The 144,179-nt window shown below is 44.2% G+C and overlaps 1 protein-coding gene across 4 annotated transcripts; it reads left to right on the forward strand.

Moving 5' to 3' along the window:
• The first annotated feature begins 16,274 nt into the window (after nt 1-16,274).
• On the forward strand, nt 16,275-105,317 carry NCKAP5L (NCK associated protein 5 like). Of its 4 annotated transcripts, none has more exons than XM_075852220.1 (13): nt 16,275-16,430; nt 64,913-64,974; nt 67,017-67,118; nt 69,874-69,942; nt 71,505-71,543; nt 72,589-72,708; nt 74,866-74,961; nt 75,671-78,171; nt 86,931-87,096; nt 89,526-89,592; nt 90,935-91,237; nt 97,462-97,577; nt 104,135-105,317. In XM_075852220.1, exons 3-13 carry the CDS (start codon nt 67,020-67,022, stop codon nt 104,363-104,365), a joined length of 3,807 nt encoding a protein of 1,268 aa, XP_075708335.1. In that variant the 5' UTR covers nt 16,275-16,430; nt 64,913-64,974; nt 67,017-67,019; the 3' UTR covers nt 104,366-105,317. The 4 variants fall into 4 exon arrangements, with proteins under 4 accessions (XP_075708335.1, XP_075708334.1, XP_075708337.1 ...); XM_075852219.1 differs by lacking the exon at nt 16,275-16,430 and adding an exon at nt 57,153-57,354; XM_075852222.1 differs by lacking the exon at nt 16,275-16,430 and adding an exon at nt 57,153-57,354 and having other exon boundaries at nt 91,067-91,237.
• Nucleotides 105,318-144,179: the final 38,862 nt, after the last annotated feature.

The raw sequence follows: 144,179 nt of genomic DNA on the forward strand, positions 1-144,179 counted from the left end.
TTAGACTTGCCCCGGCCGTAGTCCTGGTGACGCATCTCTCTCTTCTGAACGTAGCCCCGCCTCCTGGGATGACGCTGTAGACCATGTGACCGCTGCAGCAGTCACATGGTATGAAACGTCATGACAGGAGGCCGGGCTGCGCTAAGAATAGAGGATCGCGTCACAAGGACTACGGCCGGGGCAAGTCTAAACTTTTTTATAAATTTAAAAAAGTGCCTTTTTTTTTTTTCTCATGTGTGATTTTTGCGGCAGAACCGCAGCATTTCCGCAACAGAGGAGCGGCGATTCCACAGAATAAATTGACATGCTGCGGCTTAAAAAGCCAAAAGCCGCACTGCAGGTCCATTATTTTTGCAGCGTGTGGATGAGATTTGTTCAAACCTCATCCACTCTGCTGCGACTGTAATACGCTGCGGATTTTCCACAATAAAATGTGTTGCATAAAATCCGCAGTGTTCATGCCTAGTGTGTTCCTACCCTAAGGCCGGATTTACACGAGCGTGTGCTTTTTGCGTGCGCAAAAACGTGGCATTTTGCGCATGCAAAAGGTCCATAACAGCTTCGTGTGTCAGCAGCGTATGATGCGTGGCTGCGTGATTTTCGCGCAGCCGCCATCATTATGACACTCTGTTTGTATGTTTGTAGCACGTGGTGCTTTTCTGTTTTCAGTCATAGTTTATACTGCTGCGGAAGTGCTGGGCGTGATTTTCACGCACCCATTGACTTCAATGGGTGCGTGATGCGCGAACAATGCACAAATATAGGACATGTCGTGAGTTTTACGCAGCGGACATACGGACACACGCTGCATGAAACTCACTGACAGTCTGCACGGCCCCGTAGAGTTAGATAGGTCCGTGCGAGGCGCGTGAAAATCACGCACGTTGCACGGATGTATTACACGTTCGTCTGAATAAGCCCTAACAATAAGGCCCAGTTCAGAGTTTTTGGGCCTTGATATTGACTCTGACACTGCGTCAGAATCAGCACCAAACAACTTCCAAAACCGCATCCCATTGATTTAATCTGAAATCAATGGGAGCCAGTCGCGGAAAAAAGAAAAAGCAGCACGTCCTTTCTTGCCGCGGTTCCGCCTCTGACCTCCCATCGAAATCAATGGGAGGCAGAAAATGCATTTTTCCCTACGTTTTTTGTCTGCTGTCCTCAATCGCCGCGGGCAAAAAACGCGGCAAGATAGTGTGGGTAGGTCAAAATCTGCCTCAAAATTCGGTGCGCGGTTCCAGGCGGTCGCGGGTGCGCATGCGCGGGAGTTTGCGGGTGCGCGCGATCGGTCGCACGGGCGGCAGTGTTTGACGGCCCCCATGACGACCCCCATGCTACCCAGGGCTGCCATCAGGGGGGGTATTATGGGTACTGATGTGAGAGACCCGGCGAAACCTAATTGAAAGGGGGGCCCGCAGCTCACGACATTCTTTTGGTGAAAAAAACGGGCCCCATTTCAGGGGCCTGTTTTTTTTCTACCAAAGGCAAGTCGCGGCAGTTGCCGGGCCCCCCTTTCAATTAGGTTTGGCCGGGCCTCTCACATCAGTACCCATAATACCCCCCCTGATGGCGGCCCTGGGTAGCATGATATACTGCTGGACGGAGTACCGTTAACAGGCGGTGCCACGGTAGGGGGGCCCAGAAAATTTAGCTGTAGGGGGCCCTGAAATTCCTGATGGCGACCCTGACTATGAGTATCAAGTAATGCCCTTCGGCCTGTGTAATGCTCCCACCGTCTTCCAGGAGTTTGTAAATTACATTTTCCGTGACCTCCTCTATGTTTGTGTAGTAGTCTACCTTGATGACATCTTGATTTTTTCTCCAGATCCTATGACGCACCAGAGACATGTCCGTCAAGTTCTGCTACAGTTAAGGGAAAATCGTCTGTACGCCAAGTTGGAGAAGTGCGTGTTTGACAAAGATACTCTACCCCTCCTGGGCTAGATCGTCTCGAATTGAGGTCTCGAGATGGATCCTGAGAAGGTAAAGTCTGTTCTGGAATGGCCACGTCCTCAAGGCTTGAGGGCCATACAGCGCTTTTTGGGATTTGCTAATTTTTACAGGCAGTTTACTCCAAACTTCTCCTTACTGACTTCTCCCATCTCTAACCTCACTAAGAAGGGTATGAACATCAAGGTGTGGACTCCCAAGACAGAGTCCGGATTCAATAGCCTGAAGAGTGCCTTCACGTCAGCCTCTATCCTCCATCATCCGGAGGTCTCTCTGCAGTTCTCGTTGGAGGTGGACGCATCCTCTGTCGGTGCTGGTGCACTCCTGTTCCAGAAAGGTCCCAAGGGCAAGTCAAGGGTATGTGGATATTTTTCTAAGCTCTTCTCTTCCGCAGAACGCAACTACTCAATTGGGGAACGGGAGTTACCGGCCATCAAATTGGCCCTGGAAGAGTGCAGACATCTACTAGAGGGCAGAGCTCATCCGATCCTAATTTTTACAGACCACAAGAATCTGACCTACCTCCAGATGGCCCAACGGCTGAACCCTCGTCAGGCCAGGTGGTCACTGTTCTTTACAAGGTTCCAGTTTTAGCTCCATTATCGCCTGGCGGACAAGAATGTGAGGGCCGATGCCTTGTCCAGGTCTTTCGAGACGGAAGACACCTTGGAGAGTCCACAGAATATTATTGATCCGTCTTGCATTATCTCTGTCAATCCCCTGCATGGGTATAGTTGCTCCCATGGGCTGAGTTCTCCTACAATAATCACACCAGCGAGTCTACAAAGAATACACCGTTCTTCATTGTTTACGGCCAGCATCCACAAATTCCTCTCCCAGTGTCCGATACTTCTGAGGTTCCAGCGACTGACTCCGCTTTTAGAGACTTCCTACTGATCTGGCAGCAGACTCAATCCTCCATCCTAATGGTAGTCACTCCCTCCTTGCCTGAGCGTTGTTGTTGTCTTCCCATGTTAGTTTAGCAAATGGTCCCTTAGTTGTATCCTGTTTCCAGTGTTCCCGTATCCTGCTTCCCGTATCCTGTAACTGTATTTGTTCCTGAGCTGAAGAGTCGTCTTTGTTCCATCGTCCACGTCCAATGTTATCTGCCATGATGTTTCATCTGCCACGTCCAGTGTCATCTGCCACGTCCAGTGTCATCTGCCAATCCAAGCATCACCTGTGCCACGAATCATCTGTGCCAAAGCATCTGCTACATCTCGTGTCAGTCTGGACTCTCATACAGGTAGTCTTGTACTAAGACTTTCCATTGACTGTAGTTTGGCTAGCTGCCACTCTTCTATGGTGGAGCTGTCTAGTGGGTCCACATACCCCAGAATTGTGACACCAGCCATCATCCCTGTATATATCCCTTATCATCCCTGTATATAACAATCATACTGCTGCAGATCATATAGTGACTACAGTTCTGATTAGAGGCAGAATAAACATTTACATTAAGTGACTCACCAGTGACGTCTTCTCAGATTCTAGTTTTTCTTTTTCTCGTTTCTTCTCCATCTGGTCCAGACCTCTATGATGTCTTCTCCCAACCACAGCCCATTTCTGCAGTTTTCCGCTCAGATGTCTTCAGCTTCTCACTTTTCAAACATTTAGATAGTGCCCCACATATAGCCCCCTTGTAGATAGTGCTCCACATATAGCCCCCTTGTAGATAATGCTCCACATATAGCCCCCACATATAGCTTCCCCTGTAGCTAGTGCTCCACATATAGCCCCACCCCTGTAGATAGTGCTCCACATATAGCCCCTCACACATTTAACAGAAAAAAACAACTTTACATACGAACCTAAGCCCGTTCCCGCGCTGTCCTCTTGCAATGCAGGCCTGCTCTCTTCTGAGCAGGTCTGCTGAGACTGAACGACACAAGAACGCGCCGCTTGCGTCGTTAAAAGGTGCTGAGTGGCAGGGCAAGTCATTCCTGATTGGCAGGGTACCTTGCCCTGTCATTCAATGACGCAAGCGGCACGATTACATCATCGCACTGCTTACGTCATTGTAAGGCACTGAATGTGCCCCGCCATTTAGCGCTTATGCATGTAATTGTATCTGCATCCTATAGACGCAAGTACAATTATAGCGCAGGAGTGGGTGGCGGCGGCTGGTTTCAGTGGCGCCGCTGCCCCCTCAGAGAGGTGCAGCACTGGATGGGGGTTATATACAGGGATGATGGTTGGTATATACAGGGATGATGGAGGTTATATACAGGGATGATGGTGGTTATATACAGAGATGATGGCTGGTATATACAGGGATAATGGCTAGTATATACAGAGTTGATGGCTAGTATATATAGGGATGATGGCTAGTATATACAGGGATGATGGCTAGTATATACAGGGATGATGGCTAGTATATATAGGGATGATGGCTAGTATATATAGGGATGATGGCTAGTATATACACTACCGTTCAAAAGTTTAGGGTCACTTTGAAATTTCCTTATTTTTGAAAGAAAAGCACAGTTTTTTTCAATGAAGATAACATTAAATTAATCAGAAATATACTCTATACATTGTTGATGTGCTAAATGACTATTCTAGCTGCAAACGTCTGTTTTTTAATGCAATATCTACATAGGTGTATAGAGGCCCATTTCCAGCAACCATCACTCCAGTGTTCTAATGGTACATTGTGTTTGCTAACTGTGTTAGAAGGCTAATGGATGATTAGAAAACACTTGAAAACCCTTGTGCAATTATGTTAGCACTGCTGTAAATAGTTTTGCTGTTTAGAGGAGCTATAAAACTGACCTGTTGAGAATCTGGAATATTACATTTGTGGGTTCGATTAAACTCTCAAAATGTCTAGAAAAAGAGAGCTTTCATGTGAAACTCGACAGTCTATTCTTGTTCTTAGAAATGAAGGCTATTCCATGCGAGAAATTGCCAAGAAACTGAAGATTTCCTACAACAGTGTGTTCTACTCCCTTCAGAGGACAGCACAAACAAGCTCTAACCAGAGTAGAAAGAGAAGTGGGAGGCCCCGCTGCACAACTGAGCAACAAGACAAGTACATTAGAGTCTCTAGTTTGAGAAATAGACTCTTCACAGTTCCTCAACTGGCAGCTTCATTAAATAGTACCCGCAAAACGCCAGTGTTAACGTCTACAGTGAAGAGGCGACTCCTGGATGCTGGTCTTCAGGGCAGAGTGGCAAAGAAAAAGCCATATCTGAGACTGGCTAATAAAAGGAAAATATTAATATGGGCAAAAGCACACAGACATTGGACAGAGGAAGATTGGAAAAAAGTGTTATGGACAGACGAGTTGAAGTTTGAGGTGTTTGGATCACACAGAAGAACATTTGTGAGACGCAGAACAACTGAAAAGATGCTGGAAGAGTGCCTGACACCATCTGTCAGGCATGGTGGAGGTAATGTGATGGTCTGGGGTTGCTTTGGTGCTGGTAAAGTGGTAGATTTGTACAAGGTAAAAGGGATTTTGAATAAGGAAGGCTATCACTCCATATTGCAACGCCATGCCATACCCTGTGGAAAGCGCTTGATTGGAGCCAATTTCATCCTACAACAGGACAATGACCCAAAGCACACCTCCAAATTTTGCAAGAACTTTTTAGGGAAGAAGCAGGCAGCTGGTATTCTATCTGTAATGGAGTGGCCAGCGCAGTCACCAGATCTCAACCCCATAGAGCTGTTGTGGGAGCAGCTTGACCGTATGGTACGCAAGAAGTGCCCATCAAGCCAATCCAACTTGTGGAAGGGCCTTCTGGAAGCATGGGGTGAAATTTCTCCCGATTACCTCAGCAAATTAACAGCTAGAATGCCAAAGGTCTGCAATGCTGTAATTGCTGCAAATGGAGCATTCTTTGATGAGAAAATTATTATTTCAAATAAAAATCATTATTTCTAACACTGTCAATGTCTTGACTATATTTTCTAGTCATTTTGCAACTCATTTGATAAATATAAGTGTGAGTTTTCATGGAAAACACAAAATTGTCTGTGTGACCCCAAACTTTTGAATTGAACGGTAGTGTATAGGGATGATGGGGTTTATACAAGGATGATGGGGGTTATATACATGAATGATGCCTGGTACAGCTATCATCACGCTATATAACCCCCATTATCCCCGTATATAACCCCCATCATCCCTGTATATAACCCTATCATCTTTGTATATACCAGCCACCATTCCTGTATATACCAGCCATCATCACTGTATATATCCCCATCATCCCTGTATAGAGGTATAGTCCAGCCATCATCCATATATTAACCCCACATCATCCCTGTATGTATCAGCCATTATCCCTGTATATAAACTCCAACTATATCAATTTATCCATCAGATAGGGTTGCTTGCTCACCCTCTCCTCACACGCAGGCTTCTTCTGCTCCTGACTAGCGTTGCGGCACGTCTGCTAAATTGAATAATGCTGTAGCGTGGCCGCGCCGGTCATGGTGGGAGTGGCTACCATCTCAGTGGACCCAGGGCCACCCCCCAAAGATAGCGCCATACATCCCATCTGTAGAAAGCGTGACACATCCCACCTGTAGATAGCACCACACAACCCACCGTGTAGATATCGCCACACACCCTGCCCTGGTGATAGCACCATTGGAGCTCCTTCTAGGAGCAGAATCCCCAGCCAGAGCGTTGCCGACGCTCTGACCAGAGATTTCTCTCCTCGAGGAGCCCCTGACGTCATTGTCTGAGGGGCTTCCAGATGCCGGAATCTCCGGCCAGAGTGTCAGCACCGCTCTGGCCGGGGATTCTGCTCCTGGAGAGAGCCCCTGACATTACTGTCCATATATGGACAGTGACGTAAAAGGCTTTCCCAAGACTCCATAGTTAAAAACACTGACATCATGGTCCATATATGGACAGTGACATCAAGGACTTTCCCGGGTTCATCACTTTAAGTAGCCCTGTGCCCGGGGAGTCCTCCTGTGACAGCCAGGGTCAGTTTTTAATGGCCATCACATGGATTGATCTCTGAAAAACAGCCATTAAAAACTGATCTATTGACTTTTATGGGAGACCGTTGGGCCGTGAAAACGGCCAAAAATAGAACATGTTCTATATTTTGACGGCCAGTATTCACGGGCTGTTAAAAGAATGGCTGTGTGAATACATGACCTGCCTAAGTAGAGTCATGTGTTAATGAACCTTCACTTATCCCTTCTTTCCCTCCACCCCCACCTTTGAGAAAAGACACGTGACACCGAGGTTGGATGTGAAATGGCCACAGCAGCCGTTTATTAATTTCACAGTTTATAAAATGCAATTTAAATCCGAAACATTCGGATAACTAATTAGGAATCCAACCGGAGAATTCCTCCTAATAATTCACATGACCCAACATGGGTCAGAATTATAAATAACAATTTAACGTTAACATTAATCCGAGCAGGGGAAGTCCTTGAAGCCATTTTAGATATTCCTTTTAAACACTCGAGTTAGCCATCTGCAACACCACCAAGACCTTACCTCCAGCCGTAAACCAGTTCGGAGGCACCGCTCACCTCTGCAGATGGCTCCAACCACCAGAAGACCACTTCAAAGGGATAACACCCGATGAAGTCTTCAACCATGTACCTTTTTTGGGGGACGCATACACCCGATGCGACCCCCCCCACCAATTTGTACTGACCGACCTCAAGGACTCCCCCCGCCAGCTGCTATGACACCTGGACCTGCTCCGAATGAAAATAAGAACAACATGTTAGATAAGCACACAGTAAAAAAAAACAATCATAGACAGACTCACATAAAGACCACCAGGGACAAACAAACAAAGGGCGGGGGGGTGGGAGCTTATGACAATTCCGTGTTACTCCTCCCGCTGCTTCCGGCTCACTGCCGAAAACAGCGGGAAGCCTGGTAACGTACCCTAGCTCCTCCCTGCTTCTCAACTACCTCCCCCTACCCCTCCTTCTAGTTAACCCTATCCCTACTATGTCCTGTCATGGAGGCTTCCCTCTGAAGCCCTGCAGGCTGCGTCCAGCCTCTTCTTGACCTGCCTAAGTAGAGTCATGTGTTAATGAACCTTCACTTATCCCTTCTTTCCCTCCACCCCCACCTTTGAGAAAAGACACGTGACACCGAGGTTGGATGTGAAATGGCCACAGCAGCCGTTTATTAATTTCACAGTTTATAAAATGCAATTTAAATCCGAAACATTCGGATAACTAATTAGGAATCCAACCGGAGAATTCCTCCTAATAATTCACATGACCCAACATGGGTCAGATTTATAAATAACAATTTAACGTTAACATTAATCCGAGCGGGGGAAGTCCTTGAAGCCATTTTAGATATTCCTTTTAAACACTCGAGTTAGCCATCTGCAACACCACCAAGACCTTACCTCCAGCCGTAAACCAGCTCGGAGGCACCGCTCACCTCTGCAGATGGCTCCAAACACCAGAAGACCACTTCAAAGGGATAACACCCGATGAAGTCTTCAACCATGTACCTTTTTTGGGGGACGCATACCCCCGATGCGAAACCCCCAACCAATTTGTACTGACCGACCTCAAGGACTCCGCCAGCCACAGCGAAACAGGCCTTGACCACCTTAAGCCTGTGAGTCTCGCCACACCACCACCGCCCTTTCAATTCCCTCTGCTATTGCCAGACTCCACAGATCAATCCCAACCTCGGTCAAATGAACCCCATCACTCCTCCAGTAGTTCCCCACTCCTGACTCCAAATCCCTGTGCCGCACACAAATGCCCCCATTTTTGACTACAAAACGGGACACAGCACGATTAACTTTTATACGAGCCTTATTGACTCTTTCCACTGACCTAGCCAGCCGCCAATGCTTCTTCGGAACAATGTCCGACCACACTATAACTAACCAGGGATAGGAAACCCACAAACACAACATATCGTGTTTGATATCCCGCACTAACTCACGAAAAGGGCGGACCCCCAAATCATTCCCACCCATGTGCAACACCAAGACTTCAGGCACCCTATCCAGCCGGGCGTATGTCTGGAATTCCACTAACACCCTGCTCCACGACATACCTCTAAATCCCAGCCAATGCAAAACCGCGTCATGACGCTGAATGCGCAACTGGCGACCGTCCGGGCGGACGTCCGCCCTCAAAGCCCCCCAATGAACGTAAGAGTGGCCCAACAACCACACAAGACACGGAGGCTAATCTGAAACGGAAAAGAAAGTTAGATACCAGCACACAAACGTTTATTTAAACGCTAACAACATGACTCATAACAAGTGGGGGCGCACGTAGGACCTAAATCTGTTGGACTCCCAACGACTGATGCGCCGCACCCCCTCATCATCCAACCCCCAGCGCCCCGCTTCTGTTGCTGCGCCAATCCTGAAGGAATGAGATGAATACGGACCCGCCGCGACACCGACCGCCGCCAAGCATTTTTTAAATACAGCTCCAAATTGAAATCTGGACAAAAATGACCCATCCTCGTGACATAGCAATGGCAACTCAGGAGACCCCCCCCCCCGTGGCTTAAAAACCCGCATGCAAGCGACCGGGCACATCGCCGACCCCGGGAGGGCGAACAAAACAATCAGCTTTCCTTTTCCCAATTGGTCAGTTTTTGATCGGCGCAACCATACCTCGAGCCGATCCGCATATAGGCTCACCTCTCCCAGTCTCAACCTCCCTACCCGCTTGGTACTAGGTGACACCAGCTCACCAATTCTAAATGCCCCAAAGAACGCTAAAGAAAATGCTAACCGAAACAACTCCACCTCGGACGAAGAACGACAGACCGATACTAATGATACGCCCAAAGAGCTAAGCAGAGAAAACGACACAGGCCTTCTACAATCCGCTTCGACCCTACCTCGGCGCAGGCCCTTTAAAGCCTGTCCCACTAAAAATTATTTTGATACATCCCGAAAGCCCCGTAACTTCAAACCAAAAGCCACCGCAGACATGAAACGATTTACCTTTGCCAACGAAAACCCCGCCTCCCAGGCGTCCCCCAACCAGTACAAAAGTGCCACCAACCTGTCTCTATCAGTGGTGACGTCACCCAACTTTCTTACCCACTCCTCCCACTGCCTCCAACAAGCAGAATAAGCACTCCACGTTGTGCGCGCCAAAGAACTTTCCACCAATCGTTCTACGGGACCGAGACGAGATCCCAGAGATGTTCCGGACAAGCCAAACCGAGACGGTCCGCTCCCGGTGCCAATTGCCGAAACCGGTCCCACTGTGAGCGAGAAAGAGCATCAGCGATACATTTCCGCACCCCCGGCACATGCACCGCCACCACCCACGCGTTCAACGACAAGCACACCAACACTAAATGGCGCAACAACTGAACCACCGGAGGAGAGGATGCAGTGATGTTATTAATGGCCAGTACCACCCCCATGTTGTCGCAGTAAAAACGAACCTTCTTATCCCTGAGCCTGTCCCCCAAAATGGTCGCCGCAACCACGATAGGGAACAGCTCGAGCAGGGCCAGATTCCGCGTGAGTCCACTGGACACCCAGCTAGCCGGCCATTGACCTGCGCACCACGGCCCCCCCCGTACACTCCAAAACCGCCCGCCCCAGCCGCATCAGTAAAAAAAATTAAATCACTCGTATCCTGCGCTGGAGCCATCCATAGCGAGCGACCGTTATACTGCCCCAAGAAGTCATCCCAGACCTGCAGATCAGCTCGATGCTCCTCCTTGAGCCGCACAAAATGATGTGGCGCACGCACCCCCGCTGTTGCAGCTGCCAAACGTCTACTAAACACCCTCCCCATTGGCATAATCCGGCAAGCGAAATTCAGCTTCCCCAGCAAAGACTGAAGCTCGCGCAGCGTAATTTTCTTTAACCTACAAGCCCGACGTACCTCCTGACTCAATGCCCCCAACTTATCCGCAGGAAGACGACACTCCATCGCCACCGAATCAATTTAAATTCCCAAAAAGCAAATCGTCGGTACCGGGCCTTCGGTCTTTTCTGGCGCCAAGGGGATCCCAAAATCCCTCGCAACCTTCTGCAGTGCATGAAGCAAGTTACCGCAAACCGGCGAACCCCCCGGGCCGACGCACAAGAAATCGTTCAAGTAATGTATCAAAGAGTCGACCCCCGCTACTTCCTTCGTAACCCACTCGACGAAGCTACTAAACGCCTCGAAGTATGCGCAAGAAAGGGAACACCCCATCGGAAGACACCTATCCACGTAAAAAGCCCCATTCCAAAAACAACCCAACAGCCGTTGGCTTTCTGGATGAACCGGCAACAACCTGAAAGCCGCCTCGATGTCGGTTTTTGCTAACAGCGCGCCGGGACCCGCAGCACGAACTAACCCCACCGCCTTATCGAATGAGGTATACACTACGGAGCACAACTCATGATCAATCCCGTCATTTACCGACGAACCTTTGGGAAACGATAAATGCTGAATCAAACGAAATTTTTGGGGCTCGCGCTTTGGCACAATACCCAATGGGGACACCACTAAACCTTTTACTGGCGGATCAACAAAAGGCCCCGCCATGAGACCCAACGAGACCTCTTTAAACAATTTTTTCGATACGATCTCAGCATGCAAGTAGGCCGACTTAAGATTCCTCCGCGTAACCGGGACCTCATAAGGAGGCGGAGGAGTAATAAAACCAACACAAAACCCTTCGAAAATTAACTTGGCCCTATCCGGATACTCATTTAGATAAAGGGCCATCCTTTCCACCCTCACCGGTGACAACCCCTTGACTAGCAGATGAGGGCTGGTTCCCTGACCTCTTCTTCCGCATACATTTCGCAGCCCCGTGGGATGCACCGTTACACTCTGAACACACGTGCTTGAACTTGCACGTGGCCCCGAACTTACACTGGCCATCGTTGAATTGCCAGCAGAATCCCAACTTTGCCCCGGCACCTTGCCCGGCCTGACTGGACTGGCCTCCCTGGCCGACGCTCCCGGGAAAGGACTGCCTAACCGGAGCCGTAACCCTTAACCAAAGAGCAATATCCTTCTGGTCCCACCGAATCGCCGGCCGAACCGCTTTTCGCTGACGGAATTGCTCGTCGTATCTTAGCCACGCCTGCCCCCCGTACGCCCTATGGGCCTCCCCAATGGCATCAAAATAGCAAAACAACGCCGAACAATTTTCCGGCGCCTTTTCCCCTATCACACTGGCTAATATGGCAAACGCCTGTTACCAATTGACGAACGTCTGCGGGATAAGCCTATACCGCCGACGTTCCTCCTCATCCTTCTTACTCTTGTCCCGCTTGCTCTTATCCAAATTGAATTTAGCAAGCAGCAGGAGAGAAAAAATCTCGACATATTCGTCCTTCCAGATCCGCTCACGCACCTCCTGCTTTAAATGCGCCCCCAACGGACCTTCGAAGCAAACATACACCTCCCCACGAGCGCGATCATCAATACGCACCCTATCGCCATCTTTTTGGGCCTCGGTCTGTACTGACACCGCGACCGCCTCCTTAGCCGCCATCCCGGGACGCGCCTGTACCGATCCAACTTCCCGGGGACCTTCCCAAACTACCGCCGGGGACACCTCCGTAACTACTGGAGCCGCTGCCCTATCTAGACGCCCGACCAGCTCCCGCAAGCAACCCACTAAATCTGCTAGACCCGCGCCGTCGCGCCCGACCGCGCCGCTACCGGCAGCCGATGCTACGCTTGCTGCCCCCCCACCGACACCCGACATAAAAATCGTTGGATATGGCAAAGACGGAGTTATGCACTCACCGGGCTGCACAGGCGCTGTGTTCCCGTCAGCCGGACCACCCTGACCTCGCCGATAAACGTCCAGTTCGCCTTCTTCCAGCTCCTCTCTCGCAGACGACTGGCCATCCCACCGACATCTCCTACACGGGGACGACGACGCGCTGACAGATGGGCCGGCAACCTGCCGCCCGACCGCTGGGACCCAGACTTCCGACCGGACCTGTTGCCTCGTTGTCGCTGCCGCCCTAGGCGTCCGTCTTGACGATCTCGATGAAGCCTGCCCCCTGGCCGGAACATCACCAGGCGGGGCGGCCGTAGATTGTCCTCCAACTCTTGCATCCGATGGGGGAGGGGTGACAGGGAGCCCGGCCTGCGTCTCCCTGTTTACCGCCGGACCTCGTCGCGGCTGGGGATTCCTGCCAGGACGCAGGGCCTGGGAAGAGGCGGCCCTCCCAGCTGCCTGGCCTGCAGCGCCCTTTGTAGGGCTCCCCCTGCGACGCCGTGTCCGCGGGACCACCTCAGGGCTGAGGCGTTCTGGAGGGCGGGACCGCCGGGAGCGACGGGGAGACCCGGCCTGAGCCACCGTCGCCCCTGGAGACGCTCTCTGCCTTCTCTGAGCAGGAGCGGGTGTTGCCGACTCCCCCCCCGCCGCCATACTACTGCTAGGGAGGGGGCCGGGGGAGGGGAGCCTGTCCCCTTGAGCAACAGACCTCGGGTGCCGGGCCTGACATGGCGATGCTTCGGCCCCCGAGATCCTGGTAAGTGCCGCCACGGTCTCCTCCAACCAGCCGGGACCGTGGTGAACAGCTGCAGCACGCAGCCGCTCGTGTATGTCGGCCTCCGACATGACAGGGCACAGAGGGGGACAACGGAGGGACCTTATGACAATTCCGTGTTACTCCTCCAGCTGCTTCCGGCTCACTGCCGAAAACAGCGGGAAGCCTGGTAACGTACCCTAGCTCCTCCCTGCTTCTCAACTACCTCCCCCTACCCCTCCTTCTAGTTAACCCTATCCCTACTATGTCCTCTCATGGAGGCTTCCCTCTGAAGCCCTGCAGGCTGCGTCCAGCCTCTTCTTCCATAGAACTCCATTGTTCTGAAAAAGGCCCATTAAAACAACGTCTGCCACATGGCCATTTTTCACTGTCGTGTGAATGTAGCCTTAGGGTATGTGCACACGGTAGCAGGCTTTTACGTCTGAAAAGACAGACTGTTTTCAGGATAAAACAGCTGCCTCGTTTCAGACGTAAATGCTCCTCCTCGCATTTTGCGAGGCTTCTCTGACAGCTGTAAATTTTGAGCTGTGCTTCATTGAGTTCAATGAAGAACGGCTCAAATTACGTCTGAAAGAAGTGCCCTGCACTTCTTTTGACGAGGCTGTATTTTTACGCGTCGTGGTTTGACAGCTGTCAAACGACGACGCATAAATGACAGGTTGTCTGCACAGTACGTCGGCAAACCCATTCAAATGAATGGGCAGATGTTTGCCGACGTATTGTAGACCTATTTTCAGACGTAAAACGAGGCATAATACGCCTCGTTTACGTCTGAAAATAGGACGTGTGAACCCAGCCTTAGGGTATGTGCACACGACCTCTTTTCAGACGTAATGGAGGCGTTTTATGCTTCGAATTACGCCTGAAAAGACGGCTCCAATACGTCGGCAAACATCTGCCCACTGCTTACGATATTCTGTGCAGACGAGCTGTAATTTTACGCATCGCTGTCAAAAGACGGCGCGTAAAATTACGGCCGCGTCAAAGAAGTGCAGGACACTTCTTGGGACGTAATTGGAGCCGTTTTTCATTGAAAAGCACGCGCATCGCACGGACGTATATCACACTCGTGTAAACGAGGCCTAAGGGTGAGTCCTCACGTAGCGGCTTTATCGCAGTTTTACTGGGATTTTTGCAAAAACAGCAACAAAATTGCAATGTAATTACTATGTAAGTTACCTAGCACGTCAGTTACCTAAGGCTTTGCAGCTGCTCAGGGATGTAACAAATAACCATAGCATAACGTGGCCTCAATTCAGCATGAGCAACTTTAAGGGTATGTGCACACACACTAATTACGTCCGGAATTGACGGACGTATTTCGGCCGCAAGTAGTGGACCGAACACAGTGCAGGGAGACGGGCTCCTAGCATCATACTTATGTACGATGCTAGGAGTCCCTGCCTCTCCGTGGAACTACTGTCCCGTACTGAAAACATGATTACAGTACGGGACAGTTGTCCTGCAGAGAGGCAGGGACTCCTAGCGTCGTACATAAGTATGACGCTAGGAGCCCGGCTCCCTGCACTGTGTTCGGTCCGGGACTTGCAGCCGAAATACGTCCGTCAATTACGGACGTAATTAGTGTGTGTGCACATACCCTAAGGCTGTGTTCACACGCAGTGACTAAAAACGTCTGAAAATACGGAGCTGTTTTTCGTGGCGCATTTTACGGACGTTATTGGAGCTGTTTTTCAATGGAGTTAATGAAAAAAGGCTCCAAAAACGTCCCAAGAGGTGACATGCACTTCTTTTTCACGGGTGTCTTTTTACGCGCCATATTTTGACAGCGACGCGTAAAATTAAGCCTCGTGGGAACAGAACACCGTAAATCCCATTGCAAGCAATGGGCAGATGTTTGTTGGCGCAATGGAGCAGTTTTTTCAGGCGTAATTCGAGGAGTAAAATGCCCGAATTACGTCTGAAAACACTGCGTGTGAACATACCCTAATGCGTGCACAAGCCCGTTAAAACACATAGTCCAACAGCATAAGGGTATGTTCACACACACTGTTTTCAGACGTAATTCGGGCGGTTTACGCCTCGAATTACGCCTTAAAAAACGGCTCCATTATGCCTACAAACATCTGCCCATTGCTTTCAATGGGAATTACGATGTTCTGTTCCCATGAGCCTTAGGGTATGTTCACACGACAACGCCAATTACGTCTGAAATTACGGAGCTGTTTTCAGGAGAAAGCTCCAGAATTTCAGACGTTTTTATAAGTGCACGCGTTTTTCGCGGCGTCTTTTACGGACGTAATTGGAGCTGGTTTTCATTGGAGTCAATGAAAAACAGCTCCAATTACATCCCAAGAAGTGTCCTGCACTTCTTTTGACGAGCCGTAATTTTACGCGCCGTCTTTTGACAGCGACGCGTAAAACGACAGCTCGTCTGCACAGAACATCGTAAGACCCTTTGCAAGCAATGGGCAGATGTATGCCGACGTATTCGAGCCGTCTTTTCAGGCTTAATTCGAGGCGTAAAACGCCTCCATTACGTCTGAAAAGAGGTCGTGTGCACATACCCTTTGATTTGTAGGGCAATGATGGGAATATGAATTCCCAGCTCTCCGCTGCTTGTGAAGGCAGTGATTCCGGTATGTATCAGGTAGAGGGCTGCTCAGCATGTTGCTCGCTGTTATATTATTTTCTCTGTGGTATATATGCCCCCTCCTCCCATTGTCACTCTATAGACTAGGACTGCACAGGGGACGTTACCTGTATAGGTGACCTAATACATGTGTATTCTGTAGGACCTGTCCCACTGCCAGAACTTTATTTATGTAGAGCCCCTCCCCCCCAGAACACTGCCCGGGCTCCACACCTCCAGGATGAGAAACATCTGGGGAGCGCTGGCCGGGGCCGCCTCTCATTGGCTGCACACAAGGGGCCGGGACAAGAGCTTTAAACCCATGACGTCACGGGCCGCGGCTGCTCCAAGCTGCGGGGACCTGGAGGGGATTCCAAACTGCAGCAGGACCGGGACGGCGGGGACTGCAGGTGATCGGACAGAGGTGAGAGATTGGCGGGGATGAAGTGATGCAGGGCGCGACCATATCGTGCTGGGAAAGCCATACAGCGGATTATTTCTAGGCGGGAGGGAGTTGAGTGCTGGGATTAGGGGGGCATAGACACAATGCCAGACACGGGCAGGGGATGAGGGGGGGAGTGGTTATGTGGGAGATGGACACTGTGTACAATAGAGCACGGCCTGCCCATTGTGTATGTACAGCTGTGGTGCCCCCTATATACAGGTAACAAGTCCGCAGAGCATCGTGCCTGTATAAAGATGTCTAGGCCATGTATATCACCTGGTCATATACCCAGCCTGTAATCCAATGTACAATCTAGAATCCAAGCAAATGCATAAACATGGCATCAGCCCTGGAATCTGCTAATCTTTGATCCTGCACCCAGTTACCAGCACAGCTGAGCTCAGGAATCTCTGGCCATCTGGTGTCCTCAGACCACATTAATAGCTGCAGATTCTCAATCCCATGACCTGAGATATGATGACAGATTGGAAATATTCACTAAAGATTTTAGAAAAATGAGCAAGGTTAGAGAGTGTGTGCACACATGTCTATCTATCTATCCATTCATTGGAGTTGTCACCATCTTCCTGGATTCGGAATGCCAAATCTTCCTAGCTATGCATCATTAAATCCGTCGTCATACTGCATAACCAGGCAGCAATGCCGTTCAGGGCTCTGGAAAACCTGGATGACAATCTTCATGACCACCAGGGGCCAAGGGGCTTGTTATCCAACTTCCCCATGCAATAACACGTCCATAACTTGGAAGCTTTTCCATTCAGGACTCTAGAAAAGCGGAATGTAGTAAATGTTATAGCAGTCAAATAGAACAGCTATGACCGAAACAAATGAATAGAATTATTAACCGCTTGGTGTAAAATGACCGTACAAGCAGGGCCGGTGACCTGTGCGAGGGTGGTTGCATTGTGCGTGTTATGTATCACTACTGAAGAGGGCGCCACTGGACCTAATAGCGGAGCTTGCACCCCTGATCCCATGCTTGGTCCTGAAAGCTTGATTGGGCATTGTTATTTGGTCACGGTTTGACTTTATTATTTGGAAGGTACTGCACTGGGCACCATCCATCCTAAGGCCGGCCCTGAGCACATAGACTTGTATGTACTGGTGACTGATTTTTTTTTGTAAACTCCCACTCTACCTGACGTCCGCCGTGACATGCTGTGCGGTACTGGTGATGGTGTGTCGCCCGGAGACTTGGGAAGTATTGTGCACATGTCCAATTCTAATTCATAGGACCTGTGCACAATACTCTACAGGTGACGCACATTAAAGGGTAACTAAACTTTCAGAAAACTTCTGACATGTCATAGTGACGTGAAGTTTTGATCGGTGGGGGTCTGAGCACTGAGACCCCCACCGATCGCTAAAACGAAGTGGCAGAAGCGCTCTGGTGAGCTCGTAGCCGCTTAGTTTCTGATCCGCTTTTCTCAGAAAGCTGAGTAGTTGGTCTATGGGCTCAAAGACTTTCTATTGAGCCCGTACTCCGTTACCTTGGCTTTCCGAGAAAAGCCGATCAGAAACTAAGCGCTCACCCGAGCGCTTCTGCCGCTTCGTTTAATCGATTGGTGCGGGTCTCCGTGCTCAGACACCCGCCGATCAAAACTTCACATGCCACTATGACATGTCAGAAGTTTTCTGGATGTTTAGTTACCCTTTAAAAAAATATACAGATATGGTATTTAGATTGTCAGCCCCACTAGGGACAGCGAATTAGGACAACTTCTGTACAGTGCTATGGATATGTTGGCGCTATATAATTAGAAATAGATAAGTAAAATAGGGGGAAAAAAATAGGCAATGGTGTGTCAATATTTCTGTATACTGTGAGTGGATATTTTCCTGATCCTTTAGTAGAAAAAAAAAAAAAAGGCCAGTGATGTTAAAATATGATAGAAGAATTCTTCATCTATTCTTGTCGTCTCTGATCTCCTCCACTGCCAGAGGTCAACCCTTTGAAATCCCAGCTCCTGTGACAGATGTAGGGAAGTTGCACAATAAATGGGTTTGGTTTCACAAGAATGAAAGTTACCCCAAAAGCAGATGTTGTCATTGTTAACAGTGCAGCATTGTTGGTTTTGAGATCTGCAGACTGTATGTGGGGAGAACAGCTGGGAGATAAAGTAAGGCTCCTTTACTGACAGACGATCCTAGAATGCCATTTGGGCACCATGAGTAGCTGAAGCAAATGGAAATTGTACATTCTCCGCATATTTTGTGAAATGGAACCGACCCGGGCAGAGTTATTGTCGGAATTTGCTCATTTCTAGCATTGTCGTTCTTTAATGAAAATCCTGGTAGCTGAGGGATCAATAACCACTGACTAATGTGTCCTATATACTTTGATGCCCTGTTTAGTTTGCAGAGCATTATATTGAAATGCATTGTAGTGAATTACTAGTAAATGTAAGGCCCAGGCTACATGGTGCAGCTTTGATTCACTTTTTATAGTAAAAGACTTAAAAATACTTGGCGTTCTCCTTCCTCAGTCCAGCCATGGAGAGCGGTAGTCCGCTGTCTCTATAACTTACCAGCCCCTTCAACTGAATGTGACACATTACAAGAGAGCGGAGATCTGATGATGTCATCCTCTACTATGGCCTATGTTTATTACCCAGAGCCCAAAGAGTAGGATCAAATAATTGTTCATTAGGTAATCGAAGGGGGTTGTCTAGGATTAGAAAAAAAGGGTCTGCTTTTTTTTACCTCTCCCAGAAACAGCGCAACCCCTGTACTTGGGTTGTGGCTGGTATTACAGCTCAGCACATACACTTTTTATCTATCCTTTAAGATAATTGTAGATGCTTATTGTAGAGTAAAGTTTGTGTCTAAATTTCCAATATATTTGCCCTTTCAATTTGGTCCCTGAGCGCAAAGTACAGAAAAAAAATAGCATAGTACCATGTTAGCCAGAAAAAGTTATACAATGTTTTAAATACTTTTGTGTCATGCTGACTCCAGATCCCTTAAGGGTATGTGCACACGACAACGCCAAATAAATCTGAAATTACGGAGCGGTTTTCAGGATAAAACGACTCCTGACTTCAGAAGTTTTTACAAGTGCACGCGTTTTTCGCGGCGTCTTTTACAGACTTAATTGGAGCTGGTTTTCATTGGAGTCAATGAAAAACGGCTCCAGTTGCGTCCCGAGAAGTGTCCTGCACTTCTTTGCCGCGGGCATAATTTTACGCGCCGTCTTTTGACAGCGACGCGTAAAATGATAGCTCGTCTGCACAGAACATCGTAAGACCCATTTCAAGCAATAGGCAGATGTTTGCCGACATATTGGAGCCGTCTTTTCAGGCGTAATTCGAGGCGTAAAACGCCTCCATTACGTCTGAAAAGAGGTCGTGTGCACATACACTAAATCCTAAATCAACACCCGTATAACCTCAGTTTTATTGCCCCAGCTTATTTTAATGATGTATCACTTCCTGTATAAATTGTCGGTGTAACATCTTAAAGAGACTGTCACCAGATTCTCAAATCCCTATCTCCTGTTGCATGTGATCGGCGCTGCAATGTAGATAACAGTAACGTGTTTTGTTTTTTTTTTAAACGTTCATTTTTGGCCAAGTTATGAGCTATTTTATATATATATGCAAATGAGTTTTGAAATGGGCAACTGGGCGTTTTTTTTCCGTTATGTCCAACTGGGCGTGTATTGTGTTTTTAACTGGACCTGTTTACGTGTATGACGCTGACCAATCAGTGACGAGTCAGCATCATACACTCATCTCCATTGATTTACACCGCAGCGATGTGCAGCCGCATACACAGAGATTAACGTTAATCAAGTGTCCTGATAATGAATACACATGACCTCCAGCCTGGACGTCATGTGTACTCAGAATCCTGACACTTCTGAATCTTTTCTTTGAGATTTCTAGCACGGGAAACGAAATCTCGTTTACCTCCGTAATCTCGCGAGATTTAGCTTCCCTTGCCAGAGTCTCACAGAAAAGATTCAGAAGTGTCAGGATTCTGAGTACACATGACGTCCAGGCTGGATGGTCATGTGTATTCATTATCAGGACACTTAATTAACGTTAATCTTTGTGTATGCGGCTGCACATTGGTCAGCGTCATAGACGTAAACACGCCCAGTTAAAAACACAATACACGCCCAGTTGGACATAACGAAAAAAAAATCGCCCAGTTGTCCATTTCAAACCTCATTTGCATATATATATAAAATAGCTCATAACTTGGCCAAAAATAAAAAACGTTACTGTTCTCTACATTGCAGCGCCGATCACATGCAATAGGAGATAGGGATTTGAGAATCTGGTGACAGAGCCTCTTTAAATGTTGTGCTCTTTTCTAAAGGTACTCTTAGGCCCCATGCACACGAACGTGCTTTTGCGGCCGCAATTCCCCCGAAATTCCATGGGAGAATTGCGGCCCCATTCATTCCTATGGGGCCATGCACACGACTGTGGTTTCCAGGCTCATAGCAAATAATGGCCGCGGCCATGTGCACGGCCCGCGATTTGTGGGCGGCTTGCGGGTGACACTCCGCCCCCGGCCGACACGAAAATCACGGCCGTGCAAATGGCTACGGTCGTGTGCATGAGGCCTTACACGGGCCAACGTGGCCCGTGTTAACGAGCGCCAGTCAACGAGACAGCTCGTTGATCGGCGCTCGTTTGCTTCTTTCACATGGAGCTAGTGTGGGGATGAGCGCTCCTTACTCCGATCGCTCGTTGTAAAAGGGCCTTTAGTCATTCACTTGTAAACTTGCCTGGTTGGAGGCGCCTCTGTGTTCTGAAATGTAACTTTTCTGGATAGCCAATAAGGGTATGTGCACACACACTAATTACGTCCGTAATTGACGGACGTATTTCGGCCGCAAGTCCCGGACCGAACACAGTGCAGGGAGCCGGGCTCCTAGCATCATACTTATGTACGATGCTAGGAGTCCCTGCCTTGCTGCAGGACAATTGTCCCGTAGTATAATCATGTTTACAGTACGGGACAGTTGTCCTGCAGCGAGGCAGGGACTTCTAGCATCGTACATAAGTATGATGCTAGGAGCCCGGCTCCCTGCACTGTGTTCGGTCCGGGACTTGCGGCCGAAATACGTCCGTCAATTACGGACGTAATTAGTGTGTGTGCACATACCCTAAAGGTATCATGCCTATAATACTTCTGTCTTTTTCATCTCTGAGTGCAGAACAGGGTAGAGAAATATGTCTATGTACCACATATAAACAAACATAGCAACCCCCTCATCGTGCAATACCAACTGCATTACCAAGTAGAGTACCCTCTCTAATAGAGTATAAGGAGAAGGGGACGTCCATCGCAGTCAGCCCTGTTTAGTATTGATCTTTACCATCTCCATTAGGTTACGTCTTTTTTTAAATATTTTTTATTGAATTTATGGAGGCACGTGCAGGTTTTTTTTTTTCTGCTTTTTTTTTTTTTTTTTTATATCCGATCTGCAAACTCTTCCCGCAAAATACTTGTGTATGTGTGTTCTCCTCATCCAGGCACTCCTAATCTTCTAATATAGCGTTCCAGCCTCATCATCGTTTCTGTAGGGCTGTGTTTTTATCTAGTTTCTAAGGACTTATGCACACATCACTGCCAAGTGTATGGTCCCCGTATGGTGGCACACTGTCTCTTTGGGTTCGTATTATGGCTCGTAGGAACTCTGCGTATTCCATGTCAGGCCTTTGTGAGAAAATTTCCCTAACTCGGCACGGTATGGAGTATATCACAATAATTTTTTCTGGTGAATTCTCACGACATCCGTGAGAAGAGAACCTCAGTGTGCCACTTTATAAAATCAGAGGCACAGGGAGGTATAACATGGGTCTATAGAAGTATATGGGTGCCGAATTAGGAATACTCACAGGTCCATGAGTGTCCTGGACAGAGAGGCAAGCCTGTAGATTGTTTTATCCTATATGTATCTTATCTTCATGCTGGCAGCATAATATATTATAGACCTTTATGTGTGTCAGTGAAAATAGTGTATTCTAGTTCTGATTGCCTTTTTCAGTGATTTCCAAGCGCAGGACTTGGTAGCATCACCTTAAAAGGGTTTTCCACAGGATAGGTCATCGGTATATAGGTCATCAGTATATGATCGGTGCAGGTCTGACACCCGGAACATGCACCAGATGTCATTGTACAGTATACAGTGCACGGAGCCAGAAACAGTTTGCTCCATAGGCTGCATAGCGGCCGTTCTGTAGCTCTGCTTCTATTCACTTGATTAGGAGCAGAGCTGCAGCTTGACCGCTATTCCGTTACCAGAGCCATCTGCTTTCTGCATGGACGTCCAGTGCCCAGTGTCAGCCGGAGCAGCTGATCGGTGCCAGGACCGGGTGTATCCGGTGGATAGTTCATCCGTTGTCTGGTAGTGGACGACCCCTTTAACCATAGTGTCAACAGCAATGGTCAGTACAGAGTATTTTCTTTTCTTTACTTCAATTACACAGTTGTCCTTTTGTTATAGTTTACCATAATTCACCTTTTTACCAGCATTTCACCTATTGAGCTTTACTTATCTCTCACTGGCCGCTGCTATAAAAAGTTCATTGCCGTTATCCCCTCTCCTAAACTCCTCCTCAGAGTGTAAATAATGGTCTGCAAACATTTTGCGCCTTTTATCGTAATAATCCGGTGTCCCTTTGTGCGCACACACCAAAAGAGGACATCAATGCACAAGCGTGGGATTTTGTGCGCTGGGGGAAGGCGAGGAGCTGTCAATCAAAAGTAAGGAGTCGGGGTAAACCCGGAAAGACTTGAGGAATGAAGATATGACTTTTTTTTTTAAACGAAGATTTGACTCTTTTCAAATGAAGATCTGACTCTTTTCTGCTCATTAGCATACGTGTGGGAACACTAAAAAACTGAATACTAAAGCTACAGAGCCAACTAAGAAGAGAATTATAGGTTATATAGAAATGATTTTTCACCCACTATCACCTGGTATTGCTGGTTTAATTGGTGAAATGCTGGTGACAGGTTCCCTTTAAACTCCAGGACAATTATTTCACCTGTGGGAAACAGTGGGAGAAAATGTAGACATTAAATCCGTTCTTAAATGAGCGTCCCATTTATTTCTGCAGTTATCATGACAAGAGCCATAATCCTTTCAAGGCCAATTTAGCTGTAATTCTTTTGTCAGGTGTTTTGGCAAACTTCTTCTTTTTTTTTTAAATTGACATGAGCATTAAGAATCCTATCTATTTGCACTGTTTCTTGGTATACACTAGTTAAAGTTCTTAAAATGACCCTCCAGTCCCAACAAGTAATTTGACTATACATTGGAAATGTATAGTCAACTTACCTGCTACCTCGCTCCTGAATGATCTGGCCTCCATTCCAGCGTTTCAGTCCCCTGTTTTTTCGCTTTCCAAGATGGCCCACGCAGTCTCAAACTTCGCTATAGAGAGCTTCTGTGGAGGTCTTAGACACACCCCCTCTCCCTCCACTGCTATCTGATGGACCATGCTGATGACATCATCCCATGTGTTGGAGCTGTGTGGTGCGTGTCCCAGACTTGCAAAGAAGCTCTCCATAGCAAAGTCTGAGACTGCGCTATTGATTCCGTCAAAAAAACGGAAACCTGCCGCATCGGTGACAAACGGAAACCATTAGCAATGTTTCTGTCACCATTGATATCGATGGTGATGCAAAGGGAAACTGTGGTTTCCGTTGACTTTCCATTGCGGGGTTCCATGACGGAAACCTCAGACGGAACCCCGCAACGGAAGGCGAACGCTGATGTGAACAGGCCTTAAGTAGTATTTCTACTCTTTACTAAAATATTTTCTAGTCACAAGTCAGTAGGTATTTGTGCCCATATATTCCTCTTGATATACAGATAATAGATGCAGCTTAGGACTTCTGGTAGAGATGGTTGGTAAAGTTACCAAGCATGGCTTTATTTAGTGATGTACATTTCATGAAACCAGTCCATAATCCAGCCACCCGGTAGGCCAAAACATAACGTCAACTCTTGACAAGCAAACCATTGTACTTTTATCTTCAATGGAGGTAAGAAAAGCATTAATATTTCATATTTCAAAGAATGAGGTCTAACATGTTTGAAGTAGGTGGTGCATCTCATACACTATGCAGAGGAGACAAATTATGTTTGTATTGAAATGTAAATAGTTTGATATATTGTTTGTGTTGTGCTATTAACTTTGGGAAGTTGTGCAATGATGATTAGTTTGTCCTCAGGCAGATATTCCTGAACTGTATAGAGCTACATTACCCAAATATTTTGGCAAATACCACCATTATAGATAATTTAATTACTATTTGTATTCTACTGGACCAAAAAAAAAAGAAAAACTATCAACCAGGGTTCCCCAGAACCTTGGGGTTGCTTAGAGCCTGCTCAAGGGTTTCCCAAAAAAACATCAGCAGCTATTACTTTTACTGTAGGGGTGGACTCCTTTCCTCCTGCTTAAAGATGCTTGGCGAAGCATTCAACAAATCTGGGCCAGAATATAGGGCTGAGATCCAAAAATATATCTGATGCACAAATAATATTAAATAGACAGCAAAAATAACAAATATAAATCTTTATTATCCCAATAGGGAAAACATTACCCACAAAATACAAACGTTTAAAACACAAAAAATTAAAAACACCCCGGATAGGAAATGTCCACCGTATCCCATACAAATAGCCATACAATGTTGCAATATTGAGAAATGTATATTCCTAGTAAAGTTCCACCTGAAGATCAGATATCTAGAATAATCAGCTAGGTAGGTATATATACTTCCATAACCCATATGTGGGAATGCAGGGTAAAATTCTATGTCTAAATAGGCTAATTATTTACCTGGGGTGGACATGATGAAAAAACACCTGATCCGAGGAACACCTCGATGCGCGTTTCGCTTCCTTCGTCTAGATATCTGATCTTCAGGTGGAACTTTACTAGGAATATACATTTCTCAATATTGCAACATTGTATGGCTATTTGTATGGGATACGGTGGACATTTCCTATCCGGGGTGTTTTTAATTTTTTGTGTTTTAAACGTTTGTATTTTGTGGGTAATGTTTTCCCTATTGGGATAATAAAGATTTATATTTGTTATTTTTGCTGTCTATTTGATATTATTTGTGCATCAGATATATTTTTGGATCTTTGATTACTGATAGTTATATCTGGTGGTATGATAGGTGCTCATAATACATTTTTGTTGTTCAGAATATAGGGCTGGGCAAGAATTATGGAATGTTGTATCTCCATATTCACAGTTTCTTTGAAGTATGAAAAAGAGTAGGGGTTCCCTGGGATTAAGAATAATGTTCCGGGGTTGCCCTATGGTAGCAAGGTTGGGAATCACAAGATTAGGAAAAACTCTAGACCCATGGTCCTTGCAATCGGTGCCAATGTTTTTGAATTTCTTTCTAAAATAACTTTTAGTCTTTGAATTCTCTAACTGGCTCTTGAAGTCTACAGAATTTTGTCTATCTCTGTGTAGATGTGTGATTTAATAGAGACCTGGCAGTTTGGTCCATTGCCTGGATTAGATCCTTGCATCCTAAATTGCAACCGTACTGCAGAGATTATATTGGGGGCATTTCACAGTTGAACTTTCCTACATAGCATATATATATATATATATATATATATATATATATATATATATATATATAGCACTGTAATTCCTCTCTATTCCCTATGCAGGCTTCGATATGCCTAGGAGTTGATTAAATGGCCAATGCCTTATCAAATACTGAACGCTATATCGCTGGCTATTCTCAGGATGTATGGGATTATCGTTGTATGTTGTCACTCCGGCACAGTGGTGTGAACCCTTTATAAAACTACTTTCACATAGATAAATGAGCTGCTTTTGAGTTTCCGTAGTAAACCAACAAATGGATTTAAAAAAAATAAAATAAACAATAGCAGAATAAACGTCTTCCTTGAAGGGTTTAAATGCAGCAGCGAGGTTTAGAAAAACAATGAAATAGTTTGACTGCATGCTATCATTTGATCTTCCTGCATGGACTTTGTATACTCTGTGGGGTATCTTTTGTGAATGGATATTCTTACAATGGGAAAGCTTTCAGACATATTCTTTAATGGTAAAGCAGATGTCTGCTTGATTATAGAGATTAGTCAAGGAAAATAGAAAAACAAACAATAGTGTTTCTAGTGAAAATATCACCCAGACAATCACTGTACTCACACACACATATATATATATATATATATATATATATATATATATATATATATATATATATATATATATATATATAATCTGCTGCAGAATCCGTATTCCTGTCCATAAAGAAAGCCAGTCCAATGCCACCACAGTCTCCGTAGACCAGTCTGGGCAATTGTTAGTGCTTATTCAGACTAACGTGGGGATACTCGGATGTGAAAAACGGCAGATTTCACATCTGTGTTCCCCCGTGCGGGTCTCGTTTTCACGGATCCCCATAGACTTGAGTCTATGGAGGGATCCGTGAAAACAGAAGAAAATGGAACATGTTCTATTTTTCAACAGACCCTTCACATGGTCCGTGTGAACGGCCACATTGAAATACATGCATCCATGTGACGGCTGTTTTAACGGCCGTCACACGGACGTATTCTACGTTCGTCTTAATAAGGCCTTACAGGGATCACAATATGGTGCATGAATGAATTTAGCTGAAGCAGATATTGTCACTTTACAGGGACAAGGACTGTGGACAATAGTAGGGATCGTAACTTCTCACAGGGTACTAAAAAGCACAGTCCACAGTAATCTCCAACGCTCAGTGAAGAGTCATGGTTGTTTTGGCATAGGGCGCTTAGTCAGTTCCAGGACTTTCATCTCTGCGGGGTTGCAGATTTTGATGGAATACGTATTTGTGCATGGAGTTAATTAGTTACCATAGTGATTAAACTTGAGAAAAAGCAGATTTATAGATGGAGAATTTAATGTTCGCCTTCACACATGGACAGTCTTGTTCTCTGTGAAGTATATTGCAAGGGTTTTCTGCAAATTCATATGTAGAATTTAATGGTTACATGGAAAGTCTGACAAGTTGAAAAAGAGAGGTTAACTACGGTGCAGTCCAGATCTATCGATCTATCATCTATCTAATCGTCTTTGCTAGTCCTGCATTATTGTGATAGGATTCATAAACAATATGTTGGTTGTACTAAGTTGTGAAGGAAGTGTATTGGTTACATCATCTTGACTTCCATAAATTTTCACACATCACTTCTAATTAAAGACCACGAGAATGTGCCCTACATTGCTCCTTTAACCACTTCCTATGGGAAGCTGATGTCACATCCTTTTCGTCTGCTTCCATCAATCTGTAGCATCATATGGGACATCAATGTATCATAAAACAACATTTTCCTTCTTATGAATGCAGTCTGTTTAGATGACCAGAGATGCACGTTTAAAGGGAGTCTGTCATCTCTTTTTTTTTTTTTTGGGCTATTGGGTAGGGGACTTAGAGTTATGTACAAACTACCCTTGTTGCCTTTTCATTTTCGAGAAAAAGTACTTTTTGTCGTAGGCAAACATGATCGCAAGTGCCCCAAAGGCGGTTCCAAGCCCAGCATGTGCTTCGGCTCTGGTACGTACACCTTGATTGGTGGATCCATCTTTCACCAACGTCACGGTGGGTTTTTTTTTCACAAAAATCTCGCCCGAGTGCTGTGCGTTCCCTGGCCGGCTTGCGACTTCCATTTGGTGATGTCATCTGCATATGACAAAGTACTTTTTCACTAAAATAAAAGGCAGTCAGCGGCAACAAAGGTATGTTTGTACATATGTCGAAGCCCCCTATCCAGCGCTGTTTTTGGTTTAGTAAAAGGAGCTGAGTGACTTCTTTTAAAGGTAAGAGTGAATTTATATTGTTAACCAGGTAAATTGCAAATACTTATTGGTCAATGGCCAGTCCATCATTGGAATTGATCTGCGTTAACATTTGACAATTTCCTTCCTAATTTGGTAACTCAAGGTTGGCTTCTTGGGTATTTATTTTTTTCACATTATTGAATGTCTTTTACTCATTAATATTTTGGGGATATTTTTGATACTGCATTATTCAATTATCATTCAATCATCTGATTTTTTCTTTTGTTTTTTCTTTTCAAGGCTAAAGCACAATGACGAAACCAAATATTCTTTTGTTTACTACAAAACTGGTAACCATATCAAAATGATCTGCAGTGTGGTTTCCATGTAGAACAAGTCACAATTCAGTGCTGGATTCTATGATGGATACCATTGGTGCCTGACAGACCTCATTGACTTATAATGGGTTCCATCGAGGTTCCGGCATTTTGATGTAAAGAATAGTGCTGCGATATTCTTCCCCACAAATCTTAGAGTTTGTGACGGAGGCTTTACAGCCTACATATATAATTAGATTTTATTCACACGATTTGCACTCGTGCAGGACCTATTTTCATGGATCCCTCATAGACTTGAGTCTATTAAGGGATCCGGGAAATCGGGCAAAAATATTCTAATTTTTCCCGGGCCGTTCACACAGTCCGTTCAAAGAATTGGCTATGTAAATAGCCCCATAGACTCGCATTGATTTTAATGCAGCCGTATGACGGCCAGTAACAAAAACATCTGTCACACGGCCTATTATCCCTGTCGATTGAATAGTAAATATTAGAAAAGTAAATAATGGAAGGTATTCGCAACTCTTTATACAGAATATTAAAAAAATCCTTTTTTTTTTTTTTCTGATCAACACCATCACTCTGCTCGTTTCCCCTTTAAAAAAAAAAACCGCTTTTTCACCCCACCCTCTTCATTTCTTGTAAAGGAGGTCAGTTTTCTTTTTTTGTTTTGAGGTGTCTGTGGCTAGGGGGAGTATAAAACGGGTTCACATCACCCATAGGGAGAGCAACAAGTCACCCTACCCAACCGTCACCATGGCAGCTGCATGGGCTAACTTTCCTAGATTCTACACATCAAGGTTTTAGTAGGCAACGTGTTTAAGGGTATGTCTCAATTTGCATAAATCGAAGTTGTACTTTCTTCTAGCTTATTCATTCATGCTACAGACAACTGCACGGCTAACTTGGTCTTGAAGGCATTCATGTGTAGAAGACTGGCAGGGGCACAAAGATGGAAAATGCTTTGGGGCATGTGAATGTATCCTAAAACAGGGCATGCTATCAGAAACTCTCAAGCATAGTCAGTCTGTGTCCAGTAGCCTTTATTTGCTGTAAGTTGGTATGTGGTTGAATCTATGATCATCAATGGAAGTTGACAGGTCTGCTAATGTGGTATTTGGCACTCTACAGTCCTTCCTGGCAGAGTAACATAGTGTTGGACTTTGTTCCAATTAGGACTACAGTGTGAAGCAACAGGGGCCTTGGTAGTGGTCTTCACTTCTATATCTGGGGGATGGACAGCGTTATAAAGATTTATAACATGTCAAACTTGGTGCAGTCCTGCCTCGTAGGCAAGTGACTGCATACACATTTCCGGTCAGATGGGACAATATATTGTTACGCGACAACCTGGTATATACATAGAATTTTATTCTATCCTTTTGCTTCTAATGTCCAAGATACAAATTACGGTGCAAGTTTTTTGACAACATTTAGTCATTGCCCATAGGCTAGAAGTCTGGAATTAGAAGTTGACTCACTGAGTGTCTTGCGTATGTTGGGTATAAAAGCATTCTGTGGTTTGAGCAGTAGCAGATATGCCAGACTTGTAAATTTCTGTTAAATCCCCCCCCCCCCCCCCCAAAAAAAAACAACAAGTTACCGGAACCATGAAAAGTAAATACCTCACAGGATATTGTCACCATGGTTTTTGTCTTTCAGAATCATAAGGCGCTGTAGTTTTCTGTATTTTAGCTTTGTGCACTACAGAGCGCGGCTGTAAGAGTAAAGAAATGTCCAAATGTAGAATGTAATTTGTATGGCGTTATTTTTTTCTACGCAGCGTGGGGAGTGTTTATAGGGAAAATAAGCCGAAGACTATGTTGAAGGGGTTGGTGCAGTCTTTGTGTGGTGAATGTGTTGATATGTGGTCCGTTTAGGAATGGTTGGAAAGTGCTTGTATTAAGAAAACCTGGGGGGGGGGGGGGGGTGAGCTCATATATATATAAAGGAGCCATGGGAACGGCAGATGTTAAAATGATGCAATTTATTCTTTTTTTTTTTGGGTTTTATTTTTGTTTTTAATCTTAACATGAACACGGATTAAAGGGGAAAGCCAGTACAAAATAATCTATCATAGATACGTGGGAGAAGATCACATTGAAGTTTCTTCTCAGACCACCACTGATTTCTCAACCAAAAAGGTGTCTGTATTTTGACGATTCCAAGGGCTTTGGGTACGTTTCTGAACCCTCTGACCATGTCGAATGATGATGCAGCTCTCAGACCCCGCCAATGTTACCTTCTGGCAAATCGCATTGACATGTCCACAAATAACTAGAAGCAGAATTCCTTTTTAAGGACAAAATTTGAAGGTTTCACAATAAACATTAAACTGGCTTCACGTTTTGCTTACTGATCTTCCAAAGTATCTGGTTACAGGAAGCAATTTGCCAGCAGACGTGATGAAATTGGGCAGATCTAGCTGTTTGGTGCCTGGGGAAAGAGGCCAGGTCATCTGGTTAATGTTCTCATACTGAATGGACATATTTATCTAGCGTGCTATGTGTAAGGCCAGATTTACCTGAAGTGCAAAATCTACTCCATGCTCCTGTACATGGGTAGTTCACACGGTGTATTTTGGTGCTGATTTTGATGCGAAAACAGTATCGCAATCGGCGCCAAAAAACACCCCAAATCATCCCCTTTGGGAGGCAGTTTTTTTTTTTTTTTTTTCCTGAGCAACTTTTGGACACTCACAGGAAAAAAATCAGCATGCGCTTTCTTTGAGCGGTTTCCACCTCTGACCTCCCATTGAAATCAATGAGAGGATGAAAAATGCAGTGCTGGTTTGGAGCGTTTTTTTTGCGACTGTTTTTGGTTGCAGTTTTTGCTTTTAAAATTCTGCAAAAATCGCTGGCAATTCATTATCTGCCACAAAATTCCTGAAGCGATTATGAGGCAGATATTTCCTGCCTGACCAAAAATGCTGTGTGAACTACCCCTTAGGCCCTGTTAACACGGCGGAATTTTTGCGGCGGATTCCGCAGCAAAATTCATTCTCCCATTCATTTCAATGGGAGTCGGACACTTCTTTTTCTCGCTAGCTGATTTATTTATTTTTTTCAGCTAGTGGGGAAAAATAATCTTCCTGCTCAATCTTAGGGCGCATTCTGCCTGAACCTCCCATTAAAGTCCATGAGAGGAGAAACCTTCCTACCGATGGCAGGAATAATGCCGCAGCGGATTTTGCAGCGGAACCGCCATGTGAGCATAGCCTTAGAGATTCTTCTACTAAAAAACTTTGCTCTCGTACTTCATATTTGTGGCTGCCATAATTGCTGGTTATGATGTCATGGGTAAATTAGATTCTGTTTGGTCTTTGGTACAAGTTCTAACATTTACATACTGTAAATGGTTGCGGTTCAAATTGACGTAAGGGAAACGAATAAAAAATTTATGTATCTATACTTAACTACTGAAATTGGATTTACGACTTATTCCTCGTGAGACATTTTAGTAAATTTGTCTCAGGTCAAGTGACTAAAATCCAATGTTGTTAATTAATGTTCTTCATAAATGACCCCCTTTGAGTTTCTGATCTATTGAGGAAAACGGCAGAGCACTGAGTACATTGAAAACTGTATGTAAATAAATGCATGTAAACAAATAGTGAATGAGCATAGTGACTAGACACAGTGAATGTAGATGTATCCTAGGAAACGATTAGCCGCTAATTGTGTGCATAGCCTCCTCTACGCTTTAAATGTACATTTTGTACCTTGATCTAATTACTTGTCTCATGGTAGTGTATTTGTAAGTGCAGTCAAACACCAATGTTACATTAACCCTTATACAACGCTGGACTGTAAATTCTAGTCAGCAAATGAAACATTCTTTGTTGTAGGCAATGGATAAAAATAAGCAGAGTAATATTTGTTAGGCTATGTTCACACCGTTTTTAACATGTTTTAATTTGTGTTTTAGCAGATAAACTTCTGTGTTTTTCAATGGGAGTTCATCAACTATAACAAAAAAATGCATTTTAAAAGTGCAACAAAAATGCCCTGTGAACCCAGCCTTAAAGGGGTTTTCCAATACTTTTTTTTTTTTTTTCACTGCAATGCTTCTCAATTTATCTACAGGGTGGGTGATATTAACTTCCTGTTTGTGGCACATTAGTATATGGGAGGGGGGAAACTTTTCAAGCTGGGTGTTGACCATGGCGGTCATTTTGAAGTCGGCCATTTTGTATCCAACTTTAGTTTTTTCAATGGGAAGAGGGTCATGTGACACATCAAACTTATTGAGAATTTCACAAGAAAAACAATGGTGTGCTTGGTTTTAACGTTACTTTATTCTTTCATGAGTTATTTACAAATTCCTGACCACTTATAAAATGTGTTCAAAGTGCTGACCATTGTGTTGGATTGTCAATGCAACCCTCTTCTCCCACTCTTCACACACTGATAGCAACACCGCAGAAGAAATGCTAGCACAGGCTTCCAGTATTCGTAGTTTCAGTTGCTGCACATCTCATATCTTCACAGCATAGACAATTGCCTTCAGATGACCCCAAAGATAAAAGTCTAAGGGGGTCAGATCGGGAGACCTAGTGGGCCATTCAACTGGCCCACGATGACCAATCCACTTTCCAGGAAACTGTTCTTCTAGGAATGCTCAGACCTAACACCCATAATGTGGTGGTGCACCATCTTGCTGGAAAAACTCAGGGAACGTGCCAGCTTCAGTGCATAAAGAGGGAAACACATCATCATGTAGCAATTTCAGATATCCCATGGCCTTGAGGTTTCGATTGATGAAGAATGGCCCCACTATCTTTATCAGAAACTTGTAAATAACTCTTGAAAGAATAAAGTAAGGTTAAAACCAAGCACACCATTGTTTTTCTTGTGAAATTCTCGATAAGTTTGATGTGTCACATGACCCTCTTCCCATTGAAAAAACTAAAGTTGGATACAAAATGGCCGACTTCAAAATGGCCGCCATGGTCAACACCCAGCTTGAAAAGTTTCCCCCCTCCCATATACTAATGTGCCACAAACAGGAAGTTAATATCACCAACCATTCCCATTTTATTTAGGTGTATCCATATAAATGGCCCACCCTGTATTATTGCCCCCTGAATAGTGTTATCTACATTTTTTTTATTTTACCATTATTCTCTTTTGTTTACCTCTGTGTGATCGTTATCTTGCTCTTCCAGTCATACAGTTCCCGGCATGCACCACTTGTGTCCCAGCATGAAATGTGCCAGCAGCAGGGATGCCTCACGCCTACTACACCCAGCTATAAACCTTTTCTAATCTCTGTTGCCGTTTTACTTCTTATTAGATCAGTGAGAGCGAACCATAAACGTGACACTTATCAGTGCTGTACCAAACACTCTCTTACATAATTGTAAAAAAAACACCTTAACTTTACCCCAGAGCCGGAGTCCCAGAGCAGAGCGCTAGTATAGGCTCTGCTCTGGGATTCTGTGGTGGAACCCCCTGACATCGCTGTCCATATATGGACATTGTTGTCAGAGGCTTCCCCAGAGCCGGAGTCCCGGGCAAAGCACTAGTATGGGCTCTGCTCCGGGACTCTGGGGAATCCCCTGACATCACTGTCCATATATGGAGTGTTTTCAGGGTCTATAAAACTGTAGATGGAGAATGTAATATGGCTATAGAAGTAATAACAAAATAATCTATGCTGCCTGGAAATAGTATTGTACATATTTCAAATTTTCTTAGGCTCTGTTGACTTCAGCGTGTGTCGGAGATTTCATCAGATCTTACGGACCTTGAGATGGAACCTGATGGACCCCCTTATAAGTGAGTGGGGCCCATCAGGTGCCGGTGGTATCCTTCATGCAACCGATTCGCCACTACATTGTGGTTTGCTTATAAACGGAGACCACCACGCATATGTGAACATATGTGTACTGATAAAAACTAGAAAATATACATGTGCAGCAATGACTAATATTTGCAGCAGTTTGAGTAGTCTTTGCGAATCTTCTATGCTCCGTTAGGACAGAACCCTTACATAGAAATTAGTCAACGTTAGATTCTGTTTACTCTAGACAGTAAGTAAGGTTAGAATGAACCGGAAACAAGAAGCCCTATAATTCTAGTAATGCAGAACACCTTAAAACAGAAGATCTTTACATAGCTCACATCCATTACGTACAGTATCAGAAAAACAAGGACGTTCATCAAACCAAAGCAGAATAAAAGTCGGCACAGACAGCGAAAAACTGTCTACTTGGCTCCTGCCATTAACTGGCTCATAAACATCAAAGACGCCTCATCCTTTGAAGTTACAATTCTCCATGAAATTGTGTGTTTTTCAGGCCTGTTGAAACTTTTTTGTTGTATTCATATGGTTGCATAGAAGTGCAGTGTTTGGGGTCACTGTTCATTTAAGCTGAGCTTTGCATTGTATTTTTATACATCAGAGCAAATTAGTGTTTGTTTGCTTAAAGACTGTGTGTTTTATGTCTTAGGCTGTATTAAGATCGCTGACATACAGCAGCTACAGAGACCTTTTATTTAACTTTTTTTTTTTTTTGCTTAAACTAGTTTTTATTGAAGTTTTAATCACATTGATTCAAGAAAAGTCAGAAATCTTAAAAAAAGAAAACCTCCATAGATGTATAAAGCCTTCTAATACACAGAAAAAAAAAACATATGACCTACTTCTGTAAGGCATAGTAACAATCTTGCATTGTTGAGGTGGGAAAAAGGATAAAGCAGCCCAAGTAAAGGAAGGCTGGAGAAAAGTATGGAAAGAGGAGGGGAAAGAAAGGGAGGAAAGGGGTATGTGATGTGGTCACAAGAGGTGAAGTTCGTATATTTAATTTTATTTAAGCGAGAAACAAAATTGTGGAGTACTTTATTTTTAGTCATTGTAATGGTGGCACACAGAGGGCATACAGGTTCGTAATACAGAACCCTAGGGACCCTATGTGCCGTTACACAAGAGTCCAAGTGCATGCACCCTTACTATGGGCACCGTCAATACTATATAGTATGCAGTCGTACCCGGTGATTATTCCAAACTATTCCACAAATGTCTTGACTATACAACTATCACAAAATGTAATCTGTTATGAATTAAAAATGGTTAAAAAAATAAAAAAAGTTTAGCCATCTAAAAAAATTGGTTTACACATCTTTTATTGGGGATGAGACGTGCATGCCTAATTTATAACCTACAGGAGGGAGATGCTCTAATCTGATGCAGTTAGCTAGGAGCAATATTTCTTAATTGTAGACATGAAATCAATGAAAGAACTAAAATTATCTATGATGCCAGGCTCGCTTTGTTCTGAAAGGAGCATTCGTCTCTGTTGTTGTTAATATTCATCTAAAAATACCCGGTGCAATGTGAGACTGTATAAACCATGGCAGTCAGTCTTTGATCTATTACATGGCTTGTCAATTCAAGCCTAAGGCAATGGATTACGAGCCCCGTGCCTGTTTTCTGTGGCATTCATAATGGAGGAAGAGTTTGATGGTGCTCCTGGCTCCCATTTCCTCAGTAGACTGCACCTCACTTCCTGTCCCTGTCTGATTACAGCCACTGATGGGGTGGCCTTTCCTGGCCCATTTCCTGTTTCTTTAAGAGGGGGCTGTTCACATCAGACATTCTTCTGTATGTTTATTGACTGGACAGGTTTTCTTCACACCTCTTCTGCAGGAGACAGACGTCTGCTTCTTATGTGGCATCTGTCAGAGTTTCAGGTGTATTATTAACCCTCTGACAATGGGGGATTCTTTGTGTCGTTAAAAATCAATGTGTTAGGAGTCTTGTGGCACGTGGGCCCAGAGGAAACGACGTATTCTTTTCATTGTTAGGAACTGTCATGTAGAAAATTCAGTGTTGGTGAGAGGGGTCATTTTGTTGCTTGCTTGCCTCATCCATGTTACTTTTAAAATGGCAAGCAGACTTCACATTTCAATAAAAAGATTACATCTATTTGTACATATGTGATTTGGAGTGAGCAGGCCACTCCTTCAGTTGGATGGCGCCCGGTGCGGGACTCTCTATTGCTGCCCAAAAATTAACCACAATTAGAGACATGCACATACTGGAACATATATTCTGTATATACATAAAGGCAGATATTTAGAGACACAGGCAAATATATATATATCCACCACGTTTGTACGTTATACGCATTAACTGATTTTGGTGCTGATGTGAACTACACTGAAGGAAACCATGGTGCAGACAGTGACCGGTTAATGCTCTGTGTTTTGATTTATTTAGCCAAATTGTATCCCACTGTATGGCATACAGTGGGATACGTCACCCGGGGAATGGCCAAGGGGAAACTCCTGAAGTCACTGTCCATGAATGGCAATGACGTCTGGAGCCTTCTACTAGCGCTCTACCCAGGGACTATGGCGCTGTTCCTGATGTCCATGTACGTAAAGTGACGTCAGAAGCTTTGCAAAGCCTGAGTACAAGGCCGGAGCGTCGGCAATGCTCTGGCCAGGTATTCCGGCCCGGGAGAATCCCCTGACATCACTTTACGTATATGGACAGTGATGTCAGGAGCTTTCCCAGGGACCATGTCCACGGGTAGAGCACTTGTGATGCTCTGCCTGGGGACTCCGGCATTGGGAAGCTCCTGACATCACTGTCCACATACTAATGTCAGGAGCGGTATACGTTTTTTGTGGAATCTCTCAGGATGAAATAGCCAGGTCTACTACGCTATGCTATCCTTCAAAAATAAGGTCTACCGACGTATACCAGCCCGAAGTAGGATAAAAGGACATAATGGATACCTATGAATTATCGTCTATTTTGTTTATAGTGTACGTTACGAGATTTCCTGACGTATTCGATAAACTTAGGGCAACAACATGATGTGAAGGGAGCCATCAGGGAGGAGGAAGCACTTCTGAGGATGTAAGGAGAACTAATGCTCCGTTCTTACGTTGCCATTAAAGTTCAATGTGTTATTCCACAGCAAAAATCTGAGGCTTTACTTTTTAGTTCAGATGCAGATGTGTAGCAGAACCGCACGAGAATAAGGCCCTGTTCACAAACAGTTTTTTGCCGCATTTTTTAGCAAAAACAGTCCGAAATCGCCTCCTGTTGATTTCAATGAGAGGCGAAGGGTGTTTTTTTTTTTTCCCGCAAGCGGAAAACAAATGCTCGTGGGAAAAAGGCAACATGCCCTTTCTTCGGGCATTTCCGTCTCTGACCTCCCATTGACATCAATGGGAGGCAGAGAAAGCCTGAAGGAATTTCGAGGCAGATTTTTCTGCCTGCAAAAAACTGTGTGAACAAGGCCTAAGTCCCATTGTCATTCAAAGTTTCTCATCCTCGGCTTTTCCATGCAAAATAATTAGCATGCTACTTATTGCTGTGGTGGATTTCTTTTCATGGTGCGTACAAAAATACACGTGGAAAATTTTTCATAGCATGTGAACTGGGTTGCGGAAACCTCGTATGCATGGGATGCAGAATCATCGGCATGTCATCGGAATTTGTATCAAATCCAACATGTGTGAACGGGGCCTTAGGGGAAGTTTAAAAAAAACTCTGTTAGGCCAAATGCACACGATACTTATTACATGCAAATATGTCGCGGGTATTTTCGTGAGGCAAATTCGCAGTGTAATACAGGACCAGCAAAGTAAATGAGATCAAGAAATCTCATCTACATGTCGCAGATTTTTTCTGCACAAAAATGTACCTGCGGTGCGTATTTGAAAATATGCTACATGTCAATTTATCTTGCGTTTCCGCTTGCCAATTGTTTCTGACTAGTTTAAAAAAAAATCTGCAGCATAAAATCTGCACCTATTTCCTCATCAAAATGTAAAAACCGCACCTAAAAACGTATAAAAAATGCACTATTAGGGCTTGTTTACACGAACGTGTATTACGTCCGTGCAACGCGTGTGATTTTCACGCGTGTTGTACGGACCTATGTTAGTCTATGGGGCAGTGCAGACAGTCCGTGAGTTTTGCGCAGCGTGAGTCCGCTGCGAAAAACTCACGACATGTCCTATATTTGTGCGTTGTTCGCGCATCACGCATCCATTGAAGTCAATGAGTGCGTGAAAACCATGCATGTCGCACGGAAGCAGTTCCATGGGACAAGCGTGATTCGGGCAACAGCACTGAAAAGGATGAATGAAAACAGAAAAGCACCACATGTCATAATGATGGCGGCTGCGCGAAAATCACGCAGCCACGCATCGTATGGTGATGACACACGGAGCTGTTAAGTGCCTTTTGCGCACGCAAAACGCACACGCTCGTGTAAACCCGGCCTTAGGTGCAGATTTTACCTGTGGAATTACCTACGGTTTTGATGCAGATTTTGTGTACCAAATTTCTCAGTGTGCGTGTAGCCTTACAGATTTTGCTAGGGATATACAGCAAATTAACCCTTTACATTGTCAAGTCTGAAATATGTTACAGTTCTACAACATAGTAGGCATGCAGCTGATTTAAAAATCAGCAGCACGTCCTAAATTCCATGCAGATTCTTTTTCTGTGCACGTGCTTGGGGTTTTGAAAACCCCATTCACGTGAGTTAGGGCGTATTCAGACTAACGTGTTAATCGTCCGTGTTTAAAAGTTTTTTTTAATGGCCGTCACACGGCTGCTTGTATTTCTATGGGGCTGTTCACACGGTCGTTGTTTTAACGGACCGTGTGAAGGGCCTGTACAAAAAATAGGACGTCCTATTGTCCATTGTCACGGATCCCTCAATAGGCGGAAGTCTATGATTGATCTGTGAAAACGGCTCCCGCACGGATGCAAATCGGCCGTCAAAAACAGCAGTTATTCACGGCTGATTTCACACACGTTCGTCTGAATATAGCCTTATATTGTAATTTGTAGTGAATTTTCAGTGCGCAATCCGCACCAAAAATAGGAGACAAGCGGCCTTATTCAGACGTCCATGTTCGGTTTGTGATATACGGACTGTGTATTGGCCATATTTCCCGGACCAACCACAGTTCAGGGAGCCATGTTTCTAGCATCAGTGTTATCTATAATCATAGGAGTCCCTCTCTTCCCGTGGGAATACTGTCCCCGGTCCCATACTGAAAGCATCATTACAGTATGGGGCAGTATTTAGGCGGAGAGGCGGGGACTCCTTGCAGCATTGATAACTATGATGCTAGGAGTCCGGCTCCCTGAATTGTGGTCGGCCTGGGAAATACGGCCGATACACGCTCCGTATATCACGGACCAAACATGGCCGTCTGAATAAGGCCTTAGTCTAGTTACACCGTTGTAGTTCCCCAAAACTCACTTTGTATATATAAAGAAGTGAGGGTATCAGCAAAATCTCTATTTTGACACTTAGTTTAGTTACACAGTGCGGTCAAATCCCATTTTTTTGCCACAATTTTTGCAAAATCTCGGCAAAAATTGCATTAAAAAAAAAAGATACAAAACATGAAAAAATAGTGCGGTTAGGCTATATTCTCACAGTGCGTGAGAATATAGCCTAACAGCACTATTTTTTCATGTTTTGTATCTTTTTTTTTTTTTAAATGCAATTTTTGTATTTCACATGGTGTATTTGTATTTCACATTGTGTATTTCACAAAAATCACATGGTTTTGCTGTGCGTTTTATATAATCGTGGCAAAACGACTCCATTCTTGCCGCGATTGCGAAAATCACGGCAGAAAAAAATAAAACATTTTAACATACTTTATATATTCTACATGTGGGGTCAGTAGGAAAGGGAAGCAGGATGGAGAGGGGGGGGGGGGGGACACTCACCAGCCTGCAGGTCCAGTCAGCTGTGTAGAGAAGGACGTGTCTGGTGGGTGGGATCTCTCCACACGGAGCTTCTGTTCTGCTTCTCATGCTGCATCTTCCTCTAATGTGAGTCCTCTCAGGGCCCCAGTGTTAGGTACTTCAGAGTAAAGAACGGGCCCTATTACATTGCAGGGTACGTTCCTTTCTCCAAGTGACTAACGCTGGGGACCTCATTCAAATGTGTAAAGTAGCTGAGAAGTGGGCTGGCCTCTTCTTTCGTCATTGTGGCCGAGCCCTTCACGGCAGCATTAGTAGTACTGCCCTGATGGCGGCCCTGCCGGCACATATAAACACACACACACACACACACACACACACACACGGATATATATATATATATATATATATATATATATATATATATATATATATATACACATACACATACACACACTACCGTTCGAAAGTTTGGGGTCACCCAGACAATTTTGTGTTTTCCATGAAAACTCACGCTTATATTTATCAAATCAGTTGCAAAATGACTAGAAAATATAGTCAATACATTGACAAGGTTAGAAATAATGATTTTTATTTGAAATAATAATTTTCTCCTTCAAACTTTGCTTTCGTCAAAGAATGCTCCATTTGCAGCAATTACAGCATTGCAGACCTTTGGCATTCTAGCTGTTAATTTGCTGAGGTAATCGGGAGAAATTTCACCCCATGCTTCCAGAAGGCCCTCCCACAAGTTGGATTGGCTTGATGGGCAATTCTTGCCTACCATACGGTCAAGCTGCTCCCACAACAGCTCTATGGGGTTGAGATCTGGTGACTGCGCTGGCCACTCCATTACAGATAGAATACCAGCTGCCTGCTTCTTCCCTAAATAGTTCTTGCATAATTTGGAGGTGTGCTTTGGGTCATTGTCCTGTTGTAGGATGAAATTGGCTCCAATCAAGCGCTGTCCACAGGGTATGGCATGGCTTTGCAAAATGGAGTGATAGCCTTCCTTATTCAAAATCCCTTTTACCTTGTACAAATCTCCCACTTTACCAGCACCAAAGCAACCCCAGACCATCACATTACCTCCACCATGCTTGACAGATGGTGTCAGGCACTCTTCCAGCATCTTTTCAGTTGTTCTGCGTCTCACAAATGTTCTTCTGTGTGATCCAAACACCTCAAACTTCGATTCGTCTGTCCAGAACACTTTTTTCCAATCTTCCTCTGTCCAATGTCTGTGTGCTTTTGCCCATATTAATCTTTTCCTTTTATTAGCCAGTCTCATATATGGCTTTTTCTTTGCCACTCTGCCCTGAAGGCCAGCATCCCAGAGTCGCCTCTTCACTGTAGACGTTGACACTGGCATTTTGCGGGTACTATTTAATGAAGATGCCAGTTGAGGACCTGTGAGGCGTCTATTTCTCAAACTAGAGACTCTAATGTACTTGTCTTGTTGCTCAGTTGTGCAGCGGGGCCTCCCACTTCTCTTTGTACTCTGGTTAGAGCCTGTTTGTGCTGTCCTCTGAAGGGAGTAGTACACACCGTTGTAGGAAATCTTCAGTTTCTTGGCAATTTCTCGCATGGAATAGCCTTAATTTCTAAGAACAAGAATAGACTGTCGAGTTTCACATGAAAGCTCTCTTTTTCTAGCCATTTTGAGATTTTAATCGAACCCACAAATGTAATGCTCCAGATTCTCAACTAGCTCAAAGGAAGGTCAGTTTTATATCTCCTCTAAACAGCAAAACTGTTTACAGCAGTGCTAACATAATTGCACAAGGGTTTTCAAGTGTTTTCTAATCATCCATAAGCCTTCTAACACAGTTCGCAAACACAATGTACCATTAGAACACTGGAGTGATGGTTGCTGGAAATGGATCTCTATACACCTATGTAGATATTACATTAAAAACCAGACCTTTGCAGCTAGAATAGTCATTTAGCACATTAAATGAATCAGAAATACACTCTAAACATTGTCAGGCATCATTTAGACGAGCGTAATATACGCGCTTGCTTTTCACGTGTGTCGTACGCACCTATATTACTCTATGGGGCAGTGCAGACAGTCCGTGAGTTTTGCGCAGCGTGAGTGCGCTGCGTAAAACTCACGACATGTTCTATATTTCCCCATTTTTCGCGCATCACGCACCCATTGAAGTCAATGGGTGTCCGTGAAAACCACACATGCCGCACGGAAGCAATTCCGTGCGAACTGCGTGGTTCGCGCAACAGCTGTCAAACTCTGAATGTAAACCGAAAAGCACCACGTGCTTTTCTGTTTACAAACATCCAAACGGAGTGTCAAAATGATGGCGGCTGCGAGAAAATCTTGCAGCCGCGCATCATACACTGATGACACACGCAGCTGTTAAGTGCCTTTTGCGCATTTTGTAAATCAGGCCTTAATGTTATTTTCATTGAAAAAAAACTGTGCTTTTCTTTCAAAAATAAGGAAATTTCTAAGTGACCCTAAACTTTTGAACGGTAGTGTGTATATGTGTGTGTGTATATATATATATATATATATATATACACACACAATTCGAAACCTACTGTATGTAGACACACAGGCACATATACACACATACTGGAACAATTGCGCATACAAACACTGAGACTTCTATACACGGACACATATACGCACATAGGCACTTACCATCTCTCCTTGCTGACAGGCTCACAGGTTTCTTGCAAGGGCGGGCTGTGAGTGGAGCTTCCTCCTTTTGGCTGGGTTCACACAACCTATTTTCAGACATAAACGAGGCGTATTATGCCTCGTTTTACGTCTGAAAATAGGGCTACAATACGTCGACAAACATCTGCCCATTCATTTGAATGGGTTTGCCGACGTACTGTGCAGACAAGCTGTCATTTACGTGTCGTCGTTTGACAGCTGTCAAACGACGACGCGTAAAAATACAGCCTCGTCAAAAGAAGTGCAGGACACTTCTTTCAGACGTAATTTGAGCCGTTCTTCATTGAACTCAATGAAGAGCAGCTCAAAATTTACAGCTGTCAGAGAAGCCTCGCAAAATGCGAGGAGGAGCATTTACGTCTGAAACGAGGCAGCTGTTTTCTCCTGAAAACGGTCTGTCATTTCAGACGTAAATGCCTGCTATCGTGTGCACATACCCTTTCTCTTGCTGCCTCTGCTCTTGTTTGTAACCAAGAGCAGAAGACAGAGCAGATGCAAAACCCAGTGGTGCCCCTTACATGCTGGGAGGGTGCAGTGCCCTGTTCACTCGGACAGGTCGCACACCCCTAAGGCCGGCCCTGAGAGTGAGACTTTGGATTTGCATCTTATACTACTAGAGTTTATCCACATGCTGCTGTGCAGCATTTTTGCCACCGTGGTAAATTACAGCAGCAGTCAGATGCTCAGGTCTGTTCAGGTGCCATGACTGAACCTGACAGACCTGAGGTTTTGTTCACATCTGCATTAGGAGCCTCCATTACAGATTCCATCCTTTTTACTGGACAAAGTAGCACAGTATGCGGCACTATTTTTTACGGAAAAATGACGGAAACCACGACCGAAACCTGACAGAACTCTTTAAAGTCAATGGGTACTGTTCGGTTTCCATCTGTTGGTTTCCATCATGCAACCGATCTAGCACTTCCGGTTTTCTCGTTGAATTGAGCGCAGCCTAATTCTGGGGGGGTCTGTCAGTCGCCGTTGGTATCAGTCTTATGATGGATTCAGCACTGTGCCGTGGCTTCTGTTCTAAACCAAGGCCGGGATTCCGATATTAAGATAGCCACTTTTTTGTAAAAGGGTTTTATGATATGCATGTAAAGGTACTAAAAATAAAGATCTTTATTTTTTAAGGTTCACCTCAAAGCCCCACACTGCAGCATAATGAAGAGATGGGGTGGACAAGAACTGAGATGTGAACAAAGGACAAATGCACAATGAAAAGTTTAATCCGTGCAGATTGTTTATTTACATGGCCTACGAGACTGATTTCTTAAAAAAGAAAAGGTCCTTCGCTGCTAAAAATAGCTGATGTTGGCAATGTTCTGGTCTCCTACCCCCTGTATATGCCTCACCCTGGCTGTGGGAAGTCCCTATTAATTGTAAATGCCTGAGTGAAGAGAACAATACAGTCAATGAAGACACGCAATGCAGCTCAGCTTTGCTGCTTCCCTGCAGTTCATTGCAGGTTTTGGTTCTGTATATTGCTAAATTACGCACGTGTACTTGGACGTGCATCTCCTCTCTCCATATATTTAATGGCAGAGATGTTTACAGTGGTTTTTTTTTATATTCGATTTATCAACACTGGAAATGAAAAATGACATTTAATGAATTATTAGATGCAAAAACTTATATAGAATAGATACAAAATTGGCAATATATTCTGTTACGCGTTACCCATAAGAATATAATCCTCTATTCTTGTATCTATTTCAGTGAAAACTGGCTGACCACTAAATAGAAAATCTTCCTAGGTATGCGGTGATGTGCCCTGCTCTCATTTCTCTGCATAACTAAAGGTGGTTTTACACGGGCAGATATCACCCGTGTTTAACCACCTCTTATGAGTGCCAATAGACAATACAGCTTGTCGATCAGTGATAGTTTGCTCCATTCACACGGAGCAATGATCGTTAATTGTGGGGACGAACAATCGTTACTACCATCATTCGTCACCATGTATTTGCACCGCACATCTCCCAGTTTACATATGGGGATGTGCCCGTACGAACGCTCATTCTCCTTATCATTGGCCCGTGTAAAAGGGTCTTAAGCAGATTTGACATTTTGTGGCCTGAGAAACCTGGGACATATCTTCTAAAAGAGTGGCAATGGCCACATCATACAGCTTTCTGAGAAATGGAAATCACTAAGGAACCTCTGTATAGGTTTTTTTAACAAATGGACAGAAGACACCGCGGAGTACCTGTACAGCGACGTATAGAGTGGCTTGGGGTGCCCCTAGGCAGCATGTCCTCCCCTAGATTCAGTACTCCTAGAAGAAAATACCTCTATAATACCACATATAATGTTGCATGCATGCAAATATTTTTTATTTTTTCTTCCTTACAGATTTTTACAGGAGAATGGGGCCATATATGGGAACCTCGGTCTTATATTTATTGTTGACTTATTAAATCTTTAGGAAAAATGCCTTTTTAGACTGCGGCTACATGCGTTAAGATTGCGGTTAAATGACGGTCACAATGCAACTTCCTCTGGGGGGGGGGGGGGGTAAAAAGCCTTCATCTAAATGTTTTTAGTCTCTTCCTTTTAATTGGGTAGAATTTTGATAACAAATAGGGTTTATGTGGTTTGTCTAAATTGTTGCAAAGATATTACAGAATTCTGAAGAATAATTTTTTGGGAGGCGATTTGTTAACTTCCTCCTAAATACTGCATGCGCTGCCAGTAGGAATAAGTGTCTAAATGTTTACATCGCTGCTTGTTACAAAGGTGCTTGCTCCACGGGGACAGCGATTTTAAACTTCATTTGTCCCGTGTGATTCGCCAAAAACATTGTAATCTGCATAATTGGCATTCTTGAATGATCAGAAAGTCGGCATATTTCTACCGCTAATTAATTTTACACAGGGATCTAGGTACATCTGATCTAGTACTTGTTCTTCCTGTAGTGTTTAGCTAATAATCGCTAAGTAATTACTTTATGTAAAACAACCCAGGCTTATGTGACGAAGATATCTGGAAAATGAAAGAACAATTATATGAATTTTTTTATATCGTTTTAGCTGTCATATGAAAACTTTAGAGATGGTTGAACCCGTGTAAAAGCAAAAAGAAATGAAGGCATTGCTAATACCAGCCACTCTGACGCTAGCTGACGTTTTTTCAGGGCGTACTAGACAATGAGAGAAGTGATCTTATTGGTTGTTATTGATGACATCTCCATTATTGTCTACACTGGATTTCATACTAGGCCCAATCTGTTTTTGGGGTTTAATTCTAGATTTTATTTGCCCCCACAATTGAATAGTGATATTGAGATGGGGTGTTAATATTCTGGTGTGGGCACACTTATAAGGATCTGGGCTATGTAAATCACTATACGGTCTAATGTCATGAACCAGCATGTCCACCTTTTGTCTTTCCAAAGTATCCACAAAGAAAGTTGCCAAATTATTTAAAGAGCATTTCCATCTAAACACAGATTCTCGAGTGCCGCGCAGTATAAGTTTATTGCAGTGCTTATCTGCATAGGAAATATCAACAGGCTGTACTTTCCTATATAGGGGAAACAAATGTATACCAGTCCAGCAGATGCTAAAAGGACACTCTCTTGCCTTCCGTCAGGCCCGTAGTGGTCTGTGGACACGTTTATCATATGTGCTGGGACCATATCCCAGTACATACACCAAATGTACACTGCAAATGCAGGTTGTGTAGACCTGTTCAGTGAGAAGGTATTAGGCTGGGTTCACACTGAGTTTTTTGACGCGGAAACCACGCCGCAAAACTCGTCGAGAACGGCCCGAAAATGCCTTCCATGGATTTCAATCGGAGGCCACTTTTTCACGCGAGCAGGAAAAACCGTCTCGTGGGAGAAAGAAGGGATATGCCCTATCTTCGGGCGTTTACGCCTCTGACCTTCCATTGACATCAATGGGAGGCAGAGAAAGTGTATTTCGCTGAGTTTTATGCCCACGGCGCTCAATGGCCACAGGCGAAAAACGCAGCGAAGATCGGCGTGCAGGGAGACTAAAATCTGCCTCAAACTTCCAAATGGAATTTTGAGGCAGAATTTCCGCCTGCAAAAACTCAGTGTGAACCCAGCCTTAGGGCTTATTTACACGAACGTGTAATACGTCCGTGCAACATGCGTGATTTTCACGCGCCTTGCACGGACCTACACTACCGTTCAAAAGTTTAGGGTTACTTAGAAATTTCCTTATTTTTGCAAGAAAAGCACAGTTTTTTTCAATGAAGATAACATTAAATTAATCAGAAATACACTCTATACATTGTTAATGTGCTAAATGACTATTCTAGCTGCAAACGTCTGGTTTTTAATGCAATATCTACATAGGTGTATAGAGGCCCATTTCCAGCAACCATCACTCCAGTGTTCTAATGGTACATTGTGTTTGCTAACTGTGTTAGAAGGCTAATGGATGATTAGAAAACACTTGAAAACCCTTGTGCAATTATGTTCGCACCGCTGTAAACAGTTTTGCTATTTAGAGGAGCTATAAAACTGACCTTCCTTTGAGCTAGTTGAGAATCTGGAGCATTACATTTGTGGGTTCGATTAAAATCTCAAAATGGCTAGAAAAAGAGAGCTTTCATGTGAAACTCGACAGTCTATTCTTGTTCTTAGAAATGAAGGCTATTCCATGCGAGAAATTGCCAAGAAACTGAAGATTTCCTACAATGGTGTGTACTACTCCCTTCAGAGGACAGCACAGACAGGCTCAAACCAGAGTACAAAGAGAAGTGGGAGGCCCCGCTGCACAACTGAGCAACAAGACAAGTACATTAGAGTCTCGAGTTTGAGAAATAGACGCCTCACAGGTCCTCAACTGGCAGCTTCATTAAATAGTACCCACAAAACGCCAGTGTCGACGTCTACAGTGAAGAGGCGACTCTGGGATGCTGGCCTTCAGGGCAGAGTGGCAAAGAAAAAGCCATATCTGAGACTGGCTAATAAAAGGAAAATATTAATATGGGCAAAAGCACACAGACATTGGACAGAGGAAGATTGGAAAAAAGTGTTATGGACAGACGAATCGAAATTTGAGGTGTTTGGATCACACAGAAGAACATTTGTGAGACTCAGAACAACTGAAAAGATGCTGGAAGAGTGCCTGACGCCATCTGTCAAGCATGGTGGAGGTAATGTGATGGTCTGGGGTTGCTTTGGTGCTGGTAAAGTGGGAGATTTGTACAAGGTAAAAGGGATTTTGAATAAGGAAGGCTATCACTCCATTTTGCAATGCCATGCTATACCCTGTGGACAGCGCTTGATTGGAGCCAATTTCATCCTACAACAGGACAATGACCCAAAGCACACCTCCAAATTATGCAAGAACTATTTAGGGAAGAAGCAGGCAGCTGGTATTCTATCTGTAATGGAGTGGCCCGCGCAGTCACCAGATCTCAACCCCATAGAGCTGTTGTGGGAGCAGCTTGACCGTATGGTACGCAAGAAGTGCCCATCAAGCCAATCCAACTTGTGGGAGGGCCTTCTGGGAGCATGGGGTGAAATTTCTCCCGATTACCTCAGCAAATTAACAGCTAGAATGCCAAAGGTCTGCAATGCTGTAATTGCTGCAAAGGGAGCATTCTTTGACGAAAGCAAAGTTTGAAGGAGAAAATTATTATTTCAAATAAAAATCATTATTTCTAACCTTGTCAATGTCTTGACTATATTTTCTAGTCATTTTTCAACTCATTTGATAAATATAAGTGTGCGTTTTCATGGAAAACACAAAATTGTCTGGGTGACCCCAAACTTTTGAACGGTAGTGTATGTTAGTCTATGGGGCCGTGCAGACAGTCCGTGATTTTTACGCAGCGAGAGTCCGCCGCGTGAAACGCACGACATGTCCTATATTCGTGCATTTTCCGCGCATCACGCACCCATTGAAGTCAATGGGTGCGTGAAAAATCACGCGCAGAACACGGAAGCACTTCCGTGTGTCGCACGAGATTCGCGCAACAGCAGTCAAAACTATGAATGAAAACAGAAAAGCACCACGTGCTTTTCTGTTTACAAACATACAGAGTGTCATAATGATGGCGGCTGTGCGAAAATCACGCAGCCACGCATCATATGGTGATGACACACAGAGCTGTTAAGTGCCTTTTGTGTGCGCAAAACGCAGCATTTTTTGCGTGTGCAAAACGCACACGCTCGTGTAAATCCAGCCTTACAATGTTTCAATGAAGGTTTGTAAAATAAAACCTCATGTTCATTCTGTAGTTACCACTCTTGCGCCATTGTAACACAAAGGATGTCTTCATGGAGCGGATGTAGGCAGACAATAGTAACCCTATTTTGCTTTTAACTTCCGTTCAAAGAAAAAAAATAAAAAGAACCACATACATGCATCCTGCACTTTACATTCTGGTTTCACTGCGCTATTGCCTAATGGTTTTGTGCTCATAATAACACGCTTCCTCTTTTTAATATAGATGTTTCCTTATGTGTCCGAAAATAACTGCGTTGTTTGAAGAAGTTAAATTGGTCTAATCTGGTCCCTTATTGAAATACAGTAGTTTGTTTTTTTTGTAACTGTTGTATGTGATATATATTTATAGGTATTCTGAGTTAGTAGTTTTATTCGATGCACCCAAATGCTTGAAGAGTTTTCCTGACATATGGAGCAGATCGTATAACAAAAGGACACTAGCTAGTTGCGGCCACAGAAGATGGCCAATGCTACTAAATCCCACATATGCTCAGTAGGGTTTGGGACGTGAGGACCGTTCAGGCCACTGAAGCAAAATAAACGTATTATCCTCAAGACATTTTACAACGATACCACTGTTGTGAAACGGCGCGTCACTCTGTTGAATGTGTTCATTGCAACGTTAGACCCATGAAAGGATGAACCTGGCCAGTAACAATATAAAGTAACTTGTTCTGAGATTTCACATTTGAGTAACGTTTGAACATTTCCCAAGCCATTATATAAATCTCCAGCAGCCAGAAGTGTAAGGCCTCATTCACACGGCAGGGTTTCCCGGCCGTGTGCCGGCCGTTCATAAATCGGCCGGCACCCGGCTGCATTAGGAATAATAGACACAGAAAAAGGCCATACTTGCAAATGGACACAGCCAGGTCAGAAATAATAGACCCCTAATGGGGCTATTTACACGACCGATTTTTTTTGACGGCCAAAAAATAGGACATGCTCTATCTTCGCCCGGGTACCCGGCCGCCCGGCTCCCATAGAAGTCTATGGGGCCGGGTAATACACGGCCATCACCGGGATGTGTCCCGAGTGATGGCCGGGTTTTCCGGAGCTTGCGCTCTATCTCCTCCTCCTCACAGCGCAGAGTGCATGTGAGGAGGAGGAGTTGATGCCATTCTGACGAATGGCATCGCTGTACACTGTGTGGCAGGGCCGGGGTGTACAGCAGGTGGAAGGGAGCGCTGCGCTGGCTCCCTTCCCCTGCTTGAAAAGCACCCTGGCACGGCGACACGTTTGATGGCGCCACTAGCAGCTGCAGCTGCTGCTGCTGCGGCTGCTACTACTGTAGCGACGCCACTATAGCAGAGCGGGCAGGTATGTCCCCGCTCTGTTATGTGCTAGCCGCACTTTAGCTCCTTGAAGGAGCGGAATCACCGTGTTTTTGGGGATTCCGCTCCTGGACAGCGCTTGATGTCTCTGTCCATATCTGGGCAGTGACATCAGGGGAAACTCCTGAAGCGGAATCCCCGAACACATGGGGATTCCCCTTCAGGAGTTGCCGCTGATGTCACTGTCCGGATCTGCCCGGCACGGATGCAAAACTTAATGCAAACCGGCCGAGCAAAATGGCCGATTTTACCGGCCGACACTCGGGCTCGGGAACGACCCGGTCGTGTGAATCCCGCCTAACACCTCATTCACACGACAGGGTCCGAGTATCGGCCGATAAAATCGGCCGTTTTGGGCCGTTTTTCCCGGCCGGTTTGCATCCGTTCCGATTCCGTTCCGTGTTGCCGTTTTTAACGGCCGATTTTGACCCGTTTTGCATCCGTTTTTTTCCCTGTCCGTTTTAAAATCAGATGAATTTCATTTACATTTGTTGCCACACACAGCCCTTTGTAGATAATGCCACCCAGCCCCCTGTAGGTAATGCTATCCAGCCCCTTGTAGGTAATGCCACCCAGCCCCCTGTTGGTAATGCCACCCAGCCCCCTGTTGGTAATGCCACCCAGCCCCCCTGTTGGTAATGCCACCCAGCCCCCCTGTTGGTAATGCCACCCAGCCCCCCTGTTGGTAATGCCACCCAGCCCCCCTGTTGGTAATGCCACCCAGCCCCCCTGTTGGTAATGCCACCCAGCCCCCCTGTTGGTGATGCCACCCTGCCCCTTGTTGGTGATGCCACCCTGCCCCTTGTCGGTGATGCCACCCTGCCCCTTGTAGGTGATGCCACCCTGCCCCTTGTAGGTGATGCCACCCTGCCCCTTGTAGGTGATGCCACCCTGCTCCCTGTTGGTGATGCCACCCAGCCCCCTGCTGGTGATGCCACCTAGCCCCCTGCTGGTGATGCCACCCAGCCCCCTGCAGGTGATGCCACCCAGCCCCCTGCAGGTTGCATCGGTCGTGTGAATAGCCCCATTAGGGGTCTACTGTTTCTAATGCAGCCGGGTGACGGACGATTTATGAACGGCCGTCACCCGGCCGGGAAACCCTGTCGTGTGAATAAGGGCTAAGGGTCAGTTCACACAGAGTTTTTTTTTACGCGGAAACCGTGTCAGAAAACGTGCCAAAAAACTTCAAAGTGCCTTCCATTGATTTCAATGGGATGCAGAGGTGTTTTTTTCCCTCGAGCGGGAAAAAGGGACATGCCCTATCTACAGGCGTTTACGTCTCTGACCTCCCATTGACATCAATGGGAGGCAGAGAAAGCGTATTTCGCTGTGTTTTTTGCCCGCGGTTCTCAATGGCCGCGGGCAAAGAACACTGCAAAAATTGACATGCAAGCAGAGCAAAATCTGCCTTAAAATTCCAAACGGAATTTTGAGGCAGATTTTCTGCCTGCAAAAACAACTCTGTGTGAACCCAGCCTTAGTTTTGTTTGTTTCAGTAAATTTAATGTTTATTTTTGTATAATTAAATTATCCAATTTTTCAATTTGCTTTCTGTATGAATTCCTCATGGTTTTCAAGATCTCGGTTTGTTATTCAGTTGGAACATGTGATGTGTATGTCTAGATGTATAATACATATATTGGTAATTAAACAAGCATCAGATAAGAATCGTTGGACGGTACCATGACTATCCGCATCCTGCTGTTATTTCTTGTAGTGTCTGGTTAGGTAATATTGACGCCAGTTTCCTTGTCAGCAGGCCATTTTTACCTGCATTGAGCATATGCTATTCTCCGCCCCCCCCCCCCCCCCCCATCAAGATACCTGCAAATATTTAAATAGGTCTGTCTGGTGGTCTGCTCTATATTTGTTGCGATCACACGTTTTGTCCATTGGAATTGTACTACAACTGCTGCTCAGTATCATTTAGGGCCCATACACACTGCAGAGCCCGGTACTCTCAGCTTGTATGGCAGTGCATAGAAACTGTACGGCTCTTTAGTTTGGACTTCGGAGTAGTATGGAATCCAATGCAGTATGCACGGTCACCACTCCGTTCACACTGCTCCTTACAGTGGTAGTTTTGCTGAATAGAACAGGGGGCCGATATCCCACTGTTCTATTAATTTTGGGGTTCCCGATCTAACATTTATCAACTATCCAGTGGCTTGGTGATAAATGTTTTTTGGCTGGAATACCCCTTTAAAGAGCTCCTCTCCAGAAGCCTGACCCATTCCTGATCGCTGACACAGACTAGTTTAAAAAACAAACTGGACGTGAGTAAGAAAAGTAAGTCACAAGCAGCATTCAATTGTATTGAATTGGTTATGTAGACCTCTCTTAAACTGACACCCGTGTCAATGTACGCATACCTCCCGGATTTAGAATCCCTATTTGTGGGACAATAGGGGTATGTATGTTCACACGCTGAGTCAAAAACGTCTGAAAATACGGAGCTGTTTTCAAGGGAAAACAGCTTCTGATTTTCAGATGGTTTTTGAAGCCACTCTCGATTTTCGCTGCCTTTTTACGTCCGTTTTTTGAGCGGTTTTCAATAGTCTATGAAAAACTGCTCCAAAAACGTCCCAAGAAGTGACCTGCACTTCTTCTTTTTCGTCGCCGTTTTTCCATTTGAAATCAAAGGGCAGATGTTTGGAGGCGTTCTGCTTCCGATTTTTCGGCCGTCCTTAGAGGTCGGATTCTCTGGACAATCCTTCAAAAATGGGGCATTCGATCATATTGGTAAAATGTGCATTGTGTATGATCACCATAGAGGTATGTTCACACGCTAAACAAAAAACGGCTGTAAAATACGGAGATGTTTTCAAGGGAAAACCGCCTCTGATTTTCAGCCGTTTTTTAAAATACAAACGTTTTTGGAGGCATTGTTTTTGGAGCTGTTTTTCTATTGCCCCAATGAAAAATGATTCAAGAAGTGACATGCATTTATTTTTACGGGGCGTTATTTTCCGCGCAATTTTTTTCAAACGGCCACGTAAAGAAACGCAGTTTTTCCCATTGAAATCAATGAACAGATGTTTGGAGGCGTTCAGCTTCTGTTTTTTTAGCCGTTTTTTGGGGCGTTTACGGCCCGAACAACGGCTGAAAATAAGCCATGTGAACATATCTTGAGGGTATGTTCATACGAAAAACGGCTATAAAATACAGAGCTGTTTTCAAGAGAAAACCGCCTCAGATTTTCAGACGTTATTTTAATGCGCGTTTTGGAAATGTTTTTCTATTGACCCAATGAAAAACTGCTACAAAAAACAACTCCAGTAGTGGCGTGCACTTTTTACGGGACTTTTTTTATGCGCCATTTTCTTTCAAGCGGCTGTTTAAAGAAACGCCCCGTCTGAACGAAACACTTTTTTTCCCATTGAAATCAATGGGCATATGTTTGAAGGCGTTTAGCTTCCGTTTTTTCACCCATTTTTACGGGTGCGTTTACTGCCCTGAAAAACGGCTGAAAATAAGCCGTGTGAACATACCCTTAGGCTGGGTTCACACACCCTATTTACGGACGTAATTCGGCCGTTTTAGCCCCGAATTACGTCCGAAAATACGGCTCTAAAGCCTAGGCACACATCTGCCCATTCATTTGAATGGGTTTTACAATGTACTGTGCCCGCGTCAAAGAAATGCATGTCACTTCTTGAGACGTAATTGGAGCCGTTTCCCTTTGACACCATGGAAAAACACCTCCAATTACGTCCGTAATGGACGCAGCGAAAAGCGCCTGCACTTGCCATTACGTCTGAAATTGCGGAGCAGTTTTCTCCTGAAAACAGCTCCGTAATTTCAGACATAACGGAGGCTGCTGTGTGAACATACCCTTAGACTGAATAGTAGTAGTAATGATCTAACATTGTGATACTTGAGAGTGCTTGTGGCGTAAAGTGCATTTGGATGGGATAAAAATTAATTATCCAGTTTTGGGTTTTTTTTTTAAACGTTTTTTTTATTTCTTTATTTCATTCTAAGACATTAGGTGTTCTTGCAAATATTTGTTCGCATCATGTGAGCAGAAATAATAGTGCCTGCGTGACCGTTCACGTGTGTTTGCCTAATATAAGCTCTAACTGTGAAGCACATGGATACGAAGCCAAGGTGCAATGGGATTGGTAGTCTCCAGATGTACAGCTGAGACCCCACATGTCTATATGTAATAATAAATCCTTTAGGCTCTGTTGGAGGTAAAGAAAGAGGAGGGGTATATTGCCTTACATAACCTAAGCACAGCTGCTGCCCAAGAGTACAGTCGCTCGTATGCGCCAGGCCGCAGGGCAAAATGTGTGAGGTGAATGCTCTGCCCTTCACTTAAAGTGTGAAGTGGACATTGTTTTGACCTCTGTGTTGGCAAAGGCTACGGAGTTGTGACAGTGAAAGGTAGGTTACCTTTGGAGAGTACAGAATTTTACTATGGTGCCATATACTGACGTCTTATTAAACATGACAGCTGCTTTCTACAGTTAACAGAAGCCTATTTAACCCAGTCATTTGAGAAAAGCTAATCTGTGTATAAAATGGTCATAATAATTTTTTGTTTAATTTCTGGCATGCTGTGATCTGTACACCAGAACAATAAGGGAGAAACTAGTTTATTGTGTTCAACAGCCGCAATGGGGGTGATGTCCCTAGGCTGAAATCGGAGTACCTGTCCAAGATCTTGTAGTGTATAATGAGAGAGGGAACATACACCTTTCTGTACTTCATTACACCGGGCGGCCTGGATTATATACTTGCTCTCGGCAACGAAAAGAAAATCGATCTGAAAATTGTTGCCCTTACTCCTAAACACGGCGACTAATTTACATAAACTCACTGAAAATGTGTTTTTATTGTTTGAAATCTCAGCTTTGATGATAAAATGATTTCTAAATAATTTTAGATAATTTTGGGGTTTCGTGAATTTTCTGAAATAAGGAAAGAAAATATTTAGGTTGTAGAGATGGCTTCATCGGTCTGGCAAAAAAAAACTAAATTGTCCCCAGGCTAGTTAATCACCTGGGTGAAGCTCCCATAATCATTGAATTTAAAGGGGCACTAAACTAAAGGCCTTGATAACAATATATAAATATATCTCGGTATAAACTATGTTAGAATTTGTGTCCTAGATTTAGCTGTAAAAAGAATAAACACAAACGCATAAAACTGATATGTTAACCTGGCCAAAGTCTGTATTATCTGCTTTTTCAGTATAGTTGAATACAGTCTATTTTTCCTGTTATCAGCTGGGGTGATCATAAAAGCCCTTTTACACGTGTCAGTGATTGGGCGAACGATCGTTTCTCATCATTGCCCTGTGTAAACAGGGCAGGGATCCGCTGACAAACGAGCAAACACTCGTTTCTCGGCTGATCAAATATTTTATGGCTGTGGAAAAATGGTAGATTGTCGACTGGACATCTTCCCGTGTAAACGGGTTGTGCTGCCGACAAGATGCAAATGTATGGGGACGAACTATCCATCGTGCACCCCTATACATTCCAATCATTACTGCGTTTAAATGGAGCAAATGAGCGCCGATCAACGCTCGTTTACTAGGAAGACATTTTGCCTTTGTAAAAGGGCCTTTAGGATCCTTTTAAATGTGAAGATAAATTTGTAAAAAAAAAAAAAAAAAAAGACAGCTGATCGACGATATAGCAAATTAACATTCCAAGGACGTGCGTGTGTGTGTGTGTGTGTGTGTATATGTATGTGTGTGTATATATATATATACACACACATACAATAATCCTGTGTTTTCGGATTCTCGATCACTTTTGAGATTGCTTGTATTTCCTCCTTTGAGCAGTCACCATGCCTTGGCCAACAATTCCGCACCTCCTGTCTCGTCTTGTACCGGCCAGCAGGTGCCTGTTTACACGAGGAGATCTAACACCATTAAATTATCACTTTTTAGCTCCTAAAAGAATCGAGCAACAGCAAACATTCAATTCCTCTCTGACCTTGCAATCGCTGGACATGACTGCAAATTTTTATTCAATCTTACGACATTCTCCACGATAATCGCCCCTGTAAAAGACTCCTAACTGTAGTGTTCTTTAATGGATTAGTGACCGGAAGTCCACAAAAATGTCTGCCCTATCATCACTACCTCATCTTTCATTTAGCCTGTCCTGCGAACCTCCTAAAACATTTACATGTGTATGTTTGAATTATATTCGCATCTTGTTTTACGTGTATACGTCGAATTAAAGATTTCTGCATTCAACGCTTGACTCATAAGAATGGTGAAATGGTTAATATTTGCCAGTAGATAGAATAATGGTACTAGGAGGTGTTTCATTGGGAGATCAGAAGTGATTCTATACAACCATCATCTTCGTGGGCATATAATAATGTAACAGATCGTATTAGAGATTTGAAGGATTATGTTGGAGATCCATGTTAAACGTCTGACCTTGACCAGAGAAACCGTAACTGATGTGGTCCAAGACACCCCCTCCTCTGTTGTTGTGTGACAGAAGGGAAAGCACTTGGTATTATGAGGGTAGGATAAGGATTCTCCCTCAGGGGGGAGTTCAGGCTGCAGTGTGTGTATGTGACGTGGGCTTCTCTTTACATCATAGAAGCGGAGGGGGGGGGGCAGGCGCTACAGGCCGAGATGAGCACACTCTGATACTGGCAGGGATTCAGCCTTGCCCCCCCCTCCCATCACCACATCCCTCAACCCCCTCCCTTCTTCCCTGCTGCGCCTGTGCTAGCTAACAATGCAGCACAATAACCAAGGCAGCCGGCTCTATAGGAGCTTCCATGAAGTGAGAGCAAAGAAGGCAACTGAGCTGGGGTGAGTTGGCATTGGCATTTAAACCCATTTCTTTCCCTACCTGCCTATATTTTTGGATTTAGATGACCTTCACATTTTCATCCCTGCATTATCCTCAGCAAAATAGACCCCCTCTGCTGGAAAGTCTACTTGTATACAATTTACAAATGGTGCCCTTGCCAACTTCTATGCATATTTCCTTGTATGTAGCCCTAAAGCCTGGCATTGTACTATGTCGCCAATGATTCTCTCTATTTTGTAATAAACTTTATGCAGGGTATTGTCGTGGCCTTGTTGATTTGCTATGAGATGTGAGTAGTCAGACGGTGAAGTATGTTGTATGTCAAAGGCTCAGCCTGGAGACCCTGTGGTGCGTGTAACATTACCGATAGACTGAGAATGGGGACTTGTTAGTGACAGGGAAAAGTCAGTCTGTGGTCTGAAAATATTACACGTCTGTTTTTAATGTTCGTCTCCATATGTTCTGTAGAAATGCCACGTTTTATGTTATTTATTCTTTTTCATGTAAGCGTTGCTACAATGTGTCAGCTGTAGTCATTCTCTTGTGGTTTGTAGCTGTGGGTAAAGTGGTGCAAAAGCCCCTCTTATGTCTTTGTAGGAGGCCAGAAATTGAATTTATTTAAATTTTAACTAAAAATGTCAGTACTTCTTTGAGGGCTCTTTCCAGATTTGCCACAATGCCCATGTGTTATGTGTAGTCTGTATTTAAATATGCCATATGATTTTGCCATTCATGAGGCATACGTCCTAAAGTTTACTTTAGCCACCCAGTTGGCTCAGCCCTTTGATTTTCGATATAGCCGTTAGGATAACCCCTCAAAATGTCTGCTCACAATGTCACTTTATATATTTGTCTCATTCCCTGATGTCACTAGTTTCTGTGTGAAGAATAATTTATTTTTTTTCTATTGGTTTTCTCTGCCTTTTTCACATTTTTTTTTCTCTTTTTGCCACCGCTGGAAAGCAAGCTGCCGTGCCGGTAAAATACATTGGATTTAATTGGTTTAATTCTTAAAATGTGCCTTATTGTATCTGCAGATTTGTTCACAGATCTGTCTAGTTTTGCCAGTTTCGGTCCTGCTACGTTGGAAGTGTAAAGTTAGGGTTACTAGTTATAGCTGCAGTGGTTTAAGGTCTGAGATGTCATGGATGATGGGCACATCTGTTGCAGTGCTTTGTAATTCTGTGGCCGTGATTTTAATGTTTACGTGCCTGAGCCATACAATGATTATGACTAAACTAGCAATACTGGGGTCACTCTAATTCAGTCGACTTTCAGCCATTAAATAGCTAGCGCCGGTCTCCTGCCTTGCAGCTCTATAGGGTCACATCCATAGAATACGTCTTTTCACATGAAACATAACTACTTTATTGGTCCTGTGCTTCTGCTAGGTGCAGGATAGTGTTCGGAATGGCTAACTTTGCAGCAGAGACTGTGTAATGTAATGGTTGCAAGTTATACAGAAGTCATTGAGCGTTACAGACGGCAAGTCTCATATTTTTAAAGACAGTTAAAGTGCAGATGGTTTTGTGTCTGTGTGACAGGTTGGAACTTGTGGTATGTGAGTGATGTTTTGCGATGTCTGAGAAGTTCAGTCGGTCCTCTGAGGACACTGCAGTAACCAAAGTCATCATTTTTCATAATACTCCCAATTTGCAATCCCCAAAATATGTATGCAAATGATAACCTATAAATGCAAATGATCTGCATACATTCTGGATGTATCTTGCTGTATGAAGACCTGCCGTTTATAGAACATTGCTTAAAGGTCAATGGTCATGCTTTTAAAAGGGGTTATTTAAGATTAGGAAAAAACGTCTTTTCCATGGACTGTCTGGTATGATCGCTTAGCCCCTTTTCATTGAGTGACACCGTTACTGGGGCCATTTTTTTTTTAATGCTAATTAACCCTTTTAAAATATCATTGGTTGGCCTCTATTTAGATATTAATCAACAACTTCCCTTCCCTCTGCTCCCCCACCCCTCCATTCTCATAGTTTTGGATTGTGTAGGACATTGAAAATAATTAAAAAAAACGACAAATAATTAGTTTCGCCACAGCTGTAAAATTTATACACGTTATTTATCCCGCACATGAATATTTTATTTTTTTTTAAATAGCTGTTTCTTTGTTCATTCACCTCCCAAAAACAGGAATAAAAAGTAATTACCCCCAAAATAATCTATTTAGATGGTGTGGGACATATAAAGGTTAGGCAACTTCTGGTTTAGTGTGGCATCAAACAAAAGAAAACATGCCATAGTCATATAATGAACAACTGGTGCCCACATTCCTGATATTGAATTAACCGGTATGAACATCTTAGGCTAAGGGACAAGCAAAATATGCTTCTTACTGTATTACTATCCTGTTTACTATAAAGAAATGTGGTGGTTCCCTCCAACGTTAGCCGTATTTAGGCCCCCGTTTTATAACTGAAGGTCAGGTATATCAAGTCTGTCCAGGTATATCAAGTCTGTCCAGGTATATCAAGTCTGTCCAGGTATATCAAGTCTGTCCGCAGAGCAATTCATGTACTTAACCTCTATTGCTGAACATATGCAGCATTTTCCATTTCCAATTTCTTATATGTTATTAGAGTAGTTGTATTATTCTATAGGATTGATAGGTTTGCCACAGTTGTGCTTATTGTATCTCCTTCTACAGACTGCTGCTGGTAAACTGCCGCGGCTCCTTTTAGATATATGTATGCATAGGTAGTATAGTGATTGTACGTGCGGCACACCATTATTTTGATACATCCTATTATAAAATGAGCATTATCCACCATAGTAAATAATTTGAAGAGTCATCGAGTGACAATGTCACTAAAGCAGCAACACAACAGCGTGCCCACTAAGAGTGCAGTGGATAGCAATTTTCTATAGAGGGCGCAGATTATGGTTTTTGTGGTAAGTGCTTTGCCAATCCCCATAATGACATCTCTCTAGGTAATGTAATTGTGTTGCTGTGCTATTGTCCTATCCATTGGCCCATATGGTCACTGCTCTGATTGGGCGGTGATGGTTTCCCTTGTTGCGTGCAGTTTTCAGGTCAGTTAGAAAGGCTCTCACATTCTTTTTAGGTTGTCCTCATGTCACCGGCACGCTGCATTACTCCAGCATACAGAGCAATAACTCCCTGGAGCTGGCCTCTGATGTGTATTCTTGCATGGTGGGGAGGAGTGGTACTGGATGTGCTGGGGGTGTCTGCAATGCAGTGCTCCGAGATATATCACTGGCATTCCGAACAGCACCAAACTGATGAAAGGCAGAGGCTGGCTACGTGATCCTGGTCCGCAAGTGACAGCACTGCTCTACTTTAACCTTCTAGCTGCAGGAAGAGTCATAGTTTCCCTTACCGGCTGATCGTTCTTTTATTCCAAACTTTCAAAAACTTTTTATTCATATAGTTTTTGCTTTATATAATATTTATTACCTATTCTACATAAATGTGTACAGCTTTGAATTTATATATTCTACATTGCCCTCTGTTTGTTGTCATCTACAAAAAAAGTTATAATGCAGAACTTACATGTTTTATAAGGGTCCCCTCCGGCTCCTCCATTTACTTGGGGCCTCGCCACCCATAACATTGTGATGCCTGGTCCTCACCATCAGTGGTCATTGTCCATGCCAAAATTCACCTTTCATCTGTTTACTGAATTCAGCATAACATTAAAATAAGCACAAAAGTCAATTATGTTACTAAACCAGAGATTGCTGCAGTTTATGATCACTTCTGTCAAATCTGCTTCCCTAGCTGCGCCTCACTAACAACTTGGGGGGCGCCTCTCCGTTTGAGAAGCACTGCTTCAGACTGACTCATTGTACATATGGCCTAAATTTGTATTTGGAGGAAGACCGCATTAAATTTTATATTAATATATATTAAAGGTTTTTTTGGGAGGCCAGTTAATCTAGGGGTCTAATAAAGAAGTTAGACAAGAACCTCTGTTTTTAGGCTATTTATTTTGGGGGTACACATTTGTTAAAAAATGTTTGCGTTTATGCGGTTAGGATATAGTCACACGCGGAAGATTAGTTACAAAACTTTCTGCAGCTTAAAATCCATACATCTGAATGGGATTGTTTCTACAGCATGTGCATGGATTTCATTTAGGCTCATGTCCACACCTGCGTTGTGCTGTTCCGTTCTGCTCCGTCAGAGTAGCAGAACAAGGAAATAACCGAACCAACGGTTCCGTTACACAACGGACACCGCCGGTTGCCGACGGAACCTATTGACTTTAATAGGTTCCATCGGCTTTCTGTTGGGGTGTCTTTGATTTTGCCAGACACAATAGCGCAGCATGCTGTGCTATTGTCTCCGGTAAACCCTGCCGGATCTGCGACGGAGGACCCTAACGGAGCCTCCGACGCAGATGTGAACAGAGCCTTAGATGAGTGGGAGAGTGGCAGAAATTTCTGCAAAAAATCTGCGTGTGAATATACATTTTAGCCTCTTCTCTTTGACCGACGAGAGAATGTTACAAATCCTAATACTGTATCGATGCGTAGATAATCTGTATACATTATTCAGCCATGACCTTAAAACCACGTGCCTAATGTTGTGTAGGTCCCTCTTGTAACGTCAAAACACCTCTGACCCATTGAGGCATGGACTCCTCAAACCTCTGAAGGTGTCCTGTGGTATCTAGCAGAAGACGTTAGCAGCAGGTCCTTAAAGTCCTGTAAGATACGAGGTGGGGCCTCCATGGATTGGAATTGTTGTTTTCCAGTACATCCCACAGATGCTCGATCGGATTGAGATCTAAGGAATTTGGAGGCCAAGTTAACACCATAAACGCTTTGTCATGTTCCTCAAACCAATCCTTAACAATGTTTGCAGTGTGGCAGGGTGCGTTATTCTGCTAATAGAGGCCCCTGTCATTGAGGAATACTGTTACCATGAAGTTGTGTACTTAGTTTGACATGTACCACCTACATAAACATTGTTACAAAGTAACATCCCCATCAATGCCAGGACCCAAAGTTTTCCAGCAGATCATTGCCCAGAGCATCACACTGACTCAGTCAGCCTGCCTTCTTCAAGATCATCATGGTGCCATCTCTTCTCCAGCTTGAGCGTTCAGCCATCCACATGATGTAACCGAACTCCCCACAAGACCTTCCATTTTGGGAAATGGTCTGACCTAGTTGTCTAGCCATCACAATTTGACCCTTTTAACCCCTTAGTGACCACCAATACGCCTTTTAACGTTCGTCACTAAGGGGCCTTAGGCTAGGCTGACGCCTTTTCACTTTCGCCTAGTCTAAGTCCTGCACGGGTCTCCCGTGCATGCTGGAGCCGGGGCTCTGCTGTCTGATGACAGCTGAGCTCCTGCTCCAATGCCCGCGATCGAAGTTTACTTAGATCGCGGCCGTTTATCCCGTTAAATGCCGCCGTCAATAGCGACCGCGGCATTTAACTTTGTTTACAGAGGGAGTGAGCTCCCTCTGTCACCCATCAGCGGCCCGCGAATGCAATCGCGGGTCTCCGATGGGTTGTCAATGCAGCCGGGGGCTTAATAAAAGCCCCCAGGTCTGCCCTGGACATATGCCTGTTAGGACGCGCCGGAGGCACGTCCTAACAGATTGCCTGTCAGATTTACACTGACAGGCAATAATGCTCTGGTATATGATGTATACCAGAGCATTATAGCAGCGATCTGAAGATCGCACAGTAAAGTCCCCTAGTGGGACTAATAAAAGAAGTAATCAATGTGAAATAAAGATTATTAATAAAAAGTACAGTAAAAAAATAAATCCATTTTTTTCCATAAAAAGTGGTTATATTTAGTAAAAGTGTAAAAAATAAATAAAAGTACACATATGTGGTATCGCCGCGACCGTAATGACTCCATTAATAAAGTTAATATGTAATTTAAACAGCAAGGTGAATACCGTAAAAAAAAAACCGCAAAAAACAATGGTGAAATTGTAATTTTTTTCCATTGCCCCCCAAAAAAGTCATAATAAAAATGAATACATAAGTCCCATGCACCCCAAAACAGTACCAATCAAAACTACGTCTCGTCCCGCAGAAAACCAGCACAAAAAATCACTACATTGATGGAAAAATAAAAAAGTTACGGCTCTTGGAAAGCAACGATGCAAAAACAAATAATTTTAGTTCAAAAGTGTTTTTATTGTGCAAAAGTCGTAAAACATAAAAAGACCCTACATATGTGGTATCGCCGTAATCGTACCGACCCATAGAATAAAGGTAACATGTTATTTACGCCGCACAGTGAACGGCGTCAATTTAAAAACGCATAGAACAATGGTGGAATTTCAGTTTTTTTTTATAATCCCCCCCCCCCAAAAATGTTAATAAAAGTTAATAAAAAAATTATATGTACCCTAAAATTATGCTATTAAAAAGTTTAACTAATCCCTCAAAAAAACAAGTCCTCATACAGCTATGTAGACAAAAAAATAAAAAAGTTATAGCTCTTTGAATGCGACTATAGAAAAACGAATAAAATAGCTTGGTCATTAGGGCCTAAAATGGGCTGGTCACTAAGGGGTTAAAGTTGCTCAGATTCTCACACTTGCCTATTTTCCTGCTTTCAACACATCAACTTCAAGAGTGGACTTTTCACTTGTTGACTAATATATCCCACCCCTTGATACACGCCATTGTGACCAGATAATCAATGTTTTTCGGAAAAGGGGAATGATCCTTGGCTGATCTTGGTGCCCTTCTCATGCCCTTAGCATGCTTCGATGTGTAGCACAAGTAAACTACCGCTGAATAAGACGTATACTCGAAATTGGTGAAATACACTATTACAAAGAGAGTGCATGCCCAGTGGGAATACTTGTGAGTTCCTTCTGAAAACCGGAAGAAGGCGGTGATCGTTGGTGAATATTTGTGGCCTCCATATTCCCTGAGGTGTGCAATGCATGCCGGGATATGTAGGTCACCATTGTATAGCAGAGTGCATGCATAGTGGTATGTGTATTGAATTTACTTGCTTACTCTTTGTGAGCCTTGGAACGGTGTCCTGTTTATCTATACAACGGACCCAAAATAGGAACAATTAGGAAGGTTCCAAAGAAAAGTCATGTATTGTGAATGTTTGGATACACATTTAATGAGGCAAGAGTCCCACAGGGCAGCAGTCTGTTTCACTACACTTGCTTATAGCTGGATTAAGTCCCTTCTCATGGCTTCTTTGCTTGCGCTAGTCTATAGCTGCAGTGTCCTTTCTAAGCACAAGGGTAATGTGAAGTAACTGGTATGGCTGCGCTGATCGGGTTCTTATACGTTATACGGAGTCAAGCACTTCATTACAGAATAGCCCAGAAGCCCGGAGCTGTAATTCTGTGCATTGTACCGTGCGGAGCGCTTAAAGAACACACATCATTAAAGAGGTCAGAAACAGATGTGATTAAGGTCTCTAGGGAATAATGGTCTAGGATCAGACCTCTGGCTCCTGCATTAATGGGATGATATCCAGTATGTGATCACACATGAAGAACAATTAATCTAATTGATGCTTACCCTGCGCTAATAAGTATGTATAATAGTCTTTGTTTTGTGTGCAGGTGCAGTGACATGCTGTGGATCCCGCACTCATCCAGTTTCCGGGTATGACCTCACATACGAGGTGAGGGCAACATCAAGTTTTACCTATGTATCCCCATATGTTTCTAGGATGAAAACACAGGGTGATCTATCTCCAAGGCGCCAGATAAAGCCACCCCATATGTATATTTTATAGAGGAGGCTGGGCATGGCCTAATCTTCATAATCCTCAGGCCAGATGGGGGAATGTCTAGTCACTAAAGTAAGAAGATAAATCCATTCGTGTCAGAACCATATTTTGCAGGCCTGTTGACTCATTGATTTATACAGGATAGAGAAAAATACCCTGCATGGTTATGTTCCATTTATGATCTGAAAGGGAGTAAATACAGACCGTCTTCTAAATGTAATCCTTTCTATACAGAATTAGTATTTTCCCTATATCTGGTACACACAGAGCTGTAACTAGATTCACATGTCTAAGCACTTGGAACAGTGAACAGATAATTCTTACAGGAATATCCGATGAGATCATACGATCAGATGAGATCAATTAGAAATCTATAACTCTAGTATGCTAGCGGCACGCAACTTATATTTTTTCCAGAAGGCTTGTGTGGAATTCAATGGAAGTTCTTAATTCTAAGGGTTCATATACATTATTTGTATCCGCATTATGCATTTTCAATTACGCCATAATATTATTCTTCTGCCATATTGTTTTTCTGGATTTGTAATAGTTATGAGCACTATTTGTCCACGCATTGGGAATGTAAGTATGAATGTGCATGATAAGGAGGTCTATGCGTTCCCTATTTAGGTCATGTAAATCAATACATTGAAGGGATTGTTTCATCAGAGACAACAACCCCTTTCAGTCTGAAGCTGGTGCAGCGATCTGCCGATCGCCATGGGTCCGAAGCTGCAGCAAGCAAGGCGTTTCAAGGGAAATGTATGACCTAGATGGCCTGAGTCCATCAGAAATAGTTAAAAAAAAAAAAATCTATTTAGTATTTTGAGAATGCTGAGTGACAACCAGTGTGACCACCATTATTATGCATTCAAGGCTTGTCCCCCAGAATGGTAAATCTGCCTCATGCAGCAATACAAGAAATTAGGATGTTTCATTGCGAAAATGGCAGATTTGCCCAAAGTGGTGTGCTTTACTAGGGTGTTACTCCACACCAGTGCAAACAGTGATAAGAATGCAATAGGGAGGAACATCTCAACTTTAGTAGTGTTGACTGCTCATACTTGGTGATGGAGCAACAACAATTTCATATTTTGTACAAGCTGCTGAGTAGCCACATGTCTACATAGCGTCTGAACTCCACAAGAAACAGCACACGGCAGGACGTGACATGCGTACACTTAATGTATACCTACTGTCCAGCCAAATATACAATAGGTGGCAGTGCCTTGCAGTGTGGGCACGATCAGGATAGTTACTGGAGGTGAAGACTATATAGAGAGAGTTCATCTCACTTCTATGTAGCTCTTCTAACAGTATATTAAATACAAGGGGTAGATAATAGGTTTAATGTCATACTACCCAAAGTACATATCTCTACGGTTGCTCCATTTACCACATTTACCATAGCAGGAAACAATTTGCAAAGGTGCTTGTTCACTTTTTTATATTTTTATCAGCTACAATGTTACCTTTATACAGCTACCATGATAAATTGTGACTTGGTAACAAATAATTGCTATCATTTGCATATGACTTTAAGGAAATTAATAAGTGACATTTCATCTTTACAGCCTCTTTTACGCTTTTCACCTTTTCCTTTACTTTGAGTATAATGATTTGTGTTCACAATGGGTGGTTATGTTTTAGCAATTATTTTCAGAAACTATGAGGGTAAAAGACTTCAATAGTAATTTCTATTGGCCATTAGCAAGAAGGAAACCGTGGCCATTAGCATGGAGGAAACAAGTAATACTGTTCCTCCAAAACATTTTTTTGTGTCCTAATGGATCTGTGACCCTTTCTTTCTATTCCCGACCATATTAAGTGTCATATTTTATGTTTCCTTTGTTTTAAACCTAGCATTAGGTATTCTTTTGCCTAAATGCCAAATTTCTATCACTGCTTAGCTTGGGTATATCCTCTGTTTTCAGAGAATGACGTCTGAAGTGGAAGAAGACATCCGGCTCCTTAGTGGAGGGGCGTCTGAACCACTGGTCATTCAGGAGCTTCTGGAACGACTGCGGGAACTTGAGGTGAGCGATATTCTGGGGAAAATGGTTGTCTACTTTCTGCTTAAGTCTGTATTGGTTCAGAGCGCACAAGATAGAAGGAGGTGCACGGATAGGGTCCCAACCCAACTGTATATGTAGAAATATCCGGCACACAAATGTGGTTCAATTTTTCGATTTTATTAAATTTGATGCCATGGGCAATGTGTGTGCAACGTTTCGGTTCAACAACCTTCATCAGGCACTGGATCCCACTTGGCGTATGATTCTTAGGTTATATTGCGCTGCAGTCAATATGGCGGCTTGCCGCTTCGTTTTGGCGCTCAAAGGCTGTGGAGGAAGGCAACACTGCCGTGCGATGGGTAACAGGGGGGCAAAGTATCAGGGAACTGCACGCAAAGCATTACTGTGAGATCTAGCAGGAGAGGAGTCGCGTGGTGCGCATTGCTTCCCATCCACAGACACTGCTCTGAAAACGGAATAGCAATGGTGAGTAAATTGGCCATAATGGCTATAAAAAAAAATTGTCAAAGAACATGAATGGTCTGCAAAGGTATCCTTTTTTTTTTTTTAGGGATTTTTGGTGGAATAACCCCTTTTAATATCTCAATCTACCTCTAGTTGTACTTAAAGCTCCATCTGGACCTGATATAAGAACTAAGGTTGGCTTTATCCATATTATTTTCACTATGGTCCAACCAAGATAAATAATCATTAAATTACATAATAATTTCCAAAATACAATTACCGGTACATCACTATGGCATCCACACTATGTTGTCCAGGATAGAAACGGTTGTTCCCATCTTGGCTAAAAAATATCCCTGAATGTAAAGGCCACCTTCCTAAAATTAGGGGGAATATCAGCGAATCTATTTAAAAAAAAGACTGGATGCTGGGGGTGTTCGACTGTAGCCCTTGCATAGTAGATTCTTGGAAGCTTCCACCGAAAATTGTAGCCTCGTCCAATCAGAATAAGCAGCTTTTGTTTGTATACATCTGCCAAGTGTAATGTTAAAGCCTCATGCCCACTTCAGTTTTTTTCATCAGGGTGCTATCCGTTGTTTTAGCTGATAGCACCCTGACACATTCATTTCAATGGGGCCATGCACACTTCTGTTATTTTCACGGGGCCGTTCCGTCAAAAATAGGACAGGTCCTACTCCTGCCCGTTTTTGACGGAACTGTATCGGACTTTTCATTGATTTGGTCCGTGAAACCATGGACTCCACACGGAAGCCATCCGTGTGTGGCCCGTGTTTCACGGAACAGTCATTAGCGGCCGTACAACGGCAGACTGAAGCGTGCATGCAGCCTAAGTTGTGAAAAAACCTACTAAAGAGAGCTTAAAGAGGATGCAGTAACTTCCACCGAGCACCCCCCCCCACCCCTTTGTTTCTTGATTAAGTACCAAAAGACTGCATGTACTGTCTACAAATTAATAAATCTCTTTCACTTATTGGCCAAGAGGGATTATCTGAATAGCCCTTGACACCTTTTCCCTTAAGCTGCCAATACAGGTAAAATTAAAGGGGTTTTCCCATCAGGGACATTTATGGCATATCCACGGGATATGTCAAATGTCAGATAGATGCGGGCCCTACCTCTGGGATCTGCAAATATCTCTAGAACGGGGCCCCCTCAACCCCATTCTATCTTTCTCTGTTCCTGCTGCCATTGGTCATTTCCGACCATGTAAGTAGAAAACAGCGTAGCTTGCTGAGATACGCTGTTACCCTAACTCACATAGAAGTGAATGTCGGTTACGGAAGCAGCGTAGCTCACGTACTACGCTGTTTTTGTAACTGGCGTTTACTTCTATGGGAGTTATGGAAACGGCGTAGCTCGGTGAGCTACGCTGTTTTTGGCTTACTTGGTCGGAAATAACAAGTCGCAGTAGCAACCGCGAACAGGGTTTAGGGGACCCAGTTCTAGAGATAGGTGCGGGTACGACCTCTGGGACCCGCACCTATCTGACGATTATGGCATATCCTGTGGATATGCCATAAATGTCCATGATGGGAAAACCCATTCAATATAAGCACATCTCTCAACTTTCCTCTAACAGAATTTTTTGGGGAAAATAACAATCAGGTAATGGGATTTCAATACGGACCCTCCTTTAGTTCTGTCAAGTGATAAGTCACTGTCAAGTAGTGTGTGGCAGCGGCTTGTCTCTATCTCCCAATAATTAATTGCCCCCTCCCAATATGCGTATCTAGGATCCTTCTGCCCTAGAAAGTGTGGAGAGATAGAGCGACAGAGCACTTATGTGACTCCTCTCCTCTGTCAATTGAGAGCTGACCCAGAAAATTCATAGAGCCTACCAGGGTTTTGTTTCTCCGCTTCAATATGACTTTGGGTACGTTCACACATAGCATAAACACTACACAATTTCCAACCCTTTTTTTCTGTGCAGAAATTCTGCAGCGTTTTTGCAAGAGAAATTCAGATGCTGCAGATTAAGAATCGGCACCGCAAATGAATTTCCACAATATTTTTTTTCTGCATATTTTTTCTGCACCGTGTGATTGAGATTTGTTCAAATCTCATCCACTTTTCTGCTACTGTCATACGCTGCGGAATGTCTGCACAGAAAATCTGGTCGGAAATTCCATAGTGTTTACACTATGTGTGAACATAACCTTAAACTGAGTACATTTCAGTCAGATTCGCAGAAACCTGCATTCATAAAATAAGCTCATTGAACAATTTATCGCTTAGTATAAATTCTTTTATACCTGACATGTAAAGTCTTTACTCTTATTATCTGTTGCAGACTGAAAACACTTCTCTTGTTCAAGCCAATGAAACCCAACGGGAAACTTATGAACGTTGCCTCGATGAGGTGAGTCTTGTGGATTCCAGAATATAGTATGGTCATTTTCTTATTACTGGTTCAACAGGCATACACGGCTTCATTTAATGAAATCTGTTATGTGGCAGCCATTCATGTGCTATGATCACATCTTGCACACCTGAACTAATGTTTGGTGGGAGCCCTGTCAGTTTACAAGATGCATCGTGTGTCCATCTATAATGTAAAGATGAGATGACGTATAAAAGTGTAGTCCAAGCCGGGAGTGCAGCCAGAGGACAAGCCTTACAATGCATTGATTATGAAATGTCAGGGGCTGCGTTTCGATGACATGGTTAGATACTCAGATAGCTGTATGCTACAAACAGCTGCGGGAATGCAAATATTTTACAGCCCACGGCTGGCTTTTATTATTGTGTCACCCGTATGGAATGTCAGAAATCTCGTCCAGCATTCAAATCCTGTAGATAAGAGTTAATATATATAACTGCGAGCACAGCTCTTAAATCCTTGGAACTGAGCTCGAAGTTGTTCCATGGCAGAATTTTAAAAGAACAGCTTAAACAAAATTTTCAATATAGGTTTTGACATTTGCCGTCTGTTTCTTTGGTTTAATAGGCATAAAGGTAAGCACTTTAGAATTTAGATTTTCGCAGTATTCGTATCAAACCTATTAAAAGGCTTTGGAGAGAAATAGTGTGTTTAGATCTATTTCTGGTTTATTATATGCAAAATGCCAAAGTTTTAAAAGAATCATTACAGTATTACTATGTTTCTTGATCCAAAGCATTGTATTACGATTGTAAACATTTGGACAATAAAAATGAACACCCCTTGTAACGATAAAAGCTACCTATACAGAAGAAATTGTATTGTAGATCTATTTTCATTGTATGCAGACTGTTTTTATAAAATGCACAAAAAGTAATTCAAGGAACTAAACCATTCAAAGCAAAAACTCGCTCAAAAGTGATCATTCTGTCCTAGGAAGACTTCAGGAAATGACATTGGTGGAATCTGAAGCTCCAAAATTATAGACGGCCCAATTGCTAGAATGAGGGACCCTGGTCCTCGTCCTTCCCAACTACATGACTGCGGCAAGGAGTTTGAATGGAGCGGCAGTCAAGCACGCTGCAACTCCATTCAAACTATGGGACTGATGGAAACAGCGGAGCGTTTATCGCTCTAACTAGTAAATAGGTGATAGGTATGTGTCTGGAATACCCCATTAACAAAATACCACTTGGCTTAATATGTTGGGCCGGAGTTTTCCAGTAATAGAAATCTTTGACCAATTCTATAGAGTACTCCAACCTTCTATTTTTCTGTAAATTAGTTGTAGTTTTAGCTCTCAGACTGCACTGATGTGATGTTCTGACATATAGCTATGACATTTTAATGTCAGAAGATCATTTTTGGCTAGAATACCCTTTTAAAGTGCCACTGTCAAGAGACCCTTTAAATGCAGGCTTCTCATTGGTTTTAGACCGCAGGACACAACCATGTAGATAGGTTACTCAAAACTATTTTATTTTGGGGACTTTTATGTTTGCAATTCTATTTTTTTATCTAAATAATGTTTGATATTATAGGTTGCAAACCATGTTGTTCAGGCACTCTTAAATCAAAAGGTAAGTAATTTATTTTTGCATATTTTATATATTTGGCTACAGTCTGTGGCCCTGTCTTGTGGAGAGGCCTATTTTGCACCCGTTTTTTGCCTCTCTATTGCATTCCACATTGTCAAGTTTTTTTTCTGTATTTTAGAATAGTCATGCCTAGGAATATAGGGCATGTCTGGTTCAAAGTTGAATTAATCTTTTCAATTTGTAATCTCTTTTCATTACAGGCTATGAAAACCTTTAGTGCCTTTTCATTAAAAAAATAATATATAGATTTTGGGATACTTTTCAGTTCTGTAATATACTTTAATTAAAAATGTTTCTCTTTCTCAGCCCTACAGCTTCTATGTATACTCTACAAAAAAAAATTAAAAAGCTGCAAAATGCCACTGTCAGCCAAATCCTTCAACTTAAATTTCTTCATTATTGGGTTTAGATGAAGTCAAAGGAACACAGGAGACGCTGAAAGCCAAGTTGTAAGACCAGATCACTGACGGATTAGGCTGACATCGGCATTCTGCAGCTACTATGTACAGAAGATACATAGAAGCTGCAGGGCTGAAACGGAGCAACATTTTTACTTAAAATATATAACAAAAGTGAATAGTATATTAAAATACATACATTTCATAAAGGTACCAAACGTTTCCATAGCCCTTAAAATTCCAATACCAATTCTTTGTAGTTATACACTAAAAATAATAATTATATATATATATATATATATATATATATATATATATATATATATATATATATATATATATAATGTGTATATAGACGTGTGTCATTCTGCCTAAAAGAATACCTACTTGTGGCTCTATTTGCTGTTGCACCCCAGTTGTCCATTGTATCTGCATCGTTTAGTTAAAACTTTTATTGGTCCCCTACATTTATAAAGCGCCATAATTTATATTGTCTTTGTTTGTTATTTTGAATCTTGCATAATACATTTTTCATACAGAGCCATTAGTTTCTACCCTCAGCTTCCTCTGTTACATGGTGTAATTTATTTTATTTTTTTTACAAAGTAAAATGTATTTTCTCTCTTCAGGATCTTCGGGAAGAATGTATTAAACTGAAAAAGAGGGTGTTTGACCTTGAGCGTCAGAACAGAGCGTTGAGTGACCTCTTTCACCAGAAGTTGCAGTGCTCCTCGGGATCATCCCCTGAGGTAAGAGCCGTTACCATGGAAAACAGGTTGCGTATGAGGCTCATGGTTCAGTAGTTTTCATGTCTAGTATTACGGCACCTTCTTTTATTTATCTTTCTTTTTTTGTTGTCCTCTAAAACATTGTCGTATGTGTCCTCAAAATGTGATTCTGTTAAATAACACACTTGAACAACAGCCGAGTTCAGAGGAATCACATGTCAGTTATAGCAATGAATAGAAAGATTTTGCCATAGATTTGCTGCGGATTTATCTGAATATACGCTAAGTCTTTAATTTATAATTTTCTCCTTTTTAGGATTCACTTCTTGCTTTGGCCAAATATAAATGCACCAAAAACGGTCCTGTGTAAACCCGGCTTTATTATGTTTGTACAAAGCAGCTATTATAATATTTAAAATGTAATTTTGATACAACCATGCCTGTTTCTCATTAGAAAACATTATGAACATGAATTGAATATGTTTGCAATACTAATATATAATTTTATTAGTTTCATTTGTTTGGTTTTCATTTAGGTTTTTTTCAAAGTCTATTAACAGCTCTGTAAAATGGCAAACAAAGGCAGGCCAGCGCAGTGGCTCAGTGGTTAGCACCGTTACCTTGCAGCGAAGGTTCTGAATTCAAAAGTCTGGGCACATCTGGCTCAGTTCACACTGCGTTTTTTTACGCTGATTTTGACTCTGAATTGGCAGCAAAAAACTTCCGAAACTGCCTCCAATTGATTTCAATGGGAAGCGGAGATGTTTTTTCTGCGTCGGTTTTTAGACACTCGCAGTAAAAAGAATGAAGTGCCATGCTCTTTCTTGCTGCGGTTCTACCTCTGACCTCCCAATGAAATCAATTGAGGCAGAGAAAGTGTGTTTTTTGTCCCGTGGCGCTCAACGGAAAACGCTGCAAAAATCGAATTTGCAAGTAGGTGAAGGAATTTTGAGGCAGATTTTTCTCCCTTCAAAAAACTGTGTAAACAGGGCCTAATTAGTTTGCATGTTTTCCCCTGTATTTTTGTGTGGGTTTCCTCCAGTCACTACAATTTTATTTTTATTTTTTCCCACTTTAGAAACATACAGATAAGGAATTAAGATTGTGAGCCCCGTTAGGGGATAGTGAATGATGAAAACTTCTGTACAGTGATGCAGAATGTGTTGGTGCTATATAAGCAACATAAAGAAAAAAAACTATATACTAGTAAAGGTACCAAAACGCAATCTCTTGAGGGAAAACAGAGGTTGTCTTCATCAATCCAACTGAGCCATTTCTGATTTCCCCACATATCGTTAGGATAAGGGCCGGTTTACATCATGGGATTGCTACGCAAGGAAGAGGGGAAACGTTCCTTAAAAAAATATTAGGGAATGTTTACCTCTCCCTTGAGCCACAATCTTCTTGTGATCTAAAAAAGAAATATGGGAGACTGGATCTCCCAAATATGATGTAAACCTTGCCCAAGTTGTCTAAATGTATTGTTCGACATTGACACTGCTGAAATCGGTCCGATTTGGCAACAGTCCTCTTTTAGCTATTTGTAGTGAAGCATGCCAACAGACACACATGGTCTAGCTTTCTTCTACACCTACATTAGATCATATAGCAAATGCATTCTTAAAGTATGTCCACTTTTGCTCCCAATATTTTTTACTGCTTCAATGCCTCTAAATTTTAAAAAAATAAGCAGCTTTGTAATTAGTCTTGAATTTCTATTGTTTCGTGTCTACATCTCCTATGCAGATCTATTAGTTCATTGTGACTACAAACAATTCCTGTGTATAGTATGATCCCGTAGTTGTGTGTTACTACCCATCTGACAGCAGCTTTTTTCTAACCAACAGCAGGATTAACACGTGATTGCAGGAACAGACTACAGCGTTTGTTTGTAGTGCGTAACCAATTGCTTAATTTTTGGTTTTAGATTATTATAGCACTAAAAGAAAATTAAGTGGACTTCTGTGTTGAGGAGCAGATTATTTTTCCACCCTTATCAGTGTATGTTTAATGGATTTTTGTGTTTAATATCTAGCAGCTGTACCATTTAGTTCTTAATATTGTAAAAAATATTACGGTTTTTTTTTCTTTTTTCTCATATATAATTTGTGATGATTTGTGTTTTCGTTGCCCTTAGTTAGATGGCTTTTCTAATTATGTGTTTGTTTTCTAATATAGTTGCACCCGTTGCAGGGTCTGTCTGACTCCCAGGGAGGTGACCTTGACAGGATATCGGTCCCCCATCCGTTAGGACAAAGTGGAATGCAGAGAGAGGTAAGTAAATAAACCTAGATGTACAGTTTTATAATATTCTCCACATTTTCTGAAAGGGTTGTGTGACCATAAGAAATTGTGCTGGTTTATACAGGTCAGGGAACATCAAGGTCTGTAAAAACTGTCCATAAACGTTAAATGCAATTTGGCCGAACACCCCAAGAAGGTTAGATTTTAAAATGCCTGATCCTTTGTTCCTCCAGGAGATAAACTGCTGCCAGAGGTATCTGGTAGTGATATAATTCCCTCTCCCCCTTGAAATAAAAAGATGATCTTTACATACATAAATCTAGTAAAGTGCTTTTATTGAGCAATACCACTGTTACTATAGTGTAAAATTAGACTTTTATTATAAAAGTAGTTACGCTTTCAATATCTCTCACCGAAAAAACGAAGTATTTCAAACAAATAAGCTTATACAACATATTCAGCTGTTTAAATTTTTGTAGGCTGACCAATTTGCAGATTTCTCAGGTCCCTGTAACACAAAATGTATTTGTACTGCTAAATCATCATATTCAGCCATGTCTTCTAATACAAATTCTATAAATAATATTTCCACTAACGCATATATTATACTTTAATGAGAGAGGCCAAGAGTTTTCCATTTGTGGGAATATTATGGGTTCTCATTGCACAGTATTATTTGATACTCTACAAAATGTCTTTCTGCAATTAAAAATAATTGGGTTTTTTTCTTCTCCCGTAGGAAAACCAACGTTCTGGTCGTGCCCAATCATCCTGTCGCTCTATAGATGCCATGTCCCCATTCCTCAGGAAAAAGGCTCAGATCCTAGAAGTTCTACGGAGGCTAGAAGCTACAGGATCTCAGAGTGGATCATCCTGCACTACACCTCCAATGTTTCTTGGGGGGATATCATCAGCTAGTGGGAATGGGTTGCGTGTAAGACCAGACCAAGGCTTGGACTATGTAAATGGTGAAGGCTTGACTCCTACAGAACATGGAGGAGATGAACCTTGGGCTTCCTGTCTGCTTCTAGCTCAGAATGGTTGGGAGGAGTTGCTTAAGTGGAAGCCCATACAACGGGAACCACCAGCAGGTAGCCCTGGAGAGGGAGGAGGGGAACACCTTGGTTTGGCATCAGGAGAAGATGCACAGCAATCATTGCGGCAAGCTGAGGGAAGCTCATCCTCTTCAGATGATGAAATTGGAGATCCACCTCCTCCTCCAAGTGAAGTTCGGCAACGATTGCCATTAACTGACTTATCAAAGGGTTTATCGCCATGTATGTGCTCCCGTGGAGCAGTAGAAAAAAGGGCCCCTGTTGAGGGCCACTCAGATGGGACTGGCTTTGCTAGGGGCCACACTGGGCATCTTCATTCATTAACGTGTTACAGCAGAAGCCTTCGTGATATGGTAGAAAGTCAGCATGTGCCAGTGACACCACCTACAGTTTCAGAGAGAGGGGACTCCTTGTCTTCTCCAGGAAAGCAGTTGGTTTCTGAGAAAATTTCTGATGGGCCTTCCTCTTCTTGTCCTCCTTCTCCAGAAGGCTCTGTTAGTTTGCCAAGGGATGTAACTGTTTTTTCCCACAAAAGTGTAGCGCAGGAGCAACAGGATGATTGTTCTCCGCCCTCGATGGTGGTTCCTAATCCTCCCTGTCCTGACCCACAAGATGTACTTATTCCTTCCTCTGAGGTCCGGACCCCTCATATTCCTTCTCCAGCTAAGTTTCTCAAGTTTTTGAAACTGCCAGGCTCAGGGGATAAATTACAGAATCCAAACTCTCTGAGGCTTAGCCCTCAACTTACTCAAACCTCCAAAATTCCTTGTAGGAGCAATAATTATGAAGCATTTCCCTCACCACGCCTCAATAGAAAAGTAACTGAAGAATTACCTGGTCCAGAAACTGATACTAATCCACCTTCTCCCTCTGAATTTATTAATCCTGACGTTAGTAGACAAGGACAAACAGAAAGGTCAAACAATTTAATAAATAGGCCTGGAATACAGTGCTACACCAAAAAGTCACATGATTATGAAAATGTTCCGGCTAAAAATTCTGTTCTTTCCCCTGCAAGACAAACTGAAAATATGGAACTGTCTCGGAAACTAGTTGGGGAAGTATGCTCCTCCAGTTGTTCCTCTGGACCTTGTGTTCACACCCAAGTACGTTCTTCTGATGACCATAATGGTCATATAAATACACCATTAAGAAAGCATGTAACTTCCAGAAAACCTTCTGAGTCTACTGGACCTCTCCCTTTTAAAGAGCGAATTGGAAAGCTAAGGGGCTTAGACAACCAACAGACAGAGCTTACTGTTGCAGGGACAGATGATAACAGGGTTATACTGGATGGCCCCGATCTTCGTCCACCTTTGAAAAGATCCTTAGGCGTAACCAGTTTAAGGAATCCTGAGCCTGGGTCTACTGAGAGTTACCCACCAAGGTACCATGGGCAAAAATCTGATTCTGCTCGGACTAGACAGACCGTTTCTAATTGCCCACCAGGATCACCTCATGGTCCACGTAATCCATCCCGTGCCCCACCTGTCCCAAGCAAGTCTCCACGTAGCCCTCATGGAAGCCCAACAAAGCTACCTGCGAAATCCCCAAGTAAGGCAACAGCTAAGCCTCTTATATCTCGACCCCTAAGTGAAGAGCTGAGACCAAGTCCCAGGCAACCCACGCTGCCAAATGATGAGAAACAGAGGATACAATCCATTGGGGCAGGAAAGAAAAGTAGCACCTGCCCAGAGTATTCATGTCCTCGTAGTCCAGGCCCACGGGGCACAGAAAATCTTCCTCTGAGTGCTCTGCACTCTGCCATTGAAGAAAAGGTGATGAAGGGAATTAAAGAAAACATGTTAAGGTTACAGGAACAGCACCGTGCACCTGCCCCTGATCCTAAACAACGTAATTCCAGTGGTATTGCAAGCTGGTTTGGCTTAAAGAAAAGCAAACTACCTGCTCTTAGTCGTAGGCCTGAGTCTACACGTGTCAAAGAGGAGAAGAGGGAGAGAGCTTCAAGTGGCTCTCCTCGGACTAGGGATACAAAAGGTGAGAGCCTGAATATTTCAATGTTGATGGAAAAAGCTGAGGATCTGCGAAAAGCTCTCCAAGAAGAGAGAGCATATATCAACGGTTTCTCTCTTGACAAGAATCGCACAGCTGTGTCTGTAGATCAGACACGGGAAGCTACAAGACCCTTGACTGCAGACAACTTTATGCAACAACTATTAAATCGGTGAGTGTGGGCTCTTCACAGTTGTTAACGTCAACCAAAAATGTAAAATGGCTCATGAAAATTATTCTAATCTACTTGGTGGTGTCCTTTTTTTTAAAAATAAATATATATAATTTTCACACTCCTACACGCATGCATAAACGCACACCATGTTCAGCCGTAACATTACAACCACCTCCCTATTGTCTATATTGTGTAGATTCCCCCCATGCTGCCAAAACCGTTCTGGCCTATCAAGGCAAGGGGTCCATAAGAGCTCTGAAGGGTCAGCATGCAGGTCCAAACACGGCAGATTGCCATGCACTTTGTGTTCTGGCTCCGCAATTTGGGCTGCAGTTAATGCTTCTGTGGGATCAGACCAGACTGCTAGCCTTTGCTTCTGATGCAAATCAATGAGCCTTGTACACCCGTAATCCTCTTCCAGCGATAACCTCTATCTAAAGGGGATTCTAAGAATGGCAGGTCAGATTCCTCGTTGTACGGATGCCAAAAGATCCATACATTGTACATGTTTCTCACAATGGACTGCTGTGAGAACCTCAGTTTATTGAAAAGAGTGTTCTTTTGGCCTACGTCGGGGTGGTGTGGAAGCATAAGGGTAACTTGGGAAACCATTTAAGAAATAAAACTGATGTAGTTGCGGATTTCTAGTCTTATTGGTATTATATGCATGCTGTAGATGCGCAGCACTGCATGTTATAGGAACCAAATCCATATTTGTTGAGCTATGACTTGTCAACACAGGATCCATTTTGACAATGTTTTCGGTGTTGAGTAGATTAAATTTTTTGATTAAGGGGGTTTTCCCATAATCAGCATTTAACACCTATCCACAGGATAGGTGATAAATGTCTGATCCGTGGAGGTTCGACCGCTGGGATCCCCACTGATCACGAGAACGGGCTTACCTTGTCATTCTTGGGAGCCCAATAGGAATGGAGCTGTAGTACGCATGCATGTCCACCGTTCCATTCAATTCAATGGGGCTGCCAAAAGGATGGTTGAGGAGGTGCACAGTAAGGTAAGCTCATTCTCGTGATTGGTGGGGATCCCAGCGGTCGCACCTCCACCGATCAGATATTTATCACCTATCCTGTGCAGCTTTTCCATCGCAACATCTGCTATTTGATTCGGGTTTTACTTCTCCCCATTGATTAAAAAAAACGCACCGCAGGTCAATTTATGATTTTGTTTTTCACGCAGTGTGTGGATGAGATTTGCTCAAATCTTATTAACTTTGCTGCAACTGTAACATGCTGCGTATTTTCCGCAATTGAATCGATTGCCGAAAATCCACAGTATTTACGCTATGTGATGTGTGAACTTAAGCTAACAAATCATAATTTTTTTATTTCCTGTGAAATGTTACATTTAATATTTATATAATTTTTTTCTATGCCTGCTAATGAAATTGATTAAAACATTACCTTTTTGGGAGAGACTTAAAGTACAAGTACACTTTTTGTTTACATGTCATATAGCTCCACTGTTCAAAGAGTACCACAGTTCCCTCATTCTAGTGGAGAACTGTCTTTTTTTGTGTTATTATAGTCTATCTCCACAATAAAGCAGAGCGGGCCAAAAGGAGCTAAACATATATTTATTTTTTTGTTAATTAAATTTTTTATTTTACGGTCTGTCCAACAAAAATGCTTATATTAAAGCCCTATAATACTGGCCGATTTTTGTCTGGTGCAGCAAGCGCCAATCAACGAGACATCGTTGGTCAGCGCTCGTTTGCTCCTGTCACAAGGAGCTATGGATGGGGACGAGCGGGCATTACTCTGATCACTCGTCCCCATACATTATTATCATGTCGGCAGCGCGTCCCCCCTGTCTTGATGGACATGTGTCTTTTTTCAACCGTACAAACTATGTAAGATGTGCTGCCGACAACAATAATATTTAACTTTTTTAAGACGATACGACCAGCAGATGATCGAGCGTGTATGTGTAAGGCTTAGTTCACATCTGCGCTAAGGCTCCGTTCCGACTGAGCTTTCCGTCGGAACGGAGCCCTAACAGACATAAAACAGAAACCGTAGGTTTCCGTTTCCATCACCATTGATTTCAATGGTGACGGCTCCGGTTCCATTGGTTTCCGTTTGTGTCAGTAGTGCAAGGGTTCTGTCGTTTTGGCGGAATCCATACCGTAGTCGACTACGCTATTGATTCCATCAAAACGACGGAACTCTTGCACAACTGGGACAAACGGAAACCATTGGCACCGCATCCGTCACCATTGAAATCAATGGTGATGGAAACTGAAACCTACGGTTTCTGTTTTATGTCTGTTAGGGCTCCGTTCCAACGGAAAGCTTCGTCTGAACGGAGCCCTAGCGCAGATGTGAACGAAGCCTTACTTAAACTCTGCTGTGTGCTATAAAAAAAACAACAAATAAAAAAACTAACCACTACCAATTTGTACACACAGCAGAGCTCTTAACCCCTTCGCGCTCAGCGACGTACTATTCCGTCGCTCTAACCAATACGTTCGCGCTCAGCGACGGAATAGTACGTCGCGGGAGTAACGGCCATTTCGGCCGTCCTCCAGACACATACAGGAGCTGTGACAGCTGCTGTCTCGTACAGCAGCTGCCGCAGCTCCTACAGCGGGGGCCGATCACTGTGTCCCCGCTGATTAACCCCTGAAAAGCCGTGTTCAATAGTGATCACGGCTTTTTAGGTGTTAAGCTACAATCGCCAGCCTGCTACGCGATAGCGGTTGGCGATGGTGACTATGGCAACCGGACACCAAACAATGGCGTCCAGCTCTGACATCGACGGAAGCTTAGTGGGTCCTGACGAAGTCAGGACCCACTATGCTTGCTGTCAGTGAGTAGCTGACAGCTCTAATACACTGCACTACGCATGTAGTGCAGTGTATTAGAATAGCAATCCGGGCCTCCTGCCCTCATGTCCCCTAGTGGGACAAAGTAATAAAGTTAAAAAAAAAGTTGAAAAAAGATGTGTGAAAATAAAAGTAAAAATCCCCCCTTTTTCCTTTATCAGTCCTTTATTATTAATAAAAATATATAAACAAACAAATATACTTTGAGGGGTCTAGTTTCTAAAATGTGGTGTTTGATAGGGGTTTTTAATATAGGTCCCTCAAAGCAACTTCAGAACTGAACTAGAACCTAAAAAAATAAATAAATTAGGCAATACTTTGCTTCTTACTTTATACTGATAATGAGCCGTGCCCACCCCGAGATGACCCCAGTTTTGACCGTTTGTATAAACGGAGACCCCTATTAGACCGTTTCAGTGCCCGGTTTTCCCAAGCATTCACCCCCGAGAAGTGTATTTCTATTGAGGAGTCCTTGGTAGATTTTAAAGGGAGGGTTCAATTCCACGAGTACCTGCCGGGTAAGAAGGCAAGGTATGGCGTGAAAATGTATAAGCTGTGCGAGAGTGCATCAGGGTATACCTACAAATTTAGGGTATATAAAGGGAAGGACACCAGTATTCAACCCCCGTAATGCCCCCCCCCCCACTTACTGGGAGTTAATGCAAAAATTGTGTGGGATTTGGTGCACCCACTGCTGGACCAGGGTTACCACCTCTACCTGGATAATTTTTATACCAGCGTCCCACTCTTCAACTGCCTCGCTTCCAGTCCTGTGGCATGCGGCACTGCTAGAATAAATCTGAGAGGCCTCCCTAAGACACTGCTTGGGCAAACACTCAAAAGGGGTGAGAGCAGGGCACATTCTAGCAGCAACATATTGTGTGTCAAGTACAAGACAAGAGAGATGTCACACCAGTACCCATGTACCTGTACGAGGTACCAGTACAGAGATCCCCAAACCAGACTGCATCCTGGACTACAATAGGTACATGGGAGGGGTGGACTTGTCAGATCAAGTCCTGAAGCCCTACAGCACCATGCGGTGTGGTATAAGAAGCTGGCCGTGCACATCATACAGATGGCATTGTACAATGTGTACGTGCTACGTCGATGTACAGGTCAGAGGGGAACTTTCCTGGAATTTCAAGAGGTGGTTATCAAGAACCTAATCTTTAGGGACCAGGAAGGGGGGGGGGCACCCAGTACTTCTGGAAGCGAGGCCACACGCATCGTACAAGGGCAAAACTTTCCAGGAGAAGTTCCCCAAACTGGCAAGAAGGGAAAAAGTCAAAAGGGGTGCAAAGTCTGCTATAAGAGGGGGATAAGGGAGGACACAATATATCAATCTAACGTGTGTCCCGAATAACCAGAGCTCTGTATGAGAGTGTTTTAAAATTTATCATACATCCCTTGGTTTATAATTTACCCCAATTTTACTTACCCTGATGTACTCCGCACAGCTTATCCCCCCTTATCTTTCCCTTCTGAGCCCTGCTGTGTGCCCAGGCAGCTGTTAACAGCCACATTGAGGGTATTGCCATACCCGGGAGAACCCACATTACAGTTTATGGGTTGTATGTCTACGGTCAAAATGCTCACTACACCTCAAACGGGGTCACTTCTTACGGGTTTGAACTGTACTGGTACCTCAGAGGCTTCTGATTACATGACTTCGCACCAGAAAATCCCCAGTAGGCCAAATGGTGGTCATTTCGTTCCGAGCCCTCCCATGGGTCCAAACGGCAGTTTATCACCACAAATGGGGTATTGCCGCACTCAGGACAAATTGGGCAACAAAATGTAGTATTTTATTTCTTGTGAAAATAAGAATTTTTTAGCTAAAACGACATATTATTGGAAAAAATATAATTTTTTTTTTAACTCCCAGCCCAATTCAAATAAGTTCTGTGAAGAAACTATGGTGTCTAAATGGTCACATTACCCATAAATGAATTCCTTGAGGGGTGTAGTTTCCAAAATGGGGTCACTTCTGGTGGGTTTCCATTGCTTTGATACCTCTGGGGCTTTGCAAATGCGACATGGCACCCGAAAACCAAACCAGCAAAATCTGCACTCCAAAGAACACACAGCGCTCCTTCACTTCTGAGGCCTCCCATGGGCCCAAACGGCAGTTTATCGCCACAAATGGGGTATTGCTGTACTAAGGAGAAATTGGGCAACAAAATGGGGTATTTTGTTCCCTGTGAAAATAAGAAATTGAGCGAACACAGTGTAGTAGGTTTACATACAGTAGTAATCACACACTAAAACACGTACATACACAGAAATAACTTGCCTGCTCCTGCCGCCGCCGCTCCCTCCGCTCCGTCTGCTCCCTCCGCTCCAAGTGCTTGCTTCAGAACACAAGTCCGGAAGCCGCGACCGGAAGTAGTAATCTTATTGTCCGGCCGCGGCTTCCAGTCCACAAGAAAATGTGACCTTCAATTTGGACTGTGTGGGAGCGGCGCATGCACCGTTCCCACACAGACGGCGTACAGCATAGTGGATGGAACGGGTCCCGTTCGCATTCACTATGGGGCTGTATGTGCCGTATTCCATGTCTGTATGTGTTGTTATTCGACACATACAGAGATGGAAAAAAAAATGGCAGCCCCCATAGACAAGAAAAAGTAAAAAAATCAAAAAAAAATAAAACACAAACACACAAATAAATATTTTTTTTTTTAATAAAACACTAAAAGCATATTGATATAAAAAATATTTTTTTCGCGACACCCGTCCTTTAAAAAAAAAAAAGGCTTTTGAAATATTCTTAAAAATAGGACAAATTGCGGTTTATGTTCTAAGCCTTGCAACGTCCAAGAAAAATAAAAGAATGTTCAAAAAACGATGCCAATCTAAAGTAGACCTATGGGAAATGTGAACTAGTCACTATTTTGGGTGGTATAACCATCTGCTTTACAAGCAGATGCATTTAAATTCTGAAAAATGCTATTTTTTCAAAATTTTCTCAATTTTGCAATTTTTCACCAATAAACACTGAATATATCGACCAAATTTTACCACGAACATGAAGCCCAATGTGTCACGAGAAAACAATCTCAGAATCGCTTGGATAGGTTTAAGCATTCCGACGTTATTACCACATAAAGGGAACTGTACACTGTCGTCACATTTATGGGTAAGCTATCGTTATCTGCTTTAAACACTGTTTTCATGCATTAGCACTTTACTTGAATCATCTCGTTCTCCTAGCTTATTACTTGACGTACTATATTTCTGTATGGTTCACTAACGTCCTAATATGGAAACCTATCCTATTTGAATTTATATATGACCATTATTCTGTGATGCAGATACCCATGACTCTATGCTATGAGTGTCAGTAATCGCTCCTATTTTTATACTAGGGTCTTGTCCTTCTATTCATTTTTTAAACCTTGTTTTGTCATATGTGTTAATAAAATTATATATTTTACATAATATTGGCCATAAGCTCTGCTTTCTTCTCTGTGGTTGTTCATAAAGGGAAATATGTCAGATTTGAAAAATGGGCTCTGAGCCTTAAAGGGAATGTGTTGCCAGCAAAACATGTTTGTTTTTTTTAAATGAAACATTTAGTGTGTAGGTGTTTAAACATTGTTCAAATTTTTTTTATTTTTTTCACGAGTCAGGAAATATTATAAATTAGATTCTAATTTATAATATTTCCCATTGCTGGTCACTAGATGGAGCTATTCCCAAAATTGCAGCATTGCATGTGGTAAAGCAACCACATTGCTTTTTGCTGCAAAATTGGGTAAAAAGCACTCGCTCTAGTGAGCTCTGAGAATCCCCCCCTCCTTTATCCTGGCTAGTGCCGGGATAAACGAGGGGATTGAACGGTCTAACCTCCTACACTGTGTGTCGCCATTTTTTGAGCTAACACACAGTGTAGTAGGTTTACATACAGTAGTAAACACACACAAACACGAACATACATAGAAATCTCTTACCTGCTCCTGCCGCCGCGGCTCCCTCCGGCCCATCCGCTCCGTCTGCTGCCGCTGGTCCAAGTGCACAAGTCCGGAAGCCGCGACCGGAAGTAGTAATCTTACTGTCCGGCCGCGACTTCCGGTCCACAGGAAAATGGTGCCGGACGTCGCGCATTTCAAATTGGACTGTGTGGGAGCGGCGCATGCGCAGTTCCCACACAGACGGCGTACACAGAAGTGGATGGGACGGGACCCGTTCGCAGTCCCTATGGGACTGTGGCTGCCGTATTCCATGTCTGTATGTGTCGTTAATCGACACATACAGAAATGGAAAAAAAAATGGCAGCCCCCATAGGGAAGAAAAAGTGTAAAAATAAGAAAAAGTAACACACAAACACACAAATTAATCCAAACGTTTTTAATAAAGCACTAACATCTTTAACATATTTAAAAAAAAATTGTGGTAACACTGTTCCTTTAAGGCCAAAACTTGGCTACGTCCTTAAGGGGTTAAAGAGGCTGTCTCACCACAATATAAGTGCCCTATCTTCTACATGATGTGATCGGCGCTGTAATGTAGATTACAGCAGTGTTTTTTATTTCGAAAAACAATCAATTTTGACGGAGTTATGACCTATTTTAGATTTATTCTAATGACTTTCTTAATAGACAACTGGGCATGTTTTTACTTTTGACCAAGTGGGCGTTGTGGAGAGAAGTGTATGACGCTGACCAATCAGTGACCAATCAGCGTCATACACTTCTCCCCATTCATTTACTCTGCACATCGTAATCCTGAGTTGTTCACTATGTGCAGTCACATACACACACATTAACGTTACTGAAGTGTCTTGACCGTAAATAGACATCACTTCCAGCCAGGACGGGATGTCTATTCACAATCCCGACACTTCGGTAACGTTTGTGTGTGAGTTACAGCACAGCAAGCGTAATCTCGCGAGATCTCACTGTAAATGACAGCACAGCGTGATCTCGATGTGCTGTGTGAGTAAGTCACACACAAACGTTACCAAAGTATCGGGATTGTGAATAGACATCCCGTCCTGGTTGGACGCGATGTCTATTTACTGTCAAGACACTTCAGTAACGTTAATGTGTGAGTATGTGACCGCTTATAGTGATCCTGTGTTGTTCACTATGTGCAGAGTAAATGAATGGAGAGAAGTGTATGACGCTGGTTGGTCAGCGTCATACACTTCTCTCCACAACACCCACTTGGTCAAAAGTAACAACACGGCCAGTTGTCTATTAAGAAAGTCATTAGCATAAAGCTAAAATAGGTAATAACTTGGGGAAAATCGTTTTTCTAAATAAAAACCACTGCTGTAATCTACATTACGGCTCCAATCACATTATGTACAAGATAGGCCACTTATAATCTGGTGACAGTCTCTTTTAAGAGAACAAAATGCGCCTCACATTTTAAAGAGAACCTTTCATCTTCACATACATGTGGAGCTTAGTGCACCATGTAATAGGCGCTGCTGCACAAACCTTGTCTTACTTTAAAGAAAAATTCTATCCTCCTCCGTTATTTAGATATCGGTGCTGTTGTGTTTTGCATCCGATATGTAAATAACACCCCGAACTGTCAATGGGGCATTTCCTTATTTCTAAATGGCATGGGGACGTGTTACTTATTGCTGTCCAATCGGCTCCAGACAGTGTGAGAGCTGCATGCTCTGTGTGATCTCTCTCGCAAGATCACACAGTCTTGTCTTTCTGCAGCGATCATGTACGGAGGAGGATAGAATTTATTTTTTTACGTGAGACAAGGTTTGTGCAGCAGTGCCTATTACATGGTGAACTCTGCTGCACATGTATGGGCAGATGAAAGGTTCTCTTTAAACACATCTTTTAAGGTGCATTCTTTTTAGTGTTCTCTCGATTGGCGTCTGTAGAGAGCAGAAATGAAAGGACCTTTAACAAGAAAATATTGTTCTCCTATTTAGGGTGGATGGAAAGGAGGTTCCTGCAGAAGGGCGGCTGGAAGGGAAGACTCCACTTCGAGACTTTCCCAGGTTGTCACCAGAGAACAAGGAAGCACGTCCATTTCGTTTACCAAGGAATGGGATGGTGGCACATGTCCAGCGGTGTGAGCAGAAGAGTGTAGATCAGGTAGAGGCAGAGGCGTAGCTATGTTCTCCAGCACCCGGGGCAAAGATTTAGTTTGGCGCCCCCCCCAACCTCTTTCCCGACATCTCCTTCCCCCTCGCCGTGTTTGTTTTCTCTACCAATCGACGTGTAATTTCTTTTTATGTAACGCGAGCATAAAATTATTTGTACATTTCACAAGCAATATGGTTCTATACACAAAACACCAGAACCAAGCTCGGTACATATATACAGCCCCAGAACAAATACAGCTCAATTTAGTGCAACCCCTGCCGTATAGGTTTGTACGGCGTAAAACTACAGCTCCCAGCATGGCCCGACCAATGGTAAGGATATGCTGGTAGATGCCGTTTCACAAAAATAAATCCTATCATGATCATACCACCCATCATCTCGCTGCAGATCATACAGTGACTACAGTGCTGATTAGAGGCAGAATAAACATTTACATTAGGTGACGTCTCAGATTCTAGTTATTTTTCTCCATCCGGTCCAGACCTCTATGATGACTTCTCCCGGTCACAGCCCATTTCTGCAGTTTGCCGCTCACATGTCTTCAGCTTCTCACTTTACCAACATTTCTGCACCTATAAATAAAGATAAAGTGATCATTATACCACACACTACGCCCCTAAATACAATAGCGCCAAACACTGCACCTCTAATTCTAATAGCACCATACACCGTGTCCCACACACACACTGTGCCCCCTGTAGATAGTGCCTGCCATAGAGCCCCCTGTAGATAGTGCCTGCCATAGAGCCCCCTGTAGATAGTGCCTGCCATAGAGCCCCTGTAGATAGTGCCCCCATATAGACCACCCCTGTATATAGTGTCCCACAAATAACTCCCCCTATAGTGCTCTACAGATGGCCCACCCCTGTATATAGCCCCCTGTAGATATAGCCCACCCCTGTATATAGAGCACTACAGATAGCCCACCCCTGTATATAGCCCCCTGTAGATATAGTCCACCCCTGTATATAGTGCTCCACATATAGTCCACCCCTGTATATAGTGTTTCACAGATAGCCCACCCCTGTATATAGCCCCCCCTTGTACATATAGTCCACCCCTGTATATAGTGCTCCACAGATAGCCCACCCCTGTATATACTATATACAAGAGTGGGCTATCTGTGGAGAACTATATACAGGGGTGGACTATATGTACAAGGGGGCTATATACAGGGGTGGGCTTTCTGTGGAGCACTATAGGGGGGAGCTATTTGTGGGATACTATATACAGGGGTGGTCTATATCTACAGGGGGACGATATACAGGGGTGGGCTATATCTACAGGGGGACCATATCTACATGGGGACCATATCTACAGGGCTGGGATATACTCAGGGGGGCTATATATACAGGGGTGGGCTATACACAGTGGGGCTATATCTACAGAGGGGGGCTATATCTTCAGGGGTGGGCTATATACAGGGGGCTATATACAGGGCGACTATATCTACAGGGGGGCTATATACTGGGGTGGGCTATCTATGGAGCACCATATACAGGAGTGGGCTATATCTACAGGGGGCTATATACTATATAGCCCACGCCTGTATATGGTGCTCTATAGACAGCCCACTCCAGTATATAGCCCCCTGTAGATATAGTCCCCCTGTATATAGCCCAGCCCTGTAGATATAGTCCCCCTGTAGATATAGTCCCCCTGTAGATATAGTCCCCCTGTAGATATAGTCCCCCTGTAGATATAGTCCCCCTGTAGATATAGTCCCCCTGTATATAGCCCAGCCTTGTAGATATAGTCCCCCTGTAGATAGACACCCCCTGTAGATATAGTCCCCCTGTAGATAGACACCCCCTGTAGATATAGTCCCCCTATATATAGCCCAGCCCTGTAGATATAGTCCCCCTGTAGATAGACGTCCCCCGTGTAGACAAAGTCCCCCCCGCAGATATAGCCACACACTTCTATTACAATTTAAAAAAATAAATAAAAAAATTTAAAACTCACCTTATTCCCGCTCCCACGCCGTCCGGCAGCCATGGAGACCTGCTCTCTTCTGCGCAGGTCTCCAGGGGGTTGAACACAGCGTCTATGAAAGGCGCTGATTGGCTGGGCAGGATGACTTTCCCTGCCAGTCAGTCAGCGCCTTTCATCGACGGAAGCGTCACTGGTACAAAAGGTACCAGTCGCTTCATTCGTGGAAAGGCGCTGAATGGCTGGGCACGGAACGTGCCCAGTCATTCATTGCTTCTAATTGTACCTGTGTTCTTGCGACACAGGTACAATTATAGTGCAGGAGGAGGGGGCGCTGGCGCCCCCCTCTGAACTGCGCCCGGGGCACATGCCCCGCTTGCCCCCCCTAGCTACGCCCCTGGGTAGAGGCCTGGAATTGAAGTTAAATTATGGCAGAGGATATAAAAACCTAAAACATGTTACTAGCTACTTTCTTTTCCCAATAGACCCGAGAGGTGGTTCTACCTCCAGATGAGCGGATTTCGGAAACTATTACTTCTCAGCACTTTGCAGGTATTTTCAAATGTTGTCTTATTCATTTTACATTTTAATGCTTATACGGTTTTTAAAGAGTCAATCCACAGATTACCTTATAATAACCTTTGCCATTACTGATTTGTCCAAATATTTCATTTATTTTTTAATAAGAGTGCAGTCACACGCGGAAGATTTTGTTGCAGAATGTTCTGCGACTAAAAATCAGTTCTATTCCTCTGAATGGGGATTGCAGATATCCCTGCAACTGCTCCAGAAACCACCCCATTCAGATGTATACAACTGATTTTCAGTCGTTGAAAATTTCTGCAACAAAATCTGCAGTGTGTGACTGCACCCTTAGGGGATGTTCACACGGAGTATTTTGGGGGAGGAATATCTGCCTCAAAATTCCGTTTGGAACTTTGAGGCAGATTTTCCTCTCCCTGCACGCCGATTTTCGTGGCGATTTTCGTGCCGTTTTTTGCCCGCGACCATTGAGCGCCGCGGGCATAAAACAGCGCGAAATACGCTTTCTCTGCCTCCCATTGAAGTCAATGGGAGGTCAGAGGCGGAAGCGCCTGAAGATAGGGCATGTCGCTTCTTTTTCCCGCGAGGCAGTTTTACTGCTCGCGGGAAAAAGACGCCGACGCCTCCCATTGAAATCAATGGGAGGCGTTCTCGGGCCGTTTTTGCCGAGTTTTGCGACGCGGTTTCCGCGTCAAAAAACTCTGTAAAATACTCCGTGTGAACATCCCCTAAAAGTAAAACTTTTCTTTTGATAAAAATAAAATTTTAAAAAATAAAGTATCAGAGCTAATAGCAGAATTAGAGCGAATTCATAAGCTGAGGAAGTGCTGCGGACTTTGTGTGAAATCCACAGCAATTTACAGTACAATTCATGTGGATGGGATTTTAAAAACTCCATTCACCTGTAGCGAAAATAGTCCACGCTGAATTGAGGGCATGCTGCAGATTTAGAACAAGTGTAAAAATCTGTTCGGACCCCATAGCATTTTGTTTACATCCTCAGCACTATGACCTGTCGTACATCCAACATGACTGGCAGCAAATCGCTGGCCGCAGTAGTGATCAACCGTTTAAATTGACCACTAATGTGGGCATCAATTAGCTGCTGTGGTCACGTGTCATGTACCACATTTCATATTGATAAGAATTCACACAACACGTTTGGAGCCTATTGGGGTATATTTTTAGAGGTTGTTGGAGGTCCTTCCATATGTCTTTTTGAAATTTCCTTTCTTCCATCCCCATTCATTTTACTTCATTACTTCCATTTCATATCATGTTTCTTTTCAAATCTGTTTGATCTCTCAACATTATTCTTGTTTAACTAATTTTCATTTCCCCCACTCCATAGCTTGTGATTCACTCACTCGGACTCTGGACAGTGGTATTGGGACATTTCCTCCTCCGGATTACTGTGGAGGGACTCCTAACAAAAATATCCCAAAGTTAAAAACTAGGCTAGACTCTCCTTCTGTACTTCCAGTGGGAAGGTTTTCTGCCTTCCCCAAGGTGCCCAGAAGAGCTAGAACCTTGGAAAGGGACATGCGAGGTGTGGAAGAGATGTTTCCAAGTGGACAACACCAGAGTGTCCCAGCATTCCATGCACTATTGGCAGAACCAGAACCGACCATGAGTCATAGGATGTATGGAGAAGGTTTGTGTTTTGAGTTTTCCAGACCTATGTGGTTTTCTGCTATTTAGTGGTGGGAGTAGCAGTGTCATTTTCTGTTGTCTTTAAGCAAATTAAAGTTGAATGTCATTGAGGATTACATCCTAGTTGACTTGTACTTGTATTTAGGTAAAATTTTGGGACGAAGCGATAAACTCCAGCCCTCACAATAATTAGGCCTTTGCTAGCTTAAAGATGACCTAGCCATTCTGAGTAAAACACAAAAAAGCACAGTAGATGAAATTATTAAAAATATTTCCTATACAGATCATTAGCAGAACGGTGTAATCCTGTGTATAATAGGACACAGGATTTACTTTCATTTCAGCAGAATGAAGTCCAAATCCTATGAGATTCTCTTTTCTGGGAGATACCAACTGTGAAGGGGCAGGAGCTGATTCTAAACAGCATCTGAATGGCAAAGTGGAGCCTTGTTCTCAGGGCCGGCCTTAGGTTGGATGGCGCCCTGTGCGGGACTCTCTAGTGCTGCCCTCCACAAGCCAAAAATTAACCACATAAATACACAGGAACATATACAGGCGCAGAAATACAGACCGGAATATATACAGACCCATATATACCCACACAGGCACATATATACATAGTACAGATAATGTAGTTGTTTATCCTGCAGTCCCATGTAACACCACAGACAAAACAGTGATAACTAGGAGTACAAATAATGCAGTAGATGTTCTCTGCAGTCCTATGTAACAAACAGATAACACACTCTAACTATACCCACACAGGCACACACAAACACACACAGAGGTGTGTGTGTGTGTGTGCACATTTATATATATATATATATATATATATATATATATATATATATATATAACCACACACACACACGCACAAGTCACATTATTATGACCACCATCTAATATTCAGAGTAACTGCCATGTGCATCACGGACATCATCTTGTCATGCTGGGAGTGACTCAATAAGGTGCTGGTAGGTTGTCTCCGATATCTGGAGCCATGCTGACTGCAGTGCATCCGACATTTGCTGGAGGGAGCGTGGGGGAGGATCCACAGAGCGAACAAGACGATCGAGGTGGTCCCACAGATGCTCAATTGTGTTCAAGTCTGGTGAATTAGGGTCCTTGGAAGTCTTGGTTTGTTCTCTTCCAACCAGTGTCGGACATTTTTAGCCGTGTGACATGTCGCATTGTCTTGCTGTAAGATTCCATCTGCCCCAGGGAAGACAAACAGCATGTATGGGTGGACGTGATCTGGAACGATGAATTCATACCCAAATCGGTTCAAAGTGCCTTGCACATTGAGTGGGCCCAGAGAATACCATGAAAAAATGACCCGGACCATAACTCTGCCACCACCAGCTTGTGTTCCTCCAGCAATGATTGCAGGGTGTTTGTTCTCTGTTTCTCCCGCCTTACAAGTCAACGTCCATCCGTTCAATGAAATAAAAAAATGACTCATCGGAGAAGGCAACCATTTGCCAATATTCGGTGCTCCAATTCCAGTACTGCCGTGCAAATTGAAGCCTTTATTTCTGATGCACCTTTGTTATCATAAGAGCAGTGACTATCTGTCTTCGGAGCCCCATATGCAGTAGGGTTCGCTGAACTGTTGCTTTAGACACGTGTCTGGTAGCCCCGTGGTTGCGCTTCAGTGAGCTACTCACTGTAGTGTGTCGTTCGGCCCTCGCGCACCTTCGTAGCAAACGTTCACCTCTCACATCAATGGCATGTGGTGCTCCGCAGTTTCCATGTCTGTTATTCCCATGGTGCCATTTGTCCACTCACGATACACTTTCACCACAGTAGCACACAAACTGCGCTGTTTGAGAAATCCTGCCACCCTTGGCCCAAAAGCCAATTAGCATCCCTTCTTGCAACTCTGATAAATAGCCCCTTTTACCCATGGCAACGAGTGATATGTGTTCAGACAGCCAAGCCAGTCCACGACACCGCACTTCCTTCATGGGCTACGCGCTGCCGACGTCGAAATTAGGAGGTGGTCATTTTAATGTGACTCGACTGTCTATGTATGTATGTATATATATATATATATATATATATATATATATATATTTATATATATATATATATATATATTACAAATGAAAATTATATAGTGAAACATATAAAGTTTTTTGTTTTTTGTTTTTCTTATTCTATTTTCTGTACATGAGTATGGGGGTGGTCATCTTGCCCGAGCTGCTGTTTAACAGCATTTACAAATATGCTTTATGTAAGAGAGTTCTAGGCAGTGGTAGGCGCAGACAACAAATTGCAAGAACAGTATATGCGCCCCTCCAATGACTCATAGCCTCTCTCACAATCCTACCATAATTTTGAGCTATAAAATTTGTTAGTCCCTCACATACAATCTAATGGACAGTAGGAAGCTGCTGCCTGCTTTTGAGGTTGCAGTGGGCCCCCTTAACTGCTGGGCTCCTTTGCAGCTGCACAGGTTGCATGTATGGTAGGGTCCACCACCGGTTCTAGGCATGCTCTGCAAACTGTACCCTGTACAGGGAGGGGGAAAAGGGGAGCGGTTATAATTACCTACTGTGGAACCTGTGTTATCGGCCTCAAGCTTTAATTTGAGTCTATCACTACATATACACTGAGCAGAAAGCCGTGACAGGGATTGATCTCTGCTGTTACTTCTAGCTAGAGCATTTATAACTAAATTGGAGATAAAAAAAACAAAAACATTTTCCTAATATATATTTGAGAGAGGTTTTATATTTTGGTCTACTGTTACTTGATGAGGTTTCTTAGGAAGTGATATGGCCTCTTTAACCAGTGGCGGATTAAGTAGACCATGGGCCCTGGGCTGTTACCCAAACTTGGGCCCCCCTGCCGCGCCGTAACTATTTTTAACACTACTTTTTTGGGCAAGCATTAACAGTGTTACGATTTCCCTTGTCACAGGGCTGTGTCCCTACATACTGACAGTATCGCACTGTGCTGGGACACATCCTCCTGACAAGGGGAATTGTCTATCAGTCCTGGACTGTAGAAAGACTTTTTGTGAAATACAAGGATTTTCTATAATAAACCTGTCAGGAGAGGTGACAGATTCTCTATAAATCTAGTGACTCACATGTGACGACGTCTCAGATTCTAGTAGTTTTTTTTTCCTCTTTTCTCCTCCATCCGGTCCAGCGCTCATGACAACTTCTCCCGGCCATGACTCATTTCTGCAGAATTTGCCACTCAGACGTCTCCTCACTTTTCCAACATTTCCACACCTATAAACGAAAATAAAGTTATCATGGTGCCACATACTGTACCCATAAATATAATAGCACCAAACACTGCGCGCCTGAATGTTATAATACCACACACTGTAAAACACCACATACACACAGCCCCCTGTACATAGTGCCACACACAGCACCTGTAGATATTACACACCCCCATAGATATCGCCATACACAGCCCCCTCTATATATCACACATCCCCCACCGTAGAGAGCGTTACACACAGCCCCCTATAGATGGTGCCATACAGCCCCCCCTGTAGAGAGCGCCACACAGCCCTCCCCCTCTTGTAAATAGCACCAAAAAGCCCCCCCTATAAAGAGCGCCACACACATACCACTGTGGATAGCACTACACAGCCCTCCCCCTTGTATATAGTGCCACACAGCGCTCCCCCTTGTATATAGTGCCACACAGCGCTCCCCCTTGTATATAGTGCCACACAGCGCTCCCCCTTGTATATAGTGCCACACAGCGCTCCCCCTTGTATATAGTGCCACACAGCGCTCCCCTTTGTATATAGTGCCACACAGCGCTCCCCTTTGTATATAGTGCCACACAGCGCTCCCCCTTGTATATAGTGCCACACAGCGCTCCCCCTTGTATATATTGCCTCACAGCGCTCCGTACACATTTAAAACTTTATAATATAAATATATATATATATATATATGTATCAGTGTGATTGATTTGATTTTATTAAAAAATATTTTTACTTTTTGAGATACAGCTGCTTTGTATCCTGTATCCAGGATCCACCTCAAATCTATCCCATCGAAGATTATAATTTAGCGCAGGGCCCGTTTCACTGATCCCGTCAGTCCTGCTGACCTGACGGATACAGGATACAAAGCAGCTGTATCTCAAAAAGTGAAAATATTTTTTAATTAAACGTAATTACAAAGTTGCACCAAACACACATTTTTATTAAAAAAATGAAAAATATAATAACTGCTGAGAGCTCTATGGGGTGGGGGGGGGGAGTTATACTGCAAGGGGGTCTAACCATCTGACTGCAGGCAGAGGGCTCTAGGAATAATCCCGCCTTCCACCATAGGGTCCTCAGTAGTTACTATACTGCAAGGGGGGGGGGGGGTTGAGCGTCTAACTGACTGAAGAGAGCTCTATGGGGGGAAACTATTATCCCCCCATAGAGCTAGCTGCGGTCAGTTAGATGGTTAGCCCTCCCCCCTTACTGCATAATCCCCCCTAGCGTCGGCCAGTGACTTTAACCAGTTCAGGACCGGACTATTTTGAGCCTTCAGGACCAGACACCGTATATACATTTTTAGCACACGTTAGTTAAATGGCTATAACTTTTTTATTTGTTGGGCTAACGACGTGAGTTTTGCGACGTTTTTTCCATAGACAATGCAGGTTTCTTTTTTTTATCGTTTTTATACACGCCTTTTTTGCTATTTTAGAATGTTTATTCATAAAGTTTGAAAGTAATAGTAAAAAAATAAGCTTTTTTTTACGTTTCAGCTATTTTTTTTTTGTAATAACATAGGTTTACCCTAAAATAGACCTTTTATTTGTGATCATCATTGTTTACCGTAAATTTTAATATATTACATGTCTATATTAGGGTAATTGGGTCAGCGCTAGCGTTACAACAATGATTGGCGGGGGGGAAAGTTTTTTTCTGGGGTGGGTATTTTATGTGTATTTATTATTTAATTTTTTTTTGCACTTTACTTTACTATTTTTTTATTACTATGGTCTGTCCCTCAAAGGTCAAAAAAGATATATATTTTTTTTCTTTCTTTTATACCATGTTTTTCCACAGGGGAAATCAGCCCTATCATAGTGACTATTGTCACCTACTGGGCTGTGCTGGGTCTAGTTAGACCCAGCAGCAGTCTGTCAGTAACGGCACCTGGCGATCATGTGACCAATCACATGATCAGCGGGAGGAATAGAGACAGCGCCGCTGCTTCTGTCTCTATTCCTATACACAGAGCGCATTGATCGCTGTATAAAAAGACATCGGAGAAGATAGAAGCAGCGAAAGCTGCTTCTATCTTCTCCTCAGGGTCCCCGGCAGTCACTGACAGCCGGAGACCCGACATTCAGCTGCCCGATCGCGCGGGCAGCAAGTTAAAACCCGAGCCGTAAAAAGTCTATGGCTCGGGTTTTAAGGACCCTGACCGGTGGCCGTAAAAATACAGCCAGCGGTCGGGAACCAGTTGGGCAGGAGGATAATCCGGCAGCCAGTACTAACCTCAGCGATGGTGACCGCCCGCCCGGCTCTTCTCTTCCAGCTTTGGAGTAACAGAACAGCCGTCCGTTGCTGTTCTGTTACTCAATGGCGGCGCCCGCACTGTCAGGGAGGCGTGTCCTAAGCACTAGCAGACGTGCTTAACCCCTTTTACCTACCCCGGCCAATTCCCTGCTCCTTCTCCCCATCTCCGTAGCGGCAGTTAGCAGCGCTAGCGCGCTGAATAGTTTTATAAGACTATGTGCGGTTCGGGCTGCCATGGGCCCCCTGGGAGCCTCGGGCCCCGGGCGGTGGCCCGAACCGCCCATATAATAATCCGCCACTGTCTTTAAGCACGTAAGACGCTAATGCTCGTTCTGAACAGCAGGCTGTTACTGCATCAGGAAAGCATTCACCTGCTGATCATGCAAGCACAGGAAGTGTGCCCATGCAATCAGAGGCGGGGCAAGAGCTGTAACGGACAAAATAAAATCCGCTGCAAAATTGTTTGTGTTTTTTTCTGAATTTTTGTGAAATAATAATGTATGCCAATTTAACGCTAATGTATATGTAACAAAAAATGGCGCATATATAAAGAACTCTATAAAGCCTCATAGAGCTACGTGAAACAAAGTGGTTACAACTGCTGGAATGCAAAGAGGAAAAATATAAATAATAGTTCTGGTCCTCAAGGCCAAAATTGGCCCATTAAGCAAATAGACTTAAAAGCAGTTAACAAAATTGTTGTTTAACCCCTTATCTTGCAGATTCCAATAGAGATCGTAGTCTGCCCCAGCAAGGAAAGAACTGGACCTTTCCCAATACAAAGGTCAGCGCTGGCTCTCCAGAGAACTTCAGGACTAGAGCACATGAGCTGGAAGAGGTAAGTGAATTCTAACAAATCTATTGTATTATCTAAATGAAGAAAAACAAGGATAACAAAGTTGTTTGCCACATGCATTACTGATGAGGCTAAGTTTTAGCTGGATTTTATTTCCGTGACTGGAATCAAACCCTCCTCCAATATGTTGCACTGATTTAAGGATGTCACAGCTTGAATGAACACTGAACATAGGAAAATCCCAGCCCTTCCTCTATTCATCTCCTCCATTCCGTTGATTTCATTTGTCTCATATTACAACCTAGGAATATATAAAAAAAATATGTCCCAGGCGCTGAATCTTCCTCCACCACCTCAGTGTTCTGTCTTGATGTAAGACAACCGTCTGGGGCAGGCGCCTCCCCCCTCTGCCCTGTCTGCAGTAGGACAAAAAGATTGAGTCCCATCCCCTTGGCTAGGCCCCGCCCATGAACCTTCCCTTAGCCAAAAATGGAACAGATCAGCAGGAAATTGTCCCCTGTGTTCTCTGCAGAATTTCTACAGGATTGTTTGCTTCCGGAACGTGTAGAAAATCCTGTAGACTGACAAACACTGGGGGCAAATACATTTCATTTTATCATTAATTTCTAGGTTTAGTGTTCCATTAATCTGCACCTGTCACCTGTGCGTAACGGAAGCGGTTTGTTAGCTGAAATCTTGAAAACTATGCTAACCCATTCATTAATGGTCTGTAATGGCAATGTTTGCTATGTTTATGATGGTACGGAGTTTAAAGGAACACTCTAGGCACAACTGATATACCGTGTTATACCTAGTGCAGGGTCTGAGGGGGCAGTGCACGACACAGGGATCTTTGAATTGGAAAGGAAAAACAGTGCATCGGTTTTCCCTAGTGTGTTCCTTGCTCAGGGTTAGAAAAAAGCTATGCTTCTTTCCCCCACAGACACTACGCCAAGTCTTTGTCTGGTATTTCAGCTCCGCTCCAGTGAATAGAGCTGAGCTGCAATACCAGACAAAACTCATGGATAAGAATGCCGCTGTTCGTGGAAAAAACAGCCTTTTTTTCTAATTCTGGACAACCTCTTTAATTGAACGAATAATCAGAGGCACAAAAGGTACTTTAGGGGCCATTTCTATGGGTGCCTTATTATGGCTCTGTACAACTTGGTACTTGTATGGAGCTTTAATAGGACCATGTGCATGAGATCGAAGGTATGAGATGCTGTGCAATTGTAGAGCGCTAAAGGGAAGAAATAATTTAAAATGCTACTACACAACACATGGAAATCATTATGTGCATTGTTTTTACAGCACGATATTACGCTCTGAATTTTCTATATCTGGGCACCACTTAGTGGCAGAAATTATATATTCACCCTGCACTCGAGTGACTTATCAGACGTTGCTTAAAGAGGCTCTGTCACCAGATTTTCAAACCCCTATCTGCTATTGCAGCTGATCGGCGCTGCAATGTAGATTACAGTAACGTTTTTCTTTTTCAAAAACGAGCATTTTTGGCCAAGTTATGAGAATTTTTATATTTATGCAAATGAGCCTTTCTTATGTCCAACTGGGCGTGTATTGTGTTCGTTACTTCTGGGGGGGGGTTAACTTGTTTTACTAGCTGGGCGTTGTGAATAGAAGTGTATGATGCTGACGAATCCGCATCATCCACTTCTCTTCGTTACCACCCAGCTTCTGGCAGTTCACAGACACACAGCGTGTCCTCGCTCATCCGACACGATGAATTTCTTGTGGGAGGAAGTGTGTGACGTCACAGCGTGATCTCGCGAGAACACGCTGTGTGTCTGTGCACTGCCAGAAGCTGGGTGGTAACGAAGAGAAGTGGATGATGCTGATTCGTCAGCATCATCCACTTCCATTCACAACGCCCAGCTAGTAAAACAAGTAAAAACGCCCAGATGTACATACACAATACACGCCCAGTTGCCAGTTGTACATAACTTTAAACACGCCCAGTTGTACATAAGAAAGGCTCATTTGCATAAATATAAAAATGCTCATAACTTGGCCAAAATTGCTCGTTTTTGAAAAAGAAAAATGTTACTGTTCTCTACATTGCAGCGCCAATCTGCTGCAATACGAGATAGGGGTTTGAAAATCTGGTGACAGAGCCTCTTTAACAAAACTTTATTTTGCCATTTCTATCACCATCTCGCATATTATCAAGGCTGGAGCTGCAATCTGCACCGCAAAGTGAGCAAGATTGTGTAAGAGCGTAGATACAGAGATAATCACATCTCCAGTTTACCTTGAGGAAATAAGGGAGTGAGCTGTCACCAGAGAGGAGAACCCAGTGCCTCTTGTCTGTTATGTTCAGGGAATACCCGCTTAATTAAAAAGTAATTAGTTCCTATTTTATCTCACTGTCTCAGGATCTTAGCCAGAATAAATGGGCTGTCTTAAAGGGGTTTTCCGAGTTAACACTTTTTATGTGTCAATGCTTTTAACCTCGGAATGTGATTACATTTGTAATGCACTTACTGTATCAAAATTGGCCCAGTTTCCCGATGCTGCCGTGGGGCACATGACTGGTGATGTCACTCTTTGCCCGCTCTGTTTACCAGCCGTATACCGATCACATGGTCAAACTGTTAAAAGTTTCTGCCTGGTAGACCGCAAGTCACTAGTGACGTGCCGTGTATGGGCTGTTCTGTTATACAGCCAGGAACGAGCATGCAAGGTCCCTGCTGTTCTCTCGCTTGTCCGCATGCACGATCCTGGCTGTATAACAGAACCGTGTGATAGATTGATGCGCGTCTGATAGATTGTTACTGAGGCCTCTATAGAGTTAACTTTAGGACCACTGAACTTAATTCAATCATGTTTGACGAAAATCTCATTCCAATGGTCCGGTTACTTGAGACACTGTCAGACCTATAATGGAGTTTGCAGCTGTTTTTTGGGCTTGTGGGGCAGAGGTCTGTGGCCAGAATGGTGCCTGAAGGATGGCCATAGGCATTAGATATTCAAAGTAGATCCCACTTTTAGCAACCAGATCTGACAAACTATCCAATATCTATGGCTCTACATAAACATTAGATTGTCAGTGGATCCCACCAACACTGGCTTGCTATAGCAACGTATATCTAATGTCTATTGTCCCCTAAAGACCTAGCAACTGAAAAATATTCTCTTAAAGGCACTGTACTCAGCGCCCACCCTGCACAATTGTGATCGTCAGATGCGTCTTAGACATTTTGATTTGAACAACACAAAACAATAGCCGGTTATCCTTCTCATTCCAGCATTATCACACAATGTTGCACTTTATGATCTTGGCAGACGTTGCCAGCTGTATCATTTTGTTTAGCTTTGGCTTGAGAAGGGAGATTTATCTACCTCCCACCATGCCTGAATAACAATTTATGACATACCCAAAAAAATCTTGGAATGTCCCAGTTCCTCTCAAATGGGCAGTAACACCTTAACGACATGGCCTATTTTGGCCTTTGGGAGGCAGTAATATTTTTATTTTTTCCATCACCACATTCCAAGAGCTATAGGTTTTTTTGGGGGGTTTTTTTTTCCCCTGTATACGTTGCCTAATTTTTTGCTAGAGAAGTTGTATTTTTTTAACGGTACCATTTTGGGGTACATAAAATTCATTTGATTTTTATTAAAAAATTTTAGGGGGCAGCAAAAAACAAAACAAACAGCAATTCTTCAATTAGTGTTTTTTGTTTTTACTCCATTTATCTTATGGGATAAATAACATTTTAACATGATTCTACTGGTCGTTACGTTTACGCTAACACCAGATAGGTATTTTGACTACTTTTGCACAATTTTTAAATGGACACTGGCTTTTCAAACAACTATGCTACTCTAATAGTATACCTGTTGTATATATCAACTTTAAATTTGAACAGTAAGTGAATTAGTGTTTTTATCCATTCAAATTCTGCACCTGAGAATTATCCGGTTTTTGCTACAACTACTTTCTTTTAGAGTAATACTGACAGGCAACCTATTGGGCCCGGCCTGCCATGACAACCCATCAGCACCCCTCGACCATGTTGGCACCAGTGGCGTGATAGAGGGAAATCATTCTATTTCGGTTGAACCCTTTTTAGATGATGTGCTCACTACACCGTGTTCCAAATTATTATGCACATTGGATTTAAGTGTCATAAACATTTAATTATTCGTTTTTCAATTAAACTCATGGATGGTATTGTCTCTTGGGGCTCTTTGGATCATTGTAATCAATCTCAGACACCTGTGATAATTAGTTTGCCAGGTGTGCCCAATCAAAGGAAAACTACTTAAGAAGGACGTTCCACATTATTAAGCAGGCCACAGGTTTCAAGCAATATGGGAAAGAAAAAGGATCTCTCTGCTGCCGAAAAGCGTGATATAGTGCAATACCTTGCACAAGGTATGAAAACATTGGATATTTTAAGAAAACGTAGGCGTGATCATCGTACTGAGAAGATTTGTGGCTGATTCGGAGCACCGACTGGTTAGTTCAGATAAAGGCATAATGAGGAAGGTTTCTGCCAGACAAATTAATAGGATTAGGAGAGCAGCTGCTAAAATGCCATTGCAAAGCAGCAAACAGGTATTTAAAGCCGCTGGTGCCTCTGGAGTCCCGCGAACCTCAAGGTGTAGGATCCTCCAGAGGTTTGCAAGTGTGCATAAAGCTTTTATTCGGCCACCTCTAAACAATGCTCACAAGCAGAAACTGTTGCAGTGGGCTCAGAAATACATGAAGACTAATTTTCAAACCGTGTTGTTTACTGATTAGTGCCGTTCAACCTGGATTATCCAGATGAATGGATTAGTGGATGGTTGGTGAATGGCCACCATGTCCCAACAAGGCTGCGACGTCAGCAAGGCGGTGGCGGAGTCATGTTTTGGGCTGGAATCATGGGGAGAGGGCTGGTAGGCCCCTTTAGGGTCCCTGACGGTGTGAAAATGACCTCTGCAAAGTACGTAGAGTTTGACTGACCACTTTCTTCCGTGGTACAAAAAGAACCGTGCCTTCCGTAGAAAAATTATCTTCATGCATGACAATGCACCATCTCATGCTGCAAAGAATACCTCTGTCATTGGCTGCTATGGGCATAAAAGGAGAGAAACTCATGGTGTGGCCCCCATGTTTCCCTGACCTCAACCCTATTGAGAACCTTTGGAGCATCCTCAAGCAAAATATCTGAGGGTGGGAGACAGTTCACATCAAAACAGAAGCTCTGGGAGGCTATTCTGACATCCTGCAAAGATATTCAAGCAGAAACTGTCCAAATACTCACAAATTCAATGGATGCAAGAATTGTGAAGGTGATATCAAAGAAGGGGCCCTAAGTTAACATGTAACTTGGCCTGCTAAGTTTTTTTTTGATTGAAAGAGCTTTTGATTTCTGTAAATATGACATCCTCATGCTGCAAATTCAACAAATTACCATTTTAGTTCTCTTTACAACCTTTAAAATGTTTTGATCTCTGTTGTGCATAATAATTGGAAACAGAGCATTTTGAGTTTTTTACTTCTAAAAAAAATAAATCTGTTATTAGATTTGTTCAATAAAATTTGCATTATACTCCAATGGTTGATGGCTTGAAGATTATACTGACTGTCATTTGCATCGACTATTTAGGAAAATCAGCGAAAAATAACATTTGCATAATAATTTGGAATGCGGTGTATTGACTGCAGCATCTAAGAGTTCTCTTATCCCAGCAGTTACAGCAGGATTTCAGTTGTAAAGCTGCACCTACTTGTGATCGTGCGGGCAGAGCTCCTGTGCCCATGCCATCACCATGATGTAAAAGTACAGTTGTTCGCGGAAAAAATTATCTCCTCACGATGCACTATTACAGTATGGCGTATAAGTTTGTTTATCTGACGGTTTTGTTGCCTGACTGTCCCCATAAATATGCATGCTCCTTTTGATTGAGTTTTTTGCAGTCTCCTGGTGGAAAAAAGATACAGGCATGTACAATCCAACATGCTCCAGCTGGCAGATATTAGGGGACAGTCAGGCTGAGAAAATGATCAGCGCTCCAAAAATAATTAAAGAAGCACTCCTGCAATTCCCTACCCGTTTGAAAATGGGATTAAATGCAATGTCGTGATGTGTTTTGGATTACTGTGTGCTTTATTTTACCGGTAGCGGCTTTATTCCTGGTCACGTGATCTCCATTGTGACTATCCACATACTACAGTGTCCGCTGTAGAGTACCGGAGGTCAGTAATCGAGGCTCAAAGACTTGCATTCAGACACTGACTTCCAGTACTTTCAGCAAACGCAGTAGGAATTGCAAAGTCAGAATGGAGTTCTTGTGACCCAATGGCAGCCAGGAATGAAGCACCCAGTACGCCAATACACATCACTTCATTGCATTTTAGTCACATTTTCAAACGGGGGGGAGATTTTATTCCTTGAATGAGTAAACCTAATGTGTATGGCCAGCATTAGGTGGAACTCCAAAGCTGAACGTGTATAGCTAGTGCTGGGGAGTTAAACTATGCAATTCATATGCTGATCTATGAAAATAAGAAATGATTGAAAATATATCTATTGCTGTTGCTCCAGTAATGTCTTTTAAATTAATTTCCACTTCTTGTTTTACAGCTTCCTTCCGAAGGGGACAGAGACTGTGATATGTCTGAATACGCACATTCCTCGCTTTGTTTTCCGGGCAGTGTGAGCAGTCGTACTCCTAGCACTTCTGAAGTTGGAGATGAGGGAACAAGTGAAGCCAAATCTCGAAATAATGAACAGGGTCAGACTGGGCTGGAGAACTCCGAATCCTTGAGTGATTCATTATATGACAGCCTTTCATCTTGTGGTAGCCAAGGCTGAACATTCCTACAACCCTTTATACGTCATGCGGCCTGACATCTTTACAAACGCTCAAAAAGTAGATGGACAGTGTCGGCTGCTATGTGGGTGCTATTCTATGTGGAGTCTTTGTCCTTTTCATGACCTTGTTGGTTGCTCCTCTAGAATGACCTTGTACTTCCCACATGAGCCTCAAAAATCCCAAGTATTAGAAATATCCTAGAGTCTTGCTGCCTCTGGCCTTACAGGTAAAGGTCATGAAATACCACGGAACTGTTGCCTCATTCTCTGCCTCATCCTCTCCCTGGTTGTGGAGGGTTCTGAACTTGCTCTTCCCTTGAGTTGCTACTCCTCTTTGTAGATTACCATTGTTCTTGTGTTCTTTTTTTTTTTTTATGTCTAGTATGGGCTTCCCCTTTACTATGCATCTATACCACCAGCGGATATGATGTCATTCAATGCAGGAAGGCTGGTGAAGGGGAATTCCCGGGTTATGAGAATACTTCACATCTGTGTCTCTCTGATCAATATCCCAGCAATGTGTTAATGCACTGATCCAGAAGCAGAATATTCTATCTTTAGCTTTTTATCAGGGAGTACGTTTGGAAAAAGTCCATGTATTTTAGCTGCATATCTGGTTTTTGTGATTATTAGGGAGTATTGACTAGTTTGACTTGATGTGACCTTTCCATCCGTGGCCCCTTGTGTTATTTTTTCCCCTTTTTGTTTATATTTGTGCCGTTTTATATAAATCTATATATTTTTATTTGTGTAAAATGTTTTGTTTTTAATTTTCAATTTTCCAATGCGTTGTTGTTTTTTGCGGTTTCTCTTAAGATGGTGCTAACAGGAAAATATCCTTTCGTCCGGTTTCTCCTCTTACGCTCATTTTTTTATTATTTGATACCAGTCTCTTATTTTGTTTTTTTTATTTATTAAGTTATTGTGACTTTTTTTTCTGCCTCCCTTTCTTTTTAAGCTAAAAATAAAAAAACGAAAATACAACTGTTATACAAAAATGTCTGACTTTCTTTAGTTTAAATATTTGCACATTTTTGCAAACCTATGCGTTTGTTTGTTTGTTTGTTTGTTTTCTAATCAAGCTGGAGTAAATCGATCATCTAGAACTTCGCTACTTTTATATGGGGTCATATCCTCCAAATAGCTGCAAATAAATAATTTAAGGCTATGTTCACACGGAGTTTTTTTGACGCGGAAACCGCGCCGCAAAACTCTTCAAAAACGGCCCTAAAATGCCTCCCATTGATTTCAATGGGAGGCGGGGGCGGTTTTCTCCCACGAGCGGTATAACCGCCTCGCAGGAGAAAGAAGGGACATGCCCTATCTTCGGGCATTTACGCCTCTGACCTCCCATTGACATCAATGGGAGGCAGAGAAAGCGTATTTCGCTGCGTTTTATGCCCGCGGCGCTCAATGGCCGCGGGCGAAAAACGCTGCGAAGATCGGCGTGCATGGAGAGGAAAATCTGCCTCAAACTTCCAAATGGAATTTTGAGGCAGAAATTACATCGCCACAAATGAGTGGTTCTTGAAGACCATTTCAGAGGGATACAAGAGATAGAGTTCTCTACATCCCCCCCCCCCCTGAAAGTTGGTGATCACATCTCTCCCCTCCAGCACTTTATAATTAGCCCTGATCAAGGGAATCCAGAAATTGCTGAGATGGAAGTAATATCTCCAGTGCTCGTGGAAGAAATAGTAATAGGGGAAGGCCACTACTCCTGCCTATTTCTTGAGAAAAACCAAGTGGAGTTTTCGGGATTATAATAAACCCGAAACCCTTGAATTGATTTGTGATATATCATTGGTTCAAGAGGGAGGCAATCAGACATCCATTCCACTTATAGGTCAGGACAATTTCATGGTAACCATCAACCTACAGGGCGCCTACAATCATATCCTGGTGTATCCAAAATTTTGCAAATACCTAAGATTTGCCATACTACAACATCACAGCATACTACATTTTCAGTGCAATGCTCTTCCATTTGGAATATCTTCTGCTCCCCGTAGATTCACAAAGATAATGGTGGAAATCGTAGTGATCCTCAGAAAACAAAGTATGCGCATAATACCTTACTTGGAGGATCCATTAGTACTTGCTCCTACGTCTCCTCTTCTGTTGATACACCTTCAACAAATTTCTCAGACACTTCAGGATTTAGGATGGCTCCTAAACCACTGAAAATTAGACTTAAATCCTTCCTGCTGGAAGATCTTCTTAGGAATTCTTCTGGACTTGCATCAACAGATGTCATTCCTTCCTTTAGACAAAAAGTCTATACTGATCACAAAAATATCTGCGTTTCAGAAGAAATTGCAGGTAAAAGACAGGCGATGTCCAGGCATCCAGGCAATTCCATAGGCACTGGCACACTCAAGTACTCTACAGGCATTAGTCATTTCAAGATGGGACAAATCCCCCTTATCTTTAGAAAAGAACATATATTTATCCAACAAACTGAAACATTCCCTAAATTAGTGGAAACTCCATGAAAACTTGAATCACAGAGTAGTTTGGCATCCCTTTCCTGTGACCGCCATCACCACATATGCCAGCAGGGGAGGCTTGGGAAAAGTTGTCTCCCAGGAGTCCTCTCAGGGAGTTTGGTCTCCACACCTAAGAAACCATTTATCCAACTTCCAGGAACTGAGAGCAGTCCTGGAAGTGTTTGAGAGTATCAGAACACCTCACAGAGAGGTCAAACATAAAAATGTATTCAGACAACATGACCAATGTAGCCTACTTGAATCATCGAGGAACAAAGAGAAAAAACCTCCAACTATTGTCAGTACGGATCTTTGGGCAAAACGTTATGTCAGATACAGCTCTGCCCTTCACCTAAAGGGGTCCCTAAACATACCAGCAGAGTTGAAAGGTTCTCAGTCCAGGAGAATGGTGTCTGAACAAGGAAACAGTTGTGGGGCAATCGAAAAGTGGACCTCTTTGCAAACCCAGGGAACTTCAAAACTCAACAATTGATTTTTCTCTAGATCCATAAGATGCTTGTCTGGGAGTAGATGCCTTACGGACCTTTTACACCGGCCAATAATCAACCGATGCAGCGAGCGCCAATCAACGAGACATTGTTGATCGGCGCTCGTTTGCTTCTATCACACGGAGCTATGAATAGGGACGAGCAGTCATTACTCTGATCGCTCATCCCCGTACATTATCATGTCGGCAGCGAGTCCCCCTGTTTACACAGGGAGATGTGCTCCCGACAATGATATTTTACTTTTTCTAAAATGATACGACCAGAAGATGATCGAGCGTTTACTAGTTCATCTGCTGATAACTGCCCTGTGTAAACAGGACAGCGATCGGCAACGAGCTTTCTATGAACACTCATCTGTCCGATAATCGCCCAGTGTAAAACCCCCTTTAGACCACAATTGGCATTTCTCCCTAGCTTATGCCTTTTCCACGTAGGTCGTCTTCCAAGCGTCCTACTGAAAATTCGCAAGGAGAGGCTCACAGTGATTCTTGTAGGTATGGAAGAAGTTCTTGTACTGTTGTGAAGATGATATCCCAGATAAGTCATCCAAATATAGCTAAGATCTTGGACTTTCTGAAGGCAGGTCTAGAAAAAGGGTTAAAACTTACAACACTCAAAGTTCAGAATTCTGCAATTCGTTCTTATTTTGATCAAGATCTAGCCAATCATCAATGGATCAAATTATATTTTTCAGGGGCTAATAGGTTATCCCTAAAGAGACAGGTTTGTCAACCCCCCTCCCCCTGGGATCTAAATATTGTCCTTAAAGTTATAATATCCACTCCCTTTGAACCCATATCAGAAATTGGAATTACGAGTCTCTCCTGGAAAGCAGCTTTCCTTGTCGCTATTGTGTCCGCTAAAAGGATAGGGGAAATTCAAGCACTCTCAATACGCCAGCCGTACTTTAAGATTCTGGATGATCGAATTATCCTGCACCCTAATTCCGCCTTTTATACCGAAGGTGGTTTCTGAGTTTGATATGTCACAAGACATCATCCTTCCATACTTTTACCAGTAGCCCAAGAACAGAGTGTCCATACAATGGATATTAGGAGAGCCATAATTGCCTACCTAGCCGCAACTAAGGACTGGAGCGTAGACCATAATTTATTCCTCTAGTTTTCTGGAGCAAACAAAGTGCGAAAAAAAGACCTTCAAAAAGACCCTTTCCAGTTGGATAAAGAAAGCCATCTGTGAAACCTACCTACGTCAACGTTTATCACCTCCAGATCAACTAAAAGCTCATTCGACTATAGCCATGTCCACATCTTGGGCTGAAAAATCCAACACCTCAATAGAACAAATTTGTAAAGCGGCTACATGGTCATACCTTTGTGATACATTATAGACTGGATTTATCTCACAGCAGTGATCTTTCCTTTGGTCGGAAAGTCCTGCAAACCATAGTTCCTCCCTAGTAATATTAATTTGGTACTCTCCTGTGTGCTGTCATGGAGCGTGTAATTGAGAAAATAGAATTGGTACTTACCAGTAATTCGACTTTTTGGGAACTCTTCATGACAACACTGTTCTTACCCTCCCAATGTGTATATTTGCCGTACGAATATGTTTATGATGTAATAGATATTTTGGATACTATCCCATTTAAGTTATTTGAAATATACTAAGGTGGGGAGGAGCTATTTAACTTTTTGTGGTGGCAAACATTGTAGCAGAAACAAGAAAAAAAAAGATCTGGAACCAGCGCTTTGTAATAAAAAAAAAAGTCTTCTAACTTGATTTCATTTCTTTAAAAAGTTCCAACTGCAAATGGTGATGGTTACAAAACAGCTTACGCATTTCAGACGTTTTCCACATCCTTACTCATGGCCTGTTGTGAGTGCTACACTATACACCATGCACTTATATCTGGTAAATGTCCTCAAAGGGATACTCCCACTTATCCTTCCTAACCAGTAGAAGACTAGAGTTAATGAGAGTCCAGGTGGGAGAGAATTCCTCCTATTTTGTTTAGACCCATGGAGAGCCCTAGGAAACACCCACTTGGCCCTGCTTGTGACTCATGTGAGAATGTGAAAATAGGTTTAAACCTAGGGGAGATCTTGTTTTAAGGTGATAAATGCAAAAAGCCGCTCTGTCCAACGAGGCATGCTTGTGATTCCCCCACATATAGAATTTGTTATTCTCTCTGTAGCATATACTATAACTGAATTTACAGATCGATTATGAGACTAAATAAAATGTCTAGCCGTATTGGAAACGTTAAGTATAGCCGGGTTCCTAATATATCCCAAGTGTTCCAATATCCTCTGCTTAAACTTTCTGGTCTTGCAACATGTTATATGTTCAATAATGTACACGACATCATCGCTATTACAATTAATATATTCTTTAATAGGAAAATTTGAATCTTGACTAGAGTTCCTAAAATTCTTGCAATGTCGAGCATTTGTTCAGACCTTACAAGGATTAGAACCACATTTATAGAACCCTTTGTGTCGCAGCCAGGTGGGCTTATTCATGGAAGAGACAAAAAGGGAAGGTGATCGCATGTTACCTAAAGACTGAGCCCTCCTCGAAACAATCCTGCATCCATCCTCCAATATCTCTATTAGACACCCGTCCTCTAAAAAAAAATTGGAATGTATTTCTGGATGATATATATTTTTTTTGTTTAACAGTTTCTTCATATACCGAAAAAAGGAAAAGTGTAAAAGGCGGTGATAGAAATGCAATCAAGGAATAGCATCAAATGTGTTACATGAACAATAACCCACAAGACAAAGTATGGGGTATCCAGTATCCCAATCCAATATACTTAATACACACCCAACATTTGAATAATAACAGCCTAGCAGGCACTAAGCAGCATAAAAGAAATGAACGTAGAGTTAGAAGAAATAGGTAGCACAACATGTAACATGGAGGACAGACAAACAAAACACCAGACCCAATAGGAAGGGAGGGGAGTGAAAAGGGACAAAATGAATCCCTTGAGTCAGAATGTAGCATGAAGGGGAGATGTCCGTAATCACAGTTGACATGTATCCGAGAACGCATCACGCACGCCCCAAATTATGGAAAAATAATCTAATTTGTCAACAATTACCGCAGTAAGATGTTCTAGACAGCTGATATCTTTAATTCTGAAATATAAATCGGCAAGGCTTGGGGGATTAGATTGTTTCCACACGGGCTATAAGGCATCTAGCAGCCGTCAGGATGTGTAGAATGAGTGCCAATGTGGGTTTCCCTAGGGGGGAAGGGAAGACATTCAATAGGTATGAAAGAGGATCAAGGGGTATGTCTAAGTGGAGGGTGTTGGATATTGGTTGTCTAACATCGTCCCAGTAGGGGTGTATTCTGGGGCAGGTCCAGAAAACATGGCATAGAGACCCACTTGCAATCTGGCATCTCCAGCGTGTAGGTGATATCGTTCGATACAAATGGTGAAGGAGTTCAGGAGTATGGTACCAGTGCATCATCACTTTATGTTGGTTCACCCTGTAAATAGTGCACACTGAGGTCTTGGCAGCCCTTCTCCAGATAGTCCTCCAGGTAGAGCTGAAATCGACCTCCCCAGATATCCCTCCCATCGCTGTATGTATGAGTGCTCAAGTGGTTGATCTGGTGTAGGGTTTAGCAATATGTGGTGGAAAGCAGAGCTAAGACCTTTTGTAGAGGTGCCCAGCCCACACAGTCTCTCAAACGAAGTAGGTACGGAGACTGGTTGACCCTGAAAGGGGGAGTTCGCGTAATGCATTATCAGTATGTAGTGAAATTTACTCCGTATGGGCAAGGAGAACTTGTCTTGAAGCCAATGAAAAGGGTGTATCTTTCTGTAGAGGTAGTCCACTATATCAGAAAAATTGAATAAGCCCTTGTCGAACCAGGGTCCAGAAAATGGAGCCATTTGGCCGTCAGGGAACCGTGGATGATACAGAAACTATGTTTTAGGGGAGAGTTCATGGAACTAAGCAGGAAACGTCTGGAGCAGGCCCTCCATATATCGTGGGTGTGGCACATGGGGCCTAATAGAAGCGGGCTGGGGGGTGTATGGGTTTTTCCATAGCAAGGAATTCGGAAGCGTCATGGCCAACCACAACTTTTCAATTTCCATCCATTTAGTATAGGCCAGGAGTGTGGACCAAGCTGGGATACGCCGTAGGTGAGCAGCCCAATAATAACATAGGATGTTCGGGACTGCAAGGCCTCCTGACTCCCTGTCGATTTCGCGATGCGATGCCTTTTCGTGCCCATGTGAAACGCAGTAAGGCTGCTTGCATCGCCTTCAGATCCCCCATGGGCACAGGAATAGGAAGCGTTTCAAACCGATATAGGAGCTTCGGTAAGATAGACATCTTGACCGCAGAAATATGGCCAAGGACAGACAGACAGGCAGTTTCAGCCATTTGTCTAATAAGGCATGTATATTCCTGTAAATTGGGGGGAAATGACAATCATAAAGTGAGTGATAGGTGGGCTTCAGCTGAATTCCTAGAGTCGGTCTGCCAACGGTAAGAAAAATTGGTCTTCAAGCTCAACAAAAAGTCAGGAGGGATGTGCAGCGGAAGAGCCTCAGTTTTACTAGTATTGACTTTCAAAAAGGAACTTCTGTTCCACTATTAGATTTGCATCTCGGGCCTCTGATGTCAGCATGAGACCGTATAGCAGCAGCTAAGGGTTCAATAGAAAGGACAAAGAGGAGTGGGGTCATTCCTGCCACCTGCCGTTTCTAATTCAAAAAGGGCGAGTAGAAGTATGTGGGAGTTTAATCGTAGCCGTCGGGGGGGAGTAAAGTTGAGTTATGGCAGAGCGAAAGGGAACAGAGGGACCGAAGGCCTTCAGGCAAGAAAATTGAAAGGCCACCCTAAGCGATGAAATGCCTTTTTGGCATCTAAGCCCAATAGTAAGGTGGGTTCTAAAGTTCTATTTGTGACTTCAATAAGGTCAATGGTCCTACGGGTATTGTCTCCAGCTTGACGAAATGGAACAAAGCCCACTTGATCTTTGTGGATAAGGGACGGTAGCCAAATGTTGAAGCATGCAGCCGGAAATTTGTTGAATAGTTTGAGATCGGCGTTCAGTAACGCAATGGGTCTATAATTTTGATAGTCTGTCTGCTCCCTTCCTGATTTAGGGATTAAAGTGATGTAGGAATGTAGCATGGTAGAGGGGATAATGTCTCTGGACATAAAATAATTAAAAAGAGGTAACAATTCAGGACTAAATATTTTGTAATAAAGATAAATTAGTCCATCGGGACCTGGAGATTTACCGCTGGGTAGGTCCTTAATAGCAGTGGCGATATCCTCAACGGTGATAGGCTCATTAAGGGAAGCGAGTTCCGCGGGTGAAAGAGAGGGGAAATTGCAAGACCCAAGAAAGAAATTCAAGCACTCCTCTCCCTTCTCTGCACTGTGGGTTTAAGAGTCTGAGAGGGAATATAGTTTGGTGTAGAAATCCTGAAAAATGCTAGCGATAGCATCTGGATCATATGTAATTTGGCCATCAGTTTCCTTAAGAGCACATGGCGCCGAATGTTCAGTCTGATCAAGCAATTGTTTAGCTAAGGGTATGGGGTTTGTTGCCTCTTTCATAATATTTCTGTCTAGTGTAGAGCAATACAGTGTCCTCTCATGACAACTTAGTGCGCCTCCCAAAGGGTGAATTCTGCAAAGACCGACACGGCGTTCAAATAAAAAAATTGTTGTGGATGAGAGTGGAGTTCCTCTCTCGGCTATGGGCTCTTGTTTCTGGATAATATTTTTAATCTTAGGGAATTGATTTCTGTACTTGATAGATCCTGTGATCTTTCACCGAATAGCAACAGTTTGCGTGTTTTAAGTTGTACCATTGAAATTTCCCTATCAAGGGTCCAATTTTTATACTGTACAGGGTTCTATACACGTGGTTCTAATTCTTGTAAGGTCTGAACATATGCTCGACCTTGCAAGAATTTTAGGAGCTCTAGTCAAGATGCAAATTTTCCTATTAAAGAATATATTGTAATAACGATGAGGTCGTGTACGTTATCGAATGTATAACATGTTGCCTGAAGTACGTAGGTTGCACAAGCAGAAAGTTTAAGCAGAGGATATTGGAACACTTGTGATATATTAGGGACACGGCTATACTTAGCATTTCCAATGCGGCTAGACATTTTATTTCGTCTCATAATCTATCTGTAAATTCAGTTATAGTATATGCTATAGAGAGAAGAAGAAATTCTATACGTGGGGGGAATCACAAGCATGCCTTGTTGGACAGAGAAGCTTTTTGGATTTATCACTTTAAAACAAGATCTCCCCTAGGTTTAAACCTCAAAAAGGAACTTCTGTTCCACTATTAGATTTGCATCTCCCCTCCTATCTTACCTTCTCTTTTCTTCTCCCCCCTCCTCTCCCTTTTTTCTTTGAACAACTTTTATAAATCACGTGGTAAAATAAATTTAAGATTTGGTGGCGTTATGTATTAACCTACAGTATATCCCAGATTACAGGATATGTAATGGGACATAACGCAACTTGTGCTGGGAATCGGTATGGTGGGTCAATGGGCACATATAACTTGGTTTTGCAGGCTCGACATCTCGTTCGATTGATATTATTTCTTCTGTTTCTATATGTAATCGTTCAGTATTTACTATTTTTGTATGTTAGAAATGCGGAAATGTATTGGCTAGTACCTTCTGTTTTCCAATCTAGCTCATATGTTAGACAATCAATAGGTCCCATTCCATTATTGATTTTATCTCAGTTTATAATAAATTTGCTTGTCACGCTGTGCATTTATATCCCCTAGAATGATAAATTTGTATTTATATGGATATGTGGGTTTATATTCCCTTTCAATTTATATGAATTTTTCCTGTCTTCCCTGCAAGCGAGGTGGTTGATAACAGAAGGGTATTTTCACATTCTCACATGATTCGTAAGCAGGGCCAAGGCAGTGTTTCCTAGGGCTTTCCATGGGTCTAAACAAATTAGGAGGATTTCTCTCCCACCTGGACTCTCATTAACTCCAGTCTTCTACTGTCTAGGGAGGATAAGTGGGAGCATTCCTTTGAGGACATTTACCGAATATAAGTGCATGGTGTATAGTGTAGCACTCACAATAGGCCATGAGTGAGGACGTGGAAAACGTCTGAAACGCGTAGGCCAACTGTTTTGTAACCATCCCCATTTGCAGTTGGAACTTTTTAAAGGAACGAAATAAAGTTGGAAGGCTTCTTTTTTTATTACAAAGCGTTGGTTCCAGATCTTTTTCTTCTTGCTTTAAGGGGGGATTCACACGAGCGTAATATGCGCGCGTGCAGTCCGCGTTTTTTCCGCACGCCACGCACAGCACTATAGAACTCAATGAGGCAGTTCAAACAGTGCGTGTTTTTTGCGCAGCGTTTGTTCGCTGCATACTATACGCGACAGGTTCAATAACTCAGCGTATTTCGCGCATCACGCACCCATTGAAGTCAATGGGTGCGTGAAAATCACGCATGTCATATGGTGGCAGCAGCTCCGAACGCGCGTTTTTCACGCAGTACACGTTGTCTCTATGCTAAGGAGTTTGAACTAACTAGTTGAAACCAGCAGAAAAGCAGGAAGTAGCTTAGACAGCAGGTTTTCAAAAAGAGGCCAAACCGTTTGCTCCAGCACCACAAGCACCTTGCAGGCATGCCTCGGCAGATGGATGTGGCGAAGCTCATCGCGTTATTTCAGGAGCGTCCGGAGGAGTGGAACACCCATGCGGAGTCCTACCATGACCGCACAGTGAAGGAGGCAGCATGGGAGCATATAGCAGAGGCGCTGTTCGAGCAGGAGTGGGCCGACAGCCGCACCCGTGACCGCCAACGCATTGGTGAGTGGATATCTGTGTGTCGACATTGATGTGTATAATGACATCCATATTGGCTATTGCGTCCCTTGTGAATCAATGCCTGTCATTGGCAACGTTTCCGTTCAGTGGCATCTTTATATAGTATCATCAAGTTAGGTTTGTTCTTGTGTAGACGTGTGGTACAGTAGTTTATATGCACTGTCTGTGTGCGCAGTAACATCTGGTGTGTTTGTTGAATGATGTGTTCTTTATTAATCATACAGTGGACGATGTAAAGAGACGGTGGCGCAGCTCAAGGGACCAGTTCCGTAGAGAATATGGATCCGGCGGCCGCAGCGGAGAAGGTGGCACCAGAAAACGCCGCTACATTTATTATGAGCAGCTGTTGTTCCTGCGGGAAATAATGGACATGCGACCGTAAGTACTCGTTGTTGGCCCTTTCTGCAAACGTCACCTATCAAAAATGTCAGATACGCCAAAGCAGCTTTGTGTTTGCACAGTAAATTGGGTTCCTCAACTGACGTGTCCCCTATATTCTAGAACTAGCGACACTCTGGATGCGTCTGAAGAGGAGGCACGGCCCGAGTGTAGCCAGGCGTCCGAATCCGCCGCTCCCCTGGTCACCCTAACCCTGGAGCCCACCAGAGAGGATCCTGGCCCAGTCGCCTAAGCGCCTGAAGCAGGGCAACCGGACCAAGTGGCACCTAGCCATGCAGCACCCCGCCGCAGACGCCCTGTCAACCCACCCGCAGGTGCACTTGTGGACGCCCGTGTTCTGGAGTACCTGCGCCGTGCTGCTGATGAGGACAATCACAACTTTTTTTGTCGCAGCATGGCACCTTTGTTGCGGCGGGTACCAGTGGATAGGCTGGTGCGGCTGCAATCAAATATGCTGTCGCTAATCGACAGTGCTACATCCCCGCTAAGTCCAGAGCGGTGCTTTACATCGATCGAGCACTGGCGTAGTGTCTTTATGCCCTCAGCGGGGGGCCATTTGCCAGGGCCCTCCCAACCTGCCCCTGTGTTATCGCAGATGGCGCAATACCCTCCTGCCCCAAGATACCTCTCCCCTGCCCCAATGCCTGGCCCTGTCCGTCACTTCCCTCCATACTCCCTACCTGCCCCAAGTTTACAGGCTCACATGCAGCCTCACGGCTACCAAACGCAGTATCACCCCCACTATGCTGTGCAGGAACATCCTCATCAGGGCCGGGGACAGCATAGTGTTGCGGAAATGTCTGCTTACAGCTCGCCGCCCCATGCCTACCCAGAATCTGTAGGGGCGAGTGTGTTCTAAGGCCACATGTTAAAAACCCATGACAGCCTAGGAATCCTTCCATGTTTCTTTAGGATATGCATCATGTTGGTGCCAATTTTTGTTGGGGTATGTTCTCCCGCGTGTGTATTTTTCTGTTATGGCGTGTATGTGCCACAAACATAAACGCAAAAGTTTTATATATTTCACTTCTGTGTGGACAATCCTTCTGTTACCTAGCTTAACATTTCTACAGCCTCTACCGCTATGAAGTGCCATTTTGTAAGAGGTTGGGACGGTATGACATTTCTCCAGCACATCGTTGAGGTCTTCGTTGGTCGGAAGGGGTTTGGAATACCAGGAACTGAGGTGTTATTAGTATAGTTATTGTTTGCCCATACCTACCTTTACTCACCCAGAAAGGGGCGCTGACATATAGGGCAGGAAATCCATTGTCTACACAAGAGGATGTTATGTCCATGAATTATTGGCTTCTAAAAAGGGTATTCCAAGCGCCTACCGAGCTTTAAGCTCGCAACCCACGTCAAGGGGCCTCAAGTTTTGCGAGTCCCTAACCCCCCCCAAAACAAAAAAGGACTAGAGGGATAAACAGACGTTCGAGAAAATAATACTAGCTTCACCACACCTCAAATGGCAACGTTCTGCCAGGTTACATCTCAAGGCTGGCTGTCAAAATACTCCGCAAATTGGTGGCGCACTCGCTGGCCACATGTCGGTGGCCGCCCAGGCCGAGCAGCCTGGCCGAGGCTGGTGGTGGGTGCAGATGTTACCATATATTCCCCATCATGAGCGGCATCATGGATGCGGGTAAAGTTGTGCAGCACAACACAGGCTTTGATCACACATGTCACATTTGACGGCGACATTTGCATTGCTGTCATCAGGACCCTCCACTTGCTGGTCATGATGCCAAAGGCGCATTCCACGACTTTCCGTGCTCTGCATAGGCGTTGATTGAAAATGCGCCTACGGTTATCCATGCCCCTCCGCGCATATGGATGCATGACTTGTCTGCTGAGGGCAAAACCTTCATCTGCAACCATAACATAAGGAACGGGTGGACCGCTGGTGCCAGGGAGGATGCTAGGCTCGGGTACATCAAGTTGGTTAGACATTAGACGCTGGCCCATTCTGGACGAGCGAAAAATGCGGGCATCCGCAGAGCTTCCATAGGACCCGATGTCCACGATGGTAAAGCACAAATTACAGTCCGACAAGGCCAGCAAGACTATGGAAAAAAACTGCTTGTAGTTGAAGTATCGAGACCCAGAGTGGGGCGGTTTCTGCACACGGATGTGCTTCCCATCGAGTGCACCAATACAGTGGGGAAATTGGGTGTCGGTTTCAAACTGCTGCGCTATTCGAAGCCAGTGTTGGGCCGTAGGCTGAGGGATCACGCTGCTCTTCAATCTCAGCCACAGGACCACACAGGTTGCTGGGACAATGCCGGAAATAGAGGACACTCCAAGAAGGAATTCAAAATGAAGGGAATGGTAGCTATTGCCGGTCGCCAAAAATCTACAGGAAATCATAAAAGCAAACCACAAAGCAAACATGTTAGGTAGGACATGAAGCACCTAAAAGAATGTGTAACCTGGATAACAAAACAGCACATACCGTAAGGTGACAAGGAGATGCTCCTCTGGGGAAATACAGCGTCGCATGTTGGTGTCCTGATTTATTATTCTATGCCGAACCAGCTCCAGCAGCATATCAAAGGCAGGCACAGACAGGCGGCAAAAGGCGCGAAATTTTTCAGGGTGACGACGGAGGTCAGCAAAGAGGGTATGAAAATGCCCTTTAGAGGTGCGTTGGGCCACTATTGGGTGAACCCACATCCTACATGATCTCCGCCGGTGTGGCCGTAGAATGCTACCGCGTTGGCCAAACCTCCGGGATAGCATCCATGCTAATAGGACACGGGCCAGAGAGCTAGGTGGCATCAATGCAGTGTGGCATACAAAGTAACCGCAAATACTGGTTGGAACACTGGGTTGCACCCAAAGCACACAAATGAATAAACACAGGTGCACACATCAAGCAGGGGTGTTGCATTCTTGGCCTTTTTTGAGGCTGGCGTCAACAGAACAGCTGCGTGCGGTTTTTACACGCGCAGGAAAAACGCATGTCTTACGCGCGTATTACACGCATACATGGTTAAAATACGCATTTCACACGCTGCTGACACGCGCGCAAAACGCTGTGTTGTTTGCGCGCGCAAAAACGCAACGTTCGTCTGTATCTGCCCTAACTAGGGTGTATGTAAGAACCTATTAATTGATCTTTCTCCTCTGTCTGTAGGCTTAATTTCTTAAAACCTGTAAGGGCTAAGCTGTTTTCATGAACATTTTGACTGGGTTCTCTCTGCAGCGTGGGTCTTGGTGACAATAGTTTCATATGCAGATTAGATCCTTGTTGTGGGAAAACCCTCTGCTTTGCCAGCTCCTGGCATGGGCTGATCTGAACAGCTGCTGTACAGTTTTCTGTAATAAAATCGGTGCTAAATTTTTCAGTATTTTATCCAAATGCTTATTAATCAGTTTGTTGCAGTTATGTGAAACTATTGTGTCGAATGGGCCGGAGAAAGGGACTGTGCAAGTGAACTGTGATCTGAAAATAAAATGAAATTGTGAACTGATTTGCAGTTAAATAACTATGTTTATTGATCTACAGTCGATACAGATTTGGATTTTGTCATATAATAAAGGATACAAGAAATGTACACTGCAGATAAAGGTCTACTTCTATACCAGTAGAGGATGTACTGACTCCATTAGGCTGCATTCACACGTTGCAAATGTGATCAGTATTTTTCATCAGTTTTTGTAAGTCATAACTAAGACAGGTTCCTATACATAGGAAAAAGAACGAATTCAATTTGCAATGTGTGCATGAGGCCCTACGCTCCCTCACTTCGCTCCCACCACGAATTTCTGTGTCTGTGTGTGTGTTTTATCATATTTTAAGTCCTATTAAAGTTATTGTGCACCTTGGAACACTTTTTTACAGTTTACATATAGAATTAATCTACATGAAAAGTGGAGTAACGTTGCATTACTTATTCTGTATGGATCTCTACAACTGATTGCTGCCCGAACTCCTTTCTGGCTCAATGTCTGTCAAATTCTATTCAAAGGTGGACACACCCTTTTTAAAGGGATTCTATGGTATGAACAATACTGAACACTAAATGTTAAAATCTTTGCCATTTAGGCCCCATGCACATACCGTAATTTTCATCCGTAATTACAGAATCCATAATTACGGATGAAATTGTGGACCCATTCATTTGAATTGGCCACCAAACACCTTTACGTATAATTCCGGATGTGTGTCCGGGCCGTAGAAAATATCCACAAAATATAGAACATGTCCTATTCTTGTCCGCAATGGGCACTTCTGCAATTGTAGACTGCTACGTATGTGCATCCATATCTGCAGACAGTAAAAATCCTTACGGTCGTGTGCATAAGGCCTTAGGCTAGATTCACATATTGCATATTTTTAAGCCACAGATTTGGCCACTGCGAATCTGCTGTAAAATCTGCATGTTAGGGTATGTGCACACACACTAATTACGTCCGTAATTGACGGACGTATTTCGGTCGCAAGTCCCGGACCGAACACAGTGCAGGGAGCCGGGCTCCTAGCATCATACTTATGTACGATGCTAGGAGTCCCTGCCTCGCTGCAAGACAACTGTCTCGTACTGAAAACATGATTACAGTATGAGACAGTTGTCTTGCAGCGAGGCAGGGACTCCTAGCATCGTACATAAGTATAATGCTAGGAGCCCGGCTCCCTGCACTGTGTTCGGTCCGGGACTTGCGGCCGAAATACGTCCGTCAATTACGGACGTAATTAGTGTGTGTGCACATACCCTTAAACAATACATTTTTCTGCAGCAAAATGTGTGGTGTAAAGATAAACCACGTGTAAATCCAAGATAGGATATGCTATTACTTTCTGATCGGTAGGGGTCTACTCCCACCAATGATGAGAATAAAGGGGTCGGAGTACTGGTGTAGAGTTGTCACTTTACAGTTTTTCCCTGCACAGTGGTGCTCCTTGACAGTGGCTGTGCGGGGAACTGCAGCATAGTCCCATTCACTAAAGCCGTGCTGCCGCTCCTTCATTCTTCGCATCAGTAGTGATCCTATTAGTCCCACCGATCAGAAAGTGATAGATGTGCCATCACTTTGAGAGATGGGAAAACCCCTTTAAAATCCCCTTTGATTAAACACTTTTTCTTAACTTAATTTTTTTTTAATCACTTTATGAATAGACATGGATGATTCTACATGAATGAAATTTATTATACATTTCTCAAAAGTTTTGGATTTGAGTGATTCCGAAACTCTCGGGCGGTGGCCTGGTGGGCTTCCCAATAATGCCTTACAGGCAGACGTCCCTCTAACACAGCCAATCGTGACGTGTAGAGGTAGCCACTATAAACAGCCCAACTAGAAAATGCTGCTTCTTTGTGGTGATAAAAATAGGAGAGAGAGGACATCAGACAGAGAGTAAGAGAAAGTAAAACAGAATACAGATAGTGAATTAGTGTCAGTGAGTGTGTTTCATAGTGGGAAGAGAATAGATAATAATAATTTGATAGAGAGATAGGAGTTAGTCAGAGGCATAACTAGAAAAGACTGGGCTCCATAGCAAATTTTTGACTGCCCCCCCCTCCCACCCCTGAGTGCCATACACAGCCCCCCATTGTAGATTGTGCCATACAGCCCCGCTGTAGACCGTGTCAGCCCCCCTTGTAGACAGTGCCAAAAAGCCCCCCTGTAGATAGTCACACCCCTGCTTGCATATAGTGCTATACAGTCCCCCTTGTAGATAGTGCAGGCCACCTCCCCCTTGTAGATAGCGCCATACAGCCCCCCCTGTAAATACCTCCCTGCTCTGCCATAGTGTTCAATAGTATCTGCGTCCTAAGGACACAGATACTATTGAATGTGGCGTCGCTACTGCTGTAGCACCCCGGCAGAAGTCATCCCTGTCTAAGTGTCATACTGTCAAAGTGTCCTGGCAGTTATACATGGCAGTTAGACAGGGTCAGTGACAGGTAAGCTGCATTACCAAACCAGACAAACTAGCCCACGCTCTCAATATTAGATTTGTAACTATCTGTAAACAAACATGTTTGCCACCGCTCTCATCATTATAGCTGCACTTGGTTTTCAACCCTATCGCCCATTTAAGACTTGCCCAAAAACAGTCTACATCAGTCCCTCTCTCCTTGCCTCGCCCATGTACAGCTCCCATTCACTATTCACTTTCCTCAGTCAACTTAACCCATCTCATCCCACTGCCCAACATAAAAAACACTCTCATAAATAACAGAACCATCTGCTGTCTCTCGCCATTCTCCTGCTATTAGCTGCAGGGGACGTCTCTCCCAACCCTGGGCCTCCCTTTTCTTCTGCCAAGCTCAACCACTTACCTGCCACACATAGAAACCCTGCAAATCTTCTTGCCATTCCTTGTATGTCTTCTCCTGTCTCTTTTAACTGTGCTCTCTGGAACTCTCGGTCCGTGTGCAACAAACTCACCTTTATTCATGACTTATTCCTTTCTAACTCTCTCAACCTTCTGGCTCTTACAGAAACATGGCTACACCTGTCTGACACTGCTTCCCCTGCTGCTCTATCTTATGGTGGTCTCCAGTTCTCTCATGCCCCCAGACCTGAGAACAGGCAGGGTGGAGGAGTAGGTATACTTCTTTCCCCACACTGCACTTTCCAGGTCATTCCCCCGGTCCCCTCACTCACATTTCCCTCTTTTGAAGTCCACACCCTCAGACTCTTTCACCCTTTTCCCCTCCGAGTGGCAGTTGTCTACCGCCCACCGGGCTCATCCCGCCAATTCCTGGATCATTTTGCTGCCTGGCTTCCACAGTTTCTATCCTCTGAAACACCCACTCTCATCATGGGTGACTTCAACATCCCCATTGATAACCCAATCTCCTCATCTGCCTCCCAGTTTCTATCTTTAACCTCGTCCCTCGGTCTGTCACAACTTACTAACTCTCCTACACATGAAGACGGGCATTCACTTGACCTGGTCTTCTTCCGGCTCTGCTCAGTTTCTGACTTTATTAACTCTCCTCTCCCGCTTTCTGACCACAATCTTCTCTGCTTTACTATCAAATATTCTCTGCCTCCTCAGGTCATCCCTACGTATCAGACATACAGAAATCTACATGCCATTAACACTGTGAAACTCATAGACAGTCTACAGTCCTCATTGTCCCCTATCTCTTCCCTCTCCTGTCCCAATCTGGCTGCCAAACTTTATAATAACACTCTCAAAAATGCATTGGATGAAGCAGCCCCCACTACACTCCGAACCACCCGACAAAGACGACGACAACCCTGGCACACGCCTCAATCCCGCTTTCTTCAGCGGTGCTTGAGATGTGCCGAACGACTGTGGAGAAAATCGCACATGTCAGCAGATTTCCTCCATTACAAATTTATGCTCAAAACTTACAACTCTGCCCTTCACCGCGCCAAACAAGTCTACTTCACTTCTCTCATCTCCACACTATCTAATAATCCAAAACGCCTCTTTGATACTTTTCACTCCCTCCTTAGTCCTAAAGTGCAGACGCCAATCACAGATCTCAGTGCTGAAGACCTGGCCAATTATTTTAAAGTTAAAATTGACAACATCCGGCATGATATTAACTCCCAGTCCCCTAGTAACATCGATCCCCTTCCCCCCCGCACTCCCTCTTCTTCACTCTCAGCATTTGACCCAATAACTGAAGAAGAAGTCTCGAGGCTCCTCTCTTCTTCTCGTCCTACTACCTGCCCTAGTGATCCTGTCCCCTCACACCTCCTCCAGTCCCTCTCCCCAGCTGTCACTAGTCACCTGACTAAAATATTTAACCTCTCTCTTTCCTCTGGTATCTTTCCCTCCGCTTTTAAACATGCCATTATAAACCCATTATTGAAAAAACCAACACTTGACCCATCCAGCGCTGCCAACTACCGACCAGTCTCTAATCTGCCCTTCATCTCCAAACTCCTGGAACGCTTGGTCTACTCTCGCCTTATCCACTATCTCTCTGCTAACTCCATTCTTGACCCCTTACAATCTGGTTTCCGCACTCTACACTCCACAGAAACTGCCCTTACTAAAGTCTCAAATGATCTCTTGGCGGCTAAATCGGACGGTAAATCCTCTCTCCTGATTCTTTTGGATCTCTCTGCAGCCTTTGACACTGTAGACCACAAACTCCTACTTAACATGCTCCACTCTATTGGCCTCAAGGACGCGGCTCTCTCTTGGTTTTCCTCCTATCTCTCTGACCGCTCATTCAGTGTGTCATTTGCTGGTTCCACTTCTTCTCCTCTTCCCCTTGATATCGGGGTTCCTCAGGGATCAGTCCTAGGTCCACTCCTCTTTTCTCTCTACACAGCTCCTATTGGACAAACCATCAGCAGATTTGGCTTCCAGTACCATCTCTACGCTGATGACACCCAATTATATACCTCTTCCCGTGACATCACCCCTGCTCTAATACAGAACACCAGTGATTGTCTGTCCGCTGTCTCTAACATCATGTCCTCTCTCTATCTGAAACTGAATCTTTCTAAAACTGAGCTCCTTGTGTTCCCACCATCTACTAACCTCCCTAAACCTGATGTCTCCATCTCTGTGTGTGGCACTATCATCACTCCTAAGCAGCACGCCCGCTGTCTCGGGGTTATTTTTGACTCAGATCTTTCCTTTACTCCTCACATACAATCACTTTCACGCTCCTGTCATTTTCACCTCAAAAACATCTCCAGAATCCGCTCTTTTCTTACGGAGGAAACCGCCAAAACTCTCATTGTTGCTCTGATTCACTCTCGTCTTGACTACTGTAACTCATTACTAGTCGGTCTTCCCCTCACTAAACTCTCCCCTCTCCAATCTATCCTCAATGCAGCAGCCAGGCTCATCTTTATGACCAACCGCTACACCAACGCCTCTAATCTGTGCCAGTCACTGCACTGGTTGCCCATCCCCTTCCGAATAAAATTCAAACTTATTACTCTCACCCACAAAGCTCTCCACAGTGCTGCACCTCCTTACATCTCCTCCCTCATCTCTGTCTACCACCCTACTCGGGCTCTACGTTCTGCCAACGACCTTAGATTAAAATCCTCCATAATCCGAACCTCCCACTACCGTCTCCAGGATCTCTCTCGTGCTGCACCCGTCCTCTGGAATGTGCTACCCCAGACAATCAGATTAATTCCCAATATCCACAGTTTTAAACGTGCCCTGAAAACACATCTATTTAGACAGGCCTATAACATTCCCTAATCTGACTCCTTTCCATGGCCCTCCATTTAGATTAGTCATCAGAATAAGATTCCCTCACACTCCTTCTCTTCGTGTCCGTCATACACGGATACTGGCTGGTGACCGGCTCATGCAGCTTTATGTTACTACCGCATGTGTATAAAAATGGCCGGACCATTGTACAGAACAAACACTATTACACTTTGTGTCTCCCTTATGTCCTCATAGATTGTAAGCTCTTGCGAGCAGGGTCCTCACTCCCCAGGTTTGAATTGTAAATGAACTTTGTCACTATGTAATGTCTGATATTGTTTGTTTCATGTTCCCTCTAAATTGTAAAGTGCTGCGTAATATGTTGGCGCTATATAAATAAAGATTATTATTATTATTATTATTATTAGCACCCATAGCGGCTGTTAGCGGCGCCACCCGGCATGGGGGCTCATGCCGCGGGCCCCGTAACAGCCGTATGGCTGCTTCAGCGGTAGTAACGCCACTGGTGTTAGTTATACAAAAACAAGCAATCATTGCTGTGAGTGCTGCTGCAGCTATACAATTTGTTTCTTACAATAATTTGCGAATTACCAATCTTCATCACGTCATTCCCGAATCTTCTTAAATAATATTAATCCTTGTGCTGATAGCGTGCCGCTGTCTTCTGAAACAGAAGTCACAATTTTTTTTGCATATATCTAAAAGTGCCTCCAAAAATGTACGTATTGTTCTACGTCAAGCATTTATACAACGCCGTTATACTTCAGTCTATGTCCAAGTGACCATTTAAAAACAAAAAATTTAAATCCTGGTGCAGATAGCCCACTTGATAAAGACATCATGGACGTGACATAATGTCACTCATCGATTTGCATATGTCTAATTGCTTATAAAAGTGGCACCAAAAATTGGCATAGTATTCTGCACCAAGCAGTTTTACTGTGCCGTTATACATCAGTCTGTGTCCAAGTGACTATTACTTTGCAAATAAATAGAGTAAAAATCGACGATCAGGCACAGTGTCACTGGCACATGTAGTCGTGTAAGTGGTGGATAATATATATATATATATATATATATATATATAAAATTTGTTTTTTTAATTTAAAATAACACCAAACCTGTTGGTATTCCCCAAAAATTGAAAATTTTATGACGGCTTGTTAACTTACCGATACCACCAAAAAGGGATAATGTTTGGATGCTATTTAAGAAGCGATTGCTTCTTCCGACACCACCGTGTGTGTATAATCACCAGCAGGCATCTTTCCCCAAAAAAGGGTAATTTTTTCATTTTTTTTATTTTATTTGAAAAAGCTTTAAAAGATCCGACAGTGCTGTATGTTTTTAAACAGGCTGTTTGTTACCACCAGTTAACCTCTGTTTACCCATAGCCATATATGTTGCTGTCAATTTGACAGTACTAAAGCTGTCTTGGCGTTAAAGAGCTTGAAAATGGGTTGGAGACCGTCCTAGTACACCTTTAGTGTCATACACGACATTTCAGAGCAATCAGGACACTCAATTTGTGACAAATTTATTTGAACCGAATCAAATCTGACATCCCATTTAAATGAGGCCTAACACTTTAGTCTTCTGGATTTATTATGGCTTCGCTAATCATATACGGACAATTGAGAATCATTGGCCTCACATTTACTAATCCAGATTCAGACAGTTTTTGGAGTAAATTGCGCCAAAAGGCTGAATGTCCACATTGCTTATAACGTGCGGATTTGCCGTGCGGATTTTCATGCGGCAAATCTGCAGCGTAATACAGTACCAGCAAAGTAAATGAGATTTCAAGAAATCTCATCTACACGGTGCACGTTTTTTCTGTGCGTAAATTGACCTGCGGTGCATTAAAATCCACAGCATGTCAATTTATCTTGCGTTTCCGCTTGCGAGTTGTATTTGACTAGTTCAAAAGAAAAACGCACCAAAATACGCAGCATAAAACCGCACCTATTTCTGTATCAAAATATAAATACTGCACCTAAAAACGCATCAAAAACCACACCTGCGGTTTTAGCTGCGGAATTACGTGCGTACACCTGCATTTTTTGTACGGATTTTCGGCATCAAATTACGCAACGTGTGCATGTAGCCAAAAAGTAACACATTTGCTACTTTTTTGTCACTTGTGTAATTTGAAAAAATGGGGTTGGTCCCCCCAGAAGACCACTCAGGGATGTGGTGCATGATGGAACAGAGTCTGTGGGATGTGCTATATTACACGTGGGGTACTTGCATTGTATGGTTACGCTGTGAAAAAGTTTACAATGTATAAGGGAAAAATAATCCACAACGCAAGAACGAAGTTGCAAAATCTATTTTTCTATAGACATACATTGTAGTTTTCAGCAGCAAATATGCCACGTGTGAGTGCACCCTATTAGGACTAACACAAGGGTGCAGAAAGACTAATATTGGGGTGAGTGATATCTATAGCATGATAAAACTGGCATCAGTGCCCTATGATGGGACTGATTGCACATTAGCTGTATGACAAACCTGACAATAGGTGGGAGGATCAGCTGTGAGACCCCAGCAGAAAATGTATCCGATCCCTGGCTGTCACTGTTGCAGCTGAGATGTTCGCATAGAATCGCTGCGGCAAAAACAAAGACATGGGGGGGGAAAAAAAGGCCAATACTTAACTTCACCGTCGCCGCGTTGCCATAGTCTCCGTGCAGCCCGGCCTCTTGTGGTGACGCTGCAGCCCTTGTCCCTGCTACAGTCTGTAATTGGTTTCAACAGTCACATGGGATAAAACATCCCAGGAAGCCATGCTGCACAGAGAACAGTCGGAAAAACAAGGAGCTGTCGCTATGACAATGCCAGGGTGTGTGAGTATAGAACTTTTTTTTTTAAATTAAATTTAAAAACATTTTAATTTTCCTTTCAGATTTGCGATTTTAGTGGCGGAATCGCAACATTTGCTATTTGTTGCTGCTTTTACCTCCCATTTTCTCTCTGGAGTTTTTCCGCAGAGTGGGGATGAGATTTGCTCAGATCTCATCCACTTTTCTGCTACCGTAATACGCTGCGGATTTTCCACAATGAAAACCGTTTGCTGGAAATCCTTGTTCCCACAGTGCAGATGTGCTGCACATTTTTCATGCATTTTTTTTTAAATTCCAAAACCAGAATTTGATTCAGAAGAGCAGACCTATGAGGCTGGGATCCCACGGGTCGGATAGGCTACATAAAAATACCAGGGGTAAGTATAAGCTTTTTTATGAATTTTCTTAATTTTGATTTTTTTTTCTCATTTGCGTTTTTTGCGGTGGAATTCCAGCGTTACCGAAGCAAAAGTCCCAACACTTGGCTATTTGTTGCAGGTTTCCATACCTGTTGAATTCAATATCTGCAACAGAAGAGCAACGAATACGCAGCATAAATTGACATGCTGCAAATGTAAAATCCGCACTGCAGGTCAATTGATGAATGGCTTCGCTGCAGATTTTTTTTGTAGTGTGCATTTTATTGCAGGGCCCGTTGCTTTCTCCATAGTAACTAATTCTGAGGCCCTTCTACACAAGCTGACGCTACTAGCGTCACAATGTTATATGCAAAGACGCATACAAGGTTCTGCCGCTGGCATCATGGCGTTCCATACGCCGCCGCACACAACATCATAATAATGGCTTGCGTCCGTTTTGTGAAGCAGGTCCCCAGCGTCCGGATCATCAGGTGCCCGAGGAGAAGAGGTGCCAAGCCGGAAGTGGAGGCAAGAGGACCCTGTAACGGGGTCTGGTTCGCGGTGAAAATTAATTTAGGGGTCTAGGGTCTGAATTTTAGGGGTCAGGTTGGAGTCTGAATTAACTAAGGGGTTTGGTCGAGAGACTGTATTTATTTGGGGATCTCATTACGGTTTGGTTTGCTTAGGGTGTAAATTAATTTAGGAGACTGAATTATTTTATGAATCTGATTTGGAGTCTGAATTAATGTAGGGGGTCTGGTCGGCGGCTGAATTAATTTGGGGGTCTGCTTGGGGGGGTGTATTAATTTATGAGTCTAGTTGAGAGGCTAAATTAATTTAAGGATCTTGTCAAGGGTCTGAATTTTGTGAATAAATTTCCAATTGACACAGCAACAGACATGATATGTTGTTAGGGTACACGTACTCACATGGGATGGTCTCCGCCAAAAAATGTCTAAAGTAGTAATTGAGAAAACAGCCCATCATCATCGTACAAAAAATAGCAGCAATGTTTCGGCCCATTACAGTGGTTGGGTCTTTTTCAAGCTCAATAGCTGTGTGTCTGGGGTCTACGCAGGCAGGGCCGGCCTTAGGTTGGATGGTGCCCTGTGCGGGATTCTCTATTGCTACCCCCCACAAAACAAAAAAATTACACATAATACACACATAATGGGTCTTATACAAATACATATAGGTAAATATATGGACATACAGGCCCAAATATACCCACACAGGCACATATATACACAGAACAGATAGTTACCTGCAGTCCTATTTAACACCACAGATAACAGTGATAGCTCTGAGTACAGATAATGTAGTAGATGTTACCTGCAGTCCTATGTAACACCACAGATAACACAGGGATAACTGAGTACAGATAATGTAGTATATGCACACACAAAAATATATACACATACAGATACATATCTAGGCACTTAGACCCACAAATACACACACACCTGCAGTCCTATGTAACACCACAGATAAAACACAGTGATAACTCTCTGATTACAGATAATGTATTAGTGTTACCTGCAGTCCTACATAACACCACAGATAACACACCCCGGCACATGCAATATTGTTGGAATGCACATCCGCCATACATACACGGATAGTGTTAAGAGGTTAAAGGGATTGTCCGGGTTTAAACTTTTTATGTGGCAGCAGGAGAGGAGGGCTTCAAATAAAAAGCAGCCCATACTTACCAGGGCCGGCGTCCGCACCCGGCGAACCCAGACGAGTTCCGGGCCCACTACCCTTGGGGGGCACACTCGGCCACCGGGTGCTGATGCTGCCGTTGTCACGACTTCACCGTCCATATATGGACAGTGATGTCAGGAGCTGAGCAGGAGAACCGGGACAGAGTGCTAGTAGTGCTCTGCCCGGGACTATGGCTTTGGGGCTGCCTCGGAAAACACTCCATATATGGACAGTGACGTGAGGGGCTGCTCCTGAAGCAGAATACCCACCCGGAGTGTCGGCAATGCTCTGGCTGGGGATTCCACTCCTAGAGGGAACCCCAAAGGCGCAACCTACAGGGAGGATGGCAGTGTGGAACTACCAGGGAGGGGGGCTGTGTGGAACTACAAGGGAGGGGGGCTGTGTGACACTACCAGGGAGGAGGGGGCTGTGTGACACTACCAGGGAGGAGGGTGTTGTGTGGCACTACTTTGAGGGGGCGCTGTGTGGCACTAGAAGGAAGGGGGGCTGTGTGGCACTACCTGGGAGGTGGGAGCTGTGTGGCACTACCTTGGAGGGGGCGCTGTGTGGCACTAACTTGTAGGGGGGCGCTGTGTGGCACTACCTGGGAGAGGGGGCTGTGTGGCACTACCTGGGAGAGGGGGCTGTGTGGCACTACCTGGGAGGGGGGCTGTGTGGCACTATCTACGGAGGGTGCTAAACTTATGGGGGTACAAACTGGGGGCCTAACTTCTATATGGGGGCATAAACAGGGCCTAACGTCTATATGGGGGCACAAAGTGACATTTTCTGCCATTTTACTGCCGCCGTGAGTTCCCCCACAAAGGGGTCTACTAAGTCTTGTGTTGCCCAAAGGCCCACATAAACCTGGAGCCGGCCCTGATACTTACTGCTCTCCTCCCATACGTTCCTGCGCTGGGGGCTTCTGTCATCTCTGTTCTGTGTGTACATAGAGTGACTGCAGCGGTGAAATCACGTCAACAGTACATCACCGCCGCAGCCTATTACTGGTCTCAGCTGAAAGCCGCTGAGGCTATTAATAGGCTGCAGCGATGGTGTACGGTCAACATGATGTAACTGCTATATACAAACAGAGAACAGAGCTGACGGGAGCCCCCAACGCAGGAACGTCTGGGAGGAGAGAGGTAAGTAGAAGGTTTTTTTTTTTTATTTTAACTCCTGCTGCTTCAACAAAATGTTTTATTTGTATTCCGGACAACCACTTTAAAGGCTATGCCCACCTTTGAAATAGTTTTTTGTTTGTTTTTTTAAATAATCAGTGTGTTTTGTGTAACTTTCTAAATAAATACTTTTTATTAAAAACTATTTTTACTTTTTGAGATACAGCTGCTTTGTATTCTGTATACAGAGCAGCCGTATCTAGCGCTGAGACCTAAATCCGTCAGGCCAGTGGGACTGACTGGTTCAGTGTCAGCAGGTCCTGTGTCTCTGACACGCAGGATCCACCTGTTATCGTTCACATTTAAGTTATGAACCGTCTACACACAGGACCCGCTGACACTGAACCCGTCAGTCCCACTGACCTAATGGACTCCGGTCTCCGCGCTAGATATGGCTGCTCTTTATACAGAATACAAAACAGCTGTATCTCAAAAAGTAAAAATAGTTTAATAAGGCTCCATTCACATGTGCGTCAGGGCTCCGTTCAGGCAATCCATCTAAGCTTTCCGTCAAAACGGAACCCTGACTGAATCAATATTGTAGTCGACCGCTTTTGATTCCGTCAAAACGACGGAACCCTTGCACAACGGAGACAAACGCAAACCATTTGCACCGTATCCGTCACTATTGAAATTAATGGTGATGCAAATGGAAACCTATGGTTTCCGTTTGATTCAGTCAGGGATCCGTTATGACGGAAAGCTCAGATGGAATGTCAGAGTAGAGCCCTGACGCAGATGTGAACGAAGCCTTAAATGTAATTACAAAGTTGCACCAAACACACAGATTTTTATAGAAAAAAAAAAGGTGTACATAGCTTTTCACGGAATCTGAGCAGAGTTTAAAAGGGCAACAAATGGTAAATGTGCACTATGAAGGCACTGTAAAGAAGGACACTAAAGGGGCAATAACTGGCAAATGGGCACCAAGGTGGCACTGAATACTCTGTCCATTTGCCATTATTGCCCTTTTTAGACCCCCATCAGTTCTTGCAGACACTGAAGCGCCTAGGGAGAGTGTCAGGGACTGCAAGGGGTTAAGAAAGGATGGAACGGTTTAAAATAATGCCCAGGACCTGGATTGGTGAACAAGGGGTGAGAGGGGCGTGGTTAAGAAGATATAAGGCAGGGGGTTGGGGCAGAAAGCCCTCTTACCTTCAAGCTGCAGTGGAAGAAACACCTTTGCTGCTGCTGTGAAGATTCGGAGCGTGATCCTTCAGGACGATGGCGGAAGATCTGTTGCGGAAGGTGGCACAGCGGGTAGCGTTGGAGGGGCCTGCCTGGCTGGAATCCCTGCTGGCGGAGGGAGAGAATCGAGGATCAGAGCGTGGCATGGAACAGCCGGGAGCGGCTACCCGAGGTAGGCCGCAGCGCGTGATACGCCCCCCGGTTCGTTTGAGCCCTAGCCCCGTTGCTGTGCGGGGTGCAGTGACTGCTGTACCGTCGTGCGGTGGTCCCAGCATGTCCCCTAGGTCTATGTCGACTGGCGCCTCGTCGGTCAACATAGTGCCGCCCTCCCCCCCCCCGTCCACTCGTCGCGCGGGCGTCCCTCCCCATGGCGGTAAGAGGGCTGCTGTTAAACCAGCACAGGCACGGTACAACCAGCATCGAGCTGCTGGTGCGGGCACGGAGGCAGCGGCCGATTTATGGGACAGTGGGGTGAGTATGGCGGGCCCAGGTGACTGGTCCGACATGGTTGCTTACCATGCGGCATGTTCACGGGAGCTGGGACTTGCTTCCGGTTCCTGTGAGCAGCCGGGGTCGGCGCCATCTTTCCCCGTTCTGTTCTCTGTGCAGCTGGAAATGGCTGTGGGGAGAACAGAGGCGGGACTTCCTGGCCGGCGCAGGTCGTCCAGGAAACAAGATGGCGGCGGGTTCGGGGAAGCGAGCGGTGAGTACTCAGCCCAGCCCTGGGGCGGGGGCTTCTGCTGTGCCTGCTGCTTCTCCACCCCGGTCTACCCCGGCCCCCTGTCAGCAGGGGTCAAGGCCGGGGGGGGGAGTGTGCTAGGGAGGATAGGGTCGAGGGAGTGGCGGGCCCGGTTTGCCCTTCTCCTGCCTTGTCTCATTTTTCTCCTGCAGGCCCAGTGAGGGAGCGTTCCAGGCGAGGGAGGAAACGCCGGGCTGGAAGACATCGCCGTCACGGCCGTCACAGACGTCGCAGATCAGGTGGCGCAAAGAGGCATGGTCGGCGGTCTTCCTCGTCTTCCAGCGATGGATTCTCCTCCTCATCAGCGACAACGACATCTGCCTCATCAGGATCGTGGAGGAAGTCTTCGCGGAGATCGTCACGGCCGCAGAGACACAGTCGACGCCGGGAGGTGCGGCGCTTGTCGGGGGATCGTGAGCAGCTGTCCCAGGTTGTCCCTCCCGCCGGGCCGGTGGAGGAGGTTCAGGCCGTGGTTCCAGTGCCGCGGCAAGTGGCTGAAGGACCCTCTGGAGTCGGTGGGACCTCTGGGAGCGGTGAGTCGGCCTGCGGTGACGCATGGCTTAATAAATCTAATACATCGGGTGCGGATTTGATTTCTGTTTTAAAAGCCGTGGTGGCTGGGTTAAATGTGAATGAGGGAACGTCGGTTCCCTCGGTGCCACCAGAGGGGGCTAAGCTCCCGTCTGAGAGAGAAAATGCTTTAGCTAGTTTGACGTTTCGAGATTCATTGTTTTGTGGGGTCGCACCTCTCGGGACTCATTTGTCAGCTGAGATCAAGGACAAGATTTGGAGGAATGAATTTGTGGATATTTGGTCCTTGGTCTCGGTGGAGCAGGTGACTGTCGATAAGGAGCGGGTTTTTGGGAGAGGTGCAGATAGGAAAGCAAAAGTCGCTAAAACGTTTGGCAACTGGGTACAGTGTTATGCTACACTGGCTCATGTTATTTGCCAGCGCTATCCCGGGAAAGGGGCCGAGTTGTTTGTTTATTTTGACACAATTTTCAGCGCCCACAGGCTGCACGGTGGTGCGGCCTGGTGGCGTTATGATGAAGAATTTTGGCGTCGTTTGGCTTTGTCGCCCGATATTAGTTGGGCGACGAAGGCAACGGACGTGTGGTTGCAGCTCATCTTGGCGCAAGGGAGCAGGCAACAACGACCCTTTCCCAGTGCGGCCGCAGCGCCAGGCCCCGCCCCTGGAGCTGCGGCCGCACGGGGGCCTGTTGGCTCTACAACGAGGGCCACTGTCTGTTCTTTGCCACGTGCAAATTCCGACATGAATGCTCAATCTGTGGGGGCGCTCATTCGGCGCTCCGGTGTTTCCGGAGAGGTAAGCAGCCGGGCAAGGCACCTCCTTCCGGCGCAGCGGAGAACGCCGGTGAACGTGCTCGAGATGGTCCCATGGTTAGAGCGGTACCACAGGAGGCGGGAAGCAGAGGTGCTCACTAGCGGGTTTTCGTTTGGTTTTGAGATTCCTTTTGAATATTCTGCGACATTGTCATTGGCTGACAATTTGAAGTCGATCAATGAGAATGTGGGCATTGCGCGTCTAAAATTGGTGAAGGAAGTGGAATTGGGGAGAATGGCAGGTCCATTCAGCGAGCCGCCGTATACGAATCTGCGAGTTTCCCCCCTTGGCTTAGTTCCGAAGAAGGAGCGGGGGAAGTTTAGGCTGATTCATCACCTTTCCTTTCCTCGCGGCGGTTCTGTTAACGATGGGATTTCCAGGGCGGATACGGCGGTTTCGTATACGTCTTTCGATGTTGCAATGAGGCTGGTACAGGTGGCAGGACAGGGCGCGTTGTTAGCTAAGTCTGATATTGAAGCGGCCTTTCGATTGCTGCCGGTTCATCCGGAGTGTTTTCACCTGCTGGGTTGTTGTTTAGATAATGCTCTTTATGTTGATATGTGCCTTCCCATGGGTTGTTCAATATCGTGCAGTTACTTTGAAATGTTTGCGTCATTTCTAGAATGGGTAGTTCGTTTGGAGTCTGGTTGTGATTCGGTCATTCATTATCTGGATGATTTTCTTCTTGTAGGCCCTGGGGGCTCTGGGTTGTGCAGCACGTTGCTGCGGGTGTTTCGACAGGTGATGTCGCGTTTTGGGGTACCTATTTCTGAAGACCAGACGGAAGGCCCGGTAACTGTGTTGTCATTTTTGGGTATCGAAATAGATACCGAGCAGATGATTTTTCGCTTGCCTGATGATAAATTGGCAAGGCTGGTGTCGCAAGTTGACCAGGTCATGGGGTCTAAAAAAAGTGACGTTGAAACAGTTATAGTCGTTGTTGGGACTGCTGGTGTTTGCTTGTCGGATAATTCCAATGGGTTGTGTTTTTTCTCGGCGTTTGTCTTTAGCCACTAGGGTATATTGAAACCGAATCATTTCATCCGGGTAACTTCATGGATGAAGAAGGATTTGTTTGTCTGGCATTCATTTTTGAGTACGTTTAATGGGAGGTCGGTGTGTCAGGACGCGGAGTTGTCCAATACAGACTTGGAATTGTTTACGGATGCAGCTGGAAGCTCGAAGTTGGTGTAGGTCCCCTTGGCCTTTGCATTGGGGGGAGTTAGGATTGTTACGTAATCTGACGTTATTAGAATTGTTTCCTATTATAGTTGCAGTAGAGTTGTGGGGTAGCGTGATGGTGAATAAGCGGATTGTATTTTGGACAGACAACATGGCGGTTGTGCATGCGGTGAATGGGTTGTCGTCTAGTTCATTGCCGGTATTAGCTTTATTACGACGGTTGGTTTTGAAATGTTTAAGGTTGAATGTGTGGTTTCGTGCAAAACATGTTCCGGGAGTCCGTAATGTGATGGCTGATGCTTTGTCTCGTTCACAGATGTCCTGGTTTCGGGAATTGCACCCGGCAGCTTTGGCAGAAGGGGAGTCCCCCCCCCCCTTCACTTATGGGCCCTGGTCGAGGACAACTTATGAGACTGTTGAGGGGTTCGGTGGTACCGGCGACTTGGAAGAGTCATTGCAGAGCGTGGGATCGGTGGTTGGAGATTGCGGGGGATAACTTCCCGTCACAGGATGGGTGTCACCTTGATGTCACGTTGGCAAGTTTGGTACAATTACGTCAGGAAGGGGGCAGTGCGGCCACTGCAAGCAAGTTTTTAGCAGGTGTGGCCTTTATGTTAAAATTGTGGGGATGCAGAGATGTTACAAAAGAATTTGTTGTTAGGCAGTCTTTGAAAGGGTGGAGAAAAGAGGCGTGTTCCAGGGACACGAGGCGTCCAGTATCCTTTTCGCTCCTGGGTCGGCTTCTAGCCGTTTTATGTTTTGTGTGCCGGGATGAATATGAGGTGTCTTTGTTTGGCGCGGCGTTTTCTTTGGCTTTCTTTGCCGCATTACGGGTCAGTGAGCTGGTTCCGCCCAGCGTGGGCGCAAGCGGTGGGCTTCTCGGATCTGATGTAGTGGCGTTGGGAGATTCTCTCCGGGTCTGCGTTCGGAGGTCTAAGACAGACACGGCAGGGAGGGGAGCTTGGTTGTTGATTGGGGGGCAGGATTGCCCGGTGAAATGGGTTCAGGAATTCGTGTTAGTCCGAGTGCCTGGGGCTCAATTCTTGATACATCAGGATGGATCAGCAATGTCGCGTTTTCAATTTGAGGCGGTTTTTAAGGCCGGGTTGAAATACCTGGGTTTGCCACCGGGCGAGTTTGGTACACATTCATTTAGGATTGGGGCGGCAACTGAGGCGGATGCCTTGGGCTTGGATTCAGCGGCTATCATGCGTCTGGGTAGATGGCGTTCTAATAGCTATAAGTCGTATGTGCGACCTGATCTGGTTTTAAAGTGGGATTAAGCTTGGAGGTTCCCTGGTTAGTTCTCCCACCCACCCAACCCCCCCCTTTTTCCTTCCTCGTTTCTTGGGTATCGTGTTATGCTAATCCTGCATGTATCTTCATTTGACCGGAATATAGCTTGATTTTTCCTTTGTTAGGGTCTCGGCGCCCCCAGGTGTGGATCTTGGGACATTCTTATGTGCATTGGGCAGCGGTTCGAGCAGGACGGAGGCCGTTGGGTCCGAATTTGGGCCTCTCACAGGCCGACGTCCATTGGAGAGGTGTCCGGGGACTACGGTGGGTGCAGTTACTGCCAGAGGTAGTGGCAGTTACGAGGCACACATACGGACCTGTTGTCCTGATCATCCATGCTGGGGGGAATGATATCGGCCGAGTTAAAATGGCCGAGTTATTATCGTTTATACGGACTTATTTGGTGCGCTTTCAGGACCTGTTCGCCCGTTGTGTTGTGGTTTGGTCCGAGATAGTGGCGCGCACGGTGTGGCGAGGAGCAAGGAACATGGCAGCATTGGAGAGAGTGTGCAGGCTGATTAATGTGCGGGTGTCGCGGTTCATTCGCTCTATAGGGGGAATTGGGTTGCGGCACCAATCTCTGGAGGGGGATAATGCGGATTTGCTGGCGCCGGATGGAGTGCATCTAAATGATATCGGGCTTGATATCTTTTTATTGGACCTGTTGGATGGTGCTGAGAGAGGCCTGGCTTTGCTTGGTGGGGGTGGTCGGGGGACTGAGTAGGTTTCTCAGTTCCCCTTCTTGGCGGAAAGTACGGCAGAAGAAGACAAAATTTGCACCCTACATGCCTGATGGAGACAGGGAGCATCGGCATTTCAGGAGAAGGAGAGAGAAAAAGAAATATATATATGTCTTCATGCCGATGGTTGTAAATAATAATAAAGCTGTGGCCACTTCCACATTTCCATAAAGAAGGTGTTGGTGTGTTAATTTAAAGAAGGATGGTTATGGTCCTGGGGCAGGTAAGGTGGATAATGGGTCCTTGCAGTCCTACATTCAAAGTCCAGTCAGTGACTTACCTGCTGGGCTTCTGGCAAACACTGCCTGCTGGAGCTGCCCTGGAGAAAACGTTCCCTCGATGTCCCCACCAGCCCTGGAAACGCACAGGAAGCGTGGTGTCTCCTCCCTGTGTTGCGTCCTGAATGATGTCATCACGCCTGTCTCGTCATTCAGGATGCAGGACAGGGTGAGCGGATGAGCGGTGGCCAGTGCGTGGGGCAGCCAGTATTGAGGTCGGTGCAGTAAGTGAGTGGCACCTGACCTGCTGGCATCCTGAGTAGTGGCCATGGAGTCTGCAGGAGTCAGAAGCAGCGGCCAGAACTGCATCTTGGTGAAAGACTTTGCAGTGTTAGGCTGGGTTCACACGACCTATTTTCAGGCGTAAACGAGGCGTATTATGCCTCGATTTACGCCTGAAAATACGGCCCAATACGTAGGCAAACATCTGCCCATTCATTTGAATGGGTTTGCCGACGTACTGTGCCGACGACCTGTCATTTACGCGTCGTCGTTTGACAGCTGTCAAACGATGACGCGTAAAATGACTGCCTCGTCAAAGAAGTGCAGGACACTTCTTTGGACGTTTTTGGAGCCGTTTTCTCATAGACTCCAATGAAAACAGCTCCAAAAACGGACGTAGAAAACGCAGCGAAAAACGCGAGTTGCTCAAAAAACGTCTGAAAATCAGGGGCTGTTTTCCCTTGAAAACAGCTCCGTATTTTCAGACGTAATTGCAGTTATCGTGTGCACATACCCTTAAAGCAGCAGCTACAGTGCAATGATTTTATTTGTTCCCCCCCCCCCTGCACACCTACGGTCTCCACTTTGGCCTCCCACAGAGTCCCTGCCCACATGTATCCCCCTCTTGACCGGCCTAAGTAGAGTCCTGTGCTGATTGACCCTGTTAACCTTTTATTCCCCTTTCCCTTCCCATAAAGACACGTGACAACCGAGGTTGGATGTGAAATGGCCACAGCAGCCGTTTATTAATTGACATTATTTTTAATGCAATTTAATCCGAAACATTCGGATAACTCCCTTAGGAATTCGACCAGAGAATTCCTCCTATAATTCCATGACCCAACATGGGCCAGAATCATAAATAACAATCAACATTATTAACACTTAACAGAGCAGGGGAAGTCCTTGAAGCCCTTTTTAACACCGGATTTCCTTTAAGTTAGCCATCTGCAAACCACCACCAACTCTTTACCTTCAGCCGTAAACCAGCTCGGAGGCACCGCTCACCTCTGCAGATGGCTCCAACCACCAGAAGACCACTTCAAAGGGATAACACCCGATGAAGTCTTCAAATGATATACCTTCCACCAGAAGACCACTTCAAAGGGATAACACCCGATGAAGCCTTCAAGTGATATACCTTCTACCAGAAGACCACTTCAAAGGGATAACACCCTATGAAGTCTTCAAATGATCTACCGTTTTTGGGGACGCATACCCCCGATGCGACCCCCCCACCATTTTGTACTGACCAACCTCAAGGACTCCCCCCGCCAGCTGCCATGACACCCGGACCTGCTCAAAAGAAATAAAAGAAAACACAAGTTACATAAGCATACCTCAAAAGCACGATAAAATAGACAAACCCACACCAATCCAGATCCCCAAATTTACCACCTAATTCAGGGCGGGAGGGTGGGAGCTGATTATTTTACTTGCTGCTCCTCCCGCTGCTTCCGGCTCAATGCCGAAAACAGCGGGAAGAACAGCAACACCCCCGGCTCCTCCCCGCTCCATCTCCTCCCTCTCCCTGCCTCAACTAACCCTATCTTCCCCTATTGGCTGTCCCTCCTATGGCAGTCATGGAGGCTTCCCGTTAAGCCCTCCGTGCTGCCGTCCAGCCTCTTTTGTCCCTCCACAAAGCCCCTGTCAGGGTGCATATACCTCCTGGCCCTAACTCCAAACCCTGCCACTTTCTGCTTTCTCAGCCCACCATTCCCCCCCAGAGAGCTCTGCCACCTAGTCTCTCCGCCTTGTCCCCCGACAGAGCCCCTGCCCACCTACTGTCTCCGTCCTGCCCGTCCACAGAGCCACTGCCAGTTTTCGTCTCACTACTGTCTTTTTCCCAAACCTTTCCGTTGTCATTCCACCGGTAATAGGGGGGTCCCGACGCTTGGACTTTATGGGGCCCAGCACAGATCTCCCTCTCCATAGCATTTCTACTGCTATAGCTATTATTAAAAAAATGTCATTACACCCCATGAAGCATAATTATAGTAATAGAAGCTATAGAAGGTATGTCATTTTTACAGTGTTGTTATGGTAAGCATATAAGGATTATTGAGTCGTGGGTGTAGGAGAGCTGCCGAAAGAGAACCTTGATGGAAAGGGAATAGGGAAGCATACGACCAGTCACATGGAATTGCTATTAGTCGATCAGACACACAGAGCGCTAAATGTGTAATAGCAGCCAAAAAGCAAGCTGGTAAAACGCATCAGACAATTGTCTCTACAGTGAAATCACTTCTTATAATGGCCGTAACATAGTAATTTGTTTTATTTAAATATCCTCCGTTCCAAAAACTTTATGCGCAGAGGCGTATTCATACAATCTCCAAATTGTACAGAGGTGCAATACAAAATCTATCAACTACTATGGCACTCTGCTTATCGTATAAATCCAATAACAAAAAATTGGCATGCTCCATTGAACACCATATTAGAAAGGTATTCTTCCCTTAGAGGCATCGTTTCTAGGGGAGAATAAGGGTATGTTCACACAGCCTATTTTCGGCCGTTTTTCGGTCTGTAAACGCCCAAAAAACGGCCGAACAATCGGAAGCAGAACGCCTCTACATATATGCCCATTGATTTCAATGGGAAAACTGCGTTCTGTTCCGACGGAGCGTTTTTCGCAGCGTTTCTTTACGCGTAAAAAAACGGTCGTGAAAAAGAAGTGCAGGACACTTCTTGGGACGTTTTTGGGGCCGTTTTCCATAGACTCTATTAGGGTATGTTCACACGGCAATGCCAATTACGTCTGAAATTACAGAGCTGTTTTCAGGCGAAAACAGCTCCTGAATTTCAGACGTTTTGACAAGTGCACGCGTTTTTCGCGGCGTCTTTTACGGACGTAATTGGAGCTGGTTTTCATTGGAGTCAATGACAAATGGCTCCATTTACGTCCCAAGAAGTGACATGCACTTCTTTGAGGCGGGCGTCTTTTTACGCACCGTCTTTGGACAGCGGCGCGTAAAAAAAAAAGCCTGTCTGCACAGAACACCGAATTCAATGGGCAGATGTTTGCAGACGGTTTGGAGCAGTTTTTTCGGCCGTAATTCGAGGCGTAAAACACCTGAATTACGTCCGTAAATAGGGCGTGTGAACATACCGTAAAAAACGCCATGAAAAACACAGCGAAAATCGCGAGTGGCACAAAAATCGTCTGAAAATCAGGAGCTGTTTATTCTTGAAAACAGCTCTGTATTTTGATACGTTTTTAACTCTGCGTGTGAACATACCCTCACTGTGACAAAGCACCGTACGGAGCGCCTCTGCCATGTGCAGAGACCTTAGGGTATGTTCACACGCAGTGTTTTCAGGTGTATTTTGGGGCGTTTACACCTCGAAAAACGCCTTAAAAAATGGAAGCTGAATGCCTACAAACATCTGCCCATTGAAATCAATAGGAAAAACAGCGTTTAGTTAATACGGGGCGTCTTTTTACTCCGCTGTTTTAAAAAACGGAGCGTAAAAGCATGTGGCTGGGTTCACACGACCTATTTTCAGGTGTAAACGAGGCGTATTATGCCTCGATTTACGCCTGAAAATACGGCTCAAATACATCGGCAAACATCTGCCCATTCATTTGAATGGGTTTGCCGACGTACTGTGCCGACGACCAGTAATTTACGCGTCGTCGTTTGACAGCTGTCAAACGACGACGCGTAAAATGACTGCCGCGTCAAAGAAGTGCAGGACACTTCTTTGAAACTTAATTTGAGCCGTTCTTCATTGAATTCAATGAAGAACAGCTCAAATGTTCGGCCGTCAAAGACGCCTCGCATAATGCGAGGAGGAGCTTTTACGTCTGAAACGACGCAGCTGTTTTCTCCTGAAAACAGTCTGTAATTTCAGACGTAAAAGCCAGCTAGCGTGTGCACATACCCTGTCACTTCTTGAGGCGTTTTTTGGAGCTGATTTTCCATTGAACGCTATGAAAAATGCCTCAAAAAACGCCTCAAAAGAAGCCTCAAAAAAAAATTAAAAGAAGCTTAATTTTCAGCTTCAAAAACGCCTCAAAATCAGAGGCTGTTTTCTCTGAAAACAGCTCCATATTTTCAGACGTTTTTGGTTAAGCATGTGAACATACCCTTAGGATATGTTCACACGGCTTATCAAAATACGTCTGAGGCTGGGTTCACACGACCTATTTTCAGACATAAACGAGGCGTATTATGCCTCGTTTTACGTCTGAAAATAGGGCTGCAATATGTCGGCAAACATCTGCCCATTCATTTGAATGGGTTTGCCAACGTACTGTGCAGACAACCTGTAATTTACGCGTCGTCGTTTGACAGCTGTCAAACGACGACGAGTAAATGGAGTGCCTCGGCAAAGAAGTGCAGGGCACTTCTTTGCCACGTAATTTGAGCTGTTCTTGATTGAACTCAATGAAGCACAGCTCAAGATTTACGAGCGTCTCAGAGCGTCAGGAGCATTTACGTGTGAAACGAGGCAGCTGTTAACAGTCTGTCTTTTCACACGTAAATGCCTCTCATCGTGTGAACATACCCTCAGGGTATGTGCACACGGTAGCAGGCACTTACGTCTGAAAAGACAGACTGTTTTCAGGAGAAAACAGCTGCCTCGTTTCAGACGTAAATGCTCCTCCTCGCATTTTGCGAGGCTTCTCTGACAGCCGTAAATTTTGAGCTGTGCTTCATTGAGTTCAATGAAGAACGGCTCAAATTACGTCTGAAAGAAGTGTCCTGCACTTCTTTTGACAAGGCTGTATTTTTACGCGTCGTCGTTTGACAGCTGTCAAACGGTGACGCGTAAATGACAGGTTGTCTGCACAGTACGTCGGCAAACCCATTCAAATGAATGGGCAGATGTTTGCCGACGTATTGTAGCCCTATTTTCAGACGTAAAACGAGGCATAATATGCCTCGTTTACGTCTGAAAATAGGTCGTGTGAACCCAGCCTAAGGCTAAGTTCACAGAGTTTTTTGCCGAGTTTTTTGCCGCGGAAACCGCGCCAAAAAGCTTGTCAAAAACGGTCCGAAAATGCCTCCCGTCGATTTCAATGGGAGGCGTGGGCGGTTTTCTCCCGCGATCGGTAAAACCGGCTCACGGGAGAAAGAAGCGACATGCCCTATCTTTGGGCGTTTCCGCCTCTGACCTCCCATTGACTTCAATGGGAGGCAGAGAAAGCGTATTTCGCTGCGTTTTTTGCCCGCAGCGCCCAATGGACGTGTAGGGAGAGGAAAATGTGCCTCAAACTTCCAAACGGAATTTTGAGGCAGAAATTCTGCCTGCAAAATACTCCGTGTGAACATAGCCAAAAAATACAGAGCTGTTTTCATGCGAAAACAGCTCCTGATTTTCAGACGTTTTTGTAGCAACTCGCGTTTTTCGCGGCGTATTTTACGGACGTTATTGGAGCTGTATTTCAATGCAGTCAATGAAAAACGGCTCCATAAACATCCCAAGAAGTGATATGCACTTCTTTTTCACGGACGTCTTTTTACGCGACGTATTTTGACAGCGACTTGTAAAATAACACCTCGTGGGCGCAGAACACCATTAAACCCATTGAAAGCAATGGGCAGATGTTTGCAGGCATAATGGAGCCGTTTTTTCAGGCGTAATTCGAGGCGTAAAACGCCCGAATTACGTCTGAAAACAGTGCGTGTGAACATACCCTTATATGTATATCTAGATTTCTAGTTCTCCTCCTTCATTGCATCTAGATGTTCACCTGTCAAATGTGTGCCAAAAAGATATTGCGTCTGAAACCCGGCCTTTGTGTTATTTATTCGACTCTAGTCCAAGTTATTTAGATACAGGACTGCGGCAGAAAATTTAATCTTTGCCACGGGTGAACGAAAGCTTAGCTAGAACTCTGTACCAGTCTGATTTTAGTTCTTATCCTCTGCAAGCCATGCTATGATAAATAGGTGCCAGTAGGGTAAATGAATTGGAAGGTAATCGCCCAACATGAAATAAGTCAATGAAAGGAACAGGTGATTGGGCGCTGTAGGATGGCACTGAACATTTTTACTTTGGTCATAAACCCCACTGATTTGTAAGATATTTTTTGATCTGCTCGTTTGATGTAATGAACTTTGAGTTTTCACATGCCAGTCCTCTACCACGTCACTCATGGGACCACTTTGTTGGGTTGGCAGTGCTTCAAGAGAAGGTTTATTTTTAAACTGCCTGTGATGGCAGTCAGACTTATTTACATTACATTTTGCTTGCAGCATTTGCTTAACTAGTGATGTGTGTGAGAATGTTGCTTGCAGCCTTTACTCTGGAATGTTTTGCAGCAGTGTTGTCAATTACTTGCAGAGAGGGACTTGGTGGCTGCTTGTGTGTGTCAGATGTACAGTATATATCCGTATTATATA

Source organism: Rhinoderma darwinii, chromosome 2, assembly GCF_050947455.1.
Source record: "Rhinoderma darwinii isolate aRhiDar2 chromosome 2, aRhiDar2.hap1, whole genome shotgun sequence".
In the NCBI taxonomy this organism is placed as follows: Eukaryota; Metazoa; Chordata; class Amphibia; order Anura; family Rhinodermatidae; genus Rhinoderma; species Rhinoderma darwinii.

Bases quoted from the DNA above. Each gene is read 5' to 3' on its own strand.
- NCKAP5L (XM_075852220.1), top strand. From the start codon at position 67,020: ATGACGTCTGAAGTGGAAGAAGACATCCGGCTCCTTAGTGGAGGGGCG. The intron at 67,119-69,873 runs GTGAGCGATATT...TATCTGTTGCAG, and splicing joins AACGACTGCGGGAACTTGAG to ACTGAAAACACTTCTCTTGT. The intron at 89,593-90,934 runs GTATTTTCAAAT...CCCACTCCATAG, and splicing joins TACTTCTCAGCACTTTGCAG to CTTGTGATTCACTCACTCGG.